General features: G+C 39.9%; 1 long non-coding RNA gene across 1 annotated transcript; it reads left to right on the top strand.

The window, feature by feature from the left end:
- The first annotated feature begins 44677 nt into the window (after positions 1 to 44677).
- On the top strand, positions 44678 to 143797 carry LOC139041120 (uncharacterized). The gene is made up of 3 exons (XR_011495767.1): positions 44678 to 44779; positions 109358 to 109430; positions 141964 to 143797. It is a non-coding gene; the product is annotated as an uncharacterized lncRNA (long non-coding RNA).
- The last annotated feature ends 382 nt before the right edge of the window (positions 143798 to 144179 follow it).

The following is a 144179-nucleotide window of genomic DNA, read 5'->3' as shown; positions in this document are numbered from 1 at the left end:
AATGGTTCAACATTTGCAAATCAATCAACGTGATATACCACATTAACGAAATGAAGAATAAAAATCACATGATCGTCTCAATAGATGCAGAGAAAGCATTTGACAAGATACAGCATCCATTTATGATAAAAACTGAATAAAATGGGTATAGAAGGAAAGTACCTCAAGATAATAAAGGCCATATATGATAAACCCACAGCTAATATTATTCTCAATGGAGGAAAACTGAAAGCTATCCCTCTAAGAATAAGAACCAGACAAGGATGCCCACTTTCACCACTATTATTTAACGTAGTATTGAAAGTCTTAGCCAGAGCAATCAAGCAAGAAGAAGGAATAAGAAGGACACAAATTGGAAAGGAAGATTGTCACTATTTGCAGATGACATGATTTTATATATAGACAACCTTAAGGAATCCACTAAAAATCTTTTAGAAATAATAAATGAATACAGTAAAGTTGCAGGATACAAAATCAACATACAAAACTCAGTTGCAGTTTTATACACTAACAAGGAAGTAGCAGAAAGAGAAATTAAGAATACAATTCCATTTACAATTGCAACAAAAAGAATAAAATGTCTAGGAATAAACTTAACCCAAGAGGTGAAAGATCTGTACACTGAAAACTATAAAACGTTGTTGAAAGAAATTGTAGAAGACACAAAGAAATGGAAAGATATTCCGTGCTCTTGGATTGGAAGAATTAACATAGTTAAAATGTCCATACTTCCTAAAACAATCTACAGATTCAATGCAATCTCAATCAAATTTCCAACAACATTGCTCATAGAAATAGAACAAAGAATCCTAAAATTTATATGGAACAACAAAAGACCCTGAATAGCCAAAGGAATCCAGAGAAAAAAGAACAAAGCTGGAGGTATCACACTCCCTGATTTAAAAATATGCTACAAAGCTGTGGTAAACAAACAGGATGGTACTGGCACAAAAACAGATACACAGATCAATGGAACAGAATTCAGAGCGCAGAAATAAACCCATAGATCTATGGACAGCTAATCTTCGACAAGGGAGCCAAGAACATACAATGGAGAAAGGAAAGTCTCTTCAATAAATGGCATTGGGAAAACTGGACAGCCACGTGCAGAAGAATGAAAGTAGACCATTATCTTATACCATACACAAAAATCAACTCAAAATGGATTAAAGAGTTGAATGTAAGACTTGACACCATTAAACTTCTAGAAGAAAACATAGGCAATACACTCTTCAACATTGGTCTTAGCAGCTTGTTTCCAAGTACCATGTCTGACCAGGCAAGGGAAACAATAGAAAAAATAAACAAATGGGACTACATCAAACTAAAAAGCTTCTGCACAGCAAAAGAAACCACCAACAAAATGACAGGACAACCTAACAACAGGGAGAAGATATTTGCAAACCATATATCTGATAAGGGGTTAACATCAAAAATATGTAAAGAGTTCATACATCTCAACAACAAAAAAACTAACAACCCAATTTAAAAAATGGGCAAAAGATCTGAACAGACATTTCTGCAAAGAAGATATACAGCTGACCAACAGGCACATGAAAAGATGTTCAACATCGTTAACTATCAGAGAAATGCAAATCAAAACTGCAGTGAGATATCACCTCACTCCTGGCAGAATGGCTATAATTAACAAGACAGGCAACAACAAGCATTGGAGAGGATGTAGAGAAAAGGGAACCTTTGTACACTGCTGGTGGGAGTACAAACTGGTACAGCCACTTGTGGAAAATAGTATGGAGATTCCTCAAAAAATTAAGAATTGAACTACCATGTGATCCAGCTATTCCACTGCTGGGTATTTATCGAAGAATGTGAAAACACGAATACATAAAGATACATGCACCCCTATGTTCACTGCAGAATTATTCGCAATTGCCAAGACTTGGAAGCATCCTAGGTGCCCATCAAGGGATGAATGGATAAAGAAGATGTGGTATATATACACAAAGGAATACTACTCAGCCATAAGAAACAATGACATTGAGGCCATTTGTGACAACATGGATGGACCTTGAGGACATTATGCTAAGTGAAATAAATCCGAGGGAGAAAATCAAATACCATATGATCTCACTCATAACTAGAAGGTATAAACAATGACAAAAACACATAGAGACAGAGATTGGATTGGTGGTTACCAGAAGGAAGGTGGGGAGGGAGGAGGGGGAAAGAGGTGATCAGGCACATGTGTGTGGTGATGGATGGTAATTGGTCTTTGGGTGGAGAACATGATGTAATCTACACAGGAATCAAAATATATGACAGTGTACACCTGAGATTTATATAATGTTACTAACTAATATTGCCACAATAAAATAAATAAAAAATAAAATGGATTAATAATAAATCTACATTTAGGGTATGTAAGGATTAAATTATTAATATACATAAAACACAGAAAATAGTGCCTAGAACACCACAAATGCTTAATAAATGTTAACTGTCTTGGCTGGCCCCGTGGCTGAGTGGTTCAGTTTGTGTGCTCCACTTCGGTGGCCCAGGGTTTTGCCGGTTCAGATCCTGGGCACGGACATGGCACCACTCATCAAACCATGTTGAGGTGGTGTCACACACAGCACAACCAGAGGCACTCACAACTAGAATCTACAGCTATGCACTGGGGGGCTTTGGGGAGAAGAAGAAGGAAAAAAAGGAAAGATTGGCAAAAGATGTTAGCTCAGGGCCAATCTTTAAAAAAGAAAAGTGTTAACTGTCATTATTATTGTACATTTTTCTGTTTTCTCTTACTCTAATAGTTTTTGGAATAAGCACCTAGAAACTTCTAACTGCATTCCACTGAGCTTACATTTAACAATAGGAATGGCAGGGTTGGTCAGAGACCCCAGAGTTACAATGCGTGAGGATGTCCATTAATGCAAGCCGTCATCACCGCAGGGCATACTACGCGTCAGCTGCCCTGCTAAGTGGTTTACAGAAGGTTTTTCATTTCCTCCTCCCCTACAGCCTCTGAGGGCATGCATCATTGCTCTGGTTTATAGATGAGGAACCAGGCTCAGGGAGGTTAAGAATTCATCCAGGGTAACAAAGCAGCAGGGTGACTTGATCCACGATCCATGATCTAAGCCATCACATTCCACATCCCTCTGAGGCCAACCTTAGAGGGGAGGCAGTGCTTGGTTCCTCTTAGGAGCCAGCCAATGCTCCTAACCCATTTGTCCAATTTTCCCCCGATTCAGACACACTTATATTTTCAATCTGTGTCATTCCCTGGGGCAAAGGAAAGAAATACGCTCTTTAAGTCTGTCATCCACTATGCACAGTAGTAAAGGATTTATTTAATTGACACTAACTTCTTCCTTTTCCTCTCCAAAGGGATCTCCTTGTTCTTTTCTGTGAGAATTGGGTGAACCAGTCAGCGTTCTACAGGATGGTCACAATGTTATGGGTTCCGAGCATGTGCTCTCTCGACCGTCTCCTTTCCTTACTGAAGAGCTAAAACCTTTTCCTTCTGTCCTCATGTCAGTCCTTGTTTCTCAACCCAATGCATCCGTGTTGAAAGGATAAAGGTTGTAGTGTATAAAGTACAAGACTGAATAGATGCACTTTATGTTCTGTACTTGAAAGGTTAAGTACATGAGGACAGCAAAAGGTTACACCTTATGTGCTCACGTATGATTTTGAGAATCAGAAAACCAGATTTTTTTTGCAGTGGCTCTTTAATCTACAGTTCTCACTGAATGAAAGTGTTATTATTCCCTTGGAGCCAAGCAGATCTCAGGTGAAATCTTAGTCCTACCCTCTACTTGCTATGTGTCCTTGGCAAGTTGTTCCACTCCCTGGGCCCTGGTCTTCCCGTCAGGACGCCCACACGAGGGACAGGGACACCTTGTATCTGTGAAGCGTAGTTTAAAGGCACTTCAGAGCCACTTTCTCATTGGCACCTTTCAGTAGCCCAGAGCCATTGGGCAGCTTGTAGCGGAGCTGGAAAGATAACTCAGAGCTTCCATTTCCATGTCTAGAAGCAGCTGGTACAAAGAATATGGGTTTTACAACAAGACCAACTTGTATTTGAAACCCACTTCTAGCATTTCTAGCTTTTTGTAACTCCTCTGAGTCTCAGTTTCTCACTGTAAAATCCCCATACAAATATTTCACTCTTGGGAGACGTGGGAGGCAGAATAATGGTCCCTCAAAGATGTCTACATCCTAAATCCCAGGACCCGAGAAGATGTTACCCTCTGTAGCGAAAAGCACTTTGCAGACGTGATTAAGAATCTTGAGATGGGAAGATCATCCTGGATTACTGTGTTGAGCCTGTTGTAATCACAAGAGTCCTTATGAGAGTAACAGGAGGGTCAGACTCAGGGAAGGAGATGTGACAATGGAAGCAGAGGTTGGAGTGATGCAAGGAAGGGCCACAAGCCAAGGAATACGGGTGGCCTCCAGAAGCTGGAAGAGGCAAGGAAATTCTCCCTTAGAGCTTCTGGAGGGAACACAGCTCTTCTGACACCCTGACTTTAGGACTTCTGACCTCCAGAACTGTAGGATGATAAGTCTGTGTTGTTTTAAGCCACCAAGTTGTGAAAATTTGTTACAGCAGCAATAGGAAACTAACACAGGAGATTTATAATAATAATGATAATTTATAGTGATGATGATTAATGACAATAAAATTAATAACAGTACTTAATATGGTGTATATGTCCCAGGCAATTTTCCAAATTTTATAAATTTATACAGTTTTATACATTATACAGTATATATTTTATGTATTTATTTATATGTTATATATTATATAATTCTCCAAACAACCCTCACAAAAACAACATTTTACAGATGAGGAAACTGAGGCACAGAGAGGCTAAGTAACATCGTTGAGGCCACACAGCTAGGAATGGGCAAAGCTGGTATTTGAATCTAGGCAATCTATAAAACACCTACAGAGAGCCTGGCGTGTAGTACTTCTCCAACAAATGGACGGCATTATTATTTTTAGTCCCACCACATCACATTGCTTCTAAATCTCTGCATCTGTAGGGGTCCTCATACTGAAGAGATGGGCCCTCCTGATTCCAGGATCTGATGGAACCAGTCTGTGGGAACGTCCTGAGGCTGTGCCGGCTATTGTATTGCACTCGCATTCCTGCCCCAGCATCCTTCCTCCTTTGGAACCCATAAATTACCCAGCCTAGCCCTGGTGACAGAATGATGGAGCTGGGCTGGTGCCTGCAGCTGGGCTAAGTCAATAAAGGTGATAATGAACACTAAACAGAATTTGAAGAATGACTGGAAAAATTGCTCCTATTGATATTTCTGGCAGCCATCTGCTGCAAAATCAGGCTGAAGTGGGTTGTTTCACATGGCAACTCCCTTTGAGACGAGTGACGGCAGCAACAATGAGTTTGTATTTGTGCAGCTTCTATAAGCATTTTAATATATATTATCCAATTTTATTTCTAGAAAAATCCTGTGAAGTAGGTCTCATCTTACAGATGAGAAAAAAATAAAAAATACACAGGGGTTCATTTCATTGCCCGACCTCCTGGCCTTGTTGTGGCTTTAAAAACAGAGTGATTTTGGAAGTTAAGTAAGGACAAACTTTTGGTAAACTTTGTCAGCATGCTTGGTTCCGGACTGTGTGGTCAGGGGCAGCGGGGATCCCCAGCTCCCTGACCAGGACAGGGGCTCAGGTGGTTTCGGCTCTACTCTTGACAACCCCAGGCCAGCAGAGCTCTGCTCATTTGGAATTGTTTCACCTCATAAATATTAGAGACCAACATCTTTAACCTCCTCTCCATGCTTCGCTTGCTCTCGCGGGATCTATCCTCAAGTCCTCTGCTCCGTGTAGTAATGAGTGCTCTAAACTCTACAGTTCTACCATACTGTGTCCCTCCTTGCTGGCTTTGCCCCCCGCCGCATCGCTAGCTTCTAGAACTATGCTCTACTTGTAGTAGGTACATGATAAACATTTTTTTCTTGGCCAGTTGGTCTGGAGGAAAAAGATTCATGAGACACGGTTTTTGATTTATGATCCTATATAACATTTTTATGGAGAGCCATTTTTAAATCCAGTCACTGTTTTTCTTTTTTTTAGTCCTGATTTGTAAGTTTTATTTCACAGTTACATAAGAAGCCTGAATTCTTTATCAGCCTTATGACAGAGGCACAATGGTCCTTATTTTAAAATCACAGCACGTTGAAAGAGAAGGAAGTCCTAGCAGAATGGAGGAAGTCCTAGCACTTAGGTGAGAAAACAGGGGCTTAGAAAGGGTGAGTTCAAGGTCACCCAGTGAGTTATTGGTCGAGCCAGGACAAGAAATAGTAATGTACATTTCCTACACACAAAGCACTATAGCAGTTCATATACTCACACACTATTTCATTTAACCCTCAACAAACCTGTGGGGCTTAGAAAGGTTAAATAACTTGCCTACAACACACAGTTTGTGAGGGAAAGATGAAAGGGACAGTCTAGAGCCCTATGCTTTAGGGACCCAGCTTTCCTGACTTTTCCCCACACCTTCAATTATTTATAATTTGTCCTGGTTTACTCCCACATCTTCGGGAATCACTCTTTAATTTACACATCCTGTTGGCACAGAACTACTGTCTTACTGTTTTTGTAAAAAATGTCTAACCAGTAGAAGAGCTTATTTTTCCCCCAGATAGTCACCAGCTTAAAATATAAATTGCTGATGTGTTTGTCTGAGATAACAAGTAAAGTGACTTTTATAACCCTCTACTATCAGAGCCCATTACCAGTTGTTAGTTTATCTGTGTTTTGTACTTTACATTGTGTAAAAGCTTTCCATATATTTTATTCTATTGGATCGTTGTAACAACAGGCATGTAATAACAGGCATTATTCTCTCTATTGTCCAGATAATAACTCTGAAGTCTATGGAGATTTACCACCCAAGGTCATGGTGCTGGGCAACTACAGGTCCACAGGCCAGCCAGAGCAGAGTTTCATATTCCACCCTTCCCTGTAAGGCCTGTGTCTCTGCACTGGCTTCTGAGGCAGGTGAGCACAGAGGGAGAGGGAGGTGAAAATTCTAGGTATGGGGAACAGGATGTGCGTGCCTGGAATATGCATCTTGGTGCCTCGATTCACCTTGATGCTGATAGAAAAGATGTGGTACTTGTCTCAAGCCTGTTAGGAACCACCGTAGCACAGTATCCCTCAAAGGGGATGGGTAAGTGGGTGCATTAGTCAGCCTGAGCTGTCACAACAAAATACCCCAGCCTGGGAGGCTGTACCAACAGAAGTTAATTTTCTCACAGTTCTGGAGCTGGAAGTCCAAGATCAAGGTGTTGACAGGTTGGTTTCTCCTGAGGCCTCTCTCCTTGGCTGGCAGATGGCCTTCTCCTGCATCCTCATATGGCCTGTCCTCTGTGTGTGTGCATCCCTAGTGTCTCTTCCTTTTCTTGTAAGGATACCAGTCCTGTTGGATTAGGGCTCCTCTCTCATAAGCTCATTTAACCTTACTTACCTTTTTAAAGACCCTATCTCCAAATATGGTCACATTGGGGGTTAGAGATTCAACATGTAATTTGGGGGTGGTACACACAGTTGAAATGCATCGAGTTCAGAGAGTGAGCCCTTCTTTCTCAACGCCTGTTTAAACAGCTTCTACAGCTGCCAAATCTATGGGCGTGGATGGGTTGTGTTTGAAGCTACCAAGTCAAGTCGGCTTTCCTCTCTAAATACTGTGCTTAAAAGCATACCATTTACAAACTGAAATGAGAAAGCAAGAAGAAAGAAATGCTGCCATAAACCTTCAAGCAAAAGAGAAAAGAAGACTGTGGAGAAATGGAAATAAGTAAACTGATAATTCTCTCCAAGCTGGAAAAAATCAATTGTTACCACATCATCCCTGACAGTGATCTAGTTGAGATCAATTCCGTTCGAGTTAATAACACCTGCATGAGTGCCGCTGTAACAGACTGTCAGTTTTATTACTGGTCCTGCGAGCTCCGGGTCCCAGCTTCCAAAATGAATACGAATGAATGCTGGGAGTTCAACCATTACAAGAGGATTTGTTAAAAAATAATTCTTGCGTTTTTTAAACTGTCCGAGACAGCAGTCAGCTTCGTGAGTCAAATCACTCCAAGGGGGCAGCTTATTAGAGTCCACACTAGATGGACTGCTCACCCCAGAGGTTTGTCATATGGCAGAGAGGAGGCTGTGCCAGGACTGTCTGACATTGATGAAAGACTCCAGTGTTGTGTCATTGTCTTCTTATTTTGTTTTTTTAGCCACCCGAAGATTTGTTCCAAGAGGCAGAACTTTTGCAAAGTCTATTTTGGCAGGTGTTTGAACTGTGCTCTGTACCCGGAGCTTGAGGCCAGGGTTTCGGGTCTGCCTCCTGTACAAGCCAGGTTGAAAACGACGCCTCTCTCTATTGTGGTGCAAAACCTAAAGCTCGTGCCCTACCACAGTCGGCTTCATTTCAAACTGTTGGATGAGTTCTTTAATTTTTTCATGTACATACGTCTTAGTTCCCAGCGGCTCTCAGTGGGAGCTCTTCCACTGCCTGCAGCAGAGCCACCTGGGGCACTGGCTAGAAAGGAAGATTCTGAGCCCCAAGATTTGGAAGGATTTGGAGTGGTTGAGGCTGGGGCAAGAGATTTAAATGTTTTAGCTAGCATTCCAGAAGATTCTAATGTGTCACAAAGCTCAAGAACCACTATTTTCTGTCACTTCTGTAGGCCCTGGAACACCTGTAGTGTAGTGAAAGGGAAGGGACCTAAATTTTGTTCATTCTACCACAGCGTAGACTGCTTGTTGCTTAACAAAATCTATACTCTCTTCTTGCAAAATTGCTAAACTACATTTCCCAGCTCCTTTGTACTTATATATGGGCCTGTGATGCAGTTCTAACCAATGGAATGTGATTCTAGGATTGCTAGATAAAATACAGGCTGCCCAGTTAAATTTGAATTGTAGATAAATAGCATGATTTCTAGTATTAAATACATCCCCAGTGCTGCATGGGGTATACTACTTATACTAAAAAAAATAAATGCGTTATTCATCTGGAATTCAAATTTAACTGGATAAAATATAGGATGTCTGTCCTGTATTTTTATTTGCTAAATGTAACAAACCCAAATATGAGGGAAGTGACAGGCCCCACAAACAGACACAGCCCATAGAAAGCTTCCACTTGTGCCCCTCCGTCTCCTTCCCCATTTGAGCTGGATGGATGGCGACAATAGTTGAGGAGCCTTTGGAAACCACCTGTTGAAGACGGCAGGACCACTATCAGTCTGGCTTCCTGAGTGACCTCATGAAGGAGAGCCACCTGCTAACTCATTCATCCTCTGCTCTGTTATGTAAACAAGAAAAAAGCATCTAGTGTATCTGAGTTATGATGAATGTGGGGTTCTATTTTCTTCAGCAGTTAGCTGCTAGGCTAATACACTTAATATGTGACAGGAACTACACATACAAAGTAGCAATTAATCCTCCTTATAACTGCCTCAAGCTAGAATTGTCCCCATTTCACTCCTGGGGTCAGTGGGGCTCAGAGCTGTTAAACAACTTACCAAATATTTTATCACTGATTTATTCTAAGTATACGAATTACCAAGCTGATTACTTATGGGCACTATTTATGGTCATTTGTGAATTTGAATGCTAAATAAATACTCATAATCTGGAAGATGTTGTATTTTGTTTAGCTTCACTTTTATTTTCTATTTTTAAGTTAATTCATTGATTTAGTTGAGGGGCATTCAAAAGCTTCAAAAGGGAACACACTGGGAGGAGTGACATCAGCATCATGGTGGAGTGAGCTCTTCCCTTAGACTCTCCCACATAAGATACAATGAGAAGGACATTCGTAACCCAACAGAGGACATTCATACAACACAACAGATATGTGAGAGATCCATGCAGCCATACATCTGAAGGTGGAGGTGCTGGACCCCTGGGAGGCAGTGGAAGGAGGTAAGGGGATCTCCTCTCCCTCCTCCAATGGCAGCGACCTAGGGCACAGATTGTGTGCAGCTCTGAGAGGAGAGTGGGGAGGGGGCAGCCTTCCACAGGACACCTTGGCTCTCAGAGTTGCCTCCCAGCCTCTGGGAAAGCTCCACACTGAGGAGGCTAAGCAATTGTGGGGGTGTCTTCACCCAGCCAAGCACCCCAGGAGAGCAGACAGCGAGTGCAGAGTGGGAGCACCCCTGGGATGATGCAGGCAAAACAAAGAACCCCTCCCTCCAGCTGGCGCACCACTTCAGCCAGTTGGCCAAAGCAGGGCACCCCCAACAGAGTGCCTGTGCATATGTTTGCAAAGCAGTGGTGGTGAGTGGGCAACCACAGACAGACCCTGTCAGGAGAGCTTGCAAAGGACAGCCTGCCAGGGATGGCTGCCGGCCCAGAATACACAGCTCCCTGCCCCCTACCCTCCCTGTGGTGGCAGTGGAATCTGTGACCAGATACTACTGATATGCAAAGGCACAACTCCTCCCCATCAAATAGCATGAGGAAATATATTAACACTCCAGAACAGAAGAAAAATGACGAGCACCGAGGAATCAATGCTGAAGGCACAGAAATTTGCAATCTAAGTGACAAGAGAATTCAAAACACTTATCATAAAAAACTTGAGTTACAAGAAAACTCAGAAAAACAGTTCAATGAAAACCAGGAATAAAGTTAATGAACAGAGGGAATTCTTCACAAAAGAGATTGAAACCAAAAAGAAACACACTGAAAATTCAGTCTCACTATCACCCCTATTCCCTAGCCAACTAATTCCCTATCTAGGAAGCAACACCGTTTCTGTTTGTGTGTTTGTGTGTGTGTGTGTCTGTATAGTTTTAGTTATGTTCTATACATATATAAACACACACACACACACACTTCTATTTTAACCCAAATGGTATCATACTATTATGCTGGAAATAATCGAAGACTATCCGTATAAGAAAAACAGAAGCTCTATTCAGAGCTTGCTATAGCAAGAGAGTCAGCTACCATCATTATATTTGGCAGAGACTCAAAGGCAGGCAGAGGAGTGGGAATGCTTTATAGTGAAGAGAAAGGAAGGCTTCAGATGTGCCCTGATTGGAGACTGTTGGCTAGAGGAAGCTGGATGTGGGAGAATAAGAAGCAGGGCATCCTATGTGACTGGTTGGGCCGCTCTTGTTGGTTCTGAATTGTAAGCGGGGATTAATATAGGGAAGCTGGCAGTCATTGACCAAGTCATGACCATTCTGGTTCAATTGCTTACAGAGGTTGTCCTTTGGCTTCCTGGGCTGGTTGCTGCGGGGGGCATAGGTCAGAGTTTCATTGTCATATGTGATCTGACCGTTGTCTGTTTGTATATTCAGTCTCTCACTATGTACACTTTCTGCACATTGATTTTCTTCTATTCCTATTAGACTACTGTAATATTGACTTTTTTGGGTGTATAATTCTATGAATTTTAATATGTGTACATTCATGTAACCATTATCTCAATCTCGCCCCTCAAACACTCCGTCTTGCTGGCATAAACAAGCCATCTCTGACTTTTTTACCACAATTACCCACTGAATCTATTACACCATGTGATATCAGTATCAATTTATCTCCATTTAACACTGAACACATTTTTTGACTTGACTTACTACATAGTTGCAGTAAATAGAAGCAGGATGTTACTAAATAGTACCAAAAAGAGACATAACTATTAAGAGTTGTGATTGCAGAGGTTAGGAGGGGCTGGAGCTCTCACGGTCACCGTGGAGGTGTGAAGAGGGAGGCGCTGGCGTAGTCTGAAGAGGACTAGGTGCCTCCAAATATACATTTCACTGCATGAGCATCAACCCGTCTGTGCAATTCTGTTCAGTTTGCCATTGTATCAAATATTCTGTGTCATGCTTTGAGCTTAGTGATGGGATATGGAGATTAAGGTCACAATTTTACTCTCACGGATTCACGTTAGTGAGGAAGCCTGCCAACCAAAATAAATGAAGAACAGTGTGCTCAGCGCTTTGGCTGACACGTGAGAACGGTTTAGCTAATCCTGAATTCAGGGCAGAAGGCAGCAGGGAAGGATTCACATCTCAACTGAATCTTGAAGTACAGATAAAACTTAGTCAAAGAGGCAAGTGGTGTGCACGGAAGGGTATGCAGAGGTCAGCAGATAAGAAAGTGTGAAGTGCTCAGTGCCAAGGAGGAAGAGAACAAAGGCCATCAGGAAGTACCTGTGCGTCATGCTAAAACTATGGATTTTTTTCCCCTGAAGGCCATGTTGATTTCAAATGGAGGGTTAGCATGACCATTTTGAGGCTCTCTCTTACTCACCCAGGCAAAGCGAGGGATGTCTTTTCCTGTGCCCTCACTGAATGTTCTATAAACCTCTTCTTCAGCAATTATCTGACTGAATTCCCATTGTTTGTAACTAAAAGGCGGAAGAGCATCTAGGAATTGAAGTCAGATGAACAAGTGTTCAAATGCCCATTCCAGTGTTTATTTCCTTCTTTCCAGCATTTATTTTCTTTGTTTCCTTGGGTAAGCCACTTAACTTCTCTGAATGCCAAATTCTAATCTGAAATAGGGTCGTTCCCACATCACAAAGTCAGAGTGAAGATTAAATGACATACTGAATGCAAAGTGCTTGGTACTTAATAGGGCTTCAATAAATAGTAGCTATAATGGTTTGCAATCTTATCTCCCCAGTGAACTGAATTCCAGAGCCAGTGTCTTTGCCTATTTGCAGCCCACATCCATCAAATGTCTGTCACAAAGAACGTGCTCAGTAAATATTTGTGGACTGTTTGTATAAATCAGATTCAGAGTTTAGAAAGACCAATTTTGGCTTTAGAGAATAGATTGCTGAGATGCAGGTTTAGAGGAGAGTTTACCCAGGAAAAAAACACACTTCGCTCAAAGCAAACAGGCTAGTTTGTGAGACTGAAGGGACCAGTTTTAGTTATAAAAAGCCATGAACAAGAAATAGTAAAACGAATTTTCCCTTGGCACTTTAACTTAAAATAGTCATTGATTATAAATAGCATTTAAAATTGTTACTAACATCATACAAATACTAATAAGGGGAAACATGATTTGGGAATTTACTATGTGTCAGGCCCTGTTCTTAGTTTTATATCTGGATTGCTTTGTTTAATTCCCATCACAACCCTAAAGTAGGTAGTCTTCCTTGCATTTTATAGACGAAGAAACTGAGGTTTAGAGACACAAGGTAACCTGCTCAAGTTAACCTATTAACTAATGTGATCCAAATAACATCCTTGGTGTAAGTAAAAGGATAGTGTGAAGGTTAATTTTATGTGTCAACTTGGCTAGGCTATGGTGCCCAGATGTTTGGTCAAAAACCAGTTTAGGCCTGGCCCCAGGGTGTAGTAGTTAAGTTCAGTGTACTCCACTTCAGCGGCCCGGGTTCGCAGCTTCTAATTCCAGGTGCAGACTTACACCACTTGTCAAGCCATGCTGTGGCGGTGACCCACATACAAAACAGAGGAAGAATGGCACAGATGTTAGCTCAGAGCAAATCTTCCTCACCAAAAAAACCCCAAAGAACAAAAAACCCAGGCTAGATGTTGCTGTGAAGATGTTTTTCAGAGGCGATTAACATTTAACTCAGCAGATTTTGAATAAATTAGATTATCTGTCATAATGTGGGTGGACATCATCCAATCTCTTAAAAGCCTTAAGAGAAAAAGATTATGGTATCCAAGGAAGAAAGGATTCTGCCTACAGACTGCCTTCAGACTCAAGCTGCAGTGTCAGCTCTGCCCTGGGTCTCCAGCCTGCCTGCCTGCCCTGCAGCTTTCAGAGCAGTGACCCCTCACAGTTCAGTGAGCAAATTCCTTAAAATCTCTCTCCCTCTCTCTCTCTTTATATATACATATGCACACACACATATACATATCCCATTGGTTCTTTTTCTCTGGAGATCTCTGACTAATACAGATGTTATTTCTCCATTTTACAGATGGAGAAACTGAGGCTTCAGGTCTCCCAGCTAATAAAGGTTGGAGCTTATATCTCAAAATTATTTCTTTCTGATTTCACGTCTGGGACATACCATTGATTTCTATATGATGCTCCCTTCCTTCTCTTATTTGTTTTTGGAAGAGAAGAAAGGGAGATGTTAATAAAGGAACATTGATAGAACAGGACAAAGAATCACGAGGAAAGAAAGAGAGCAGGAAGTACAGAAAGCCATAGAGCCAGCAGCCTTGTTTCTAAAGCCGTCAAAGTTGTCTGCCTGGCTTTCTATGGTGGCTATGATTTGGTGTGTCTATTCCCATAGAGCCGCATTACGTGGTGATCAATAGGTCCTCTTTAATGCTACCGGACAGCTCCATCCGGCCTGCAAACATTCTCGTTATTCCCCATGATGTCACCTTGCTTATTTCCCTTGTGGCACTTCGAATGACCTCTCATTATCTTATTTAATTCCTGGGTTTATTTGCTTATTATTTGCCTCCCCAACTAGAATGTACATTCCATGAGGCAGGGATATTGTCTGTCTTCACTAACTGCTTATCTTCAGTATAGAGCACATTGTAGAAGCTGAAGGAATGAATGAATGCCACGTGCCTCCACACCTTTCTGTCTTTAAGCCCTCTCTTTTCTTCATTGTCTCCCTAATTGTACCAATTCCTCAAAACCCAATCCAAGCTCTCATATGTCCCAAAGCCTTCCATGATTGTGCTATGTCCCCACAGCACCTGCCTTCTTTCAGTGCTTAAAGCCTACTTACTCTTCCAAATGCTCAGCCCTTTGCCTGCAAAGCTCTCCAGCCTCTCTCCTCGTTTTGCTTAGCCAAATCAGCTTGAACATCCCTTCTTCTATAGGAAGCCTTCCCTGGCTTTCAATATGAAGTTGATTCCTCCAATATGCATTATTATTATCACCTTACTACCCTCTTTCTATGTCTTCACGATCATTGTCCTTTGTAATAGTCAATACACTTAAGATAACTTTCTATTACTTATCACTTTTGAAAGAACTCGTTCAGTGTACACCTCACCTACTATATTTTAAATAATGTAAGAGTAGTCCAGGGGGCTGGCCCAGTGGCATAGCAGTTAAATTCATGTTGTCTGCTTCAACAGCATGGGGTTTTCAGGTTCAGATCCTGGGCATGGACCTAGCACTTCTTGTCAAGCCACGCTGTGGCAACATCCCACATAAAATAGAGGAAGATCGGCACAGACATTAGCTCAGCAAAATCTTCCTCAAGCAAAAAGAGGAAGATTGGCAACAGATGTTAGTTCAGGATCAATCTTCCTCACACACACACACAAAAGAGTAGTCCTGTTTCTCTCCCTTTCTGCTTTATCTACAGTAACAAATTCTTTGTGCATGCAATAGAAATGAAATTTGAGAAATGTCTATTGGTTGAATGACTGGAGAGTGCTCAATGGTCTGTCCATTTGCAGAACTGTAAGAACCACCACGTTCTCAGTGATGGAATATAAAAATAGCTATCAATTGTTAAGTGCTTACTATGTGCCAGGCACTTTTCTACATGCTTTCCATATCCTACCTCGTTTAATTCTCACAAAACTCTGAGAAGTAGGCAAGGTGTTATCACCCCTATTTCACAGAGGAGGAAACTGAGGGACAGAGAGGTTGTGAGGCTTGCTTAAGGTTGCATGGGTGGTGAGTGGCAGAGTTAGTACTCCAACCCAGGCAGTCTGCTCCAGAGCTTAACTTCACCCAAAGCCCTAGTGCTTGTAGTCTTGTTGAGTGGCAGGCAAGAGTTTGAGATAACTGGCAGACTGAATCTTCAACATTTTAGTTTATTTATTATTCCCTTTTTTGTTATTAGTCATTTATTTGTTCTGCAAGTATTTGTTGAATGCCAGGTTCTGTTTTAGGCACTGAAGATGGAGTGGTAGACCAAGCCAATATGGTCCCTGTGCTCACCAATAATTGAATACGTTGTTGTGGTTCTCAAACTTGGCTCACAATTAGAGCACTTAGGGTGCTCTAATTAACTTCATTTAATCAGCTGGCCTAGGGCCTGAGCCTCTACATTTTTTAAACTCTGCAACTGATTCTAACTTGCAGCCAGGGCTGAGAACCACCTCTTTAGTGCTTGGTGCCAAACCAATTCAATATCACAATCACCTGGTAAAGTCGTTTAATGCCGGAGCCCTTCCCTGGCCTTTACCTCCTCCTACCTCCTGACCTAATGACCCAGAGTCTCTGAGAGCAGAACCCAGGGATCTGTGTTTTTAAAAGCTCCGTGTGTGATTCTGCAACTGGCCAGCAGACCCGTGCTTTAGGATCATCAGAGCAGTTGCCAACAGTAAGACTTAACAGATGTTAAGAAGAGTTTCTAGAGGGCTGCGGCAGTCTGAGCTGCATTTATGAACCATATTGCTTGAAGCGGTCTTGAAGGTAGGTGGGAAGGAATAGAGGCTTCCACTCATGCTATGTATCATGCACGTACTTTATTATATAGTGTCTTGTTTTAAACATGTTTATTCTATAGGCTTTCTACTCAAAATCTGGTCTGGGAGTCTGTTAGAAATGCAGCATCTTGGGTTCCACCCCAGAATCTGCATTCTTCACAAGATCTCCAGATGATTCGTATGTATATTAAAGTTTGAGAACCATGGTTCTCTATGTCAGCCTTGGCCTCTCCCACTCACCCAATATACTGTAAGGTCCTTGAAGGAATAGGGCGTGACTTATTAGAAGAACATTTATAGAACTAGTTTAGGCACACATTATTTTAATTAATCCATTCAACAACCCTGTGAAGTACATTATTGTTATATGCACTTTTCAGAAATGTAAATTGAGGCTTAGGAAGTGAAATGTTACTTGTCACTTCTAGTCTAGTGTTCTTTCTGTTATCAGACCAAGATTTCTTTCATTCTTCACTCTCTTCACCAATATCCAACACCTTGATAAACATAAGATTTCGGGTTCAGGAAATTCCTAAAAATTATAGATTCTCGTAATAAGTTGCAAGTGATCTTAGAAGTAATATTACCCAACTCTGTCACTTAAATTTGATGAAACTCTGGACCAGAAGCTTAAGGACCCTGCTCAAGGTCACAGAGCCAGCAGGAATGAAATAGTGAAGGCAACATTCACGTCTCCTGCTCTGCATCTGGGGCTCCTTCCGCTACACCTTGGTGCCCACCTTCTTGCTGTTCTTACTCCTACTAATGCCTTGCTTTGCCTATTGCAAAGATAGCTTCTTAGAATAGCCTGATTTTTTTTTTTAAAGATTTTATTTTTTCATTTTTCTCCCCAAAGCCCCCCGGTACATAGTTGTGTATTCTTCGTTGTGGGTTCTTCTAGTTGTGGCATGTGGGACGCTGCCTCAGCGTGGTCTGATGAGCAGTGCCATGTCCGCGCCCAGGATTCGAACTAACGAAACACTGGGCCGCCTGCAGCGGAGCGCGCGAACTTAACCACTCGGCCACGGGGCCAGCCCCAAGAATAGCCTGATTTTTAAGCCCATTCTAAGACAGAGCCAAATAAGCACTTTGGGTGAAAAACATTTTTAACATGTACCTGTGTGGAAAATTACCTACAATGAACTGTACTTAGAGTCACCGTGTGATTTTCAGTTATTCCACAGATGCGAGAGGACAGGGGCCTCCCTTTTATGAGGATGTCCTATTCTGAGCCCCGTGCTCAGCCCAGCTGTTTAGAGAGCTTGGCCACCTGGATTCTTTAATTTCTCATCAGAATGTCCTTCAGCCTTGAACAAGTGGTGAGCCTTGGACTTCTTCCTAGCATGTAGAAAATTGTGGTAGTAACTGTTTTTCAGGGAACACACAGTGCTGTCATTTTGTTCACTTTTGATTCTGACCTGTCATTAATATCACATATGCATCGGGGGTTGGGGGGGTGGGTAATTGCCTGACATAACAAAGACTGCCATAGCTGGCTGTACCAAGGCAAGTGTTAGACCAAGTCTTCAAAATCTTTCATGGAATTGTTCCCCAAATCTCAGCTTGTTAGAACTCTTTTATTCTAAATTTTGTTTTCTCCATCTTTCTTGCTTTTCCTTAACAGATTGTAAAGTGTGCAATCAACTTGAAAGGGCCAAGTGCTCAAATTCAAGACAGGGAGGAGAGTGTTGCTTTCTCATTTGCTCTGGTATTTGTGAAAGTCCCTACCTCAGTCTCTTACTTTGCTTTGCTGTCCCTCCACAGCCAGCAAAACCATTTCCAGGTTTATAATTAGTAGTTTGACTCCCCACTGATTCCCTTTAACCAAAGGCGGAAGGAATTAATATTATTCTAATTGGAAATATATTAAAAAAGGGAGGATCTTTGTGACTAAGCAGGGAACAAGATCATTAACACAGACACCCATGCTTGATCCATCTGCTAAAAGTGCCACATACTTCAAAAACTGCTTGATGCCTTTGGTATCAGTCTCTTTAGAGTAAAACCCCACTTATCCAAGGAAAACTCCTCCAGTTCTGAGCTTCTGCATGACACTGGGGAAGAGGTAAACTCTTACATACGTTACTGAGTACCTGAAAACAGAGAAAACCAACAAGGGCATTGAAACCCTGAAGACCAGGTCTACCATTTTGGCGAATTTGCTACTTAGGGGGAAAGGAAAATTCCTTTTAGCTGGCAAGTCCATAGAACACCAATCTTGCCAAACAAAAGATGTAAGGGAGGAGAAAAAAGAGAAACAATCAAAGCAATATGCAGAAGTGGGATGACAGTGGCTGGTTTTAAGCACGCAGGGGTACTGGCGGTATTGGCTCTAGTTTGGAAGAACACTATGGGGTTCATTTGGAACGTGTCAATCTGACTTCACACTCAATCCAACCAGCTTGGTTATCTAGTTTCCCAGTCTATTGGAGATTCAAAGCAACAAATTAGAAAGCATGAAAAAAGCTGTTGGAGGCAAGCACACTGACAGTAGCCAGAAAGGACACTGCCAGCTCTCTGAAGGCAGAGAGCGGAAATCTGTGACAAGCAGGCTGAGGAGTCTAAAAAGCGTAGACATCAAAAGCCAGCCAGTGATAGAAGAAAGTCCAATAACTAAGCTTCCTAATAAAGACTCCGAGTCTTCAATGAATATTCTTACTTCCAGTGTACTTTAAAAAGACAGAGAGGAATGTAGTATTTTAAGAAATGCTTTACAATGAAGTATTTTGATGCTTAATGGAAGCCTTTTCATTTATCTGGAGGAGTCATTGCCATTTCTTTTTCTTCCTGGCATTTTGTTTCCATCTTTAACAAACATCTTTTGAACTCATAGTCTGTTCTAGGCACTGTGATATGAGCTGAGGGTACATTGATGCACAGAATAAGACATGGTCCCTGCCCTTATGTTTAATGTTAAGACCATGTAATTAATGTCTAATAAATACAGTTTAATGACTGATGATTATTCCATTAGACTACAGACAAAGTAAACTTGTGCCGTGGAATAGAGAGACTGCGTGCTATGTGAACCCAAAACACAGGGAGCGAGGTAGTTGGGGTTTGGGCAAGGCTTCCCCAAGGAATTGACCCTTGATGCCTGAAGGATGAGAAGAAGTAACTGGCAAAGAGGAAGGGAGGCAAGACTTTACAAGCTGAGGAAACAGACTCCTGTGTTGGAAAAGGGCACAAGCAGTAAGTGGGGGTCTGCAAGTAGGGGTCTCAAAGGAGAAAAAGAGAGGCAGCTGTTCCTGTCAGCACACGCTGTGCCTGCCATCCAAACGGGTACCAGTGGGCTTCAGGCTGCAGCTCAACAGAAATGTTGGTTTTTTTGGTTTGAAACTAGATTCCACTCTGAGGAGGCCAATCTTCTGGTTGATGCATTTAACTATTTCAGAGTTCACTGGTGGGCAGGCGCTCTCTTTAGTGCTGCAACAGTTAGAGGACAGCTGAGGGATCTGCCTTTGCCTAGGGATACGCCAGACTCCTGAAGTGGGGAACTCAACAGCGTGAATGGCTTCCAGTTTAAAGTTTGACTATTCCCTTAAAAAAAAGGGGCAGCAGGAAAACAGTCTGTGAGACATCCTATGGCAAGAAGAATCTGCGAGCAGTTCCAATTTCTGCTACTTCTAAGACTGATGAAGATGGATTGATAACAATAATTGGTATCAGAATCATGTGTCACCTCATGAAACAGAGCAGTGCCACTGGCCTGATAGAGGTAGGAACACTCTTGCCTTATTTTCTGTTTCATTCTGTATCAGAGATCCAGGTTTTTATCAACAGGAAAATTATGCCCCCACCTGTTATGGACTGCATGTTTGTATCCCCCCAAATTCATATGTTGAAATCCTGACCCCTAGTGTGATGGTATTAGGATATGGGTCCTTTGGGTTGTAATTAGGTCATGAGAGTGGGGCCCTCGTGAATGGGATTAGTGCCCTTATAGGAAGAGCATTTGAGACATGAGAGTTTTCTCTCTCTTTCTGACATGTGAGGATACAAAGAAAACATGGCCATCTGAAAACCAAGAAGCAGGGCCTTCACCAGTCATGGGATCTGTCGGCACCTTGATCTTGGACTTCCCAACCTCAAAAACTGTGAGAAACAAACGCTTGTTGCTTAAGCCAGCCAGTCTACGTGTATTTGTTATAGTAGCCTGAACTAGGTTACCTCTTCTCTTCTAAATGGCGCTATTTTGAGGTAGTGCAAACATTGTCCTCTTTTGTTCATAGCTTTTGATCATTCTTTTTAAACTAACAAGACTCAGAAAATAGCTTCTCAGAAAATAAGGAGCTACAGCTGCTGGGGGCAGTGCTTTACACACATAGGGTGTTCAGTAACTCTTTGTTGAATGAATGAAGAAGTGATTCCAAGAGATGTTGGCCTTATAGTGAAGTGCTATGGATGGGGGTTGAGACTGACAGAACACTCACGGTAACACGAGTTGAGACTGTAGGTTCCATTTTATATATATTCCGAGTTATGAGTACAGGAGGAGTGTAATTACGATCCCGTCTTAGTCCAGCAGAAGGACACTAGAATAAAGCAGGTCAGAAACAAGAAATTGTGACTGGATCTGTGTTCCTGATGATGATATGAGGAGAGAATCCCTAGGACTCAGTGAGTGTGAATGACCTGAAGCACCACCAGGCATCCTGTCCAAAGACAGACATGAGCCTATGCGGGAAAACAAAAAACAAACAAAGAAAAAATCCCAAACAAGCAAAATCCTCCAAATTCATAACAACAGGGGAAGAGACAATTGACCAAAAGATTCAGAGGAACAGCGTACCTCTATAAATGACTTATTATGGAAATCCCCCAAAATGTTTGAAAAACTCTTGAAAAGATCTGTGAGTTATAATAAGACAAGACCTCTATGAAACACAAGCAGAAAGCTACAAGGAGAATCTGTTCAGATGCCTCATCAGGAGGATGATTTATAATGATAGAGGAAAGGGATGAAGAAGATAAAATGAGGAAGAAAAAGACGACAGGTAAAATTAGGCAGCAAAATTAAAACACACATTTGAGGAGTGTATATTTCTTAAAGAAAGAAATATGAAAGAAATAATAAAGATACCAGCAAAAATAAAGGAATTGCATAACAGAATAGAATTGAGTCCAAGAGCTATTTCTTTGAAAAAGGGAATGAAGTTATACTTGTGAAAGTCTAATAAAGAAAAGAGAGAAACCAAAATGGACAAAAATGGAAATGAAAGAGTTTGTAATAATGAACAGACGAGTTTAAGTTTTGAAAAATGCACTGTAGAAAACTCCATGACAATAAATTGGAAATTTGGCGAAATGGGTGAATTTTGCCTGAGAAAAAAATCTTACCAAGTTGACTTAACAAGTAGAAAATTTGAATAGATCAATAACCAAAGACTAAATGGACAAGACTTATCAAAGAATTACCTCCAAAAATGTTTAGACAGTTTAAGGGGCCGGCCCTGTGGCCTTGTGGTTAAGCTTGGTGCACTCTGCTTGGTGGCTCAGGTTTGGTTTCCAGGTGCGGACCTACAACACTCATCAGCAGTCATGCTGTGGTGGCGACCCACATACAAAATAGAGGAAGATTGGCAACAGATGTTAGCTCAGGGTGAATCTTCCTCAGAAAAAAAAAGAAAAAGGTTTAGACAGTTTAAAACTTTGAGGAAACAACAAATGATTTTTCTGTAATATACCTTTATTACATAAACTATATAAAAGCTTAAAAATAAGAAAAGCTATTTGAATATTTTATAAAGGTAGCGTGTTCTTATCCACAACTTTGACAAACATAGCACCCCCCACAAAAAAAACCCACCTCTTTAAAAGATGTAAATAAAAGCTAGCAGATTGAATTTCAAAGCATGTTTTGCAAATTATCTACTGTCAGGAGCATTTAGCTCAAGAATGAGAGATGATTTAATAGCAGGGCATTTATAAGTAAATTTTTCATATTAATGGTTGATAGAATAAAGTATGTACTAATCTCAATAAATGAAGAGATGTTATTGATAAAAATTAATATCCAAAACTTTAAAAAAACAGAAGATATCTCTTTTTCAGCAATAAAAAATACCTACTTTAACAACAGGTATCATTGATTGAGGATTTATTCTACAAATGTTTATTGAGTGTCTACTATAAACCAGATACTGTTTAAGCCACTGGGAATACAGCAGTGAAAGAAACAGACAAAACCTCTGCCCTCCTGGAACTTAAATTGGAACAAAGTGATGTTTAATATGAGAGACAACCTATGTAGCACACTGATATTTACAAGAGTTAAGAGGGAAAGTAAAGAGAAAGCAGAGTAAGGAACGTCTGCAGAGGGATGCACTGCAATTTTAGGTTTGGTGGCCAGAGAAGGCTTCCTAGAAAGGTGACTTTGGAAAGAAAACCTGAAGAAGGTGAGGGAGTGAGCCATGTGGGCATCTGGGAACAACTCATTCAATATAGAGGGAATACAATACTGAGAGACGGAGCTGAACAAGCCGGGGTGAGAGCAGCATGAAATGAGGTCAGAGAGGTAATGGGGGTGGCGAGGAGACGGTGGCAGAGGGACAGATTGTGGAGGGACTTACAGGCCACTGGAATGATTTTAACTCTTACTTTTAGTAAAACGGGCCATTGAAGGAGGCCAAGGTAGGATCACTCGACTGCTATGTTGAGATTAGGCTGAAGGGGATGGGAGCAAAAACAGGGACACTATAAGAGGCCTCTGCAACCATCCGAGCAATCTACGATAGGGGTACTTTGAAACTGTGAAACGACACAGTCAAGGTAGCACGAAACTCTAGAGAAACTCCCACTAATATCAGAGACAAATGTGTGCTCTCTCGACATTATTAGTTAATACAATTCTGGAAGTAGTCTCGAAAGATAGTAAAAGTACAATTATTGGTTAGCAATTAAAAATGTTAAACAATATTATTTGGTTCTGTGAAAGTCTGTACGCTTGGATTTCTTTTATCTCTCTGTATGTTTTCAATCTCCTTTGAGGCTCATTTCGTTGGTGGATTGAATGTACGTGTGACGGTTCCACAGGATGAGCTTGCAATTTTCTTTGTTTGCGGATAAGTATAAAAGGGTGGCGTCAAGGCAGGGAGGACTCACTGTGGTTTCTGAACAAGAGGATACAAGCTTGAAAATTAGACACTTCCGGGTCCAAAGTCCAGCTCTGCAGTTTGTGAGTTTTGCCCTTAATTATTCTCTCAGCCCCTTTTCCCTGATATGAACTATAATACATCTGTAGTGACAGTAATGCTCTCCACCTCTCAGTAATGAAGATTAAATGATACGGTACAGTTATCCCTCAGTATCTGGCGGCGGGGGGGTTGGTTCCTGGACCAACCCCCATGGATACCAAAAGCCACGGATGCTAAAGTCCCTTATAGAAAATGGCAGAGTATTTGCATATAACGTAAGCACATCCTCCTGCATACTTCAAATCATCTCTAGATTACTTATAATACCTAATACAATGTAAACGCTATGTACATAGCTGTTATGCTACATTGTTTAGGAAATAATGACAGGAAAAAAAAGTCTATCCATGTTCAGTACAGATGCAACCATGGCAGGCCTTTAGATTTGTGGTTGGTTGAACCTGTGGATATGAAACCCCTGGATACGGAGGGCCAACTGATACGGAAAGTAAATAGGCAGGCTCTTGGTGACTAATGAAAGATCTATAGATGCTTACTAAGTAAATCTAAAAACGAATAAACTGGCCCAGACTTGAAGGATACAATCCTATTGATGTGTACTGATGTGTTTTCAGGATGACAACAGAGTAAATTACTTAAAATAAGATATAACGTGGAAAATCTCCAGGCTGTCCTCTCTTTCTGAAATAGATTCTCCTGTTCTCTCCCCAGAGCCTGCCTTCTTGGAAATTCAGACCTCGTGTCCTCACTAAGCACTTCCCAGACATCTTCCTCCGCTGGGACAGACAGCCTAAGCTCTGAAAACAAAAGAAGAGATGTCTGTGGAGAAAAGGAGCTATGCAGCCTGCCGCCTGAGGGAAATCTTCTCTTTTTCTTGGCATTTTATGGCTAACAATGCCTGCGAGTCTCATTTTACACTGTGAGTCTCCTGAGCAGATGTAATGTTTCTCTGAGTCTTTCAGGATTTAAATTGGGCTGTCTGCACCATACGGTTTATACACGAGTCCATGGTTTATAACACAAAGACATAATTGGAAATGGAACAATTTGAGGCTTCCTGGTGGGCTGTTTGCCCAAGATCCTTCAGTGTCTAAGATGAAGTGAGGTAGCAAAATCCCACTGACAATGAAGGCTCCACATTCATTTATTCACTCAACAAACACTAAGTACCATCTGGCCAAGGGCAGGTTACCAAACTATTGCAACACAGCCTATGTCTTCAAGGGTTTTAGAAGGCTGATTTTCCTTTGACACATCCAACCCAAGCTTCATGGCTAGGGATAACAGAAGTGTTTGCTATTGTCCAACTTTGCTGCCCCACTGGTACCTGAGGGCTGACAATGGCACAGCGAGGCCTTACTTACCACCTGCCCCTCGCCCTCATCGGCGACTCTACATAGAGACACTAGCAAGTTTACCAGTGCCTAGTGTATCTGTCATCCAGCCCAAATAAAACACTATAGAGTGGCGGCTTTATATTTTAGGACTCATTTCATGTACTAATACTAGCGACTTCAGTTTGGACCAGTGATGAATTTGCCTAAGAAAAATAGGCATTCGGCTCTATAGGTATGCATGTACATGTGAATTTTGAATGGCTGCATCATTTTCCTTGTTTCTTTTTAAATTTTCACACCTGAATGTCTTTGTAATCCCAGCTAGATTGGTATTCTTCATGAACCCTGGTCATTTTATACCTTGAAATTTTTGGTACCTCCTACAGTTACCTGCTGTGTTTGGAGTGCATTCAGCTGCATGATTCATACATGGTGGGAACTGAAATACTCATTTAATAAATAGATCAAAGATAGGTTACATAAAATAAAGAGAGAAGGAAATAAGACGTTATAGTGGAAGCGTGGATAAGGTGGGAGGAAGTGATGTCAGGAGCTCTCCGTTAGAGGGTGAGAGGGTAGGGAAGGAGAAAGATTTTTCCCAGTGTTCTCAAGCCATATGATTGCTAAGGCTGTGAAACTCAGATCTATGAAGAGAAGTATATTCTCAAGGAGCTGGATTCTCATACACTAATTATTCCTGCCTAAAGTCTAAAAGTCTTAAATCTTAAAAGGCCATGTAATATAATTTTAAGACGCAACTTTCAACAGGATGTTGCCTGTCCCTATTAATGGACCAAGGGTGGAGGGCTGAGTAGCTGGAGGGAACTTGCAGGTCTGCAGCTACTGGTACATGATTGCTGTTCAGTCAGTTCTTTTTTTTTTTTGTATTTTTTTTCTGCTGAGGAAGATTGGCCCTGAGCTAACATCTGTTGCTAATCTTCCTCTTTTTGCTTGAGGAAGATTGTTGCTGAGCTAACATCTGTGCCAGTCTTCCTCTATGTTGTATGTGGGACACTGCCACAATGTGGCTTGAAGAGCCGTAGGTATGTCTGCACTTGGGATCCAAACCCATGAACCCTGGGCTGCTGAAGCAGAGAGTGTGAACTTAACCACTATACCACCGGGCCGGCCCCGGTCAGTTCTTTTTCAGGGGGTGGGTCAGGGGTTCTGAAGGGGTGGTGGTGGTTATGAATATGCTTTGAAAGCAACTTCAGTGTTACCTTGAATCAGTTGACTTGGGCAATTACCGGTACTTAACGATCGTCCACCACTATTTACTGAGCACTACCACTATGTGCCAAATACTATTTACTACAGAATGTCCCACTTCTTGCTACAACAACCTGATAAATTAGACGATTTTTAGATCAGGAAAATGAAGTTTAGTAAGGATAATGGGCCAAGGTCTCACACTTGGTAAATTGTAGAGCTCTGACTCTTTTGTACTGCACTGCCTCCTATATTTACTTCGTCTGGGAATCACATTGAGCTGCCTCTCTGCCTGTTAGTCAAGCAGAATGAACTATGGGTTAGGGCAGCTTTGAAGAAATTTCTATGCACACTCCACTGTCATTCTGTTGCAGTAAACTAGCTGCCACTTAGATACTAGGTGGAGCTAAGCGCTTAATACGGATTATTGCACTCTATCTTTGTGGGGTAAGTGCTACTATTACCTGCATTATATAAAAACCAACAAACCAACAAACCCACAACCAACATTTAGAAGCAAGTAAAATTTGATTCTTAATCATATCCAGTGAGTGACAGAACCTGTTGGGAGATAATTCTCCATGGGTCTCTCATACTTCTGTTCATCTTATGAGCAGAGGCACTGATCATCTTTGTTCTGGATTATGTTTTCAAGGATGTTTGTATGGGGAAGAGTCCTGGATGATAGAGAGAGTGTCACCCTCTGGAGCAAAGGTTCAGGCAGGCTTAATGTCTAGTAATAAGAGTAAGATAGTGTCTCCCTTTGGAGCACAGAGCAGGCATGCTTAGTACCCATTATAAAAGATTTGAGCTCCTCAAGCTGAGTCCCTCTCCTATAACACAACCTACCGTGGGTACAGGTGTCAACCGGCCCTCTTTGCATCACCCCATGAGAATTGGTTCTTGGAGAACTGACAAAAATGCTTATACTCTGTCTACTGCTATTGCCATGAGTAGTAAACTGTCCTTTGTCTCTGATCCAGGAGTCTTACGTTTTATACCAGCATCCGCGAAACTGTGGCAAGCTAACTTATTAGTTTGTAAGTAGAGCACAAATCTCAGCCCCTTCATAGCTCTCAACAGAAACAGATTCAAATTCAAGTCCGTCCATATTCTTCACCATTGCACTCTTGTGCTAGAAGTTACATGTTTAGAGGTGAAGTGATATAAGTAAAATAAAATCATCGTGCTTCCTTCCTCATTGGGATGTCTTTTCATTCAAAGTATTTCTGGGGGAATACTTTTTATATCAAAGCCACCTCTGTTTATGTTCTCCTGTCCTTATGCCACTGTTAGAAGGTGTTTCGGACTCTGACAGTGAACCCCACTTCAGTAACTAGGTAGAGTGTGGCGAAAGGAGTCTGTGGGTATGCTGGCTCTGCCGGGATAAGATAAGGGACTTTTTCTGGGGCCAGGGCAGGGAACAAGAGGAAACCTGTCACCTTGTTGTCCATCTTACTTGTCCTCATAACACAGAGGGAAGATAGGTCTAAACTACAGTCAGTGGCTTCTTATGCCTAATAGTTTACAGTCTGCTGGCCTGTCTGAACTCATCCTGTTAGCTGAATTTATTGACAATATCTTGCATATGTATAGTTCTTTACAGGTTACAAATTACAAAAAGACAAGCACTGGTTGTCTATTTGATCATCATAACCATTTTAAAAGACAGAAAACTAAGGCTCAGAGAAGTGAAGTGACTTGCCCAGAGTCACGCAGTTCCAGAATTAGAACTTGAGTTCAGATCTATTGATTTCCTGCTCAGTATCTTCTCTGCCACACTCTCTCTCATTGAATTTTTTCAATGAGAACTAGCCCTCATGGGCTTTGTAAGGATGTCTGTGCTCTAACAAGAAATGAGCCCCCTCAGCTAACCTCAAATGAGCAGCGATCAAAATAATTTCAGTCTACGGGGGAGTGATTGAGACCTTCCTAATGTCCCAAATGAAAGAAGAGCATGGAGGTGCAACTTGGGGGTTAGGGAGCCCACAGTAAGCATTTAATATGTATTCATGGAGCCACAAATTAATGGGATTTCTCTCTATAATGTCTATATGATCTCTGTCTCCCACCTTCTTATTATTAGATGGGCACATATTCCATCAGCAATTTTATTCTTACCACGTAGGAATGTCATCAGATAATTTTCAGAACAAAATTATCTCCAGATGTGCCAGTGTCTTGAGAAGTTTTCTTTCTTTTTTTCCTTTTTAATCTCTTCAAAACTTTTGTGTGGAAAGTACTGTCTTAGTGGTTGAGAGGACTACAATGATGAGTAACCAGTAATCCTTCTCCTAGAGCATTTTGCATTCTGAAGGTGATTTCAGATTTATACATGAGCAGCTTCAACTCAAAAAAGAATGCAGTAGTACTGTCGTAGAGAAAGCGGCACGTCACTGTGCCTCAGCAGAGAAATGTTAAATGATTCCAATCAGTGCTACTGGTAACAACTTTATTAAGCAGATGTATTAGAACTGAGTCTGCCCAGATGGGTAGGATTTTGGCAGTTAGAGAAAGAGAGAAGACCGTTCCTGGCAGAAGGAACAGCATGGACGTAGGGATGGAAAATGAAAGTGAATGTTACATTTGAGGAAAAGGCAGAAGTATAGGTTCGTGGGAAAATATAATAGGCAACGAAGAGGGAGCAGTAGATGGGGCTAGAGCGGGGAGCGTTGAATACCATTTGAGGACACTCCATATTAATTTGTAGGCTATGAGGAGCCATTGAAGTTTTCTGGGGAGACGTGTAGCATAATTCACACTCTTTATTTCATAGCTTTGTCTCGACACTGTGACACTGTTAATTACATGAATGGGTCTCATTTTCCAGAAGCATAAATGGAAACTTTGAAAACATAAGTAATTTTCTCTATGTCATAATACTGATGACAAAGTGAAGCCTCCAGCCAAAGTCTTCTTTTTCCTACTCTGCAGCTACCAAATGTGGAAAATGACCACCTTAATAGTACTTTCCATTACTATTAAGGAAGAAAAACAGAGGGTTGAAAGTAAATGGCCTGGTATAATTGCCATAGGGCTAATTGGCAGTATCTTCTCATTTTCTAACTCAGGGATTCTCTAATTTTAGAGTGCATACAAATGATTTGGGATTCTGATTCAGTGGGTCTGGAAATTACCTGAGATTCTGAACATCGAAGAAGCTTCCTGGTGATCCTGATGCCTTTGAACCAGGTGTTGGGTAGCAAGGCTCCGTGACATGCCTCTTGCCCCAGCCCTAGGTGGAAAAGACACATGCACTTCAAATTTAACACACTACCTCCGAATGAGTTAATCACGTTTTCACTTCGTGTGTCACTCAAGCTGGGTTGTGTCTTTGCACTGTGAAGGAGAACTGAAATTGAATAAGCAAAAACCCCTACGAGTGTCTGACCTGTTCTAGGAGCACAAAAGGCTTGGCTAACTCTGTTCTTATTGACGCTCACTCTTTTCCTCTCTAACTTCTACAACTGACTCTCTTCTCTCACTGAATCCTCCAAGGTGAAAATATAAGTTAAGTATTTAGGAACAAAAGTAGTGAAAAATTAGGATTTTCTTCCTGAAAGAAAGTTAAAATTTAAAGAACTTTATGAATTAATGTTTCTAAGCTAATCTCAGTTGGTGATTTGAAAGTTCAGAAATGAAGCTATAACGCTTTAGGCAGTTTCTGCCTTGTAAGATCTTAGCCCTGCTCACAGCAGCCCCCAGCCCTGCAGGTTTCTCTCCTCCCTGCATCGTCTCTATGAATTCTGATGAGCAGGGTTCTCAGCCGACAGTGCCAACAGCGTCACAGCCCTCAGCCTTCTTTGCTCTCTACCATCAGCTTCCGCTTCTTTCCATTCCCCCGTCTTTTCTCTGCCTTCTTCTCTCTGCACTTTGAAGCCTGTCTCATTATTTTTCATTGATCTCTGGCTTCTCTAACTTCTTTCTATTACCTTTCTGTTCATTGTCATGGGAATAGTACTAGCTGGGAGGGCCGAGTCATGAGGCTCTAGGCAGACCTAGTTTGTACTCAGAGACACACGGAAAGTTTATTGCACCTGGAGAAACTGAGTGCTCCCCTGATCAATCCCTCACAAGACAAAGAACAAAAATGCCTGAGACTCAGAGAGAGACAGCGGCTTTTCCAGAGAACCCAAGTCTCCTGACTCTATTTGACGCAGAAGCCTTTCCCTACACGTATCCCTTTCTATTTGTTGATATGGAGACAGGGAAGAATGGACAACCATAGAGCCCTTCCTGTGTCCCAGACACCAGACTGGGTAATTCACCTTATAACGCATTTAAGTCTTGCCAAAGCTATACAAAGTGGGGGTTATGTCCCTAAGTTATAGATGAAGAAACTAAGTTTCAGAGAGAGTAAGTTTCTTAAGCCTGCTCAGCTAATCAGTGGCAGAACAAAATTAAAACCCAATGCTATCTGATAACAAATCCATGGAAATGGTAAAGTAAAAGTGGAGATTAATGAGGAAGAAAATGAATAAATAGTAGAAAATGTCAACAAAAGCAAAAGTTGGTCTATTAAAAAGATCAATAAAATTGATAAGCTACAGGCTAGCTGAATCATGGAAAAAATGAGAAAGAACACAAATTACCAATATCTGAAATGAAAGTGTAGGCATCACTAGAGATTCCACACAGGGGCCAGCCCCGTGGCCTAGTGGTTAAGTTCAGTGGGCTCTACTTCAGTGGCCTGGGTTCATGGGTGCAGATCTCAGGTGCAGACCTACACCACCCATCATCCATACTGTGGTGGCGACCCACATGAAAAATAGAGAAAGACTGGCATGGCTGTTAGCTCAGGGCTTATCTTCCTCAAGTGAAAAAGGAAGATTGACAACAGATGTCAGATCAAGGCTAACTTTCCTCAGGGAAAAAAAATTTCCATACAGTCCCTGAATATATAATAAGGGACTAGCATAAACAGAGTGAGCAACTGTATGCCAATAAACTGGATAAATTAGATGAAATTGATAAATCCCTTGAGACACAAATTACCAAAACTGACACAAAAATAAACTTGAAAATTACCCTTTATTCATTAAATAAATTGATTTCATAGTTAACGAACTTCCTACCAAGAAAACTATAGGGCCAGATGGGTTCACTGGTGAACTCTATCAAACATGTAAGGAAGAAATAATACAAATCTTATATAAACTCTTTTAGAAAATATATGAAGCCTGAACTAACCTGTTACCGAAACCAGACAAAGACTAGAAGAACATGAATCTACAGCCCAATATACCTCATGAACAGAGAGGCAAAAATCCTCCAAAAATGTAATCAAATAAAATCTAGCAATGTAACAAAAGGATAATATGTAAGGAACAAATGGAGTTTATTCTTGGAATTCAGGCTTGATTTTACATTTGCAAATAAATCATTGTCATTCAGCGTATTAACAGAATGAAAGAGAAAATATTTATGATGATTTCAGTAGATGAAAAAATTATTAAAAATATTCAATACTTGGTCATGATACAAGTCTTAACAAACTAGGAAGTGAAGGAAGCTTCCTCAACCAGATAAAAATCATATATTTAAAACCTACAGCTAACATAATACTTAATAGTGAAATAGGTGAGATTATGAAAATGTAAGGATATTCACTCCTTTTTTTTTCTGGTGAGGAAGATTGGCCCTGAGCTAACATCTGTTACCAGTCATCCTCTATTTAGTATGTGGGATGCCACCACAGCATGGCTTGATGAGTGGTGTACAGGTCTATGTGTGGGATGTGAACACAGAAACCCTGGGCTGCCAAAGCACAGTGGGTGAATTGAACCACTATACCACCAAGCCAGCCCCAGGACATTCACTCTTATCACTACAACTCAGCATTTTACTGAAGGTACTAGCCAGTGAAATAAGTCACGGATAAAAAGTTAACATAAAGAGTAGAAAGGAAAATATAAATTCAGACAACATACCTGTTACATTGAAATTCTAAGGAATTAAAAAATATGTACTAGAACCAGCAAGTAAATTTACCACAGGCACAATATATAAAGTCAATATACAAAATTCAATTTTAGGGGCTGGCCCAGTGGCACAGCGGTTAAGTGCACACATTCTGCTTCGGCAGCCCGGGGTTCACTAGTTTGGATCCTGGGTGCCGACATGGAACCACTTGGCAAGCCATGCTGTGGCAGGTGTCCCACGTATAAAGTAGAGGAAGATGGGCATGGATGTTAGCTCAGGGCCAGTCTTCCTCAGCAAAAGGAGGAGGATTGGTGACAGATGTTAGCTCAGGGCTAATCTTCCTCAAAAAAAGAAATAAATAAAGAAAGAAATCAGTTTTATCTTATTATTAGCAACAATTGGAATATGACTGAAAAAAATAGAATTTGCTATAGCATCAAAAATATGAAATACCTAATGAAAGATATGCAATCACTCTACAATTAAATCTACAAAACACTGCTGAAAAAATTAAGAAATGCCTGTGTAAATGAGAGATGTACCTTGCACGAGGATTGGAAGACTCATTATTGTTATAATGACAGTTCTTCCTAAAATGATCTATAGATCCAATGCAACCACAATCAAAAGCCCATGTGGCTTTTGGGGTAGAAATTGCTAACCTGATTCTAACATTTACATAAAAATGCAAATAATTCAAAATAGAGAAAACAATTTCGAAAAAGAACAAAGTGGGAGGACTTGAATTCATTGATTTCAAGACATTATAAAATTAGAGTAATTGGAGAGTGTTCATAAACATAAGACCCACACTTCCATGTTTAATTGATTTTTGACAAAGTTGCGAAGGTAGTTGAATCAGGGTAAAGGTAGTCTTTTCAAGAAATGGTACTGAAAACCTGGTTATTTATGTGAAAAAAATGAACCTTGGCTTTTACCTTGTACAACACACATTTGAATTGTTCAAATGGATTACAGACTTCAATGTTAATGCTGACGTGAAATTTCTCAGAGAAAACATAGGAGAAGATCATTATTACCTTGGAAAAGGCAAGAGTTTTCTGTCTGGTATGTAGAAAACACGAAAAGGAAAAAATTTTTGTTCTATTTTTAGATACCATTAAGTAAATGAAAAGACAAGTTGCACACAGGTAGAATATATTCACGATTCATATTATTAAAAAATGACTTGTCTTCAGAATTTACAAATAATTCCTATAACTCAATAATAAACTATTATTTTTTAAATTTTTTGTGAGGAAGATTGGCCCTGAGCTAACGTGTATTGCCAATTGTTCTCTTTTTGCTTGAGGAAGATTGTCACTGAGATAACATCTGTGCCAATCTTCCTCTCTTTTATGTGGGATGCTGCCACAGTGTGGCTTGACAAGTAGTGTTCATCTGTGCCCGGGATCCAAACCTGCGAACACTGGACCACTGAAGTGGAGGGTGAGAACTTAACCATTATGCCACTGGGCTGGCCCCAACAATTGTTTTAAAAGCAAGAAAATTGCATGAAAGACTTAAGTAGATATTTAATGCAGAAATATTTTTAAATGGCCAATAAACATAATAAGATACTTAACATCAATTTTTATCAGAAAAATACAAATTAAGCTACAATGAGAAACCAGCACACACCTACTGTAATGGCTAAAATTAAACAGACTAACAACACCAGATGTTAATGATGACGCAGAGCAAACAGAACTTTCATACACTGCTAGTTGGAGTATAAAATAATTCAGCTACTTTGGAAAACAGTTTGGCAATTTCTTATAAAGTTAAACCTAGACATATGCGGTAGCCTTGCAATTCTGCTTCTAAGTTTTTACCCAAGAGAAATAAAAACATGTTATAGGCGCAAAAAAAGACTTGTACACACACAGAAAGATTTGTGTGCATGTATTCAAACAGCTTTATTCATAGTGGCTGAAAGCTGGAAAGAGCCAAGATGTCCAATAATGGATAGATAAATTGTTGCATATTCATGCAATGACATACTACTCAGCAGTACAATGGAGCAATTTCTGATAAATCCAACAATGTGGGTGAATCTCAAAAGTATACTGACCTACAGAAGGCAGACAAAAAAAAAAGAGTACAAATAATTCCATTTATGTCAAGTTCTTGAGTAGGCAAACCCAATTTTCGTTGATAGAAATCGGAGCAATGGTTGCCTCTGTAGAGGTCCAGTGATTTGTTTGGAAGAGACACAAACGATCATTCTGAGGTAAAGGACATGTTCTGTGTCTTGATAGGTGTGCATGTTACACAAATGTCTATCGAAACCTTTCTAGCCATGTTCTTAGGATCTGTGTATGTTACTGTGTAATTTATGCCTCAATAGAAAATGGAAAAATGTTATTGTCAGCTAAAACAGCTCACTGGCTAGACAGAGAATGTCAAACCTGCTTTAGAGAACTCCTTACTTGCTAAAGGGATGAAACATGGAATAGACTCATGTTAAGCAGATGTATTCCAGAGTTATGAGAAACGTGGATGGAAGGGAAGAATTAAGGGAGTATGGAAAAATCAGACATGGAAAGAGGGAGATGAGCAGATGGTAAGTGTGATTGAACAAGAGCAAATGTCACTCTGGAGGAATGTTACATTCTTGCATATGTCTTTATTTTCCTCTCTTTAGGGCTCAGTGTCCTTTCTATAAAAATAAAGGGCTGGACCAGGTGAATCTCCTCTCTCTCCCGCCTATCTCACGGGAAGAAAGGAAAGGAGTGATTCATGAGTGTTTCTTGCGCTATAGGTTTGGAGGATCCTTTCCCCTGATTTTGTTCGCTGGTCAAAACACAATATATAGGAGACTATTTGTTCATTCGATAGTTATCTATTGCGCAGCTGTTACAAGCACAGTGCTGATCAAGGTGCTAAGGATACAAGAAAAACAAATCAGGCAAAGTCCCTTTTCTCATGGAGTTTACATTCTAGTGCAAATGTAAAGACACAATCAGGAAACAAGCTAATGTATACATACTGTGTGCATGGTAATAGCGCTGTGCAACAAAATAAACCAGTGAGGGGGGTAGGAAGTGCTGGGACAGGAGCAAGGGACTTTTCTTATAAAGTGGTCAGGATGCCTTTGCTGAACATATTTCTTTTGAGAAGAGGCCTTAAGTACATGAGAGAGTGTAGGACATGGCATCTGGTGGGGAAGTAGAGAGAAGAGCAAGTGCAAAGGCCCTGAGATGGGAGCATGTTTGGTGGTTTGAGGAATAGCAAGGAAGTCAGTGTGGCTGGAGGAGAGTGAATAAGAGAGAGTAGTAGGAAGTGAGGTCTAGGAAGTAGCTGGGCAGATCATGTAGGGCCAAAGCCATTGGAAGGACTTAGGCTTTCACTGAATGAAATGGGGAGCCTTTATTTAGTTTCATCTTATTTTTCAGCAGATAAGATCTGATGTACATTTTAACAAGATAACTCTGACTGCTGTGTGAGTAATAGAATGTACCGAGTAAGGACAGAATTAGGGAGTCCAGTTAGGGACTCCTGCTCCTCCAGGCAGGAGGCCATGGTGGCTTGGGCTGGGCTGGTGCTGGTGCACGTGGAAGGTGTCTGAAGTATTGTCCATGTGGCGGGTCATGGTCTCATGAGCTCCTTGTCAAGAGTCGTTTAGCCCTCAATGATTTCCCTTCCCAAAGCAACCCTTCCTTTTCATGGCTTAAAGTCTTGCAGGGGACATTCCCATTGCAGGTGATCTCCTGAAGACCTTGCTCACCTGCTCCAGAGGGTCCACGCTGCAATGGCCATGCACAGCACAAGGAAGATCCATGGGCTGGGGAGGCAGCCAGACTTCAGGGCCAGACTTCATGCCTTCCCTAGTCCTCCCACTAACCTGGGTTTCGGTTTTGTAACTTGATGCATTCATGCTGTCCAGTTTTCTTTTCTCCAAAATAAATGTGATGAGCTCCCATTATGGTAATTCAGCCCCATTTCCCTAAAGGAGGATGGTTAGAGTGAGAGATAGGTAAAAGTATCCACAAAAGATTGGCTCTTCCTCTGGAGTGTAACAGATGATGGACTCCTGAAGGGAGCCTTTGAGATTCAAATACAACCTGAATATTAAATACTGTGAACCTGGGGAGACACAGAGAAGGGCTTTAGTTTTGACTCATTGCTGCCTTAAACATATTGTCTGATCTCAAATCTCTCAATTCCATCTCGAAAGGTTATGAAGTTTCCTGATCCCTTTCAACTATAAGAACGGATCCACTTTGATTATGAAGCCTCACTTTCAGTTATAAAGAAAGTGTATCTAGTCTAAATAAAAACTCCAATCTCATACCCAATCCAAATTTCCCTCTATTTCCACCCCCAAACCTTCCCACTGCAGCTCAGGTGTGTTCTGCGGCTCAGCTGCGAGCGTGCTCGAGATCTCAGCAAGAGCCAACTGTGAGCATCTCTTCCCCAGCCTGAGTTCAGTGAAATCATGTCGGTGGATTAACATCAGTCATGGTGGGAGTATTTGCCCCCACGGATATCGGTAATCGCTACAAATCAAGGTTTTCCCATCCAAGGGAGTCAGCAGCAGACCACTGCTCAGAGGTATGTAGTGGGGAAAAGAGCAAATTTTTCTTTTTTTTTTTTTTACTTTCCTCTTCCTTCTTCCCCTCTTTTTCTGACTCTTTCTTCTGCTGTGCAGGGGAGGGGTTGAGATTTAGAAGATAAAGGGAGAAGGTGTCATTTAACTGGTGCTATTACAATCTGGCCCTGGATGCTCTCTGAGTGGCAGACATCCGTTGCTGGCTTTCTCTTGGAGAAGGAATGTGGGCTCTTAGAAGGATCTTGCAGGATCTCCACAATGCACAGTTCTCTGGCATGGGCAATGGATTTCTTGGCTGACCTTTTGAGACCCTCTCCAGCTCGTGACCACCTGCAGTAAAAACCATAGCCCGTTTCTAGTGAAGTTTCCTTGCTTAAAAGACCTTTTTCTTGGGTAGATGGAGTACATTCAAGTGGCCCCAACCCTGCTTCCTTTTATAGCACCAACCTGGGCTATGCGAAATGCGTGCATCCTGGCTACAACAGAAGACTGGAGTCCAGGCTGCCCCGCTGCTGCCCTCTCTGTTGTCTCCCTGCCATCCAGACTGCTTCAGGCATCTTCTATGTATAAAATTCTCCAGGCCAGGGGTGGGCACCATCTCTGGGCTCACATGTACCCCCCGTGTGACAGGGCTTTGTCAGGCTCCTGTGAACTTCCTCACTGTGATCCTGTCTGCTTTGATGGCAGCCCCCGAGTGAGCCCACAGATCCTCTATCTCAGCAGGCCTCCAGCCGGGCAGGGAGAGAGCAGGCTCCCTTCTGCAAGTACCTCCGTGTCTGCCGATGGTTGTCTTGGAGCTTGCCTCACTTGGCCTGGGGTATACAATCGCACAGCTTTCACGACCTGCTAGTCTAACTGTTGTGAACCTCATAGTTAACACAACTCAAACTCCTTTGTCATTTTTATTCTTTTGCTTTAACATCGGCTCCAGGAGTGGATTAGCTGTCTTTTGCCTGCTTACCATGCAAGGGTTCTGTTTTAAACAGAAAAAAACATGAAGTTACCCCAAAAAGGCAAGATAAGAGTTAACTACCTTCAGGGAAAATGGGGGCTCCAGAGCAAAACCTGGCTGACTCCAAGTGTGCTCGCTCCCTATGGCAGCCCTGCGTCTCAGTATGGCTCTGTAGCAGCTGTGGCTGAGGTGAGCAAAACAGCCTTGTCACAACTGAAATAACCAGGGCAGGCTCACCCTCAAGGCAGGGGGTTAAGCTCTTTTCCACCTTATCTCACTTACCTTTCCCGTAGTCTCCATGAGTCAGGCACTATTATTATCTCTATTTTACAGATGAGGAAACTGAGGCACACAAGGTTAAGTGACTTGCACAAGGTAACATAGCTCTTAAGTGGCACCACCGGGATTTGGTCCAGTGTGGTCTGGCTCCACTTCCATGCTCTCACCCGCTTTGCTCTCCTGCCGTCTGGGTTAGGGGTTAAAGGAACGGGTCTGGAATTCACATGAGATCTGAGTTTCTATGTGACCGCAGGCCAGCTGCTTAAAGTATAAATGTTAGTAATAATTATTATCTCCACAAGGAAGGAAAGAGAATGGTCACCAATCTCAAGTCCTATGCTCCACTGTTGGCTTATCTGTTCATTTATCTATTTATCTCTGGATTTATTTACATCTCAAGTTATTTACTTATTTATTTATACCTATTGAGCACTGGCTATGTGCCAGGCACTGTACTGAACACTTTGCATATCATCTCATTAGTAATTACAATTCTATGAGGTCAAAAGTACTGCTCACCCAATTTTATAGTTCAGACAAATGCAGAGGTTGTATTTTTATCTATCCCCAGCTCCAAAGCCAATATGCTTGTTTTATGATAATATGATGTTCAAATACAAGGCTTTAATTTATTTATTCATTTTCATTGCTGTTATTCTAGGGCATTATGTTGGAAGTTGGGGTGGAAACTGGAAGGGCCCTCTAACAGGGAAGGGCTCTATTAGCACCTACAAGATAGGAAAACATCCCGGGAGGGATGAAAGGAATACGAAAGGTGAGTGTGATAGATGACAAGCTCCCGCGCCTTCACCAAGCGCTGAGAGGCTGCTGTGGAAGTCAGGGCGAGGTGAGTTCCTCAAGCCGTCCGTGTCTCTGCTGAATCAATACCTGTCAGGGCCCAGGCAGAGGGAGAGCAATGCTGCAAGGAGGTTGGACTTCTCAAGGTTCCCTGAAGTCTGCAGGCATTGCTCTCAGCTGGCAGGGATGCGTTTGACAAAGACTCATGGATGCCGCGGGACAGGCAGTAGGCAGAATTATGACTCCCTTTCTGCTTCCGTAGTGGGATTTAAGTGGAGAGACGTGGGAAGAATGTCCAGGACAATGGCCTCTCCCAGCATCAGGTGTCTACGCTGGGAAGGGTGCTGGGTGAAGATGAGGAGATTCGTGTCCGCCAGGAGGATGACCCCAAGAGTCACAGCGATTCTCAGACAAGGGCAGGGAGGACAGATCAGGTAAACCCCTCTCAGCTGGGGCCTTTTTCCAGTTGTGTTCTGCATGGTCCTGGGCATTCCCCCAAGTTGTTTCCATGCTGCAGGAGCAGCAAGCGAAGGAGAGAGAGGAGCCAAGAGGGCCCAGCCACGTCACCTGTCGCTCAGCAGAGAAGTGCCATAATTTGTTTTACATATTATAGGCTTTGGTCTAAGGTTTGGTTTGAAAAAAGCCTTTTATTCTCCAACGCTCCTTTCCCAGAAAATCCACACCAATCATGTGGGTTTTTGTTTTTTGTTTTTTTTTGTCTTTCTTAGGGCTTGGTTCTTAGCAGGTACTAGGTGAATAGTAGTCATTATTAATAACGGTATTACGTGGCACCTGCCCCGAAGCTTGCTGGTGTTAGGGGACATGGATGTTCTTCTCCTGCTGTTTCATGAGAAGCTGGGCAAGGATGTGTTTACTCCTCACACTCCTCGCTCTCCTTCCAGAAGGCGTTGTACATCTGGCTTGCCCTCTGGACTCTGGATTCCAAGTGGATCCTCTCTTATCCAAAGAGCAAACAGCCTGTAATCATGATGAAGGCATGGAGGTCAAAGTGCTTTACGAATTGTAAAAGGTTATAGAAGTATCTGGGGCTGTTACACCTATGTATTTTTTAGGAGGAAATAGAGTCACAATGAATACTACCAGTGGGAATTTGGAAGAATTCCCTGGAGAAGCATTAAGTTCCCCAAGCTTTTAGCTCTGGGACACTGATGGAGATGCTGAGAAGCCTGTGTGACAGGGTCTTTACCTAAGAGGAGTCTGCCCTAAAGCCTCACTTAACCAGACCCTACCTGCCTGTGGCTTCAATTACATAGAATGACATCATCGTTTTTTTGTTACACTTTTATGAGAAAGGTAAATAGCTGGAAGACGAGTGTTCGTTAAATACTATTTTTGCTTTTGCAGGCATTTATTTTGCAAGCGTAGATTTAGAGTGCTCTGTGGTAGTTCATTCAGTGCACATCTACGAGCCCGACCATGACCAGCCCAGGCCAGGTCTTGGGGCGGGGGCTGGAGGGAGGCGGAAGGGTCAGGAGTCAACTCAGACCCAGACACTGTCGCAGAGCAACGCGAACATGCGAACATGCTGCAAGATGCCTGGAGTGCAAAGTGATGACAAGTGACATCCCGGAGGTACAGAGCAGGCAGGGAAGTGAAAGGAGCAGTTTCCTCCGGGCCAGGGGAAGACAGAGTGTGGCAGCCCTGCATTTATAGGACTCCTGACTAAAAGCTGTTTCTATTGGTGCCATTTCTAGCCTTGGGCAAAATTGGGAAGTGAGAAAAGATTTTTATACTTTTCAAATCCTTTTTCCTCTCCCTCTTTTTCATTGCCCACGGACACCAGTGCCCTTGTGCTTCCTCTCCGTTCTCTTTGAACTGAAAGAGATTCTCCGGTCCTTTGGGCGCTTGCCATAATTAAATAACTAATTAATTAATTAAACAAATAGCTACCGAGTACCTGTTCTGTGCCCGGTACTGGGTACCGTTCGCAGCCCTCAGGAAACAGCAGAGAATGAGACAGACAAGTTTCCCTGTCTTCTCAGAACTTATCCTCCTGTGGGAGAGACGGAAAATCAACTAGTGAAAACAAATTAAATGGTATGTTAAAACTTTTAGGTAGGAATAAGAGCCATGCAGAGAACGACCTCAGGTTGTTGCCATAGTGAGAGATGAAATGGCTACTTTAGATAGGCGCGTCAGGGCAGCCGTCTACAAAGAGGGAACATTTGAGCTAAGACGAATACAGGGATCTCGGAGTCCAGTGTTTCAGAAACAGGGAATGCACAAAGACCCTGAGGCAGCAGTGAGTTTCAAGTGTTTGGGGAGTAGAAAGACAATGTGTTACAGAGGAGTGAATAAGAGAGAGCACTAAGGGATGCAATTAGAGAGGCAGACGGGAATTGGAATTTTAATCTAAATGTGATGCAAATATGTCTACATCTTCCTTCCAAAACAAAGCATGCCTGAGTCTTCTTTGAAGCCTACCTCAGATCCCTTACCGGGCCGGGCGCATGCACAGCAAGCGCTTGATAAACAGTGTTTGTCTGGAGCAAGGGTCAGGTCATGAACCCGGACCACAAAGCCTTGATGGTAGGAAATTAGGCGTTTCATCCCGGAGCTAGGAGAAGACTTGAGGTCTTCCAGGTGTCCCAGACAGCACCCTGTGAAATGGCCGCTGTCCCCGGATCACCAAGACCTTCGCTTTCTCCCTGGCTCTCCATTCCTTTTCCATAGGTCTTAGGCATTCAACTTTCTTCTCTTTCTCTTTAAAGCTGCCCCTGTCATTTGGGGGTCTCCCATAGCAAAGCCTGGATGCACAGTCTGCCCACCCCGTGCTGGTCCCGTGGAATCGCACACGCTGCCTCACTGAAGAGGAGAACAGTCCATCACCAAAGGGAAAATAACATCAACCACAAGCTGAGAACGTTGTTAGGATTCTTTCTGAAGCTTTTCCTCTCATTCCTCTTGGTAGACTTGGGGAGCCTCGCTTCATTTTCTTCCTTCTGCTGTTGCCTGGCCATGCAACGGGGAAGCTTTCATCTTCCTAATTCAAATACTATTTTTTATCACGCTGTCACTGAGGGAGATTGGCAGAGGACTCAGGCTGTTTTTGACTCCATGTTCTAAGAGCCCCGCTAAATATGCTGCTGAAACTTGCCTCCCGTGTGACTATATGAGAACAATTCATTCTTTCATTCCTCACACCTGCAGAAAGCTCAACTTTCTGTCTGGACTCGCAACAGTTATCATAAAATTCGCCCTTTAATTCTCCTCCTCCTGTGGCTTGAGAAAATGGTGAGTAGTGTTGGAGAAATATCATTAAAAACAAAATCTGCTCCCAAACCAGAAAACCTTTCTACAAAGTTTAGAAGGGAAAGAAGACAGTTTTATTATTGAGTAAGCATTAAAGCGGAATGTGATGGATATCACAGGCCATCCCCTCAAGAGAATGCAAAGACAGAAAGGAATCTCAATCTGTTATGTAGTAAAGTGGATACAACCCATTACATTCACGTTTTCGAGATAAATTTGCTAATTTTCTCCTACGTTTATGATTGGAGGTAGGTTTTGGAATTTGGAGTCAGGTGTTAGCTGAAATTAGGCCCATCTCCTCCCAGGAAACTAGGAGATTGGACATTTTTATCTTCCTTGATGATTACATTTCAAAGAGATGGCTCTGATGTCCTTGAGAAGATATTTCCGAGTTGTGAGACTGGCAAGAGGTATATTTAGCATTTGCGCTTGCAGGAGGCACTTGGGATGCTGTGTCACCAAGAGCCTGGCAGATTAAAGTGCAGGTCCCTTAGAAACATACTCCGGAAGTGAGTGTTGGCTCAGATATTTGATCTTTCCACCTGGCCGGAAGTTCAAATCTTCAGTGCTCTCAGAGTTCTTACTGCAGGGGTCCCACCTGGTAATACATGATTCCTTTTTAGAATTTCTTCTAGAAAACATATTAAATAGATGTCTGATTATTTGTTAAGATGAAATTGACTAAGTCTCTTGCCTCCTCTGGCCTTCGTTGGTTTGTAAACTGTCCTCCCTATAAGGAGGGCAGGGACAACTGAAGAAAGAGGCAGACCACTCCAGATTGGTAGGTGGCAGGTTTAGTAAGCAAGAGAACTTACATAGAAGGCTTGTCTTGGGCACTGGCAAAATGAGTAGATCTCCACACCCACTTGCCAGAATCTTAAAGGTTTATATAGACTCCTTAATGGGATTCAGTCACGTATACTGTCCAGATGGTCTCAACAACACAGTTCAAGGATACATCCCTGAAGATGGCTCCCACTGTGGGAACAGTGGGCAGAACACACACCCCAGGAACAGGGGTGAGGGGGTGAGAATCCTCCAATTGCCAGAATCCAGCTCATGGGTCAACTGGCAGTCATATCCTCTGGATGACCTCCTCCAACATCTTCTCCCCAAACGTAGGAAAACAATCTGAGGATAGTTCTCCCAGGCAGTTCCCTTCTTCTGCCTACGCAGGACTAAACAGAGAAGCCATACCCTGACTCTCAGATGGGAATCTGAGTGCCTGGACTTTGGAGAATGAAGATCTGGATCTGGTTCTGGATCCTGTCCCTTCTCTCACTAGCAGAGCAACTAATCCATTGGGGCTTCACTTGCATCATCTGCCAAGGAAGATAACAATGGTTTTGCCCCTCACACCTTCCCCGTCTTTGCCTATGTAGATAATTCCTTTTCATTGTACGGAGCTCAGCTTTCCCTTACAACATGCCACAATTCCTTTTAAGCTTATTGCAGCTGTAGCTAATGCTTGTCCGTCTTGCCATACTATAAGGACAGAGGACAGGGACTGCCTATTTTATTCACTGCTTATCATTAGAAACTGCTTATAATAGAGATGGAAAAGAACCTGTGGACTGCTTGCGTGAACCTGCCAGTTGGAGCGGTTGTGAAGATGGAGTGCTGTAGCAGCAGCATTTCTTGGCGCACATACTCCATCCTCTCTGCCCTTCTTTGGAGGCTAAGACCCAATGAGCGAGGCTTCTTTCCCCCGTAAGAACAGCCTAGAGCATTTCCTTGCCCTCAACTATCGCCCTTATTCCTAACGTTATGACTATGCTAAGACATGGTAGGTTTTCCCAAAACATTCAGCACTCGTTCATACTCTGTATGTAGCCAGGAAATTGGACTTTCCTTTTTGGGAAGTTTTTTTTCAGCCAGAAGCTGAATAAAAAGGGATTCTTCTCCATTCATCTATTAACCAAACAATTAAGTTAACATTCAGGACATTTTATTTAGGAAAAGTTTTATTCCATTTTGGAAGGGAGAGGAGGGGAGCACCAGGAAAGAGTTTGGGTAAATTCTTTTCTCCGTTCTCAAGGTTTCCCTGGACGAGAGTGTTCCAGTCCGCCAGCCAGCCGGGGCAGTGGGGAGAAAGGCTCAGTGGAGTGAATCTGACACTTGCAACGGCCCAAGAGAACTACGCTTCCACCATGACGTTTGCTGTTTGGAAGCAGAGTTTCTGATCATTCTGATAATGTAAAAACTGTTGGTTAGCTTCCTTCTGAGCTGTCGGTAAAAGGCACACTGATTTTAAACATTAGTAGGAATATGAAATCTGGATAAGAGATTGTTGGTCTCACAGGACGTTCAAGCTTCAAAGGAACAGATGAACATTTGCATAACCTTCTATGTGAAGACAGCAGCCGGAGCTAATTTTTAATTTATTTCCCCCTAGAGGAAATATCTCTTGGTTACTCTTGGTCAGCCACACAATGATGGTTCAGTAAAGTCATTTAGGAATCTGGAGGAAAAAATCCAAAAAGCTTCTGAAGGTGAAGGGAAAATAAACATCCAAGAACAGATTTTTTCCCGCTAAATTTAGGTGAATAAATAGTATACAAATAGAAGGTTTGCATTGTAGACTTTACTGGATGACATTAGCATATTTGAATTTGCTGAGTTGTCTCTCTTACTTTGGTATAATATTGTTTGTTATGGACTGAATCCTTTTGTTTTCCCCAAATTCCTAGTTGGAATCTAATCCCCATTGTGGTGGTATTTGGAGGCGGGGCCTTTGGGAAGTGATTAGGTCAGGAGGGTGGAGCCCTCATGAATGGGACTAGTGCCCTTAAAAGAGACCAGAGAGCTAGCTCGCTCTTTTCCCACTGCGCGAGGGATGCAATGAGAAGTCAGCAATCTGCAATCTGGAGGAGGTTCTCACCACAACCTACCACGCTGGCACCCTGATCTCAGACTTCCAGCCTCCAGAACTGTGAGCAAGAAATTTCTGTTGTTTATAAGCCACTCAGTCTATGATACTTTTTATAGCAGCCTAAACTAAGACACTATTTCACTGCCCATTTACTTAAAAAAAAAACCAAAAGGTAATATTAGGTCTTTAATTACTTGAAAGGACACTCTTGGTGATCTTTCTTCTCTCTTATTATGGAAATTATTTCAGATTTTTAAAGTAGAATAATTGATCATAAGACTATTCTACAATTTTGGCTGTGGGTCTGTGTAAATGACTTTGTGTGGGATGTTGGGTGCTACACCCTAGCCTTTATCCTGGAAAATTTTAGTCTACTATCTCACTACCAATAGAGGAATAAGGCCTTTCAACATGGCCATTGTAAATATTAACTACCAATATTTGCATAGTGTTTTATCATTTAGAGTATATATCTGCTTATTGTATCCAACCCTCTTAGCAACTGTAAAAAATATTATTACACATTGAAGAAATAATAAGTAATAGTAATAAAATAAGAAGATAGGAGCACAATGACTTGTCCATGATCATACACCTAAGGACAAAGCTAGTATATAAACCCCTTTCTTCTGATTCAAATTTAATGTTCTTTCCATTATGTTTGTCTTTTTAGAGTTGAAAATAATGGGTGAGGCTGACTCCAAATGGGAGGACTTTCAGAATTTTGAACTGCAGTGTTGCAAGGAACGTTAGGGATCACTTAGTCAAAACTTCCTTAGAAACAGGAAGATGAGAACTGCTGCCTGCACCCAGACCTTTAGGGGGAGAGGCCAGTCTTAAAGCAAAGCTTCTGACATCTGGGCTAATGTTCTGACTGCACTGCCTCTCTTGCTCCCAGTTCACAGCACACGGTAACACATGGTATGCATGTGTGTGTTTATGATTTATTTTTATTCTTGCTTCTTTATTTCTTTATTCTTTATTATTATTTTACTTCTCAGTTGGTTATCTTCTAGAAAGCCAAAATGACATTTTCCAATAGAAGAGAAGGCCCCCCGATTTTCACCTTACATACTTACAATGCTGCGAATTCAGGTTTTATTTGGGATAGGCATCATTTTCCTATTTTGGCTAAAAAAAATGAGGTGCCAGAGTTCTTAATAAATTAAACACTTTATTCCTGCCCTTTTCTTCCTTCTGCATCGTTTCTCAACTTTTAAACTTTTATTCTACTGAGGCTTTCAGTATTTTCACATAAATTGTGCAGGAGAGAGGGTCAGTAGGTGTTGCTGTAAAAATAAGCAAAATATATATATACGGAAAACTGACCAATTCATGGGACAAACCATGAAACGCTTTCTAGATTTTTGGTGTTGGGATCAACTTGTCTCCACCCGAGTGCTGGTAGCGACCTTCTTTTCCCAGCCTAGTGAGGCAATAAGTTAGTAAAGGTGGGAGCACTGATTTATTGGAGTGGGCATGTTTCAGCATCAGTTTGGATTTAGAAAGTGTTGCTGTCCTGTACTGTTACAAAACACACCAGGAAAATTATTAGGCTGGGTCCTGCAGAGATTTTAAGGAGGTCTAAGATGAGGTAGTGGTTTCTACCACAGACTGGGGACTTGCTGGGGTGTAGAGTTACTGCAAATCCGTAACATTTCTACAAACTTAAAAAATAGTAGTCATACGTCAATGTGATGGGCTCAGAATATATTCAGGCAGCTTTGCCCTACCCCAGCTTTCTTGGGTAAGAATTGTGGTATTTTGGGGGTTGCTGACCCTGAGCTTTTGTGGTTCTGCTCCAGGAAGTGGGTAGAGCCACAGCCTGGAAAGGGGCCATTTCCAGAATGGGTCGGGGGAGGGAGAAAGAAAGAGACAGCCAGTGAGGTCAAGAGACAAGGACAGAGAGGGACCAGCACCTAAGGCTGAGTTTGGAGCGAATTCAGGGGAGTTTAGACAATAAGACTGGAGAGGTAAAGCACCAGCAAGATATGAAGGGTGTGAGGAAAAAACCAAGGGAAAGAGGATTTTAACAGTTTGCTATGTGATCAATGGCTCGCCTTCAATTCCTCTCATGGAGACTTCAGATATGATTGAAATTGTTTTTAACAGGTTTTTTATTTTTCAAGATATAACTCTTGTGTTTTGAACCTGACATCAAAATTCTTTTAGTATTCATGATCATATTTTTAAATAATATGCTTTTGCCCCTATATTTTTCTTCAGAAAATTTGGGCATTATTCACTGTCTTCCTAGTTGTGATTGAAGCTTAGTCTCCCCCTCCCCATGTCTGCTCCTCCCATCCTTTAAAATAAATATGTGTCCCAGAGTTTGGGTTAAATCAGTAGCCAATGTTTTTTTATGATGACCATATAAACATTATTTATGGCTGAGCCAGTAGTGTTCCTTTGCCGTACTGTCTTCTACTTTCCCTGTAGTTACTCACTGAGTTATGTTTTAATTTACTGATTTTTCATAAATCTATTGGTAATTTTCTCAATAAGTCTATAGAGTACCTGTTCATAAATTTTCCAAATGTTCTGACTAGACGAAATAGTTTCTTTATTTCCCTGGACACTCTCCCTCCTGTAGGGCTCTATGCTCCTGCTCCAATACGAGCTAGTGCCTCTTTAAACCTGATTCATATTTCCTTTATGGGACCCCCTCATGCCAAAACTTTGCATTAGAATTCCTATTTCTTGTGTCCTCTGCTTTACTTCGAGACATACTCTCCTGATTTGGTGGGGCAAATCTTTAAGAGCTTCCTAAGAAAAGACATTGGGAGGTAAAATTTTTGAGATCTTACTCATTTGATTGATGGATTGGCTGGATAGAGAATTCTAGTGGGAAATCATTTCCCTCAGAGTTTTGAACATATTGCTCAACAATCTTATGGTTTCCACGTTCACTGCTGAAATAGCCATTGCAGTTTTGGTGTCTTATTCGTATGTGTGTGAATTGTTCTTTCTTGTTGAAAGTTTTTAGGATCTTCTCCTTGCTCCGGGTGCTCCACATTTTCATGGCGTTGTAACTCAATATGGACACCATCCTTTTATGTGTTAGACGCTTGTGGGGCTCTTTCTGCTGCAGACAAGGGAAACTTCTGTTTTTTGTTCGTTTGTTTTATAATTTCCTCTCCTCTATTTTCTCTTTCTTTCTGGAACTCATGTTAATTGGTTATTGGGCATCCTGGATCAATTCTCTGATTTTCTTAACATTTTTTCTCTTTTGTATACTATTTTATGTTTATTACTCTTTCTGAAAATTGTCTCAATTTTATCTTTGAACACTTCTGTTTTATTTCTATGTCTGATATTATTAGTAGTATTTTATTATTCCCAAGAGCTACCTTTTTGTTCTCTGACAATTTTTGTGGTATCTTTTACTTGGTTCATGATGCCGTGTCTTATTTTCTCTCCAAAGAAAATAATTCTTTCTTATTCTTCCCATATTACCTCCTTTTCCCATGCATTGAGTGTTTTTGTCTTTTTCTTTGATTTTTCTGTCGATGACTGGTGGTATCAGTGAGGGAGGCACTCGAAAGCTATTAGAAGTTCTCTGTGTTGGGGAAAGATTTATTAACAAGTGGGCTTCACAATGCAGTGGCTGGACAGCGAGCCAGTCTTCTCCTTGGAGGCCCCAAAATGTCAGCACCCGGAGATCTTTTCCTTGGGGTTGCTCATTTTCTCCAATCTCTTGCTTAGAGGATATAGTCTGGCTGCAAACCCTCTGGGATCAGGACGCGAGAGGTAGTTGGTGTCCTGTTTCAGTCTGATACCCTAGCCCTGCTTCTTGCTTGTGTGCCTGAGTGGAGCCAATATGTCCCAGTATCTCCAGACCCAGAAACTCTGTCTCATCCGTGGCCTAGGAAATTTATTTGCATAGCTGAGAAGTGGGGGGAAGGGACTGGGTGTCTTTTTTTCAGGCTCATGCCTCACCACAGGCCTTTACTGATACTTGGGACCTCCAATTCCTGAGCTGCCCTGGGTTTTCCTTTGAGCTTCAGCTTCTTCCTGCATTATGCTGAGGATTCCACATCCCCTGTGCATCAGTTATCACTCCTACACAAGCTTTCCTGTGTCTAGAAAAGGAAAAGAATTGACATCTCCTATTCTCTCTTCTCCCTTTTCTTTGTCCTTAGAGGTTTAAGCCCTTCTCTTTTCAGTGGGGTTTTTGGAGAATGGAGATAAATTCACATGTTTAATAACAGATGTGAGTAGGGCAAGTTACCTAACTTCTCTGTTCCTCAGTTTCCTCATATATAGGGTGGGAACAGTAATAGTACCTGCCTCCTAGAGTTGTTGGGAGGATTAAATGAGTTATTACAGGTCAAGTGCTTAGAACAGTGAAAGTTCCCAGTGAGTGTTTGCTATTGTTATTTATTAGTAGTAGTATTCAATATGTCATATTCAGCTATTTCCTACTTGACTCTTTGTACTTCTCTTGTAGCACATATGATTAAAAAACAAAAACAAAAACACCACAATGTACTTTGAATTAGAACATTGGGCAAGAAACTAGAACAATACAGGGCACACAGTAGGTGCTCAATAAATGTCTGCTAATTCTGAATCTGTATCCTTATTTTCTCTTCCCACTTAGACTCCAAGTGCCTCTGCCCGTCCCAAAGACCCAGTTCAGTGTTTTTATATACTAGCTGTTTCCAAAGGTCTGTCAAGTTGAACCAAATTGAATTTGCATTGGCACCTCTTTTGGGAAACAGATACACTACAAAGCTTGATTAAGATGTCAATAAACTGAGTGAGATACAGATTTTTTACCAAAATTTTAGTGCTGCTGCCTCAAAATCAAAATATTTCGAGGCATTTTTATTACTTTATTTCCACTCCACGAATGTTATTAAAGAATTCAGCCAGCAAAACGTTGCCTTGTGTGTGCTGCAGCGCCTTGTTTAACTCTTGTTTCACGCGTGTCTCTGGAGGAATTTGTTTCAGGGTTGCTTGCTCATCATGATGTTGAATTTTCTCTTCTATTAATTCTCCTTAGCAAATCCTAGGCTGTGACGATGCTGAAATGTTTACTTCTAAGCTTTCCTGATTTGGGGCATTCACTCAAGATTCCATCTTCACCTATTCTTGGAGATGGATGCTATTTTAAATCTTGCCTCAGTACCCAAGAAGGTTACTTTGTTATGAGTGTTCTACAAGTTCAGCCATGCAGCTATACATCTAGCATTCAGGATGGGCAGGTTGATGCAACCCAGGGCCAAGATGGATCCTACTTTGCAGACTCTTACCAGGAAATCTGTGATATAAGAGCAGACAACCCAAAGAGGCGGGCTCTGTGGTCTCCAGAGCCAAGAAAGGGAAGGCACCTAAGGCTTGTGCTACCGTACACAGAGGTCGCCATAATGGACTCAGGGGAAGATCCTGGAGAAGCCTCTATTTCCCTGACTGAATACCATGCATGGTATGCCTTATGCTTCCTCTTTCCCATGTATACAAACATAAACCAAGAAATAAAATTCTCCTTTTATAGTCAATTTCAAAATGTTTGGGAAAACTTGCACCACTTCTTCTTCTTGTATTCCTGTAGAACAGTATTTGAAAGTTATTTTAAATTACTTTAGGACGTCGTCCTCTCGTCCTAACTGCTTTTCATGTCAACTGAGATTTATGACAACTGATGCGGCAGAAGCTCCTATTTGGGAGAGAATTAAATAAGATTCTAGAAGCTAAATTTTGTAATCTTTAAAAATAGGCCAATCTAAGACTTTCCCCACTAGCATTTGAAAATTTTACCAAAATATATGTGCTTTTCTGCACAGGTGATGTTTTTCTTTCTGGGCTCAAGCCTGCCTGAGCAAACAGGCTGCATGGAATGGGAGGCCAGGCTGTCCTAGATGCTCTTGGAACAGGCATACCCTCATGCGAATCCCTCTTTCATCTGCTCTGAGGGTATGTTTTGGCCTGGAGGAAACTAAGCCTGAAATTATATCATTGGAACATTATTGTGGGACTCTTTGATTGAGCCAAATCCATTCCGAACCTAATGAAACAGCTCAGGTTGACTTTGAATCAGAGGAGTCTGATCTTCCTCGTGGAGTCTATAACTCTCATTCACCCCAAACCGTAGAACACTTGAAATACTTTCACTTTCAGACTCTGGGACCAATCCTGGCTTTAGGACGTGGCATCAGCATTGTAGAGAGCTGGCAAAGAATGAGCGTGCTTGTAATTTCCTGGATCTTTCCCTGGAGACTTGTCTGGCAACTTTAAGAGAATAAACTAAAAACCTGTGCCACAAGGCTAAGTGAGATGCACTCACAAAGCTGTAAATATTTATTTATAGGCCTGGACAGTTATGCAAATATTTGGCACTGGTACTTTCCCTACAACAGACATCAAAAATAAGTTATGGCACTTCTCAAAACAGCGCATCCATCAGACACTACCAAAGGGGTGAAGATGGCACGCAGGAAGAAACCTCTGCCCATCACAGAGTCAGCCGGCCGTAACTGGCAGAGCTTGTGCGCTGAGAGGGAAAGAGGAGCTGCTTTTATTGCTCAGAGTAAAAGAACTGTTACCTTTTGCAGACATATGTTTTAAAGGGACCTAAGTGAGTGATGGACCTAGGCATGGATACAGGGGCATCATTCCATGACTCCAATAAAGGATAAAGCCAAATAGACCCTCATTTATTTTCTGACTTTGCTTTTTCCAGAGATTGAATGTCCTCAAAATTATAAATTATGTTAATATTTCTGAACCAACATAACAACGATTGATCTGTGGGACTCGCACGTATTTTCTTACCATCTAAAGGAAGTGAACACTCCATGTTAAGTACGGACGACTGAAAAATAAGGGACGAGTCTTTAAACAATGTATATCTTAGGAAGGTTATCCACTGCATTTCAGATTAAAATTAATGTCTATGCAGCCAATTTGTAGGCCTGTAATAATATTTTGGAATCCCTTTAGAATTCTTCACTTTCTAGAATGCCTGCAGCTTCTTTTTATTTACCATATTTTTAATAAGAAGTACTTCATTCATTATGGTTCAAATAATCATTGATGGATTATGGAAAAAAGTCATATTCTGGATTCCAATTGATGAGGAATTTATGCCGTAACTCAAGGAAAGGCAAGCAACAACACCTTTCTTCCTCTAAAGAGGTTTTTAATGCCAATGTCCAAAGATGACTCAGTGATTCCAGGGAGCTCTGAGCACTCCGAGCATATGTACAGATACTCAATATTCCCAATCAATGTGACACTTGAATTAAGCTAATTTATTCAGTGCAAACATGACCTTGAATTATAGAGTAATATTTTAATGTTGTGCTCAGGAACTTTACCTACTGGGAAGAATTTTAATTAGAGTATGATAAGAAAAGGCATTTAATTTGGCTCATTGACTTGTCTTTGTTCAGAAAATAATTGGCACTGTTTGGAAGCTGCATGGAGGGTTTCACATTAAAGAATCATTTGGACAACTAAACAGATACACTTTGGAGTGGGAGTAAGTGAGGTCTGAAGTTCCTAATTCTCTTGCTTGCCCATGAATGAAATTAAATAGTGCTGAAGGTTTAAAAAACCTCACTTCTTGAAAGCGTATCTTTGGTAGACATCCAAGCTCTTGTTATTTGTTTATTTTACCCCCATTATCTTCAGGACATTCACGTGCAATATAAAATTATCGAGAAAAGGAGTCCAAAAGTCTCACTGTTATGTTTAGCCTATCTTTTCTTTCAAAAACATTTATTTAGGGCCTATAAGGTGCTTAGTAGGGTTTTGGTATTTGGATCACAGTAATTAACAAGGAAAACCCTGTGTTCCAGAGGCCTTCCGCCTATTGGGAGAGACGGACGTCTAACCAGGCACTAAAATGCAGTGTGACGACTGTGATAACAGGCAGGCCAGAGTGCTGTGGTCATCTCAACACACCCCAAATGAGGCACAGTAGTGTATCCAAGGCTTTGTCAAATATCCCATTTATTCTGGGATTTTAAATAATTATAGAAAACTATGCTTATGATAGAATATAATGTAAATATGAAAAAACCCTGGACCTGCATTGCAAAAGTAAATAACTCATATAAATTCAACCATCCATTTTTAGTACCCTTCCTAGTTTTCACAGTTATTTCCTTTGACTTCTAGCTTAGGGGGAGAAAAAAGAAACCTCTTCAAAGGGCCTCACTCACAATGCTATGAAACCTATCCTCAGTGCTCTTGTTAGTGAGACAGCTTTATATCAGTCTGTGAGATTATCTGATTAACATCTATCCCCCACGTTATGTTATAAATTCCATCACGGCAGGGACGGCAGGGACCCACTCTCTTTTTAATTAACTTTTGTATCCAGAGTGCCTTGCAAAGTGCTTGTCCCACAGTAGATATTTAATAAATATTTGTTGGTTGGGTAGATGGATGGATGGATGAATGAATGAATGAAACACAGATACTAGATAGAACTCTGTTGCAGAAATGATGGTGACCTGGACTAGGGAGTTGACATTGGGACTGCAGAAAAGTGGATGGGTTTAACAGATAGGAAAGTAATGCAGGACTTGGTTACTGATTAAATGTATGGGGTGAGGGAGAAAAAGGCGACAAGGATGACATCCAGATATCTGGTCTGAGTAATTGGTAGCACGCTAGTGCCCTTCCCTGAGACAGACAGATAAATTATATCCCAATGCACTAAAAGGACTTGTAGATGTAATCAAAGAATGACTGTCAGTAACCAGAGAGAAATGAAAGAAAAGGAGAGAGGCACTAAAACATGGGAGATCAGATAAGTGCTGAGCTTTCAGGAGAATTACTCAGAAACTCTGTGTTTTGACTTAGAAATACATTTAATAAATCTATTTGTATTAATTTCCTAGGGCTGCCATAACAAATTACCACAAACTTAGAGGCTTAAAATAACAGAAATTTATTCTCCCACAGTTCTAGAGGCCAGAAGTCTGAAACCAAGGTGTCAGCAGGACCATTCTCACTCCGAAGCCTCTAGGGGAGTCCTTCCTTGCCTCTTCCAGCTCTGGTGGCTCCTGGTGTTCTTTGGCTCGTGGCTGCATAACTCCAATCTCTGCCTCCATCTTCACATGCATTCTCCTTTCTCTGTCCAAGTCTCTTCTTATAAGGACACCAGTCACTGGATTTAGGACACTAATCCAGTATAACCTCATCTTAACACAATTACCTGTGCAAAGGCCCTATTTCCAAATGAGGTCACATTCTGAGCTTCTGGATGGACATGCGTTTTGGGGAGACACTGTTGAGTCCACTACATCATTCAACATATTTCTGCGAACAAGACGGAAAAATATGATCTGAATGAAAAGCTTTTCAAAAATTATTTACTGATGTATTTGTGTCAATTATTTTTTAGTGATATTTTGAAGAGTCTTTGGACCACTAGTGTATATTATTTTCACTGATGCCTTGGATGTAGACAAAGAATACGAGTGTGGCAGAATGTCAGGAAGCCTCTTTAAAAGCTCTAGCCCCAGTCACTTATTGGCTACGTGGCTTGGGCAAGACACACATCCACGTTTCAGACTAGGTAACTATAAATCTCTGGTTTCGAGAACCTAGAGATTCTGAATTAAATATAACAAACATTCTTGTAACTGCAAAGCTAAATTCATAAACAAGAGAAGTGGCAAGGGGCCATAAATGAAGAGGAAAGTGCTAAGAGGTCAAGAATGTGAGCCCAGAAGCCCAGCAAGTGGCCCTATGGGGATTAGGCGAGACAGGTATCAGGCTTGGTCACTGAGGGCTTGGAGATAGAAGATGAGGCTTTCAGGCATTGGAACTGAGCCTTCTTCTCCCAGATATGCTTTAGGCCATCAAGGCTACTACACCTCCAATAAAAAGATGGATCAAAAAAGAATCCCTTAAAAAGGAAGCTAGTCTCTGGCTATATTCTCAGTAGAAAAAAGTCTCCCTGAGAATTCACAATAATGAGCCTGAATCTTCTTGGGTTTGAAGGGGTCTGAGAAATTGATGTAGAGTTGCTGACCAAACTATATAAATGTTCGACACAGTGGTAATACAGCAAAAGGGGTTCTTCAAGATAAGCAACGATAACAATGATAATGCATTTCTCATCCTGCACATCTAATTAAATATATATAAAGAACTCATACAACTCAATAGCAAAATACCAAACAATCTGATTAAAGAACGGGCAGAAGATCTGAATAGACATTTTTCCAAAGAAGACATACAGATGGCCAACAGGTACATGAAAACATGCTCAGCATTGCTAATTGTCAGGGAAATGCCAATCAAAACCACAATGAGATATCACCTCACACCTGTCAGAATGGCTATTATCAAAAAGACAAGCACTAACAAATGTTGGTGAGGAAATGATGAAAGGGGAACCCTCATGCACTATTGATGGGAATATAAATTGGTGCAGACACTATGAAAAATAGTATGGACGTTTCTCAAAAAATTACAAATAAAACTACTATATGACTCAGCAATTCAAATTCTAGGTATTTATCTGAAGAAAATAAAAACGCTAATTCTAAAAAATATACACATCCCTATGTTCATGGAAACATTATTTACAATAGCTAAGAAATGGAAACAACCTAAGTGTCCATCAATGAATGAATGGAGAAAGAGGACATAATATACATACAATGGAATATTACTCAGCCATAGAAAAGAATGGAATCTTACCATTTATGACAACATGGATGGACCTAGAGGATATTATGCTAAGTGAAATAAGTCAGAGAAAGACAAATACCATTGATTTCACTTATATGTGGAATCTGAAAAACAAAACAAACAAATCAAAACAAAACAAACCAACCAAAAAAACAAGTTCATAGATACAAAGAACAGATTGGTGGTTGCCAGGGGAGGGGGTGGTGAGGGGTGGGTGAAATGCATGAAGGGAGTCAAAAGGTACAAACTTCCAGTTATAAAATAAATGTCATGGGGGGCCAGCCCTGTGGCGCAGTGGTTAAATGCACACGTTCTGCTTCTCAGCGGCCTGGGGTTCGCTGGTTTGGATCCCAGGTGCAGACATGGCACTGCTTGTCAAGCCGTGCTATGGTAGGCGTCCTACGTATAAAGTATAGGAAGGTGGGCATGGATATTAGCTCAGAGCCAGTCTTCCTCAGCAAAAAGAGGAGGATTGGCAGTAGTTAGCTCAGGGCTAATCTTCCTCAAAAAAAAAAAAGTCATGGGATATAATGTACAGCATGGTGACTATAGTTACTTATGCTATATTGCATATTTGAAAATTGCTAAGAGAGTAAATTCTAAAAGTTTTCATCACGAGAAAAAAATTTGTGTAACTATGTATGGTGTTGGATGGTAACTAGATTCATTGTGGTGATCGTTTCGCAGTGTACACAGATATCAAATCTTTATGTCATACACCTGAAACTAATATAATGTTATATGTCAATTATACTTCAATAAAAATTAGGGTAAATGCGTTTAAAATAATAAAATATATATAAGAATATTAAATTTAAATATTTAAATATATAACCATTTTATTATGACCATTATATTTTATTTTTTATTTATTCATTATAAAAATTTTATATATACGTACATAGAGAGAATAAAATAGGACAAATCCACCATAATAATGGTAGATTTCTCTCATGAATGATAGTAACAGGTAACATTTATTGGGATTTTACTATGTCATGTACTGCTCTAATTGCTTAATATGTATCAATATATTTAATAGTCATAACAACTTTATAGATAGATTTTATTTTTATAATTATTTTATTTGTATCAACTACTTTAAAATAAATAACAACCGTATAAGGTAGATATTATTATTCGCTTCACTTTGAGGCATATAGGGGTTAAATAAATTGCCCAAGGTCTCAGCTTATAAATGGTAGAGCCAGCTTTGGAACCCCACCAGGGTGCACTAGTAACTACTGCAGAAAAATACTTCTCAGTAAATAAAAGCAAACAAAAAATAGTAAGTTTATAGAAAATTTGAACCACGTAATCAGTAGCTTGACTGAATGGACATATACTAACTTTGTACTCTAAAGTAAGAAATACATTCCTTTTAATTACACATGGTGCATTTATAAATATTAGAGCAAAAGGAAAACAATGAAAACCAAAACTCAGAATCTTACAGACCATGTTTTGTGACCAGAGTAGAATTAAATTAGAAGTCACTAATTAAAAACTCACTCTGTCCAATATAGTGGTTTTTTTCAAAATACGTATTGCTAAATGATGTGTTGATCAAAAAAGAAATCATTATAGAATTTAGAAAATATTTAGATGGAAATGAAAATGAAAATACTATCAAAATCTATGTGGCTACATATACTATATATAAAAACTATTATGATTATATCAAAATAAGTGCATCAAAATAAGCGCAGCGAAACAGTCCAAGAGAATCGTTGAAAGTCTTTCTGTAAAAGAAGAAAAATGAAAATTTAAAGACCTAAGAACCCAAGTCAGTAAGTTAGAAAATGTTCAACAAACTAAATCCAAGAATTAGTGACAAAGATGAAACAATATGGCTTATCAACAAATCCCAAAGCTAGTTCTTTCAAAGACTAATAAAATAGTTAAAACTCTGTCAAGATTAATCAAGAAAATAGGAGAGACACAGATATTTCTAAAAATCATTAGAAATGTATGAATACTTTAGGAGAATGATTTGGAAATTTGGTTGTAATGAGCAATGTCATAGAAGATATTAATTCTAAAGAGATTTAATGAGAAATAGAAAAACCAAATAGACCTCTGATGATTAAAAAAAAATGGCTAGGTTATTAAAATTCTCTAACCATCTTCATTTCAAAACACACCAGATCTGAATGGATTTTCAGGTGATTTTTCCCAAAGATTGAATTTCAAACTAATATGATTTTTTTCGAGAGGATAAAAAAAGAAACACTTCTACTTAATATGAAGTAATACAGTTACAAGTATTTTAGTTCTCTTCCTTCTGGGAACATGGGAGGAGTGAACTTCCCCACATTCTTGAAGGCAGGCATGGCCAAATATAGGTGACTTATTTTGGCCAATGGAATGAGACCAGAATTAACAGGTGCCTCTTTTAGATGGAAGCTTTTAAGAGAAAATACGTAGCTCACTGTTTTCTTCCTCTGATGGGGTGCTCACAGAGCCACTGGTAAAGGTGAAGTCCTGCCACCTTGGGTTCTCAAATGGCCTAGAAGGAGCACTGCCCCCTGCTGAGCTCGTTGTGTATGTTGTGTCAGAAAAAAAGTTGCTCTTAACTATTGCTTTTTTATTTTTAAGCATAAACTAGACTATTGTGTTTGACACATGTGGCTGCTCTTACCTTGATATAAAGATCAAACGAGGGCATCATGGAAAACAAAAATAACCAACCAAAAAAATACATAGACGAATTACAGGCTGGAGAAGAAAATTCTGAAGCAAAGTATCACCAAAGTAAATTTAATAATGTTAAAAAATAAATCTTGACCAAGCATTGTTTTCTGAAGATCCAAAGCTAGGTTAAAATGATAAAATTTATTAATATAACTCACTTCATTAGCTTTATATACAAAACATAACGGATGCAAAAAAGTATTGATAAAATCCAAAATTCATTCATGATAAAAACTTTTAGCATAGTCAAAATTGAATGAAACTTTCTTAACCTGATAAAAAGTATGTTTCAAAATCTTATATGGGTAATTGAGCTTATTAGCTAATTGTAAGATGGTAGAATAAATTCCTTTCAATCAGAAACAAGTTAAGGATACCTCACTGCTTCCAATTGAGTATATTAGAAGTATAGCCATCTCTGAGAGAGAAGAAAAAGGAAGAAAAGTTGTAGGAATTAGAAAAAAGGAAACAAATAGGTTGCTATTACTGATGATATGACTCTGCATACAAAAAAAATCTAACAAAATCTACAGAAAAAAAATCAGAACTAAAAAGAGTTTAGTAAGATTGATGAGCACACAATTATAGGAAATTAATTGGATTTCTAGGCACAAGACAAGAAATAATTCAAACGTATAATTTGCAAAACAACCAGAACTACAAAAAAAATCACCTAGGATTTGATCTAAAAAACATATGTAAGGCTTTTATAAAGAAAAGTATGGAATTACTGAAACAGATAAAAATAAACTACATTAAGTTTAGATATATTCTTGAGTAGAGAGACAATATTATAAATCAAGCAATTATCCCCAAAATTAAATTCGAACATCAAATGCAATTCCAATAAAAATACACAAAGGGACTGATTTATTTGAAACTAAGTCAGTAAATATAAGGCAGAAAAAATTTAAAGATCAGTCAGGGCAACTGTGATGAGTCTTGCTAACATAATTTAGTCAGTAAGACTGTGATTTTGATGCAAGAAAAGATAAATGCACAGAAACAGATCCACTACATATGAAAACTTGGTTTATAACATAGGTTGCATAAAAAGCAGTGCGAAGAGAATAGATGATTCAATAAATAGCCCTAGAGAAACTGAGAAAGAAGCAAACAAACTGAAGAGAAATAAAAGTCAATCTCAGCTTCTTGCCCTGCCTGCAAATGACTTCCAAGTGTCCTAAAGACATAACTTGAAAGGCCAAACCTGAGTACAGAACATATGGGACACTGTGTGCACAGAGAATAATTTCTTAACCAACAAATGGACCAGAACACTAAAAATATTGATAAATTTTGAGGTTGGCCTGGTAGCATAGTAGTTAAGTTAGCATGCTCTGCTTTGGAAGTCCAGGGTTCGTGGGTTCGGATCGCAGGCACGGACCTATACACCGCTAATCAAGTCATGTTGTGGTGGCGTCCCACATATAAAATAGAGGAAGATGGGCACAGATGTTAGCTCAGGGACAATCTTCCTCAAGCAGAAAAGAAGATTGGCAATAGATGTTAGCTCAGGGCCAATCTTCCTCATCAAAAAAAGAGAGAGAGAGAGAGAGAGAGAATTTGCACTAAATTTAAATCTTTTATGTAACCAAGACCTATAGACAAAGGGGAAGAGAAATTGCAGACTTGCAGAAGATATTTATAATACATATAATCAAAAATTAGTGTTAAAAATGTATATGCAATGACTATGAGTGAAAAATTTTAAAAAGACAAAAGAAAAGTGGTAAAAGGGACAGAAAATTCCTGGAAAAGGAAAAACTAATATCTGATATATGTACTAAAAACAGTTCAACTTCATTAATAATGAAGGGAAGACAAATAAAGCACTGAAGACATGCCATTTTACTCCGACAGATGGGCAAATACTAAAAGGCTGAAAAAGCAAGTGTTGGCAAGAATATCGAGAAATGGGAGCTCTCATACTTTGCTGGTGGGAGTGTAGATATGATAACTGTTTTGGAGAATGATTTGGTAATAGCTAGAAGTTAACAGAGTGCATACCTTTCAACAAAGTCACTTCCCTAGGACTACATTTTACATTGGAACCATTCTCACTTGTGTACATAGGTATCTATAAAAGAATATTCACTGTAGCATCATTTGTAAAAACAAAATATTGGAAGCAATGTGTCTATTAACAGAAAAATGGAAAAACAAATTAAAGTATTACATACAATGTAATATTATTAAAAATTAGAATGAATATACCAGAGTTATGTGTATTAACATAGAAACCTTTATTTCAAAGGTGCAATGTTTAGTGAAAAAAAGAAAGTTCCAGAATGGTGTGATTAATACATAGTTTGAATATGTGCAAAATTCATGCTTACATAGGAAGATTATATAAACATACCTGGCAATAAAAAAAACAAATTCAGGATATTGACTCTTTCTGGGATACACAGGAAGGAGAATGGATTTGGAGGTGCCTTAATCAAATTTGTTGTTTTATTTTTTAATAAAAATATCTCAAGCAAACATATCAACCTGTTAGGTTTGACAAAGCTATCAACCATGTATAATATAACATGTACCTTTCTTTTGGTAAAGAGATATTTTATAATAAGGTAGAAAATATTTCACAATAAAACATTTTAAGTTAAAAAAACCCCTATATTTATTAATTGAATACAACAACGAATAATAGAGGTTTGAAGTGTGGATGGGATTTTGACAGGCTGAGACGAGGAAAGGGTTCCAGATAAGAATGTGGACAAGGGCAAAGGCACCGAGGCAGTGATGTGTAGGGTGTGTGGAGAGGTCAGGAGAAATCTCCTGCTCTGAGGGAGACAGCATGGTGCACTGATGAGGAGCGAGGCCCATAGAGTCAGGTTCTAGGCCTAGCTCTTGTGTCTACTTCATGGGCTTGCTGGAAAATTTAATCAGGAGTACAGAAGTCTGGGCACAACACTTGTCCCTTAGGACTTCTACCGTGGCTGTTAATGTCATGGCCATGGGAAGGTAGAGGGAGTGTGGAGGAGGGGGCAAAGGCAGCTTGGTACCGGATTCTCACAGACTTAAAGTCTTTAGACTTTATCCTGAAGACAGTGAGAAACCATTGGTGGTATTTTAGTAAGAAAATAACTTGAGGAGGCCCCCGTGGATGGGCAGGTGTGAGCGGAAAAGGGGAGACGGGAGAGCTCTTCCTGAAGGGGGCCAGTCAATGTCTGATGACAGAAAGGGAGGGAGGAGAGGCCAGCAGATGACACTGGAGTTCCAGTCTGAGTGAATTAAAGAGGAAGGTGTGTTAGCATAAATAGAAAAGGGAACAGGCAAAGTTATTTGGGAGATAAAATTTGTTTCACAAGAAACTTTAAAAATAGCATCATTGGTCCAAATCCCGCCTCCCTCCCCATCCAGCAACACTGTAGGAATCTTCAGGAAAGCCTTGTGGTACTCTGTCCATCTTTCCATGTTAGGCAGGGTATCCCTGTGAGGAGCGCATATGACTTGTGTCCAAAATGTCTGGGTTTAACTCCTGGCTCTGCTAACACACTGCCAGCCTCAGTTTGCCCTTCTGTTGAATGGGAATGAGAATACCTTCTTCACAGGGTTCTTGTGAGGATGAAGTGCAGTTTGTTCCAGGTCCATGATCCTGCTTAGAAATGTGCACTGGGCCTTTCATCAGAGAGGAGGACGAATTGTTGCCAAGAACTCTAAAGTGAATGGGCTCCCAGTTGATTGCAGGTTTTCAGAAAAATGATGAAAATTTCTGGCTTACACAGTAATGAAGAGGTTCAAAACAGCAATTCTTCTTTCACACAGAGTAGTAATTTAGCCTGAGTAAGTTAAAGCACTGGTGAATAATTGATTGCAAAATGTGCATTATGATGTGCATAATTTAGTCAAATAAAAGCTCATGAAAAAAGTCAACTTCAAAGAGTATTAACTCAGGAGGCATAGTGTTTCTGTCTAGAACATCCTTTGAAACTTTAAAACATAAGTGGATTTAGGGAAATTGCCAATTACTTATTTGAGGAGAAACAGTTTTTTGTGCATGTCAAAGTGTGTATCTTATATAGTTAAATACTGTTATATATTTTATTAGCATAGACACCATATGTCCAAAATATTATAAATAGTAGTTACCTTATAGTCAGTATAAATTAAATTTTTGTAACTACCATATGTGATATAGAAATATGCTTATATCTAAAGTAGGCACCATATACAGTCCATAACTGTATGGAGTACATATCAGATAGTATACTCATATAGAGTTAACATGATATGTGGGCTATACATATCTAGACATTTATATGGGCAATATATATATATAAACTGTCTACCTTGTATGTAGAAGCCAGTAAGAAAGTATACGTAAAAGCATTTTGCACACCTTAAGTTACTACCTCCATCTTACCATGCATGTTATATGTACATATACCATATCTGCCAAAGGTCCAAAAAATATACAGAAGGCTTATGTAGTAGGAATTTTTTAAAAATTTCTAATATAAAAGTGATCTACTCCCTTTTTCACAATTATTGACTTGTTAGGGATCAAAATCTCCAGTCAACCCCATATGTGGATCATACGTATTCTGACCAAAACCAAATTACAAAATTTAAAAAAATGTGAACCAGTTTATACTGAAACCAAAGCTTTATGTTTTCTAAAATATGTGAGCCAATAAAAGCCTTCTCAGATTATTAAAATGCATGAGTTACTGTATTTTGCAAAGATCTCTGGGTCGTCATAAAATACCAGGTGTGCCGAGGTCCTTTGGGGGGGCTACATTTCGCTTTCCCCTGAGCTCTGCTCTGGGCTCTGGACCTGCTGTGGACACAGAGCCTGCTTTCTGATAGGTCAAGGGTTCACTGCACTGCAAGGTTTTGGTGTTCCCAGGCTTGAATCCCAGGACTCTGAATGAGAAGCCATTGCAGCCCTGCCTCACGGATGGCTGGGCAGGCAGAACAACCCGTTTGCCTGGGCTCCAGACTGTCACATATATGGCAGCATGCAGTCTGTTTTCCAGACTTCAGATTGTCATGGAAACTCAAATGATCTTAATTCTCATGAGTTGGTGGATGACAAGGGTCTGTGATGGTCAGCAGCACTTCCCTGCTTTATCCTAATTGACTTCATGTTACAATACCAACATTGTCTGCTTCATATTTTTTTCACTCTCCTCTGGACATCTGCCTGTCTGAATTTTCTGCACTCCAGTACATGAACAATTACACATTTGTGTATGTGACTATCATATAGTGAGCGCTGGCTTTGCAGTAGAGATGGCACTACAGACTGGGAATACAAAGATTAATACCATATAGAGATTGCCTTAAAAAAAACTTGCAATGTAGAAAGGGAGTTAATACAGAGCTAACTACAATACAAATGTGACGTGTAATACTGACGTTGTAAGCAAAACAATGGGAACACTAAGGAGAGGAATCAAGTCCACTCAGAAGACGGTCTTGCTGACCCAGAAGGATGGGTAGGATTTTGATGAGGAAAGAAGGAAGAAGTTATTCAAGATAGCATGAGTGAAGCATCAGCAGGCTCATGGGCTGGACTGTGACAGGCAAGGAGAAATGGCAGAAGATAAGCCAGCACAGGATGCAGGAGGCAGAAGGAGTCCAGTGTGTGTCGGTGTCGCAATCCAATGTACACATCAGGATAGATGTGGAGTGGGCTGATGGCCACTCTGAGTTTATTATAACCAGCGTTTCAATATATACATAGCTTACAGCTGTTAAACATACACAGGTGTTCTGGATGAAGTAATTAGCGAATGCCAAGAATTCTTAGTGATTTCTCAAGGAGCCCTCCCTTGGCCTCTGTTTTGATATTATCATGTTATTGCTGTGCTCATATATTTTATCTCGGAGCATGCAAGGCCTCCTAGGCAATGGCTCCTCCTGCTCCCGATATCATGTCTCCATCTGTGCCCCCGGGCGACCGCTGCCTGTCTTAGGTTGCCTCCCCCTGGAGGTCTTACCTGTCATTGGCTAACCGGCCTTCTCACCTCCGGGTCACAGTTTGGTGGCAAGCTTTTTCCAGTGATTATTAACCCTTCCTGTGTCAGGGGCGGCTACAGTGTGAATTTTTTCTAAGCACTAGGAGGAGATGAGATGCATTTTTTGTGTGAAGGAAGGTGGCAGACGCTGAACTCCAGGTTCCCTGGGGCTGTTTCAGGCTGGAGAGCAAGCTGTACTAGTGAGACTGACACCAAATATGCGGGTGGGCCTGCACAACTCACTGTTTGGATCAGTAGCTCCAAATAAATGGAGCTAAAGAAAGGGGCTGCCTATAATCCCAACATTTTCTATAAAGCTGGGGACTCCTGTGGGCTTGGAAAGTAGTCGCTTTGATGTTAATTGATGCCAACTGGAGAGTATTACAGTGATTTGGAAGATCAAAGACAACACTTAGAACTAATTTTCAAGATCAGACCACATGGCAGGTGTAAGGGGGGAAGAAACGAGCGCCACTGGACTCAGTACTAATCAGTCTCGGTTACTATTGCAGGAGTCTGCTGGTCACTGAGGGCCTCTGCACTCAGGGGTACTCAATCAGCAGATGAACATAGCTCAAATGTCATCCAGGGCACAGAGAACCCCAGGTCAGAAGCCTGTTACAGGGAGTCAAAGAATTGAAGAAGGCTAGCGCGAAAGAGCACAGGAGCCCTCATCTTTCCCTGTTTCTGAGAAATAGAGGACCACAACCACGGCTGCAAAGCAGAGAGGCCTTAACCATGTTGCCCAGGAGCCAGTGATGACAGCTTCAGGCTGTAAGGGATGGAGAATTGCAACCAAAGGCTCTACGCTCTGTCACCATATTTTCCAAATAAAAAACCAGGGTGTGTACTCTAACAAAGGATGTATTCCAACTTGTGATTAATTTTCATGGAAAGACAAAGGGAGGAAATATTTGCAGTATGAGCTGTCTTAGAAAAGCCACACGGAAAAAGACTGCACAGTCTTAGGGCTGTGCTATAGGAGGACAGGGCGTTGGCTGCAGCAGTTTGAGAGGAAGCTGTTCCAAGTGGCAGTCCCATGTTGAAGGGATAGGAGTGCCAGCCACAGCAGGACAAAAGAGAGAAAGTGGCATTGCCTAAAGAATGCGTTCAATAAATATTTATTACTGAATACTTGAATAAATAAATTAATAGCAAGAGACGTTAAGGAAAACAGGCGATGGGAGGGGCAGATGAGCAATCACGTCCCCTGGCTGTAGAGAGAATTGCAGTCGTGCTCCAGTCCCAGGCTTCCTGCTTAATAGTGGTCCCTAAGCAGCAGCAATTGCTCCATCTGGGAACTTGTCAGAAATTCAGAATCTTGGGCCCAACCCCAGACTTACTGAGTTATCATCTACATTTTGACTCACTCCCCAGGTGACCATGCGCACGTTATAGTTTGAGGAGAACTGCTCTAAGGGCATGTCCTGTCATAGTCAATAGGAAGGATAGACGAATGGGACCCAGGATTATCTGAAGCTAAACAATCACTGTCTACAGGCTGTGGGGACAGGAGGTCAAAATCACAGGTTTCATGAAGGACAAACACACAGAATAGGGACAGACAGAAACAATCGCAGGTTGAAAGAGATGATCAGAATCACAGATTGTGTGAGAAACAGACCAAGCACTGGAACAGAATCAAGGAGAATTGGCTAATGTATGGGTATATACACATCCAAGAAAAAACTGAATTTAAAATTTCCCCTGATGCCAAAATGGAAAGAGAACTCCCCCTTCCCTTTTCTTTTAGCATTCCTTTAGAAAACTTGAAGTTGTAAATGCTTTCTCTGTCTTTTTGAGATGTATATAAATCTTTTTAAAAGCTAAATAAGCCTTTGGCCAGTCTTGCCTCCCAAGAATGTCTCTGTTGGAATCCTACTGGCATTTCTTTGAAACATGAGCATCCGGGAAGATGGTACCCTGGTCTCTCTGTCTCTGTGTGAGTTTAGCTCAGGTGCCTGGCTTCGAATTGGAACTAGCTGCTTGTCATCATAACGTTAAAGTTTTATTTTTCCTTTGGATAAAGACAGTAAACATATATGTAATGGATTGTATCTGCCTGGCTCTATAAAGTGTGAGGTTTCTTTCTGCTTTTGCAATCTCTTTAGTGCATTGCCTGCGATCTTCATTGTAATTAGGCGTAAGGCTTAATCACCAACAAAACTGTTTCATTCTTTTCTGTATTTTGTAGAGGATTCTTTTGGGTTGACAGGAAATTTTAATTATTTCTCCAACACCAGTCAAGGGGGCATGGGGATCTGGGTGTCTTTGCTACCAGCTGTGTGTAGGTAAAATGACTCCCATCACGATTGTAGGAAACGGCAGCAGAGTCAGAGGCGGATTGTCACTTGATTTGTCTTTGACAGTTCATGATGTATAATAGTAGGTGTTCACTATTTTTCTCAAAAAGGGATTAAAACTATGTGATGATGGAGCAGGAACTGTTTTTCAGGCAGAACGACAAAATTCTGAGAGCATCAATCTCTTAGAACCCTTTTCCTTAAAGTAGGAAAGAAAAGTGGTCCATCTAGTTCTAAAAATCGCAAATGACGGCAATGTAGGAGCACAACCTGAGAAGCCTGCCCTTCTCAACAGAGACTCTGGCCCTGAGGGCCTGGACTGGGAGGCCCTGGGGTCACTGATTTTGCTCAGGGAGTTGGGAGACCAGAGCAGTGTAATTGGCTACATAGCTAGTACACCTCTACTAGAAGATCTCCACAAGGGTTGGTTGGTCCATTAACTTACTTATTCATTCATATACCCAGACATTTATTAAACATCCTCAGGTCTTAGTTTCAGCACTAGGTGCTGGATGTACTGGCTGACTAAAGCTCAGTTCTTGCTCTCAAGGAGTTCACACTTATTGAGCAAGAAAGACACATAAGTGATTATAGCAGAGAGTGATAAGCACCCTGCACAAGGAATGATAAAAATTCAGAGGACAACTGATAGGTTGAGGCAGGGTCAGGGAAGTCTTCTGGAAGATGATACAGCTGAGCCCTGTCTTGAAGCTGGGAGTCCAACCTCTGTAGCTGTGACTCTCACATTTTTTCCAGTTGGTCTGGCTAATTCCTAGGACCTAGATCCTCAGGTCTCAGCTTATGTAACCACCACCAGGAAGCCTTCAGCGGCGCTGCAAGGCCAGGATAGGTAATGCTCCTTTGTGCTCCCACAAGGCCCTGCAGTCCCCCATCACAGTATTAGTCTTCATTGTGAGTGCTCGTTTACCTGTCTGTCAGCCCCACAACACATTGTGATCTCCGTTAGCGCAGGGACCTCTGTATCTCCAGTACCCAGCGTGGTACCTGGCACACACGCAGTACTTAATAAATACCTGTAGGATGACTGAATGTTAGGTGAGAAGCTGTTATTGAGGTAGGTGTGAGAGGGGTTGGGAGCCGAGGAGAGAAGTTATTGACATTGTCAGTAGAGAGAACAACATGAGCATATGAAGGCAAAAAACAGTTAAGTATTTTGTGTAAGGAATGACAAATATTTTAAAGTTGCTGGACCATATATTGCAAGAGAGAAAGTAGTAGGAGATAAAATTGGGAAACTAAGCAGAGACTCTGCTTCAGTCTCATGGTAAATGGAGTCAAGTGCTCTCCTTCATTGACCACCGTTTCCCTTTGGCGGGGTCTTGAGAATTGACCATTGAAGTTGACAACTGTCTAATGTGAACATGGTACAGACAATTCTCCCTGCCATGTAACCAAGAGATGCAATATTTACAGTGAAAATTCCGAAACAAATATGGTGGCCTTAATTGCAGCCCATTATGAGCCTTTGGAAGACCCTTCCCCAGAAAGACAGTTAAGCACCTCAGAGGGGACCTTCATGCAAACTGGATCCAGGAATTGGGCATAACATGCAACCAGAAATATCTAATTAGCACCTAATACATGCCAAGTTGCAGAGTGTCTGACAAGACCATGGTTGGCCACTAGCTGTTCTCAACACAAGCCTGTTGATAGGCTAGGTTCATGATGGTGGAGGATCGGAGGCTAGCTGTGGCTGTGTCTATACATCCAATCTGACCAACTTTTGAGGCTTAGTACAGTGGAATCCTTACTGGGACAAGTACTGACCTCAGAGATGCTCTTGGGAGGAACCATGGAAATCAGGCAACGCACTGGGATGGGGTCTGGATGAAGGGTCAGAGGATCTGAGTTCCATTCCTTGCCCTGTCCCAAACGAGTTCTCTGTTCACTGGCAAGTCATATATCTCTGTTTTTGAGGATGCAACGAGATCTTGAATGCAGAACTCTAAAATAGTAAGCAATTATAGCATTTTATTACTTATAAAAATCTGTACTGAAACTGATCATGCAGTCACTATGAGCCCAGTTAAATACGAAGGACAGTAGGGGATGTAAAGAAGTAAAACTTTCTATTCCTACCTTCAAGATTCTTTTTTACTTTAACAGTAAAGACAAAATCAACACACACATAACAAAGAACAATTAAGTACTGACTCAATGTAATCTGAGTTCAGATAAGCGAGGAAACTTTGAGAGATGGAATTGCTGAGGAAGGCTGCAAACTGATTGGCACAGAATGGATTTTCCCTTTCTTTTTACCTCTTTTTTCTTATCCTCTGTATTCCCGCTTTCAAAAAACAAAACCTCTCTATATTGATTCATTATAAAAACTCTCAACACACTAAGAAGTGAAGTACCTTAATTTGACAAAAATCATTTTTGAAAAACCTACAGCCAATATCATATTTATTAGTTAAATTCAAGGTTGTCTGTTCTCACACTTTAATTCAATACTCTACTGGAAATTCTAACAGTGCAATGAGGCATGAAAAGCTAATAAAAGTCATTAAGTTTGGAAAATAGAAGTGCAACTGTCTCTTATTGTAGAAAACATGATTGTCTCTAGAGAAAACACTACAGAAACTACAAAGCAACTAGTAGAACTAATGAGTGAATTCATCAAGGTCACAGGATATAAGGTCAGTATGCAAAAATTAATTGTAGTTTTATATACCAACCACAAACTTTTGGAAAATGAAGTAAAAAAATATATATAGTAGCTTCAAAAGAGGAACATAAGATACTTCGATATAAATTTAACAAAATATGTTCAATACCTATACACTGAAAAGTACTATACATTGCTAAAAGAAATTAAGAAGACCTAATCAAAAGCAAGATATACCACGTTCAAGGATTGGATGACTCAATAGACAATTATCTTTAAATTATTTAAAGTTCTAGAATAGGCAAAACTAATCTAGAGTTGAAAAAATTCAGAACACTCTGGAGGGGTAGGAGTGTGTGATTGGGAATGAACATGAGGAAATTTTCTGAAGTTATGGAAACATTCCATGTATTAACAGGAGTGTGAGTCATATAGAAGTCTGTACTTGTCAAAACTCACGAAATTTTACATCCAAGATTTTTGAGTTCACTGAATGTAAATTTTATCCAAGTAAATAATGTAATCATGTTGAACTCCAGTTAGTAGATTTGCTTTTCACTATGGTATGAGATAGCAATTCTGAAACTATTTTTTGTGTATTCTAAACTTGAGCAAATGAGTAAATGTATTGAGAAAATGGGAACCAGGTTTCTCACAATTATGGATATTCTTCTGTGTGTATGTATATATGCATCACATAATGACGTTTTGGTCAGCGGCGAACTGCATATGTGACAGTGGTCCTAAGATTAGTATCGTATAGCTTAGGTGTGTAGTGTGCAGTAGGCTATACCACATAGGTTTTTGTAAGTACCCTATGATGTTCGCACAATAATGAAATCACCTAATGATGCATTTCTCGGAAGATTTCCCTGTCATTAAGTGACATGTGTCACGTACATATATATGTATGTATGTACGTGTGTGCATGCATTTGTATGTGTGTGTGTATTTAAATATACCTATATACCCTAGGTATGTCCACTGAGATGGTCTAAAAGCCATAACATATTTGTAGCAATGAGCAAAGCTTGAGCCCCAATCTTGATTTCTAAATATCATTTTCTATTAAAAGGAGCTAAGTCTCCTTAGAGAAATGAATGACTCCAGGACCGAGGAAGGGAAATTATGAGTTGATCCTGGAACATCTTATTTTTCCAGAAAGTAGAAAATTATTCAATGAATGATGAGAACATTATAAAGGGACACCAGAGACAGGCTGAAGTAGCTCCCATTGGCCAGATCTGGGACAATTTAGGCATCAAAATAAATACAATCATGCACCACATAACTATGTTACAGTCAGTGATGGACCACACATATGACGGTAGTCCCTTAAGATTAATACAGTATAGTCCAGATGTGTGGTAGACTATAGCTCTATACCATCCAGGTTTGTGTAAGTACACTCAATGATGTTTGCACAATGACAAAATCACCTAATCACACGTTCCTCAGAATATATCCCCGTCGTTAAACGACACACAACTGTAACAGCTCTGTTCTCTTGAGAACTCTCAAGGTCAAGAAAGATGAAAAAGGGCCGAGAAATTATTCTAGATTAGAGGAGACTACTAAAGAGATGTGACAAAAAAATGAAACATGTGGTCCTAGATTGGATCTTGGACTGGAGAAAAGAGCTTATAGGATATTATTGGGGCAGTCGATAAAATTTTTGAAAAATGGATTGTGAATTAGAAAACAGATTATGGCAATATTAAATTTCTCAATTTTAGATAACTGCATGTGATTATGTAGAGGGTGTCTGTTTTTAGGAAATACACACTAATCTGGTTCTTAGAACATAGGCACATTTAGAGATAAATGAGGAAAATTATTTTTCTCATTTCATGGAGAAAACTTATCTCCAACTTATTCTCAAACGGTTCATTACAGAAAAAAAATATATATATAATGATAAAGCAAATGAGCAAAATGTAAACAAATGGTAAATCTGGGTAAAGTGCATATAGGATTTCCCTGTACTATTCTTGCAATTTTTCTGTAAGTTTGAAATTACATAAAAATAAAAATTATCAAAAATGTGGCAGGATGACTGAAACAAAAGTCAGCATAATGGTTATATCTTAAGGGAAAGGGAAGTTATGGAAATGCTATTAGGAAAGGGCGTATGGGGGCATATGGAGACTTTCCACATGCTTGGAATTTTCTGTTTCTTAGTCTGAGTATAGGTATGTAGTTGTTTATCTTGTTATTATTATTGAAACTCATTCAGTATATGTTTTATAGCCGTTTATGTAGTAATAGAAGATGAGATACCAAGAGGATAAATAACCATCCAAAATGATACTACTTATTTATGGTGAAGTCAGGGCTAAAACCCAAATCTTTGGATTTCCACCAAGTCCATTTCTCTGCTAGGTGACAAAGTTGGGAATCATGATGAGGTTAATATGTGCTTGGCTACAGAACTCCTAAATCCTTTCCTCAACCAGCCAGCCCTCTCTATATGGTCCCAAAGGGAAATGTATGCACAGAAAAATTTCCTATTGACTGATAAAGCAAAACTTCAGTATTGACTGAGTCCTTGATCCCTAAACCCAAAGCAATCTCTGGTGAGTAAGCTGGACTGGGTAGAGAACTTCTCTTTTCTAGGCTAGAGATCTCCAGGCCCTTGAATCACAGCAAGCTAAATGTCTTACTTCACCCATTCTCCCTAACTACCTCCAAGTCCTGGATTGCATGTGATCCTAATGGTGACAAAAATTTTCACCAGGACATCCCAGCCAGCATGTGGAACAAAAAATCTCTCTGTGTATATGCTTATTGATGTCCTACTAAGGCCCCATTTCTTACTAAAGCTGCCCAATCAGATCCTTGCCCTCAACCAAGTGAAAATGATACTTACCCTTGAGAATGGAGTGGAAAGTGAGCTGTGAGCCTGTTCTGGCCAACAGACACCATTATCTGTTCTTATTATAGGCCCCCTCAGGGCCAAAAAGACCACAGAGGCAAGTACATAATTGAGACCTACCAGTCTTGTGAATATAGACAACTTGAGGAATTCGAGCTTGTGGTATATTGTGAACAAGTCTAATCATAACATTTCTTTGTCTGCTTTCTTATTATGTGACTATAAAAAGATATCAACAGTGCATTTAAATTTTCCTGTAGAGAGGAAATACGCAGACCATAATGAAGGTAAGAATATGCTTATAACCATATGTTTGTTCTCACAAAAAATGTGCTAATATAAGAAATGTTCCATTTTGAAGTTTTCGGAACCATGTGGTGGTGGTGGGTTGAAACTTCCCTGGTGGGTTCTTTTAGTTTTTCTTCCCCTCATTTCTTCACATTGTTCAATCTAAAGGTTTCTCTACTGCCACCTCCTCCCTGCCTCCCCCAACACCTTGCTCCTTTGTATTAAGGTGCAGCCTGAAAACAATCCAAACAATGTCATATTCCATATACTTGGGGACAAAGGAAATGGTTGCTTAGCAACAAGGGAAGGCACTGGTAAAAATTTTGAGCATTCTTTTACTTTTGCTTTCCATTTTAGGACAATGCTCAGGAAGCTGGCTGTAAGCAGAGAGATTCAAGACTAAGAGAAGAACTCTGTCTAAAACGAAGGAAGAGGAGGAGGGGGAGGAGGAAGGGGAGGGAGAGGAGGAGGGGAGGGGAGGAAAGCATTAAAGCTTTTTGACGCGGTCTAAGCGGCCCTCAGTGGCGATGGGAATGGAGAGACTTGGCCATAGGTGGGATGGAGCACTTCACTTTTCTATTTCCCTTCTGGTTTCCTTGATGGTCCCAAAACTTAGCACGGGATTCCCATCGATTAGCTGACACTGAAGGGCGCTAAGGGAAGCCAGCCTACACTCTCGCAGCCATTCAAAGCTCTCTTGTCTTGAGGGCTTTCTGCACAAACCCAGAGTGCCAGCAGATGAGAGTTTATTTTGTCTGTTGTTAGGCCTCCTTAAAGCATCCCTCTGACCTCTATAGGATGACTATCACCATATTTCAATCGATTTCTATCAGGGACATTTTCCCACATTATTAAATATTTTGTGAAAATACGGTTCTTTGGAAACTTCTGCTATAGGTATTGCATGACTGACCTATCCATCCCTTATGGCACATTTAGTTTATTCTGAGCAATTTGTTTCCATTAATGTTGTTTCCATGCATTTACTCTTCTATGACTCTATATCTCAGAATATTTCTGTGGGATGAGTGGCTAATAGTAGAATTGACAGATTTGAAAATACCTTAAATTTTTTAAAATTTTGAATTTTTAAAATATTCTTGATATTTGTAAACTAATTGCTTCCAGAAAATTTGTACTAATACACCAGTAAATATGTTCTGATTTGATGGAAAATAACATGTTGATGGTTTATTTAGCTATTATTTGGTTACTAGTTAGGCTAAATATTTTTTTAATAGTCTTTCTTCCTCAAGTTTCTGACCATGTTATTGCCCATTTATTTCCTATTTGAGTATTGTCTTTTTTATTGATTTATAAAGCTCTTTATACACACATGTGCACACACACACACGGACATACACACATATCCTTTATACAACGACTACTGGAAACCAAAGGATAGTGGCAAAAAGGAGAGACTAGTATATTTGTAGTCATATTTGTTGAAAATATTTCTCTTATTTGCCTTGTACTTAATGGGATTTTTTTTTTTTTACTTTATAGGTTTTTATTTTTACTTTATGGTTTTCTATTTTATTTTAGATGTGCAGTTTTATGTATTTTTGTAGCAGCCCAAATAGCACAGTGATGAAGAACAGAGGCTCTGGCATCTGATTCCCTGGGTTTGCATCTTGGCTCTGCTATCTCTACACTGTGTGATATGGGTCAAATTACTTTAACATCTCTCTGTCTTTCTTTTCTCCTCTATAAAATGGGCTTTTAACTGCACCTACTCCTGGTAGGCAGTGAATTTTCATCAAATTAGTACATTTATAAAGCACATAGAATGATATCTGGAACATTCTAAGCACTCAAGTTAAAGTAAAAGTATCATGTAACAGATATACTAATCTATTTCTTTGTGATTTCTCCCATGGCTTTTATGCTCAGAAAGTCTACAGCCACAGAAAAACTTTAAAGTATTCATTTACATCTAGTTTTATTTTCCTCATGATTTATTCGCTTACTTACTTATTCATGTTTTATGTTTAACTCTATTTTGGTATATGGTAAGAGTTAAGTTAACTTGATTTTTTTCCCCCAAATGTTCAATGTTTCCTTTTGTCAATTCATCCGCCTTTTCTCATTGGTTTGCATAATTCTTTTATCATTTGCCAAGTTTTTATATACACTTTGATCTACTTTTATCTTTTTTTTTTTTGAGGAAGATAAGCCCTGAGCTAACATCTGCTGCCAATTCTCCTCTTTTTGCTGAGGAAGACTGGCCCTGAGCTAACATCCATGCCGATCTTCCTCTACTTTATGTGTGGGATGCCTGTACAGCATGGCTTGATGAGTGGTGCATAGGTCGGCACCCAGGATTTGAATCTGTGAACCCTGGGCCGCAGAATCGGAACGTGTGAACTTACCTGCTGCCTCACCGGGCTGGCCCCTTCGATCTGTTTTTAGATGATCTGTTCTATTCTGTTGTTCTGTCTTTTGATTTTTGTCCTAGTGCCATATTGAAAAAATCAATACGTTTTAATATTTACTACGTCAATTCTGATCTGATCATTTTCAAAATTCCCATAGCTATTTTTAATTGTGAAGCAGTCCAGGTGATTATTTAAACCATTTTAATATGTTAAGTATATCGTTGGCTTTTGAATAGGATTACACCGATCTACAAATTTATTTAGGGGGAACTGACACTTTTGAATTATTTAGTTTCTTCATTTACAAAATCTTCTGTATCTCTCAACAGATTTTTTTACTGTTTTCATAAACCTTTCCATAAATTTCTTAATATTCTTAGCAGTTAACATTTTCTTGGTAATCGTAAAAAGAATTTTCTCCCCTAGTATAACTAGATGTAGGAGGAAATATGTTTATGGTCACAGTTCTCAATTCAACCTGAATTTTCTTTACTTACAGTGTCTTTGTGTGTTCTTTTTGTAAGATGTTGGATTTTGAATCAGGGACTACTTGCCAAACATTTACACTTGAAATGTGAATACTCAGTATCTATAAAATTATTTTTCCTAATTACTTTAACAAATCTTTTACTGTGTCCCTGCTACATGTAAGGCTTATTCACAGAATTAGAAATGGTTCCTGCTGTAGAGCTGACATTAGAGAATTGATTTAATGACAGCTGGGATAAGCATTACAGAGAATGGCTGGGGTACAAGATGAGGGGCTAATTTGGGGCCTGACCTTGTATAGGGCCACAGCAGGTAATCTCTAGGAAATGACATTTGGGCTGAACTCTGAGAGATGAGTAGGAATTAACCAGCAACCTATGGATGCTTGTGACAGAGGAGTGAGGAGTGGGCCAGAATGCAGGATGTTCAAGGAATTAAGGTGGGGCCTCTGTGGCTGCATTGCAGAAATGGGGAGTGAGGTGGGAAGTGATATTAGCTGAGATAAGTCTTTGGGGATAGTGTCATAGTAAGATCTTTAGCCTTAACAGAAAAACAGAAGTCATTTTGAAAAATTAAAAACAGAAAAACTACCCAGGTAGCTAACACCATATATGTTATTATAGATATGTTATATTTATTTGTGTATTTATATTTATTATGTATACGTGTCCATCTCCCCCCCCCCCCCCCGAAACTAGGATTTTTCCCATGGTTATATCCATCCTGTCATTATACCCCTTGGAGAGTTAACATTATTTTCCCTGGGCGGAGGAAAGTCTGGCTTCTCCTCCAGATTTCCTGACAGAGTTTGCTCCTCTAGTCAAAGGCCAACGAGGCCAGTGTCTGCCACGAGATGGAAAAGAATCAAAGGATCTCTTGATTTACAATCCCGTTTGCTGGTCTTTCGTCAGTACTCTCTTGAGCAAACCTAAGCCTGTTTTGTAAGAGTAGTTGTCTGTGGAACAACCACACAGTCCCTTCTGTGAAATTCAGGAATGATGAATGCCAAACGGGCTTATGGGAAATCAAATCAAGGGCCAGACCTGAACTACCGAATATACTCTAATTGAGGCAATAGTATTAGCTAGGGCATGGTTTCTCAATTTTGGCACTGTTGTCATTTTGGGCGAAATAATTATTTGTCCTGGGGCCTGTCCTGTGCCCTGATGTTTAGCAGCAGCAGCCCTGGCCCCTACCCATTAGGTTCCAAGAGCATCCTCCTCCAGTTTTGACAACCAGTCATCCTCTGAGGGGCAAAAGTGCCCAGGTTAAGAAACACTGAGTTACAGAGATTATAAAAGTCCTTATTCCTCCCAGTTAAAACTGTTATATCCATTTTGTTTTGCCATGAATTCACTCACCCACGGTGACATTTAACAAATTAGACAGAATTTTTACTAACTGCTAACTCTGCTATAGTGTACAAACCATTGTCATATACATGTTTTATTCATTTATTTCAGCAAATATTTATTAAATACCTGCACTGCGTAGGCACTCTGCTGGTTGCCAGAGCTACAAGGCCAAATGAGACAACATTGCAAGGGGCCTAGACTACAGGAGAAGACAAAAAATAAGTGAGAATATCATAGGTGCCCAATGGAAATGAGACGGAAGACTACTGAGAGAGAAGAAGAATAGTTAGAAACTCAGGTGAGGGGTGGAGCTCCCAGGAAATGATAACTAGAAGTGAAACTCCACAATGAAACTTGCAACATGGTGTTTTTCAGGCTGATGGATTTGGGGAGTGGTTGAGGAGCTGTAAGACTTACAACAGTATTCTAGGACATGTATTATAATCATCTCTGTTTTAAGGATGAGAAAACTGAAAGATTAAACATTTAGCGTAGGGCCACATCACTAGATAGCAACAAAATTAACCTATCAATTCAAATATTCCCCTGATTAACATTGTTTGCCTTTGCTAGTTGAATACAATGGAATAAACAAGACTTGGAGTATTCTTGACAAATAGTCCTTTCTAAAAAAAAAAAAACCCTACAATGACAAACATAATACTCCTTTATATTAGTATATTTCACAAGGCACATTCACAGACATTATCTCTTGTGATCCTTCCACCAACTCTGTCAGTTAGGCAGCAGGCGTGCATTATGGTTTCCACTTTATAGAGAGAAAGGAGGCCCTCAGGGAGTGTGTTTAGGTATAGTGCTCACAAAGCATGCTGCCCTTCTCTGCATGGATATATGGCTCCCATAGGGCAATGTAACGGTTCTTTGTATTTTAGCTTGTCATTGTATTTTAGCACCAGGATACTGTCATCATTTTGCTATCCTTGAAAGCAGTTCAATTTCTGCACTTAGAGCTGAAATTATAGTGTCCCAATGCTAAATTTAAAAGAGCAATTTACTGCTGTCCCCATGAAGAAACAGAACCAATCAATGCAATAAAAAAATTTAAGATCATTCTGTACTTTGCACAGTTGCTATTGCAGCCGTGTGACTCATACGGAGCAACAAACTGCCTGTCATTATGGAATATTTAGAAAGCAGAACAGTGCTTGGCCTGAGGTAGGCATTCAAGAAATGTGTGTTAGAAGGAGAGATGGAAAAGTGACTGGATGGATGAAAAGGTGGATGGGAGGATGGTTGCTTCCAGGAAGAAGAGTTGGTGACCTGTTGTCTCAATCTTATGGCCTTTATCATCTACGTCTGTTTTCTGTTAGGAATATTCTCCTTGTCACTGGCTTCCACAGGGTTTTGAATCCCAGTTTTATCTGAAAGAAGGACAAGAACAGTTGAAAATATGGAAATCAAGGGCAGCCCTTTAGTTTGGCAATCTCTTCTCTAAAGGAGAAGTGTTCAAGGCCCACTATGTTTTCCATGAATGCTCAATGAGCAGACTTAAACTTGATCCCTCCCCCTTCCTTTCTACCATATCTGGTTAGTTATCAAGTCCTGTCACATCTCCCTCCTGTGGGAGGGGGGAATTTCAAAATTGTCCCTTAATTTCCATTTTTATTCTTGTCACTTTTGCTCAGACCTCTATTATCATTCCTGGGCTGTTACACTAATGTATCAAATGGTCTATCTTCTTCATGATTTTCCATTCTATCTTGAGCACCATATTCAAACTAAAATTTAAATATTTCTCTTATCGTTTCTTCTGTCTCCTAAAACTTTCAGTTGCCATTTTATTAGAGTGAACGGGCTTCAATAGGATAAAAACAAAATACTGGAGGAGATCAGGGGAGGGACACCCCTAGATTAAATCTCGTACTTTCTTCTTGATGTCACTTCTGGATCTGTAGCTCAACATTTCCTATATTATTATTTCATATCTACCCTATCTTGTAATTATTCATCACTCCTGAAGTCAGAGATGAAATCTTACTCAAGTCTGGCTCTTAAAAACCCAGTTCAGTGCCAGACAACCATACATCAACACATACAACAATGAGCAGTCACCAGTTACTTATTCTCTGCGAGGAGCCAGGCTGAAATCTTTATACACATTTTCCCGATTGATTACCATAATGCAGCAGGCATGATTAATGTATTAGTAATGTCTCTATTTTACATAGCAATATCAAATATATATGATATAGATACAGATGTAAAGAAGTCAAATAACTTGCCCAACAGCTATTAAGTGGTGGAGCCAAGATTAGAACACCGTCACACCATCGGTGTAATGCCAAAGCCCATGCTCTTGATTACTTCCGAATCTTAACACAGAAATGATTTGCTGTTGAATGAATGAGTGTTCCTCTTTCTCTGTGGGTGGTTCCTCTTCCTCCAGGACTTCACAAAGACTTGAAAGAGGTCAGGCACATTCAAACGTTATTTTTCTTTTCCTTTAAAATGAGAGTTGTTGAAGTTGAATTGACAAAAGTGAAATTAGCCGTTCCAGAGAAGCCACAAGCTCCAAGCACACGCAAGGTGTTGGGACAGATAAGTGATAAGAGTAGTGAATGTTGGTGCTGAAAGGGCTGGGAATGGAGCCCATGCATTTATCTAGAGGGGATCACAGTATGTGTTCTGCTTCATGTGACCAAATAAAATAGTGGGTCTAGGGGTGACAATTCCAGGGGAAGGAAATGGTTGCTTTCTGGAGGGCTCCACCAAGTTCCCCTCCTCCCCTGGGTAATCCAGCTGCCTTACTTTGTCCTCTCTGCTTAGAGATGACGTCTCATTCTTTGCCAGCTGCAAGCCATTAAAGGGATGAAATTACAGGTGAGGAAGCTTACCTGTGCAGAGGAAAAATGAACTGCACTGGGTTTGGTAGGATTTGGCAGCTGTTCCACACAGGCCACTGTAATAAGGTAAGGGAATAGGAATTGTGCTAATGGACAATACTAGTCAGTCAGCTCAGTCTCCTCCCCTCATCTAAACAGGTCTGTGGGCTTTGGAGAGGTTTTATAGCCTTAGGACTTTTAAAATCTTTTGATGATGCCGGTTTAGCTGAAGCAAACCTTGAGGATTTACTCTGGGTCAGCGCTATTCGGAGGAAGGAGCTATGATAAAGTGGAAAGAACATGGAAACTGACTTCAGGAAATGCAGGTTCCAACTGTGGCTTGGCCTCTTACTGCTACGCAAACCTTTCTGAGCTTCAGCTTCTTGTCTGTAAAAGGAGATAAAATACCTGCAAGAGGATTATTTTGATGATTGCATACAATTTTACTTGTGTAAGAGTCTAAAACATGGGACATCACTCCATAATTTTTCTTAGCTTTAAATGCCCAGTTGAAGACTCCTCCCACCCTCACCCCCACCCCAGGGGATTTTGATGGAGACTGGTCTTTGCCGACCTACAGAAACAAGTGATAAGGGCTAAGGTTAAACAAGCAAATAATTGTGTAATTAGAGCCCCAAACTGTAAATGTTTAAATATCTCCAGCCTCTTTCCTTGGCCACTAAGGAAAATTCTGGCATTTTCTGCTCTTCTGGAATATGGTTGATGAAATTCCCCTTTATAGATCTGAAGACCTCTGGGAACTGACCAAATAATTCATTTTCCTCTTTCTCTTGTAGCTCTGTAACCGTTATCTATCGTACTTAAGTGAGTTACACTAAGGACTGAAATCTCATTCCAAGTTAACTAATGATATAAAGTGCAGCAAGAGATGAGGATATGTAATGATTTCAAGATACTGTGACAAGTATCTCTGTCCAAAAACTGTGTTTCCTTTCCATTTAAATAGCAGAAATAGACTTGCTCACAGAATCTACCTCAATTCAGGCAAGAGATTTGCCATCTTATTTTATCACAGCCCACCGTTTGGGCTCTGGGTGATACAATGAAAGAAAGGACTGAGTGCGCCCTGAGGAGGTCTTGGTACAAGGTACTCACCCTGGGTGGAGGCAGCTCAGCAACTTGATGAGCAGAATGCAGGACCCAGCCCTTCCTGGGTCAGTGCTCTTGTGAGAAAACTGGGCCACTGTTCCTGGTGGCCCTGATTAATGAGATTATAGTACCCTCTCCTCCTTTAAAGCCTTTGTCTGCTGGTATCAAAAGAGAGTGGTTGTGGATTGCAGTGTAAACCTCTATATGTCTTCTAATATCAAGTAAATATGGGCCAAGAATTGCTAAGAATTACAAAGAAAAAATACTGATTAAAGTATTAATCAAATTTATTGAGTGCCTACAATGTGCTAACCATTGAGATAGGTGCTTTCAAAAATACTGTTTCATTTGATCCCACAGTAGATGTAGAGGAAATTATTATTGTCTCTGGTTCAGAGGTGAAATAAGATTACACAGGAAACAAACATCAGAGCAAAATTTTGATGTGAAGTCTTCTTTTTATACCTTTATGCTGCCTTAAAACTTCCTGTCTGTGTGATATGGTCAAATTTCCTTCATTCCAAAGCTTCTCCCACATTACAATGTGGGTTGGAATATAGATTATTCCTCCAGGGTAAATGTGTGGGAGATGAGCTGATACTAAACTGTACAACTTGGCTTTAATTTGGATAACTTCTTTTTCTCTTTTCTTGATTAATTATATCTTCACTGGTCAGTGAAGTGACTGATCAGAGAAAATAAACAATGATCCATTTGACCTACCAGCATCCTTAGGCAACGTGCCTAATAAAAAATCTATTCATTGATTACTTGAATCATTCATTCAAGACGTAAACATTTACTGATGTCTTATTTTGTTGTAGATTTGGTTGGGCATCATTCAGAGTTATGAAGATAAGAGATGGGACTGAAATAAAGGATTTTGCTCAAGTAGGGAATACAATCATGTGTACAAATAACTATGATACTCATCCTTCAAAACTCTGCCAAGTTATTGTCGTCTCCTAGCAGCCCTCCTGCTTATCTTTTGGGTTATCAAGGCACACTATACGTAAAGTTTTATTAGCATTTATCCGTATAATATTGAAATTTTCTGATTATGTTTTTATCTCCCCAATGGAAGGCATGTTGGTCACTGGCAGGGACTTTTTCTTATCTTTATACATTCCATACTTTATCTCATGTCTCTCATGTATTTGTAACTATGAATAGGTGAGGAATTAAGTCATATAGTACTGAAAGAGAATGATGTACCAGCTTCAATGTGAGCGTAATGGATTAAGATCTGTTTAAAGAGTTGGGAAAAATTCTCAAGGGAAGTTACCCTTGAGAAGGAAGAAAGGATAAGTAACAAGTGCCATAAGAGAAAGTTGAGAGGAACTATGAAGGAGGAAGCAAGGACCAAGGACATGCAGTCAGAATGTAGAGCACACACAAAGAGAGCCATGGAGACATGAGGTGGCTAGTGTGCTAAGCGAACAGTGAATAACCTAAGAGGCAGGAGTGAGGGGTAAGTAAAAGTGGATAGGTACAATGGGTAGGTACGTTGAAGACAGGTTTTTGAAAGAGGTACAGAAGGATTAGAGTTTGAACCATGTTGTGTGAGCAATGTGGGACCGTAGCAGGTTTTCTAGGCAGGAGGCTGACATTTAGAATAAGTAATTTTTTAAAGATCACACAGGTTTCAGTTCACCGCTTTTACACACATTTTTCTGTTCTTTGGATTTTCTTGGGAAGATGCAGGGTGGCATTGGGGAAGTTAAGTGGCAATGAGGCAGTCATGGTAGGGATATTGGAAGGATTGCCATCTAAACTTATACTTTTATTCTTTTAGTCTACAGGGAATTATAAGAGAAATTAGGTATGGGTATAAAGTGTTGAGGATGGGATTTGGATCCCAATCCACCTCAATAATGTCTGGAAAATAAGAAATTTGTAAGTCTTCATTAAATTTCCCAGAATCTTGGTTGATTGTTTTCTTTAAGACCTGGCTGCAAATTCTGAGTTTTTACTCTATTGCTCTGTTCCTGTTACTAACTGAATAATTTTTGTAAAAATAACCAAAACACAAACAATTTCTTCACTGTATTCTCAGTAGCCTGGTTCAGGCAATACTCTCCTCTCCACTTCCTCCTCTTTCTGGATTTGTCTCTAACTCTGCACGATTATCAGGTTCATTTTCCAATGGGTTTGTTTGCTTGTGGCTCACGTTGTCAAACCACTGTATAATTATTGGGTCATATCAACTTCTTGACAGCAGTACATGATGAAAATAGCATAGGGTTGGCTCATCTGCCCATCAGGCAGTATTATGAAATTGTGTGTATTTAACTGGAGCTGGTGATTGCTGCATGAGAGCTTATCATTAGGTACAGCAGGGTAATGCAGTGCAACAAGTCTCAGCTGAATTCAGAACACCCGTGTTTGAATCCCAGCTCTACAAGCTCATCCATAAAATGGAAATTATGCTAAAATGAAACTATGCTTCTTTTTCCGCCTCAAAGTATTTCTGTGTGAAACACACGAGCAGACGAAAAAATGCTTTTAATTGGCAAAGCAGTATAGCACATGAAGTGTATGCTTAGGAATTAATTACATGGGTTTTGGACTCAGGAAATGAGTTCAAATCCTGGTTCTGCTACCTACTAGTTCAGCAATCCCAGACAAGTTCCTTAATGTCTCTGTGCCTTACTTTCCATATCTGTAAAAATTCTTTAGTCCACATCACAGGGTTGTTGTCAAGATTAAATATAATAATGCATGCTGGTTGTAAAACATGTCTACAAATTCTCTGATACACTCTCCATTGAGACATGAGGTTTGTGTCCCTCACCTTAATCTGGGTGGGCTTATGAGCAACAGTGGAAGGGGTGCTCTGTGACTTCTGAAGCTAGGTTGTAAAAGGCCTTGCAGCTTCTTCCTTGTTCCTGGAATACTGAGCCACCAGGTAAGAATACTGAGGTTTCATGCTGGAGAAATTACATGTAGGAGCTGCACCAACAAGGTGACAAATATGTGAGTGAGCAAACCAACTTAGAAGTGAATCTTCTAGCCTTAGTTTTTCCAATCTCCAGACGCTTAATTTACCACCAACCATTCAAGTCCTCCTAGTTGAGGCCCCAGGCATGGGGAAGCCTGGACAAGGCTGTGCTCTATCCAAATTCCTGACCTAAAGGATGAGCATAATAACATGGTTGATTTAAGCCACTAAGTTTTGGGTGGTTTATTACACAGCATTAGATAACCAGACCACTATGTATATAGAATATTTAGCACAGTACCTTGCACACAATAAACACTAAACAAAAGGTGATTATCTGCTTCATTTCACTGGTGTTGAGAACGTTTGTTGGTTACTACTTCAGAATCCTCTTATCCACTGCCATACTGACTTGTCCTCAAAGTACACTGATATTTCTTTGGGTTACTTACCTCTCTCCCATTGTTAACAGCTGTTGTGGACTAAATGTGTCCTGCAAACATTTTGGGGTGGATTTTTCTCTCACTTGCACCCCAAAGAGTCCTACTAATTTTAGTACAGCTTATTAGATAAATGGTCTTCAGTGCCGATTTTTAGTCTATGGTTTTTCAGCAAAGCTAACTTGGAGACATAGTGTTGTGCTGCTTATGTGATCACTCCATTGGCAGTCCAAGTAGATAATGAAGAAGAGCAAGACCCTTTCAGATGGCCATGAAATAACCAGATTTATTATTTTTTCAGTTTTGAAATGCTTTTCAAATCACGTAATCAGACACTAAAACTTTTGAAGCATTGTTAGTATAGAGTTAACCACGGAGAATAGTTACTTGAGTTATTTCTTACAATCTTTTAAACATCCCTGAGAAATACTGGGGACTATTGTTTTTCAGATGTAATTGTGTGTGTGTGTGTGTGTGTACACACGTATATTTGTATACACACAGATATACATACACATATATACAATCATCCACATTGATAAATAGAAAGATACACATACAACCACTTTTCTTTCGGTGAATCATTTATAATTTTGGGAGCACTTACCTATCTATTATCTCATTTCACTTTACAACAGCTCTAGATCAGTGTCTAGTCTTAGTTTTAGTATTGGTATGACTAGTACTAGCTTCTAAGTTTACATAAATGAGAAAAATGGTTTCAGAAAGGTGATCCGACTGCCCAAAGACACAGAAGTAGTAGGAGGTATACTTTCTGCATCCAGAATGATTGAGTAGACGTACTTTTCCCTATTTCTGCTGCCAAGTACAACTAACACCCTGATATTATATATAAAATCAACATAAGAAGATTTCAAAAGATAGAGAGAAGAAGACAAACAGGCTTGGGTTTTGGGGATCCAAGGAACAACATGGTGGTGAGTTCCTTAGGTTTTCTTTTTGCCTCATATATCCCAGACAGGGTACTAGAGAAATCAGCAACTTAGAAACACTAATTGGTATAGATTAAAAAATACATATACCTCAAAAAACCCCCACTCTCTCTCACCATAAGACTAAGAAAGGAGCAGCCTAGCAAGATAGAAAACTTTTAGGCAATAGTCATGTTACTATGGCCAAACACAACAGAAAAAACTGAGGTCACACCTCCAATCCCAGCTGTCAAAGACCAAATAGAAAGCCTAGACTTCCACCATTGACAGTCTCTAATGATGCACCCCAACCCCACTGGCAAGGTGGTGTTAGTGAAGGCCAACTGGGGAGTTGGTACTTTCATCCCCTCTGGAGCCTCCTTGCTGCACCTTGTTGTCAGTGGAGACCATGTAGGGTGCTGGACTTGCACACCTACCTGACAGTAATGAGGCATTCTTCCGCCTCCCTGTTGGGGGGGTGCGAATCAGAGGAGGCCTAGTGGCAAGTCAAAACTTTCACCATCACCCAGCAGTAATGAGGCCATCTCCCTGCAGTTTCAGTGGAGGCCAGGTGGAGAGCAATAACACTGTGCTACTACTCCTCCCACCCATAATCATATCAGCAGAGTTCTAGTGGAGAACATGAACTCCCACCCATGCCTAGCAGTATGAGGTGCCTCTTCCTTCTGGGAGTGTCAACAGAAACAAAGTGGGGCACCTGAACTTCCACCTCAGTCTGGCAGGAACAAGGTGGTGGACCCTTCCCTGTTGGCACAGTGTCAAAGGAGGCCTACTAAAAAAAGATTTAAATAAGATCCAGAGTCTCATAATCTAGTACCTAAAATGTCTAGATTTCAATAGAAAATCACCTATCATGCAGAGAGCCAGGAAAATCTCAACTTGAATGAGAAAAGACACTAATGAGACACTAAGGCTGAGGTAACACAGATGTTAGAATTATCTGACAAAGGTTTTAAAGCAACCATTATAAAAATTCTTCCATGAATGATTTCAATGGATACTTTTGAAACAGTGAACAAAATAGAAAGTTCCAGAAAATAAAGGGAAGATATAAAGAACAGTCAAATGGAAATTTTAGAACAGAAAAAGACAATAACTAAAGTAGAAAACTCAGTATAAAGATTCAACAACAGAATGGAGAGGGCAGAGGAAAGTATCAGCAAAAAGGCACAATATATTTCCGGCTAAAAGAAAAGAGCTGTCAACATAGAATTTTATATCCAGCAAAAATATCCTTCAGAAATGAAGGAAAAAATCCAAGAGTTTCAGATGAAGGAAAACTAGGAAATTCTGTCACCTGCAGTCCTGCCATAAAATAATGGCTAACAGATTTCTTTCTCTGCTTAGAAAAGAGATGATAAATGAAGGAGTCCTGGAACAGCATAAGGAAAGAAGAAAAAAACAATGTAAACAGAAAAATATTTGAGTAAATACAAAAGACTTTTCTTTTCTCTAATTTTCTAAATTACACTTGACATTTGATGTAAAAATTATAACACTGATGTGGTTATTGATATTTGTAGAGGAAATATTTAAGACAATTAAGTTACTAATGGGGGAGGGTATGGGGTATAAAGGGAGGTAAGGTTTATATACTTTACTGAACTGATAAAATATCAACATGAGCAGGCAGTGAAAGGTTATGTATGTATAATACCCAGAGAAAACATTAGAAAAGCTGTGAAGAGATATACTTCAAAACACTATAGATAAATCAAAATGGAATTCTAGAGGATGTTCAAATAACCCACAGGAAGTCAAGAAAAATAAAACAGAAATGAACAAACGCAATACAAAACAAAAATAAAATGCATTTCATTTATACTATATTCCTAAAACAACAACATTTTAGAGCTAGAGAATAAATTAGTGGTTTCCAGGTTTTAGGGATGGTGAAAAAAGGTGATTATAAAGGAGTAGCATGAGGGAAGTCTTGGAAGTGATGAAATAATTCTGAATCTTGATTGAAGTGATAGTTACACAAATCTACACATCTGATTAAATGGCACAGAACTACACACCATTGGGCAAAACTGGGTGAAGGGTACATAGGACCTCTTGGAACAATCTTACAATTTCCTGTGAATCTCTATTATTTTAGAATAAAAAGTTTCTAAAAAATGTGGTGAATATTAGAAGCAAAACAAGACATTGTATCTCTTGACTCCTAGCCCAGCTTTCTTTCCCTTGTATTACATGGCTATTGAAACAGCCTTTAGGGAAAACAGTAAAGCATTAGGGATATGTGGAAAGTCTTATATATCTTAAGTGATAGTTCTCTTTTTCAAAATTACCTGACATCTCTGTCAACACTCCTTTCCTTACTACACCTACAGTTGTAATGCCAGAGCTCACCTTGTCTCAACTATTCTGTGAATACATGTCTAACTCCACCAGCCCCACAATGGTAGTCAGAATTTCTATAGACTCTCAAATGTGCCCCTCATATTTAACATGATCATATGAGGTCTAGTGCTTTTTGTTGAATTATATTTGCTAGCCCTAATTATCTAACCAGTTTATAAGCTCCATAAGATCAGTCACAAGTGTTATATCTTTTTCTGTCTGTATAGCTGGCTCAGAGATATTTGCTAAGTGCCTCATAGGATGATCGAATGATGGTCAGGTGCATTCATTAGAAAGTTGTTTGCAAAATTTTCAAAAGCAAACCCTTCTCAAAATTGATTTAAATGGCATTCCAGAGACAAATTTCCCAAGGAATTAAAATATTTACCCCAAGCAGTATCTATTTTCTACTGCCAAAATTTTAGCCACATCTTCTAGCATATCTGTTTATGTAGCAAGAAAAGAAAATCCAATTCAAATTGGCTTGAAGAATAAAAGGAATTCATTAGAGAATGTAACTGAAAGTTTAGGGGCAATTCAGCCAAAGTTTGATCTAGGGGTGAGTGATGCCAACAAGGATCTGACTTTCTGATCTCTGGAACGTTGACTTTTGCCGCAGGTTTCACACAGTGTCCTGGTCACTCCAGGGTCTCCCCTAATTACTGCAAAATGGCTGTTCCAGTTCCATTCCTGACATATGTACCACACTCTCCAGAGAAAGAGAGTTTTCAAAGAGAGAGAAATCTGTCCTTTCTCAGGTTACCCAGCAAAAGTCGCTTTGCATTTTTTGATCCTGATTGAGTACTGCACCTATTCCCAAAACCTATCATTACAGCCAGGGGGATTAAATAATCAAGTTCATTTTAGCAATTCATGAACCACTCCTGGATCTGATGGTGGAAATCAATAGTACTCAAATTAAGTGAGTGAGAATGTGTGGGTAAGGATTCCTCCAATGCAAACTTAGGATACTTTTGATGGATGGAAGGATATGTGGATGCTGAGAACTTAACTAACAATGTCCACTGCATAAATATTGCAGGACAGCAGAGACTGTGACTAGGGAGGACTCCAGAGCCCTTTCCTTTGGAGCTGGGCCAAGAGTCAGTAGATACCAGTTTCAGATCTGACTTTGCATTTTGTTGCATTGGTAAAATAAATTAATTTCTGTGAGTGTCACCTTTAAAAAATTATTTAGGTGGAGATAATGCTGCTTTACTCAATGATTGGGAGGATCAAAGGAAATAAAGATTGCAGACATGCTTTAAAATTTGTAATTAGTATTGAATAAAGATAAGGTGACTGTGTATCTTCCACATGTATGCCTGCATGTTAATATATTTATATGTGTATTTATCCTGTGTATTGTTTTCTGTTTCTTAGAGTTCTCCTTATTAAAATTGAGATCTAAAAAACCCCAGAAAATAATGTTTGTGAAAAAACAAGTGCCATTTTCCCTTCAGCTATAAATGCAAAACCATTTTATTGTTTGTTAGTCAAAAAAAAGGTGTTTGTATGGAATGGATACCTGTGAGATATTTTACATGTGCTGTCTCATTATATTCTCACCCAAATTTCATAAGGCAAATATATTGACCCAGCCTTTACAGATGTGGAACTGAGTTGAAGTATCTTATCACACATTAGTAAACAGAGGATCCAGATTCCAACCCGCGTCAGCCTGACACCAAGTCTCTGCTCTTTCAACAACAGAATGTTTTTGTTAAAAGGAAGATCTAAGTTCTCCCAGAGCCAAAGAATATTTGAGTTTTAAACAAATATCCCTCTAAAATGCAGGCTGTCTAAAGGGGTATTTTCAGTGTCTTTAGCTCTTGTATAGCTGTTCTTATGTCTAGAATTTAAGATTTCAAAGTTTAGCCTAATCATCTTGCCATCTGCTCTGAAATGATGAGCCCATCTGTCAAGATATTCAAGACAGTATCAGATTCCATTTATTCTATGAGGAGACAATGACTTTTGAAATACCAAATTTGAATATGTCTGATTACAGCATTGTGTTATGCTGAAGAAACTGCAAAGCTAGTTCCATCTAGTTGAGTGATAGCTGAAGTCCCAGCATTGATAAGGTGATGATGAGCAACCAAATTGGAAAAATCCAGACTGCCAAAAGCTGATTTAAGGATTTTCAAATCTGATATAATGACCTCTGTCCTAATTATTCCTACATTATGTTCAATAATACACATTCTCTAGAAGTTTTGGAAGTAATATTCTTATACTTACTTATGTAGCATTTTACAAAGTGCTTCTAATTCCGTTACTCATGTAATCTTCATTTAACATAAGCATAAATTATTATTATTATTATTATTATTATTATTATTTTGAGCAAGATTAGCCCTGAGCTAACTGCTGCCAATCCTCCTCTTTTTACTGAGGAAGACTGGCCCTGAGCTAACATTTGTGCCCATCTTCCTCTACTTTATATGTGGGACGCCTACCACAGCATGGCTTGCCAAGCTGTGCCATGTCCACATCCGGGATCCGAACTGTCGAACCCTGGGCCGCTGAGAAGCAGAACGTGCGCACTTAACCACTGCGCCACCGGGCCGGCCTCTAAATTGTTATTCTTACCATTACAACCAAGTCATGTTCTAAGTGGAGTTGCCAATCACATGCTTCTAAAAGGGAAACATGTGGGCCATGGAAGTGTCCTGCCTGGGGACCAAACATGAATATGACAAGGCTGGTGATGCTACTATATCCTCCTTTATTATTATTATTATTTTTGGTCAAATGAGTTTAAACAAACAGGCCCTTTCGTCTTAACATGATTTGACACTTGAGTGTGTTTTAAGCAACAGTGGTAGAGATTATCCTCTCTTAACTCCAACTTTGCTCTATTTTAGTTAACTCTAGGGTCATCTAGGTTATGAAAACAAATTAAAATCCCCAAACACTTTCCCAATTTCCAAGACAAATTAAGCACCCAAACATAAGTGAAACATCTCTTATTCCTCTGTTTCCCCTTATTCTGTTCCATTTCACCCTTTGTTGCCAAATCCATAACTCAGGTTTATTTCTGCAGCTCCTGAATTCTTACATTGGAACTGGCACTTCCAAAGATCTAATATTCCATCCTAACGCACTTTTATATGTGTGTGTGTGTGTGTGTGTGAGGAAGATTGGCCCTGAGCTAACATCTGTTGCCAATCTTCTTCTATTTTATGTGGGACTCTGCCACAGCATGGCTTGATGAGCAATGGTAGGTCTGTGCCCAGGATCTGAACCTGTGAACCCCTGGCTGCCTGAAGCAGAGCACACAAACTTAACCACTATGCCACCAGGGCAGCCCTAAAGCACTTTTATACACTCCCAAACTCCCAAACTTTCAACAGGACACATAAACACATCACAAGAGAAGCCTACATACATCAAATTTAAGAAATTGCATCATTCTCAGAATCCTAGGTATGTTACAATCTAGGCACATATTGCCATTACCAATTTAGACCATTATTAAGATTTTCTGTTAGTGCAAGAAAGAAATAGATAAAGATCACAGGAAAAAGGACAACAGAATATCTCCCATGTTTGGGTTTTCCAGCATGCCAGACCATTTCTAGCTACTGAGTTCATGATCCAGGTACTGAAACCTCATTGAGAGGAATATCTCAGAAGGGTTACCTACACTGCCAAGGGCATTTCCCCCACCTTGCTGGAAGCCAGGGTGGTGCTAAAGCCCATGCTGTTGCTGTTGGCACTTCCCTGTCTGATGTCTTCAGGGGCCTAGTTTACAAGACTGCTTAGTGTCTTGCCTCTCTCTGGTCCATCCTTAGCAAAGAACAATCTAAAATCTAAATCTCATCATGTGGCTCCTCTTTTTTTAAAAAAGCTTCGCTGGCTCCCCTCCATAATCATGGTAAAATGGGATGACACTCAGCTGAGGTGTTTGGGCCTTTGAATGCCTCTCCGACATAGTTTTGCATCTCTTCTGCTCTCTTGCTATGTTCAAGCAACACCAGTGTGTGGTTCCCTGGCACAAGCCATGACTAAGTCAGATCATGTCTTAGTCCTGCTTAAAACCTTCTAATGGCTGCCCATGACACTTAAAGTAAAATCTGAACTTATTGTGTCTGTATACCAGATCCTGTATGATGCGGACATTGCCAGCTCTCCAGCTTCGTCTCTTACTGCTTTCTGCCTGTCTACTATTTTAGTTGCCTTCCTTTTGTGGCCAAGCTCTTTCTTTCTGCAAGGATTTTGTACATGCTGTTCTGTCTACCTGGAATGGTCTTTTTGTCCTCCCTTCTCTTGGCTGATGCCTCTCATCCTTTAAATCTCAGCATAAATAGCCTCTTCTCAGAGAGGACTTCCATAGCCATTCTATTTAATGTAATACTCCTTTATAAAAGAATCAAGTTATTTTACTCCTGAGAGCCTATGAGTGTCAAATATTTGTTGAGTAAACCAACTAAAATTTCTTCCTAAGATTCTTCTAGCTTACCTCTGAAGTCTTTGCTAACGACCTAGGTGGAATCCATTTTTTCATTACATCCTGGTGGCAGATAGTGTGTACACAAGTGTGTTGCATTTAATTGTTTATATGACTGTCTGTCCCACCAGCGAGCTTCCTGAGGCCAATATACATGCATATTTGTATTTCCAGGACTTGAAAAATACCAAGTTCTCAGTAAGCACTGGCTGATTAAAGCAAATGAATGAATCCCACAAGCAAATTTTGACTTTATATTCGAGTAACTTAGGATCTCAGGGCACCAAATATGTGTTAGTGTGCAGGTTCATGGCCTAAGTATAGGGGCATGTTACAGGGTATCATTTAACAGATAAACCTGACTATTGTATGTTTACCTTTCTTCTTTTCTTACTCAACTCCTGCAAAGACACCTTAGGCCAAGAAACGTCTTTCTTAGCCCCTGGGTACTGAAAGAAGATGCCCTTTGTCAACAATACCAAGCAGATTCACTGTGCCCTGTATACCCAGACAGACCCTGCTGTCTTGTGCTGGAAGCCTTGTCTCCCCCTCCTTTACCGGCATAGTGTCAGCATGTGGGTTAGCTCAGTCCTGGCCTCCATCTCTGGTCCTGTCTGCCAGCTCTTGCTAAAAGAGTCAGCCTAAGCAGATATATGTGTATCAGCTGGCCTCTGCCTTTGGCCAATGATGATTGGGTTAATGTGGAGACTGATCCAAATGCAGCCAAGCAGATTCATTCATCCAAAGGCAGAAGGTGGTAATCTGGACACGAGCTATACCACTTTTCAAATTAGATAACTGGGCTTCCTATCCTTATTTCTTTTCCTCACCTTCCTTCTTCACATTTATAAGAGAGATTGAGGCTTGCTGAGGATGGGACACAAATTATAATCAGAACAACTGGTAATAATGGTGGTGTTTGGGGGAGGGTGGAGAGTGGTTTGTGAGTTCTGAATCCTTCCAGAAGAAAACTTACTACATTCCAGGTGGTATCTTGTCACTGAAAAGCAGTGGAAACAATGCAGGATGCTGTTGTATCAATGAAACAGCTCCAAACACTTAGTAATGTGAACCTGGAGTTCTGAGCCTGAGCCACCCAAGGATTGGTGGTCCTGCCCGTCCACTGTCCGCACCTGCTGACTGATCAAGTCCAGGGCTTGGAGACGCCACTTTAAGTGCTTGTATTGTGTAATCTTGGGCAAAATCACTTGACTTCTTTAATTCTCAGTTTCAATTCCTTTTAAGTACAAGGCATAATATGTCTCCCTTTCCTAACAAAGTTTTTTGTGAACATTAATAGAAATAATGCAAAGTAAACAAAACTTAATTGGTGGAATGATATGAACATCTGGGTTATTATCTATAAGAAACAAAACAACCAAGCGGATGGCAAGGGGATAATATGTGAGACTGAATTCTGAGCCTAGGAACATAGGGAAATCTGACAGGAAAATGAAAAGATTTGTACCACACAGCACTGCAGAGGCCCTTAAAAGCCCCGAGAAATGACTGTTAAATAACCAGAGGCCATTCTTCCTTCTTAGCTTCATAAAGCTAATTCCTCCTGTTAGTCTTCCATCCAAAAGAAAGAAATGGGTAACAAGAGAATATTATGATTTTACCTGGAGTGATTCCCCAGTAAATGAAAATCTTTGGTATTTTATGCTTAACATGCTGATTCTTTTTGATAATTGTTGCTCTGCAAAGAGAAAAAGAGAAAAGGAAGGAGGGAGGGAGGCAGGGAGGTGGGGAGGGGAGACGAGGACCAGCCTCATCCCAAAACTTAAATCTTCCTTATTCCTCCCGCATCAGCTTCGAAGTGAAGTATTATTCTTTTAGTTTTAATGTCCTAAATTCTTTTCCCTTGAGCTCAAGTACTTCTTCACCAAGTCACTTTCTCGAGATGAATGCCATACTTCTGGATCTGATTTTAAAACTCTAGATTGCATTGTGGATTTCCTCGAGTTTCACATTAAGGGTATGAATCTTTGTCAACTGCACAAAATTACATCCTTTTGTATTTCACAGTAAAACAGCAAAGCAGTTTGAAAAGTTTGTATGACTCATTCTTTTTCTTTTTTTTTTTTTTGTAACTCTGAAGTTTGGAAAAACTTTCTCTTCTAATAAATTCTTGATGTTAACATATTCCCATATCCAGCATTCCGATGACTTTCATTTTCATCTCTAGGTCAGAGTTGTATATAAGTACAATCCTACTCTGGGCCAGATACTTAATAAATATGACCCCTTGTAAGCCTAAGAAAAAAAATTATGATGTGGATAATTTTTCCCGTTTGTTAAAGATGAGAGAGCTAAGGATCCATGGAGTTAAGAATTACAATGAAAATCTCAGGTAGTAAATGGCAGAGTAAGAATTTGAATGGAGGTATTTCTTCCCATCGAAGCTCTTTTTACTGCAATATTCTGCCTTCACTTAGGAATAAAAATAAGGAAGAGTTATTTATATTCTAACTGGAGACAGAGCTGGAGAGAGAGCACTGGGAGAGCAAAGATAAACACTTCACAGCCCCTTCCCTCAGGGCATTTGTACTCTTGTAGTAGAGATAGATACAGACAGAAACTGATAATTACAAAATTCTGTGATAAAAAAATAGAATATCACCTGACATTTATTGAGTGTATTCTATTTACAAAGCACTGTTCTACGTGATTGTGTTGACTCATATAAATTACGTTAGAGGAATTCATGGTGGGTGTGGTAGCCAAAGAAAGGGTGGAATTAGATCTGTTAAAGGGATCTATTTCATCATCATAAGAGGAGGATATATTAGAGCAGGTGCTGAAGGATGGATACAAATCCCCATAGGTATGTTTGGGTGGGAATATTGCAGGCAATATATGTGCAAAGGCAAAGAGATGTGGAAAAGCTTGGCATTAGTTTGTGCCCAAGAAGAGGGAGTGGGATGGATCAGTTTGAACAGGCAGGCAGGGATCAGATCCAGAAAGGCAATGCATACCATGTTGTGGAGTTTGGATTTTATACTATTGGCAATGGAAAGCCACTAAAGTGTTTTATCTTGGTGAATGACATGAGACCTCAGCCCCCTGATCACACCAAAGGTGAGCGTCTTTGCCAACCATAAATGCTGAGGCCATGGGACAGGGCTGGAGGCCAATTTCTTTCAATGTCTTTGGACCCCAGCTCTTGATTGCGCCAGTGCAGGGGCTAGTGCTTCACCAGTCATGCAGCTTAAAAGTCTAAATGCCTGAGGACTGTGGTCCGTCTCCTAGGGTCCAACGACAGTCCAGCTAGATCCCTGCGTGCTTCCCCAGAAAGTGACAGGCAACAGAGAATCCACATGTTTTCTACTTCTCTTGTCTTCAGAATTTGCCCCAATAAATGGAGAAAAAAGCTTGGCATATAGGCTGCTTGGAATTCACTCTTGTTTGCTTGCCAGGCAAGTGCTCCCTAGCATGTTTGGAGGAACTCCTTTTCTGCAAGTTAAGCAGATTCTCACTGCTACCCATGTTGGCCTAGATGTCATGCCTCCTGAAGGCAGGGGACTAGAACAAAAGGCTTTTGATGGTCCCTCTTGACTTTGTTTCTACAATAGACCTCTCTCTATTCTGAGGTACAGTCATCACTTAATTGAGAGAAAAATGGCTTATTTGCCTCCAATCTATTCTTAGCATTTTTTCATCTTCAATCAGTGGTCTCTTCACAGCTTGCAGTCTCAGGCAGATGTGGGGTCCTGGTGTCATGCACAGAAGCAGCGTGATTATAATCACGTTCCCTTAATGATCTCATTCTAATGAGGCAGCAGCTTGATGCCCCTTACTCCTTTCACAGATCCGCCTTGGAAGCCCTGTTCTAACTTCATGCCTGGATAGCTCCCCTTCTATTTATGCTTTCTTGCTATTCAATAGAGCTATGATTTCCTAGTTAGTAGGCACCCACTACTTATGAAGCACCAGCCTTTCAAGGGAAACATTGAGTCCTCCTTTCCTTCCTTTTAGGGGCAATTGGTAAATTATTTCTTCCTGTTCCCACCCCAATTTATTACTGAGCTCACTAAGGCACATCACCTCCTACAAGAATTCCTTCTGCTAGCCACCTATCCTCTCCTGACACCAATGACACTGAAAATTTGCCTTCTTCCTTAATTCTGAAGCCCATTTCATGGCATTATTCCTCCAATCTCATTTTCCAGGCCAATTATGATCTCATTATCTCTGCTAACTTGCTACATTATACACACGAAGATTTATTAAAGATGAGATTATGATCTTAATATTTAATTGCTTTTTACGGTGTGGTATTTGTTTTGAAATGAAACTCTGATGTGGTGGCATTTCTCTATTATACACCATTCAATGACAGTCAATTAACTGCAAAATAAAGCAAAATAAAATCTTAGTTGTGATTTTCAGGAAGAAAGGGTATTTATATTTAAGCCCAGATTACTCACATTCAGCTGTTTAAGATGAGAAGTGGAACACGGGGACTTTAAAGAGAAATGTTACCTCAGAGCTGTAGAAAACATTCCTTCTCCAATGAAAACATAGTGAATCTGATGGAGGAAAACTCAATCTTCATCAACACAGACATTCCAAACATGTAGCTCAGAATCATGTATCCAGGCCATTAATTCATTGACATTTATCCCATTCAAATGTAAATTGATCTATTCATATAGATACCTGTCAAACATTTATTAGTCACCAATTCTATGCTAGACACTGGAAGTTCAGCTTAAATAAGACATTAGCAACCTGTGCCTTCAAGGATCACATGTTATAATAGAAATGGTAGAAGAGTGCAAAGGGCAGCGTTAGGAAAGGACTTATGCAAAATGAGGAGGCCTGTGATAAGAGGAAGTGATGATCAAGTTGAGTGTTGAAGATTTAGTTGGAGTGAGTGAGATAAAGTAGAAGAGGATAGAGACAATGCTGACACATGAAACAGCACGTGCAGAAACATCAAGGGCTACAATCTGACAGCCTGCAGTTGGAGGATTGCTTGAGAACTGTTCTGTTTGGTCTTAGGATAGTGTTTTAATTTGACTTTCAGTGCTTTTATGCATGCATGCCACAGTTTCTACTACTCCCTATTACATTACACCTCGTTTACACACTTATGTGACCCACTTGTCTCTAAATATCTTTGAGTTTTCGATACTTGGCAAGGAGACAGCAAACAGAATGAGGCACTAGAGAAGCTTCAAGAAGCTCAGTATGGGCAGAATAAAGAGTGAATGCAGGGAAGAGGAAGAAAGGAATCTGCCGAAGTGCATGGGAATTTGAATATGAAGAGCCTTGCATGCAATGAAAAAGAATCCGAATTTCATCTCGAAAATTAAAGGAAGCAATTAAAGCAGCTGAAGCAGGAAATGTCAGGGTCGGATTTGTCTTATAGAAAGATCATGAGGCAGCAGTGTGTGGGATGGACTGGAGGAGATAAAAAATAGAAGACAAGAATGAAAGTTATAATGTTATTGATTAAACTAGGCTGGATATCAGAAAGGTCTACACGAACAATCAGAATAATGGGGTGGGACATATCTTTTGAGATATTAAAAAGATTGAAAGAGTAAAACTTGCAGATCATGGTTGTGAGAAATGATTAAAAGGGAGGTGTCTTGGACGAAGTCTATTTTTCTGTCTTGACAGCTGGATTCATGATGGTGCCATTTACCAAAAGAGGGAAGGAAGATTAAATTGTAGGATTTTAGAGCCCTTTTCCTTGTGTCCTCACTCATCATACCCTCGCCTGGAGATGAGTGCTCTGCTTATATGTATGATCCCACACTTCAAACAAGGAGCAAGGAGAGAGGTCATGGTTTCATGAAGAGAGTATTAGACTTATAATCAGGAGACCCAGTTTTGCACCATCTCTTTATAGGATCTTGGACATATTATTTTCACTGTGCTTAAAGTATCTTATTTGTAAAATGGAGATACTAAAATGTTCTGCTTAACTCAAGGCTTATTTAAAAGACAAAATGTGCTAAAAGAGGTAAATTTACTTTGGGAAGTCCAAGTGTAAGGAAATAGCTAAGAGATGAATTAAGTCTCTTGGGCACACCATGTCAGGAAAGTTAGCATTGATCCAGAAGTTATCATGGGGGCAGATAATAAAGCAGTAAGAGAGATAACAAACTTCCTGTGTCAAAATCAGAAGCAAATGAAGTTAAATAAACCCAAGGTAAACTGGTGAGATGGAATGAAACCTTGAAAGTCAGGTCAGATGACAGGGAAATAATCTCTCTGGGGAGTCAGAGGAAGTAACACTGAGGAAGGATGCCAGATTTGTTCTACAGTTCTTCCACTAGAAAAACACAGGCTAGAGGTTCACCAGGAAGGTGCATTTGCTGGCTCCATAAATCCTGCACACCTGGGAGGAAGCTTGTGAGCCGCATAGGCCAGCTGGAGATATGGGCTACCTGCTGTATCTCTCAGAGATGTTGCCTCATCTGTGGTGCTGAGGATTCAATGTGACAGTGATCTCTACCTCAGATTCTTCTGCAATCCTCTTCTGAAGCAGATTTTAGTGGATCCCTAAAGCATGGTCCTAAGGAGATTGCTTAAATATAGGGTGGTTATCCTAGTTAGGATATGAATTAAGTGTCTATAACAAAAAGATTCCCCAAATAGAGTAGAATAAACAAGAAGAAAGTTTATTTCTTTCCCCTTTAGAAGTCTTGGTAGATGGTCAGGGATGTCTTGGTGATTTGACGGAGTAAGAACCAGAGCCCCTTTTATCTTAATGCTCCATCACTGTCTTATCCACATGTCTGAAACTGGCTTGACATCACATCTGCCGAGAATACATTTTGGCCAGCAGAGAAGCGTAAAGGGCAGGAGAAAGCACACTCCTTCCCTTTTAAGGTCATAACCCAGAAGTTGCACACATTGCTTATGTTCACTTAGGCAGAACCTAATCATATGTCCACATCTAGCTTTGAGAAAGGCTGGGGAGTGTCGTCTTTAGCTGATGATCCATGTGTCCATCTAAACTTGGGAATTACAGAAGCAGAAAGTGTGGTTGGATACTGTTTTCTTAAAAATCAAGCTATAATTTATATACAGTGCAATGTGTAGATCTTAACTGTAACAGTTAAATGAGTTTTAATGAATGTATATACCCATCTAACCCACACCTTTATTAAGACAGTAAGCATTTTCATCCCTCTAGAACATTCCTTCATGCCCCTTCTAAGTCACTCCTCAACACCCAGGAAAGCACTGTTCCGAATGTCATCATCATAGAATAGTTTTGCCTATCCTAGAACTTCATGGGAATGAAATAAAAAAGCATAGACTACTTTACTTCCTTCATTCAGAAAAATGAGGTTTGAGATTCATCAGCCTTGTGAGTAGTATTCCGTTATATGGATTTGCCGCAGCTTGTTTGCCCATTCTTCTGTTGATGAACATTTGGGCTGTTTACAAATTTGGACTGCTATGAATAAAGTGACTATGAATATTCATGTGTAAGTATTTTTCTGGACATTTTTCATTTCCAGGAGTGGACTTACTGGGCCACAGCATTGATGTATGTTACACTCATAAGAAATTGCTAGTTTCCTAACCAGCAATTTATGAGAGTTCTAGTTGCTCTAAATCCTCACCAAAATGTGCCATTGGCAGAATTTTCAATAGAAACTCTTCGAACAGAGTTATTGGGTTTTGAAAGGGAAAAATAAAATAAGCACAGAGAAAATGTTCATAAAATGCTTTGAAATATATAAAATCTTATAGAGAAAAATGATCCTATGACAAAATTTGTTATAAAAAGAACTCTTTGTAAGACTTTACAGTGTAATGGAATTCTTGGAGTCAGAAGACGTGGGTCTTCTCTCTGAGATCCAATTTTTTCATTAACAAAGTGGAGACAGAAATAGCCTTTTCAAGGTTTTTGTGAGATCTAAATAAGATAATGTGCCTTACACTAGTACAGTGCCTAAAAGAGAGTAAAGGATTAGTATGTTTTAATAGCATCTAAGATAAGGTAGTTTTATGCAAATCATCATCATCACTATCATCATTATCACTAACTTTAACTGAAATCTTATCATACATCAGGAACTGCTAAGCATTTATACATTTTAATTAATTTTTCAAAACAATATTTCAACATTGATTTTTTTAAATTGAGATATAATTGGCATAAAACATTATATTTGTTTCAGGTGTACAACATGATGATTCGATATTTATAGATATTGTGAAATGGTCATCACAGCAAGTCTAGTTAACATTCATCACCACACATAGTTACAAACTTTGTTTCCTTATGATGAAAACTTTTAAGATCTATTTTCCTAGCAACTTTCAAATATACGACACAGTATTGTTAACTAGAATTTGTTGTTATTTTTTTTTAGGATCCCACATATAAGTGAGATCATACAGTATTTGTCTTTCTCTGTCTGACTTATTTCACTTAGCGTAAGGCACTCGAGTTCCATACATGTTGCTCCAAATGGTAGGATTTCCTCCTTTTTTATGGCCAAATAATATTCCATTACACACACACACACACACACACACACCCCACATTTTCTTTATCCATTCATTCATCCATCGATAGACATTTAGGTTGCTTCCATGTCTAAGCTATTGTAAAGCACAGCATTTAATTTGTCATCCAACTGCTGACCTTTCTATCCATGGTTTCTGGCTTGCACCAAATAAAGCATGCTGCTCTGTGCCTTTTGGCTAACAGAGAAACCATCGTTGTACCAAGAGTTTGTGCAAACACAGAGGCATCACTTAATGCACACTGGAACTCATGGGCAGAAGTGTCAGCAGTGGCATAGATACTCTCTTTCCCTGTCACCTTGTCAAGGATAGGGAATCCTTTGCTGGATCATAGCCCCATGGTGTATCCATCTGTGGCTCCTCCCAAGCATATTCTCTGCATTGTTCTAGGGAATTGCAGAATTGAGCATCTGCTCATTCTTCTGTTTATAGGTTCCAGCCTGTACCAAGTGACACCATCAGTGTTTGTTTAAACATGTTGCATGTACTATATAATAAACTATGAGCCTGAACTCAGGAAGAGTACACAATTTGCTCAAGCTTGTAAAGTTACCAAGTTGAAGAAGCAAAATTCAAACCTGGCTGTGTGACTCAAAGCCTCTATTCTAAATAGCTATGAGATACTTACTCCTTACTTGGAATTTTAGGTATTCATTTGTTTTAAACCTAACTGAGACTTCATGGTCTTTTCTGTATACAGTTTAAAACTTCCTGATGTGATGAGCCTGAGAAGGCCAAAGGAGAAACCAAGCATGTGTAATGAATTTGCACATGCAGTGAAATGACAACACGAAAACATGAACAGTGATCCAACGATGACCATCTGAGTATCTAGGTCATCCCAAAGCAAATCACTCAGGCACAGTTTTGTTTCAAAGACTAGAGAGAACACAAACTTCAGGCAGACAGACCTGGGTCAGAATTATGGTTCTCCCACTTGCTGGCTGTGTAATTTGAGACATGTTACCTGAACTGCTTAAGACTCAGTTTCTTCATCTTTAAAATAAATATATTGGTTCTTCTTCCTCACAGGTTGGTGTGAGGATTAAATATAACTTACAATTGTCATATTTTGATGATTTTTAGGAAATCATTGATTATAAGAAGCATGCCTTATCTTATTTACGATTAAGAAGAAATATCAATTAATTTTAAGTTGTAATTGATTGGAAGACAGAAAATCTGGGTATTAAACATCAATAAAGTGCTAAATGCCTGGCACATAGGCTCCCACTAAATTATGTCTACCATTGGGATTTTTGCTACTATCACTATTATCATCATCATGTAAACTCATAAAATTGGCACAGAGAAAATTTCCTGTAGTAATATGCCTCAAAAAATGGAAGATGAATGATTTCCTTGAAGCTTTCAGGTGCTCACAACTCTACCTATTAGTATCTCAATCACTGTGATATCAGGACCTCGCATATCTGTCAACTATGATATCTGTTTTATTTTATTTTTAATACCTCGGCATTAAACCATTATTGGTGAGAGAGTTTTCCAGAGGGAATTCTGAAAAGCACAGAAACGGACTTCTCCTTCACCTGGTGATAGAAATGAAACCAAGTATTATAAGTCCTTTCCAGTTACGTATCTTGAGCAATACAGGTGTCACTTTCAAAGTTAAAATCTACATTCATGCATTATCATTCAGAGATATGGAGAAAAAAGATCCCTGATAACAGAAAAAGCATCTCTTTCTGTTTAAAGTACTAATAACAGATAGAAAAATCTTTTGTTATACAATTTCTAAGGAAAAGAACTTATTAGGGAAAAAAATGTTTCTTTGGGTTCAAATCTGGAGATTTAGTATTTACTAGTTTGTGATCTCAAGCATGTTACTCATCCACTGTGCCTCAGTGCCCTTAGTCATACAATGGCATAACAACACTTATCATTCAGAGTTGTTTAAATGTCCTTCCCACGTGCAGTTTTTTCTGTTCCTCTCCTTCTTGCTGTTCCTCTTGACCTCCACTTATACTTCACATCTTCGTTCTAGTACCTCCTCCATAGGGAATTATAGAGAAGCCCCAAGTAATTCTTCTTTCTAGACCCTAAAATATTAATTTAAAGAATTGTTTTTATAAAAATGTGCCTAACGTCTGTCTCCTCCCCCAGATTATGGGCTCTGTGATGTTAGGGGCCATATATTTTGTTTTTTTATTCCAAGAGCCTACCATGGCACCTGACACACTGTAGACACTTTGTGATTTTCCCAAATGAATGAATGAATGGATAGATGAACAAATGAGGTTCAACTCCTGGCACATAACAAGCCCTCGAACGGCAGCTATTGCAATTTCTCCAATAGCTCAATGCCATTTTTATGAAAACGTTTGGAAATCCTGTTTTAGCTTTCTTCTGTCTTGCTAGGTTGCAATCATTTTAGCCGCATTAAGCCTCTCTGGGAACTGGCTCTGTTTTCAGAGATCATTTGGATTCATATGGCTGAAGGAAGGTTGCTGAGCATACTTGTCATTGCATGCTGGACTGTGACAATCTTTATCCATTTGATTGGACTTTAGTGAAGATTTGTTTCTTCAGAAATTAAGGCATTTTCCCCTGTCGTGAGTGAGAGCAAGTCAACAGCTGCTGTAGAAGTGCCAACACTCATGGATACTTTCCCACTATCCATGAAGCCCCATGACAGGAAAGAGCAATAGTCTTTGCTTGAGGAGTTGCCTGGAGGGAAAGCACAGCCATTTTCAAGTGCACTGAACAAGTGGGTTTGACAGAATAAATGAGAGTCTCTGAATGGAACCACAGCCAGCCAGAGTGGCTTTCATCATGATAATCTCTGCCAAGTCCAGTCCATTATTCTCAGAGTGCAAAGAGGGCTATTTGTACATGGCAAAAGATGTATAGAATGAGCTGGAAACAGTCTCAGAGATTTCTGGAGAATAATGCAGCTTGTTTTCATGTACATGGATTGAGCAGGCAGAGACCATTGACCAAAGCTGTGGCACCACCCTGGTTTTGGTCTGACAATGGAGTTTTTTATACTCAGCTTGGATTCTGAAGTCAGACCATGTGGATTTGAATGGTAGGTCCATCACTTATTAGACGTGATCTCTTAAGAAGAATTCTATTCTTGATCCTTTGGTAGCACAAGTTCTTTGTCAATAATAAGGGAAATAACAGTACTTGTCTCACAGAGTTGCTGAGAGAATTAAACCAGTTATTATGCTTAACATGGTGAGCTACCACCATCATTATTAACAGTTATTCACACCTTAGACTTTTTGTCTCTGACACTTCCTGTCTCTGACACTGTGGTTGACAATTGTATATGGTGCCCTTTTTATCATTACCATGGTCATTATCACTGTCATATATAGGTATGGTGCTTTATAGTTTTTAAAAAGCTTGCCTATTCTTTAACTTAGTCAGTCATTATAACAACCCTCAGAGAAAAAGAAACTGCAACTCATCTAATAAAATACGTAACCTAACAAAGATTTGTCAGGGGCCTTAGGCTCTGCATTAATATATCGAGAGAAATGTAAAGAAGTTCAAAGGAGGCTTTCAGACTAGGAAGAATAGACAGAACTTTAGAAACTAAAATTTTTGAATGAATACAACATGGCAGACCTTTTTCTGGGTGCATTACCAGTGTTATTTGAGTCATTAGTATCATCACTACGTAATGTAAGTCCACTTTAAATAGGAATTTCACAGGTCGTAATGGCCAGAATGGAATTTTAACCCAGTTATATCTGACTAGAAAGCCAATGTTCTTTCCACTATGCAATAATATTCCTTCAGATAATAATATTAACTAAAATGTGCTTAAGTGCCACCCATCACAAGCAAAGTGGCATAAGGTGTTTGTGACAGAGCTTGCACTGTTATGTCCAGGGTTTGGAGGATGAGTGACTGGGAGCCTCAGGGACTGGAATCAGAGACCAGGTCATAATCAGTTGCCTTTATTTCGCCCGTGCCTATCACAGGGCATGGCAGATAATGGGGGCTGGGTATATGTTGGTGTAATGATGGTGACAGAAGAGGAAATAAGAAGTCAGGAAGAGGAGCAGGCTAGATGGGAAAATGGCCCGCAGGTGTTCCCTATCCCTAGATGCTTCTCTTGTTCCCTTGACACGTTTTCCAAGTCACTATGTATTTTGCTTGTCTCTCTTTTGAGTGCACTCTCTTTTGTCAACATTCCAGATGTGAAGACACTTTCCAGGTGTTACATGCTGATTGACATATGATTGATGCTGCGTATAGAAGGATTATTGTTTCTGTTAGGGCATTGTACTTTTCTTAACACAACCTACGACTAAGAAAGTTTCTGGGCTACTGGATCACATTTTCCCAGGTCTAGTCTAAGCTTATTTTTAACTGAAATCTGAGAACTTTTTGACTAAAACTCCAACATCCTGCACATGTATGACTGATTTTTTTAAACCGAAACTCAGGACTTGACAATTATTTCTGTTGGGCTATTCATGGAAAGATGGCTTTTTGAAAGACACAGAGTTTTAGGAATTGTTCAGATGATGGAAGTGGATAGGTTGAATTTAAATGCAGGTAGAAAGGGCTTGTCAGGCTGAAGGTATGCCCAGGGATGGTTGAAGAGATGGATAAGCAGCTTTAGGTCCAGGGGGTTGGTTTGGTGGAGGCGAGGAGACTCTTTGAGAGAATACCCTGCAGGAGACAGTGAGGGTCTGAGACAATGTGTGCTCCAATGAGAAATGACTGTGAGGCCTGGTGAGGGCTGGGAGGAAGGGAGCTCTGGGAGAATGTGGAGTCTCTCATCTTTTCTATCTCTTCAAACCCCCTTTGGGAAGATTTCCTTTACTGTACTCAGAAGTACCAAATAAAAGTCAAAGCAATAGTTTTTCTATACTCAGTAAATTGGAATGTCTACCTCCATCAGTTAAACCTCAGATAAAAATAGCTTGAACAAGGCAAGCCTGATTCAAGGGCAGCATTTCTCCTATAAGTCCCACATATCGAGGATGATTCATAATTACAGTGGACACTAGAAATAGGAATCCTATTGTGGCACTGCACAGTGTTCGCACATTCAATTATTGCCTTTTGCATACTATGCCTAATGGGTCCCAGCAGTTAATAGCTAATACAAGGAGCATAAAGCCACTTGTCACATTTTTAATACATTCCATTTCTTTCTGGCTGCTTTTGTGGCTTTCTATTCCAAAAGCCAAAATTTACCCTCACCACCCTTTCATTCCCTTTCTTTTCATTCATTCTAAAGAAATAATTTTCTTAGTGCCCTGACATCATTTCTGGCTGAATTTCTTTCTGGAAGGAGTTTAACAAAGTATTTGTTTCATGGCCTTAAGATTTTGGTAGAGACACTGATAAGTGGATTAAAGGCAGGAGCCCAACTTAAAATGTATTTAAAAGAATAATTATTGTGTCCACCTGGCTTCACCTATCAGAAGCAGAAGCTCTTCTTGCTTTCAATTGCTTGGAATATTATTACTGAAAAATGGTAACAAAAACAGAGTATTTAGCGATTTCAGAAAGATTAAAGGAAATGGGGTTCTTAGCATGATGCCATTAACAGATCTTCTGAGTAAAAAATACCTTGAGTAAAGCTACTCTGGACAAGAAATAGGATGATAGTTCTTGGATCTCCTCAGTCATTGGCTTTGGAAGCAGTGGGTGAGGAGGAGAACACAGGTGTGCTCACAAACTGAGACCCCTTCAGGAGCCACACAGGGCTTGGATGACTGCAGGGTTGCCCTTGGGAGTTAGAGAATTACCTTATCTGTTGCAAGGATCCTAAGACCCTCATCTCAAAATGTCAAAGTATCCAGGAATAACATCTTGGAAGTCATAGCTTACTCTTTGAACAAAAACATCAATTTGTGTATTTGTTGTTCTCTCTTCTTTCCCTGGTTCCTCCATCTCCCGAGACTCTTGTCCAATGGTAGCAACCCATCCCAAGTTGTCTGCCATTCAGAATGGGTTTCAAGCTTTGCTGTCCCATAACTAGATCTCCTGTGGAATTAAGATCTTAGGAAGCTGAAAATTGGCCTAGTCAACTCGACTGGACAGGTCTGTATCTGTGATGGAGAAAGCAAGTTTGTACCTTACTACTGCCTCACCCAGGAGTGTGAGAGGAGAGACATACAGCATCAACAGGGTGCTATGACACTGAATCCTGGGATGTCTGCGACATTGTAGCTAGAATCCTGCAGCCAGAACTCCACAAAGGCTAGAAGGAGTTTCAGATTCAGGAAGAAGGCATGTCTTAGGCTGTCACGGACACCTGGTGGTTGGAGAAGGCTTATTTTGTGATCCAACGTGGGAAGCCATCCTGAGAGACTAGAGGGTCCCCTGAGAATGTTAAAAGGCTCTGGAGAGAGGCAGGTAATGTTTTACTTATAGATGAACATAACTGTTAGCTCTGCCTCTATCAAAAAACTAGTTTGAACAATAATGTGTGCATTGGAGCATATTGTTTTCATTAGTAGAGCCATAGCTGTAGAAAGAAAACAGCAAACTGAAGTGTAAACTCCATAAATCTCAAACATAGACAGAAGACAGAGTACCACACATGAATAGGGGAATGTTATTCTCCAGGATATCTGAGATTAGGTCAAGAAGGAATAGATTTATACCTCACAAAGAAGTTTAGACTTGAGAAAGCAAGTGTCTTTTCTGGAATGATTAGGTGATACTAGAAAATATCAGAGGTAATGGAATCTTTGTTGAAATGTCCAGTCATTTCCATTTATGCTCCTGATTATCTTTTTCCTTGCATTTTCTTTGGAGGCTGTTTGAACTAGAGAAGATATTTGTTTTATTTTGTTTTGTTTTTGAGACTAAAAGACTAAAGTATGGTCAAGAAGTTAGGATTCTGTTTAGTCTATTTTTGTCTTTCACATGGGATTAGACAGAAAGTCATTTTTATTTTTATTCTTGTTAAAATCATTACATGGTCTCTATGAACATGCTGCCCCTGCCTTTGCAAGTCAAGTATAGTGAATATTAGTGAAACTATTGTTGATTCCAGATTCTACAGCAACTTGCTGACTATGGCTTTACACTCTAGTCAACTGAAGATTCACAAACGGACCTGGTGACATAACAACTGGTCATAAGTGAGGTTGGTCGCAAGATATTATAACGATAAAGACTTAGACCCTGCTGAGTGTTTGTATTTTTTTTGAATTTAGCGCAAATTTTATGGGAAAAGACAATGCTCAAAGGAAGGAAGAGTGATCTCATGTTCAAGGTGAGGAAACAGGGAAAGACATAGGCTATATTTGCGATATAACAATAAGTTTCAGGGGCTAGCTCTAGAAGTGAAATTTTACTAACTACCAACTAACCCAAGGACAAATAGTGGGAGTAGCTTTTTCAGTAAGTCTTTCATTATCTTGTTTTTCTGTTTCAAAATGAGAATAAAATATTAGGAAAGAAATATGGGAGACTGTCTGGTATTCTTGGGTGCACACTTCTGTGGTGAAACTGGTTGTGTGTGGGTTGACTTTAATTTGGGCACATATCATTTAAATTCTCAACTTGTATCTCAGTATCAGAGATAAGACAATTCAGCATATTTCATATTCCTCAATCTTTCAGTTTTTAAGCTTTTTCTTTTAACTCTTTCCATCCCCTGCTTCTTTTTCCTGTGAGAGAGCTTCCGTGTTAGGATAGCTGCCGTTATAAATGTAAGAGTCACGAATCAGGATGACTGCTTCAAAAATTATTAATTCTCTTTGAGGCAAATTTTCATCAGGTTAAATGCACACCCAACATCTCTTCCCAGTTTATTTCCCAAGGTTCTATCTGGGAAATGTTGTCTCAGTCTGACCTGATTCATTAAAGTAACTCACAGGAGCAATTTCATGAGTTATTGGCTCCAAGCCTGATCCATGAATCTTGTGGAATGGTTGTGCTCCTGAAGCCATCACGAAGCCGTGTTCAAAATCAAGCTTCAGAAAAGGAAGTGCTGGCTTTCATTCTTTGTTTCTAGGAGTTTCCTTCCTTCCTCCCTGCCTCCGTACCTCCCTCCCTTCTTTCCTTTCTTTTACTTAGAGAAAGAAAGATAAATGAACATTTGCTAAATAAGTTTCACTAAGAAAATCTAGAATGAGTCCAGTGCTGCTTATGTTCTGGCCCTTGGTAACTCCTGGGATGGAAGGAGGCAGAAGTGGAAACTAAACACAGATATTGACACATCAGAAATCAAGTCTTCCTCTTCCTCCTTCAGTCTACATGCATCTATCTTCTCGACTCAGTTCGTGTTTGCTATCTGCTCTGAACCTGGATGGAAAAAATGTAGTGAGATACTAGTTCTCAAAACCTTTGACTCCATATCAGACTTTGTCTTTGTGGCTCATGCCCATTATCTATTACCAGAACACTTGACAATTTCCCCCCTATGGCCAATCTGAGAGCTTCATCTTTGGTATCTCCAGTGCACAATCTTATATTAAAGCACTCATCACCCTAAATTGTAGTCTTTTGATTATGTTGCTTTCTTTTCCAGCATATTATGGGCTACTTGATGGAAAAGAACATGGTTTATTCATATTTGTATTCCTAGTGACTAGCAGAGTATCTAAACAGAATAGGTTCTCATGAATTGTGAATGAATATTGAACACATGGATAATTGCATGGATGGATGGATGGATGGATAGAAGGATGTCTGAATTCTTACCTCTTATTTCCCAGGAACTTAACATTTCTCCTTTGAAAAGTGAAGCTTTGATGAATACCTCTAAGATCTTTCCTAGCCTTTTGGGATTCTATTGACTAGGGTTCCTTCTCCAAAACATGTCTCTGGATCCCTTGCTTTTTTTTTCTCTCCCAGCCAGGGTTCCTGATCTCTACTGCCTAGACTACCTGGAGTCTGAGTCCTATCCTGCTTATTGCATTATCCTGCTCAGCCCTGGCTTTCCTGATTTGTCTGGGTTTTGGGTCTCATCTGTTTAAGTAGTGTTGCCCCCGCTCATCCTTGTCCCTCTCCCATTAAAGTCAGAGAATGGCATCATTCTATGAAATGCTACACTAGACTTGATTAATGATTTAATATCTCACAATGGCTCAAATGTACATACTATAGAAAGGCATGGCCATACTACTTTTATCCTTCTATCCATTTTTCCATCTTCTGTACCATTTTATTGAGTGGGTATTATGTGCCAGATACATTACAGTCATTCATACTTTGCTTAACAACAGGGATATGTTCTGAAACATGTTGTTAGCTGATTTTGTTGTTGTGCAAACATCATAGGACCTACTTACTTATATATATATAGGACTTACACAAACTTGTATAGTGTAGCCTGCTACCCACCAAGGTTATATGGTACTAATCTCATGGAAGCACTGTCATCTATGCAGTTCATTGTTGACAGAAACGTTGTTATACGGTTCATGACTATGTATGTGTTTGTGTACTTAGGATAAATGATGAATAAAATGAGTGCCTGATCTCAAGAAGTCTAGCAGTCTATGACAGATGGGCATGAAAATCTGTAAGTATAATAAAGTGGTACGGTTTGAATGTTAAGAGAGAAGTCTGTACAGAGTAGTGTGGGAGATCAGAAGGGAGAAATGGTCAATATTATCTAGAAGAGAAGGCAGGAAAGCTTGAGCTGAGCTAACAAGGAACTGTAAGTAGGTCAGTATGGTTGGAGGTTAGAACGTTGGAGAAAGGAAATGACTGGAGGGTACTACTGAGGCCACATCACAGCTCGACCTTTCTCTCTGCCCTTTCCTGCTTCCTTCTCCTCCTTCCCTTGGGTGTTGACCTCAAAGGCATAAACATCCTGTATGCTTAACTTGTCTCAGAGACTACTCTACTGAGATTTCTGTAGGTAATGAAGAGACATGAAATGGGAGAGTAACATGACAATAACTGTGCTTTAGGACTATCACTTTAGTAACAGTTTGGAGATGATACTTGATAGTTCAGTTATTATACTATTGCCATAGTCCACACAAGAGCTGATCAGGGCCTGAAATTATAAAGCAAGAGTGGGAATGGAGATGGGGGAATAGAAGTGCCACAGATATAGAAAAGGAAGAAATTGGTCATTGGTGTAATATGGAGAAAGAGGGAAAAGAAGTTGAAAAAGAATGAGGTTCACTGAGATAGAGAACTCAGGAAGAAGAAGAGGTTTATATTGGGTGGGGGAGGTACGCAGGAGAAACGGAATCCAGATTTGGCCATATTGAGTGTGAGTGCCTATAGGATATCTGGATAAAGAAGGCAGGACATGCAGGTAGGTCTGGATTTCAGCAGAGAGGTCTGGGCTGGGAAAAGGAACGAGGACATCATCATCCTATGTGTGGAGGCAAATCAAGAGAAGGAAATGAGCCCACTCAGAGACAGATCTATAAAGAAAAGAAGAGGTTTATCGACTGAACTCTGGAAACCATACACACTTAAGACACAGGCATAAAAAGAGCCAGTGAAAAGGACGGAGAATGAATCCTCAGAGCCATAGACAGAGAAGGAGGACAGAGATTTGCAAAGGAATGCAGGCAACAGTGTTAGTGGTCAAGTAAGATGAGGACTGAAATGTTACTTGGATTTGATGTGTGATAATCAACCATTTGTTCGTCTTCTGTCATGTTCAAAGGACTCGGTGAAGCACAGGGTATTTAGGACAGAATAACGCTAGGTCCTGCCTCATGGTAACCACAGTCCGCTAAGGGATAAGTACAAGCAATCAGAATATTTCCAGGCAGTGTGCTAAGAGCTTTGATGAGCATGCACACACAGTGCTGGGAAAGCTGAGTTGGGGGTTGCGGGGAGAACAGTCCAGTCTTCTGGGAACTACTCATAGATGATAAGGACCTTGGGAGGTGAATAAGCTTTCACCAGTAGAGAAGCAGAAAATATTCAGGGAAGGATAAGAGGTATGAAAGGGCCTAGTTCAAAATCAATGACTCATTATTTATCCAATGGCCCAAAATTTCTCGTGAAAGAATGGCATTGAATATTCAAAACATTCTAAAGCTTCAGCAAGCTAGGCAAACTCTCTGCGGCTTCCCCTCTTTCTCCTCTGCAGAGTAACCTGCAGTTCCAGCATCTCTAAAATGAAATCACCTAAGTCACATCTCACTCGAGAGACGTCCAAAGATTCTTCACAGTTTTTCGGCTGAAGCTGCTGCTTGCTCTAGGGCCTAATAAACAAAATTTTATTTCTAACAAATGTAGCCTTTCATTTTCTACAGCCGGGGGACCAGAATTTTGAGCTTAAAAAATAATGCTCTTTCCCAAATTTGATTTTCAATGCTATGTGCTCACTTTCTTTTAAAAACATAGCATTTTCTTTCAGATTTTTATAGTCATACTTTTTGTTTTTTGAAGTAAAAAATTGCATGTATATAGGAAAGAAAATAAAAACCACCTGTAGTCCTAGCACCTGGAGATGACCAGTTTTAACAATTTGAAGAATTTCTTCCGCTATTTATTTTAGCATTCCTTTATATTGAAATTGTATCTACACTTTACATCTTCAGAGAAGCATTACCTTATTATATTATCTTCTGACTTCTGAATGATTAGCTTGACTTTTTCCATCAAGCTGTGTCTCTAGGTAGCCGCAGACTCTGTATTTTTTTTTTAAAGATTTTATTTTTTCCTTTTTCTCCCCAAAGCCCCCCAGTACATAGTTGTATATTCTTCGTTGTGGGTCTTTCCAGTTGTGGCATGTGGGACGCTGCCTCAGCGTGGTTTGATGAGCAGTGCCATGTCGGTGCCCAGGATTGGAACCAACGAAACACTGGGCCGCCTGCAGCAGAGCGCATGAACTCAACCACTTGGCTACGGAGCCAGCCCCCGCAGACTCTGTATTTTATCTGTTACCTTAGAAACACTTTCCCAAATGCCGTCCTTCCCTGCTGGCCTGAAGTTGCCGACTTGTGCCCTGCCCTATATTCTTTACCGGCTTTCCAGAGGACCCGAGACTTTAGGCCACCCTGTACGGTGTATGCTTGTTGGGATGTTTTCGAGGGCAAGAACCGTGTCCCGTGGATCTTTGTGTGTTCACAGATTAACCTGAGATACGATAGACTTTTATTATATATCTGCTGACTTAATCAATAGTGACCAATGATATCAAAATAAATAGCATTTTTGAAAGTCTAGGTGACAGGTGCTGTGACAAGAGATTGAACCCATGTTATTACTAATCCGCATCACAGCGCTCAGCTTCACAGGTGAGGTTTATTATTCCATTTTTTCAGACAAGGAATCCTAGGTTTAATTTCATTGACTCTAAGATATGAATTAAAAATCTTTATTAAGGAGAGTAACTTGAACCATGTAAATCACTATGGTGAGGCCCCAGGTCCGTTTCCTTCACCTAAGCGTAAGGTCAATGCCAGTCCCTACGTAGGATGTGAAACGGAAGAAGAGATTGCTAGCGATAGGACAGGAAAGACAAGATACACCAATAAGGTGATGAATCAAGGAAAGGAGGAGAGGAAGCTTTCTACTGACTGGGGAGGAGTATTTCGTCACTGACATTGTTTAGAATTACCAGCACATAGTAATAATAATAATAAAACCATCTAAAGGCTACCTACTTTTTATTATTTTTTAATTCTCTACAGAAAATACATCTACTTATTGCCTGTATCTCCACAGACTGATCCTGCCCATCACACACCTTAGTATGCTCTGCACATATAAAAATATTTTTGATTATAACAGGATTGTGTTTGGCAAGTGTCAAATGAATACAGTGAGAGTGAACAGTAACTCATTTTTAAATCAAACATCAAAATCTACTCCCTCCATTCCATTATTTGAACATTGTATCTTTGGGCCAAAGATGATGAAAAGAGGAGGCCAGCACTGCAGTGAGGATACAGTAGTAGGCAAGTCTAAGATTAGCTTAGGACAGTGACTTTTGCAATCAGATATCTGGAAACATGCACACGTCCTGGGGCTGCTTCCTGATTGTCTCTCAACTGTGTCCTTTTAGGAGCATTCAGGGTCCTCCAGTAACATGTCATTATATGTTTGCTTTTGTGTCTCCAAATACCCTAAACACGTTCATTCCTTGGTAATAATAAGAATAATAGATACAATTTATTAAATCCTCACTTTGAGCTAGACACTAATTTATATAGATTACCTCATTTATCCTGAGTAAAAGCTAAATAATCTCCATATAATAGCTAGGAAGGGGGAGACCTCAGATTTGAACTCCAGGCCATTTAATGCCAAAATCACTGCTCTTCTCATTATTCCAAGCCACTTTTTGATCTCCTGAGACCTTGCTTGTGGTGAAAATTCTGCTTGTTGAAGATCTATTCTTTTTTTTCTGCTAAAAGCTTCTGATTTTTCCACTGAGGAACTGCATCTTTCCCATTAGATATATTCGCAGTGAGTCTGTCAATCGAAATGGCTTACCTTTCAGCTGGCCTGACATGGAGGTTGACCCAAGCTAGGCCAACCAAATGCTTTGTCCCTAGATTTTGAATTTTGAGCAACGTGGAATAGTATGGTCATTGATGGAATTTATCCATCCCTGTACTGAAGCCCTAAGGAGACTTTTATTAGTTTCTGCTATTAGATTCTAGAGCTGCCTTAGTTCTGGTCCTTCTGAGCCTTGTTACTCAGATTTTTCTTTACTTCTGTGAGCTATCTCATAGCTTTCCAAAAAATTACTTTTTGGCATAAATTAATGAGAGTTGATTTATTGCCTGCAACCAAAGAACTCCAAGAAACATTGCCATGTACTGTGCTTTGTCTATTAAAAACAAAGCAAACCAAGACAAATAAAAAATTAACCGCTAATCCCTACGGGGACACTTGCTTTGTTTTATGTTGTACTCTCACTCTGATCTCTTCCTCTTGTTTTAGAACACGCCACTGGTCAGGGCTGGGAGCTTTAATAGAGTCATTTAGAGACATAAAGAGAGCAGAGGGTTCTTGGGGCTCTAAGATATGTTGCAGACTTACAGAAGCCCACTGTGCAAGTGTGGAAAGTGAGAAATAGATGAATAAAAGATCTTATCAATCTGTTAGAGTGAGTTAACGGACAACGTAGAACCAGGCATCAGCCATCCACTATAAGGATAGACTTTTATATAGTGCTTTGACCATATAATTATATAATTTTAAACATCTCTGTACAATATAGATTCGCCCAAACTTTAACTAAATTTTGCTTTATTTCTCCAAGAAATTTGTTTTACAACAAAATCTTAAAGTATTTCATAAAACTGGTATAAGAAATGTATTTTTTCTGAGGAAGTGGAAGAATCTCTTCATTTGTGAAATTATAGAGCATAGAGAGATGGGCTAGTAGAGACTCCATCTCTCTTTGGAGAGTCCTTGAGCGTTAAATGATCCAGATGCTTAAGGAGTATCTTATGATTCGAATCCATGTGCTGAAAGTAATTTGGTGTTTGGCCAGAGCCCCAGTATTTGTTAAGAAATTAGTTTATCTTGGGAGTAGTTCACTTAATGCTGCACAGAGGATTTCCTTTCCAATGCATTGAAAATAAACGTGCCTGAGAAGAATTCATTTGTTCGCCATTCATACGTATGTATATTTATTGTCAGGACATAATTATTGAGTGTTTTGCAGGAGGGATTAAAGATGACAAAAGTAAATGGCATTTATCACTTCAAGGAGCTATAACAGAGAGAAAACGTGTGAGACAATTTCCCGAAGTAGTATATGCTGTCTGTAGTTGAAGAATACATAATCCTCCTCCAATCAAAATCGCTCTATCTATGTATCCTGTTTTATTATTCTTAATGCGCTCTTCACTATTTGGAATTCTCTATTCATGTATTTAATTACTGTCTTTATTATATGGCCTTCCCTAGAATGTAAGAGGGCTGAGGACAATAGCTTTGTCTGGTTCATCTCTGTCTTCCCAGCAGTGAGAAGTGTGCCTGGCACAAAGAAGACCCAAAACAGATATTAGCTGAATGAATGAATGAGCAGTGAACTTTACCTAGAAACTCTCCTTTATTTTTAAACATTGACACCTGAGCTAACATCTGTTGCCAGTCTCTCTTTTTTTCCTTCTTCTCCCCAAAGCCCCCCAGTGCACGGTTGTATATTCTGGTTGCAGGTCCTTCTAGTTGTGCTACGTGGGACGCTGCCTCAGCATGGGCTGATGAGCGGCACTAAGTCTGCGCCCAGGATCCGAATCGGTGAAACCCTGGGCCACCAAAGGAGAGCACACGAATGTAACCACTGAGCCATGGGGTGGCCCCTAGAAATTCTTAAGAAGGTTCCAAAAACAAAGAGATGAATAAATTGCATCTTAAAACTTCAACTTAAGTTTAAGAGTAAAGTCAGTAGGGATAGAAGGGCCCTTTAGGATGCAACGTATTTCAGAGAAGAACATATTTAAAAGCATGGCAGAGAGAGATTAAGAGGTTGGCTTGTTGAAGGAGCACTGAATAATAGCTCAGGTTAGTAGAAAAACTTGAAAGGCTTCTTGGTATTGATTATGAAATTTCAACTTTAACGTCTCAGAAACGGTATTGTCCGTGAAAGGTTTTATGACAGGGGAGTGACAGGATGCTGTCTGTTGGGGAATCAGTCCTGCGATACTGCAAAAATTGACTGGAAAAGCACTTGAGTTTTAGGATGCTACTGCAGCCGTCCAGGCAAGAGATCAAGAAGGTTCAAATTATGGTCCCATGGAAAGTGAGGAAGAGAAAATGCAAATTAATGATTTTCCATTCACTGGAGTTCCACTTATATGGGCCATCTCATTTACAGCACTTCATCCACTGAAGGCATTAAATGCTACCGAGCACACCTGCTTCTTAACTTGAGCATCACTCAAGAATAGAACTCAAGCCAAGTAAAACGCAATTTTCTCAGTATGGGACTTCAGCTAAAAACAAGTGAGCACAGCAGTTCCTAATTGCTAGACTGGTGACTTTTTACCAAAGTGGGGAGATCAATTTGAAATAACAACAACAAAACAGGATGCATTCTGTGGCAACCCTCTCTCCAAAGGCAATCTGGCCAAGGGGAGGTCTGCAAAATCCACATCTGCTACACATAGAAAGTTTAAAAAAACACAAAAGACAAAAAAAAAAAAAAAACCAAACAAAAAAAGCTTCCAAGATCTAGGGAATGGAACAAGAACTCAAAATGCAAATGACCTTACATTTCCAATGTTTTTACTGGTGTCTGATTTGGGGACGAGGTAGGGTGGTAATTGCTGGCTTTTACCATGGTCTTAAGATATATACCTAACTGATCACATGACATCATTACTAGCGGCCCCTCTCCAATCTTATGCTCCCCAGAGCCACAGAACAGCCATGACGCTGGGACACACAGTTTGAGAGATGGAGGTGGAGGAGGTAAAGACTGTCACAAATCATTGTTAATAAAAATAAAATATAGAAGCTTGAGCATACTTCACTTATGTTTTTTCATTGTAGCTGATTCAAGATTATACCTAAAATAAGACCACATTCATCCAGTGACATTATACCTTACTTTCTTGAATGTAAAGGAAGAGGCTGTAATGCCAGGTCATTGGGGATTTTCATCACCCTGGCTCTGCCCTTGCGAGGAAGGTGCAAATGTGAAGATTGCTGCTAAAAAAAAGGGTTGATAATTGCTGACCACAGAAGATGCATTTTGGACTCCTCTAATAACATTCAAAACCTTTAGAACTTGGCCCCAGCCTCGTCTTCTTCCTCTACGATCTCTATGCCCAGGACACACTTGATGTTTGACAGTCTTGGAACATGTTGCACTTCTTTACCCCTGTTTCTTTTGACTGGAATGCCCTTCCTCTTCCTCCACTCTCCAGTCTCTTTGAAGTGCTTTCTGACTCTCCTGCTGTGAGCCGTGCCCCACGGCATCCTCCCACGCCTCTAATTGCAGCACCCACCTTGCTTTACAAGATTTATGTGTTGGGGGCTGTCTCCTCTAAAAGACAACAAAGCCCTTAAGGGGAATGACTGTCCCACTCACGTTTGCAACGTGCCTGACTCATAGTCAACGTTTAGGGAATGTTTTGTAAATATTGAAACAGTCGCGTCAGCAAGTATTAGATTTGTGATAATTTTCTATGTCACAAGCCTAATGAAATATTTTTTAAAAACATCTGTTTTGACATGTGTCTTTTCTTCTGCTGGAAAGAGAATTACTTCACATCTTGGTCATGTTAATTTAGCAAATATTTCTTGAAACATTCCTGAGACTAAACCTGATGTTGGTGATCAAAGATTACTAAAATGGTGTCCTTACCATCAAGTTGCTCACAAGATAATGAGACACATACTAAGCCCCAGGCTTTCTATCAAACAGGTGTGTGTGCATTTACACACACATCACAAGTTGCTGCAGAATAATTATAGTTCATTAGGCCATGCGAAAATGGGGTCATAGGGTCAGCGCTATGCTCAAAGAGCAGAGTTGAGGAAAGTGGAAATTAATTCTAATGTTAATTATGATTAGAGATTGGGGCTTCGGGGCTTCCCGATTTGGGTAGATAGTAGCTTAAACTCACTTCCCCTTAGATCTGAGTTATATTCTGTTTGGAATATATAAGTTTGGAAAGATCCCTGACTAAGTCCTCTGAGAAGTGGAAAATGGAAGAGACAATCCTGCATATAACCTTCTCTTCTCTTTCCAATTAAGTTGAAACACTTCACAGCCCAGCCTTCAGGAGAAGGCTGGAAGGGCAGAGTTTTCTCATCCTGAATCTGAAGCTCAATGTTTGGGATTTAATCAGCAGTAGTAGATGGACTCTTAAGAATGTGGATGAATGTTATCTAATGATTGCCGTGTAAGAGTGAAATGCATAACGGAAAGGAGGAGAAATAAATGGCACTCATAAGAACCGCATTTAGAGTCTCAAAGCCTTGGTCAGAGATGCTTGTCTTAAGTGAAGCTGGTTTCCAAGTGCTCTGACCTGGGTTGTGAGAGAGAGATCTATGTCTGGTGGTGCCACAGCAAGAGATGTGATTTCCAACTACCGGCTTGGAAGAGAGGTAGAAATTGTGGGTGCATTAATTAGGATATTTCAAATATCCAGGCTTAGGGCATATTTGGAGGATGCTGAGGGTTGTTCTTTAACCTTGGTCAACCCCAGATGACCTATTATGGATCCACCATGAGAGGCTGTGGAGAGCAATGGAAAACATAAGCTTTGGAGTCTGGCAGTCCTGGGCTGGTTTCTAATTCCACCACTGTGTGCTTTTAGACAAGTCACTTCACTTCCCTGAGGCTCAATTTCCTTATCCATAAAATGGAATAATAGTAATTCACCATGATTTTGCCTAAATGTTACTTACTGTAAGCTCAATGAATGGTGCTAGTTATTAAGATCATATTGGTAGAAGTTAAGACAAAGTTCTGAACCAGATATATCTAGGCCCGGATCCTGGTCTCTATCATTTAAAAGATTTGTGATCTTGGAGAAAGTATTTCACCTCTTCAGTTTTTTAACTTGAAAATGGATGTCGTAATAATTACAAGGACACCAGCCTCTTACGTTTGTGGTGAGGATCAAATGAAATGATACACTTGACCCCCTCAGTACAATACCTACTGGGTAATAAGCGTTCAATAGAAGTTAGCTATCATCAGCATCAGCATCTCTAACCCCAGTGTAACCTTCAAATGTCTGCATATTTCACCGTTGAAATGATCCAGGTAGAGTGTGGGTTTCTCTATGTTGAACTTTTCACCCAGTTGCAATGACCTTAACGCAGGTATTGACCTGCCCAGCATCGCCAGTTTTGTAGCAGATTATCTATTCTTACCTCCCAAGCCTGACACCAAGTATAACCAATAATGCTCTTTTCCGTGACTAGCATCTCATATAGGTAAATGAAGTTCTTTCACGGAGATTATGGTACCTCATTGAGCCCAAAAGTTTGAGAGTCTGGATTTCCTGGTATAATAAGGGAGTTATACTGGGCGAGAGAGAGGACATGCATCAGCATCCTTGTCACGACAATCACCATTTACTGACCAGCATCTATGTGCCAGGAACCTTATGTGCACAATCTGATGCTTTTAATCTGCACTCTTGCAGAGCATGGTAGGAGGGAAATGGGCAGGAATATGGCGCCAAGGGGACCTCCGGGGACCTGTGAAGAACGCCTTGGTCTTGGAATAGCCCTGAATTTTCTCAGGTCCATTCTTTTGCTCAAATGGTTTCCTCTCTTGGGAATTCCTTCTCCACCTGGAAATATCCCATCTGTGCTTCAAGGCCCCACCTACACGGCACTCTACTCATGGGAGGGCTCCCTAACACCTTCAGTGAGTTAGCGGCCGCTCCTCTGTGTTCCCCCAGCACTTGTCCACAGTGTTTTTATAATTAGTAGCTGTGCTGCGATTGTTGGTAAGTTGTCTACCTCCCTGATCAGCCATAACATCATGAGAGGAAAGAACGTTCTATTCGTGCTGCTTATATCCTCAGTATCCAGCGCACGGCTTGGCATATAGTAAGTACAAAACATATATTGGTTTTGAAGGACGTAAGTTTGCCTTTGAGACATTTCCACCTGCACTGTTAGCGCCCCTTCCCCTCCTGGCACGAACACCCAGCATCAACACGGACCTCTGGCTTTAGTTCTGCCTGCAGAGAACGAACCATTAGCATTCTGTAAAAATCTTCCCTTTTTTATGTAAAGAAATGGTAAGAGCCATTGAAGTCTATGAAATAGTAAGTATTTTGTTTGTTATTTAAATAGTAACTGAACACGTAATTGACGGATTTGATCTGTGAGTGGGAATGAGGTCTGGGTGTCCTGGGATCTCCATTTTCCACAATTATTTCCTATATGAAGCTAAATTTATTTCAGTGCCCATCAGATTCCAGTGGCCGGCCAGGAAAGACTACCACAGAGCTTTCTGTGGGAGATGCCTCTTGACCTTGGGACTGAAGAAAGGTTCATTTTTCTCTCTCTCTCTTTTTTTGTTTTTCTGAGGAAGATTGGCTCTGAGCTAACATCTGTTGCCAATCTTCCTCTATTTTTTTTATATGGGATGCCTCCATAGCGTGGCTTGAAAAGTGGTGCTAGGTCCGTGCCCAAGATCCGAGCCTGTGAAACTCTGGGCCACCAAAGAGGAGTGTGCAAACTTAACCACTATACCACCAGGCCAGCCGCCTCATTTCTCTTTTAATAAACTGACAGCTTCTTCCCTCTTCTCTCCTCTAGTGCTTCCCTCAGATCTGGCTGCTCCTTGAATGACTAGCTCTGTGTTTGTATCCTCAGGAAAGGAAACCGTGATGCAGATCAAAGATTCAGAGGGTCAGAGGCAACTCAATTCTAGGATGCCCTGTGTGCTGTGATCTTGCTTGCCCCATATTATCAAAATAAATAAGACAGAATTAGCTCAAAAGGAGGAAGGGCATCACTACAAGAGTTAACTCCATCTCCTGAGGGCTGTGATGTTTGCTGGACAGATAAAGGCAAGGAGGGGACCCTCTGTGAAAGGTCTCCTGGGCTGTCATCTTCAGAAAGTCTTCTAAATGCTGCAGCAAGCACAACGAAGCTTGCTGTACAGTCTCAGACATTGAGAAGTTAGCATCGAAAACCAAGGTAGTCACAGGGCCACGGTTTATTGCACAATAACTATACGCCAGCTTATTATTTATCTCACTACAGTGAGTTAAGCACATGATTATGACTTTCACAGATATGGACGAAATTAAGCCTTTCTGTTGGATATAATTTAGCTTTGAGTTCCCCACACTTTAGAATTTCACAGAGCAGTAAAACTTCCAACAAAATTTGAGGCTGTTCATTTTACTAAAGGTGGATAATTTTTTAAAAGCAGCAACTGCCATCTACAATTAGAATCAAGTAAGAAAAAGGGACATTTGCTTACATAAAAGAGCACAATCTAAGAATAAAAAGGAGTCTTTTAAAGTGAATTCACTCATCTGTATGGAAAACTTGCCTCCTCTGCTACATAGCAATTCTCACACTGGGTTTTTATCTGAGGATGACTCTTGCCAGTAGACACCAGGAAACATGTGCAGAAGCATTTACGCAGCCCTATAGAATAACTGGGAAACAATCCAAATGGCCAGCTACAGGACGATGGGCAAATAAATATGTGGTATGTTTACATAAATAATATACCATACTTAGGAGAAGTGGACAACAGCTGCATGCAAAAAAATATGGATCTTAATAAAAGATTAAGTGGTAAAAATTCTGAAAAGATAATATACAACAAGACACCCTATTTATAAAGTAAAACTTCATGATATACTTTTTAGAATTATACGTAAATGTTTATGTGTATATATGTGTATTTGTGTATATAATTGTTTAAAGAATGAGAATAAGAATATCTCAGATGAGGAAAGCTGTGAGAATGAGATGAAGGAGAATTACATATACAGATTTAAGTTATGGCCAATGTTCTAGTTTCTGTGTTGGATAGGAAATATGCCTATATTTATTGGATGCTATTGTTGTGAACAAACAAGGGTTATGCATAGACCAATGATGGGAATGTGTCACAAACCAATAAGTATAATAATAATAATAATTAATAATTACTATTGATCCATTTTTGTCACCTGAGATTCAAAGGCAAACAAAACTCAACAAAACAAGACAACAAATCTCTCAGTGTATTGTTTTTTTTCCTCCATTTTCCTAAGGAAATTAAATTATTTTTAAATTATTTAAGCAATAAATTTAAAGTCTTGAATTATATTATGGAACAGCATTAGGCAGCGTGTGAATCCACCTTTGGAACGGTGATCTAGACCAACCGACTCAACTTTCTGAGAGGCGAAGACTTGTAAAGCTGGCCCTAGACTTGGGATGGTACTAAAACTTCTACTGGGGAGTCTGGATGAAAGACAGAGAATGAAAAGATTGGCTAAATGCACAAAGGACAGGCGACAGATGCGTGGGTTGGGAAATGTGTAGATAGAGTGTAGAGGAGACAGCCAGAGGCACGGGATAGGAAACAGATGCAGGAAAAGCTGGAAAGAACATAATCACTGTGAAAGAACATAATCCTGTGAAAAGTACTACCACTATAATTGCTTATTAATTTGCATCTCCTTCCTGTCTGAAGTAATAGGAAATTTACTCTGATGTAGAGGGAAGACGATGGGGAGCCATAGTTCTCATGGCCTTCCCTTCAGCTCTGAAGGAGGGAAAATTTCCACTTATTCTGCTTGCTGCAGGATTTGTATGGGAGAACTGCAGAAATCACAATCCAGTTTACTACAAAAATGCTTTAATGATTAGTCTGCCTAACTGACTGTTCAGTGATTGAGCTCAGCACATCACCACCCTACTTAAAACCCCTCTGTCCATCTCCATAGATTTTAGGGTAAAGTTTAAGCTTCTATAGGACAGTCTGTGAGTTGGCCTTGCCTGCCTGCCCAGCCTCATCAACCACGCCTCCCTCACAGGCACTCCCTCATCAGTCTCTCTGAGTTGGTTGGCACTTCTTGACTATAACATGCACTCTCTGCCTTTGCCTGTGTTGCTTTGTCTACAAAGCTGTTTCCCCCTTTAGAGTCTAGGTGATGCCACGAATCCCCCAGTGCTCAGTTTGCTCCAGCACCCTATCTCCAGGAAGCCTTTCTTGACCACCCTGCAGGTGGGCTCTCCCTCTATGCACTTCTCTCATAATTTTCTTTTTTCCTGAGGAAGACTTGCCCTGAGCTAACATCTGCTGCCAATCTTCCTTTTTTCAGTCTGTGAGCCACCACCACAGCATGATGTCTGACAGATGAGTGGCATAGGTCTGCATCCAGGAACTGAACCTGGGCGCCAAAGCAGAGTGCACCGAATTTAATAACTAGGCCACCAGGGCTGGCCTTCATAATATTTATAGTAATCATTGATTTACACTTTGATATCTGCTCCATACTGAGAGTTTTAAAGGGAGACTTTTATGTCCTTTGTTCCTTATGGCTCAAATACCTTTTGGAATGAAGCAAGGTCTACACAAACATGTAGTCATCTTTATATCCCCACTGGCTAACATGAGCCAATGTATATTATATTCAATAAATATATGTTGAGTGGATTGCATGTCAAAGATAATCTTAGAGCGAAAAGTAATATTCAACAAGTAGAGGGAGGTTTCCTTTCATCTGGACAGCAGCAGGTTCAGTATTTAATTCAGTTAGTGGGTGGGTTCAGAGAAAGCTGAGCTGTCTGTCTGTCAGGGAGGCTGTGGGAAGGGATTTAAGCATTAAACTTTTAACGGGGGTTGTATTCTGCCAATGCTTTTTAGCTGTCTTTCTGCCTCAGTTTCCAGCAGGTTTTGACAGTGGGTTCTGTCGTTCACCTCTGAGCCGTGCTGGCACACAGTATAAGACAACTTTCTAGACCCTGACGCATAGGTATGCTCATTGCAGCTCAGTCTCTGAAGGGCAGCTTGGCAGCACATATCAGGTGTGCATTGCTGACCTAGCTTGCCATAATTCCATTCCATATGGACTCTTTCAGATGCAAAGGGACTCATCACTAGGTTAGTGATGTATTTTCAATACAGAGCAATTTGAAGCATCCTCTTTGAGTTTCTTCTGGGGAACAGTTGCAACGGTGCCTTTAAAATGCCAGTGAATCATCTCTAACTGGAGCCTAAAATTATGTGATGAAGCCATCTGTATTGCACTGGGAAAATATCATGTGGCATAATTAATTCATTGGATGTGATGATTACTTAGAATCACAGGAAGACAGTGTTGGAAGGGCTCTCATGAGACCTTGTTGAAAATTCCCAGATTCCTCCATGGACTTGTATTTAAACTTACCAAAATCATAATTACTCTGTCCTTTAGATTATCTAGACACAACTTAAATATTCTCCACTAATGAGTTTGTGAAATTAGACAAGTAACTTAATCTCTCTAGGCCTCAATGTCTCATTTTTAAAAGCGGGGAGGGGAATGCATCATTTTTTCAAACTCTGACACTGTGATGCCCAGGGTCTATATAGAGCCCCATCACAGTTACTGGGAGACAGAGGGCTGCCTAGAGCAGACAGCACTCCCCTCCCAGATTGTTATTGAAGGTAGGGCAATCTGCTATTTTCTTTTATGTTTCTGCCTCTGGTTTTACTAGAAAAAAAGAAAAAATAAGATTTGACATTAAAGGCATAATCACTAGAAATGACAATGTCCAGGCTACCTCCTTGTTTCAATAGCCATTGCATTTACCAACTTCATGGAGAAGTGATCCAGGATAGAGAGTACAAGATTTTGAGTCAGAAGGTATGATTAGGATGATGACTCAGACCATCACCATCTGTGAGACTCCAGGTAATTCACAGAACTGTTTATCATCTGGACTGCAGGTCTAATAACAGCTTTCTCACAGAGCCTCTCAGCCTGGGCTCCCCAGGAGACAGAGCCTGAGACAAAGGCTTATACGGGAGTACTTCACTGGGAGTGTTCTTCTGGCAGCAAATGTGAGGGACAGGGCAGCAAAGCAGAAGAGGAGGAAGAACAGGAATGTGTAATTGGCTCGTTGCTTGATCCAAAACTATCTGAGAAGTGGTACAAAATATGTCTCAAAACTATCTATCATGGGGACTAAGGAGAGAGCATTTGTCCATTGGCTTCTATTTTCCCTTGGTAAAATATTCACCTGGTAGGTTGTTAAATGCTCCATATTTCTGGTTTGTGGATGTACAGGCATCAAGTGGCTTCCACAGGTGACTTGCTTCCTGACTGCGGGGCAAGGCAGGGAGTAAGTAGTTTTGAGCCTGATGAGTCAGTTTGTAACTGCGTGAAGCTGGTTGGAACTTGTGCCGAATGAGTCAAAGCAACCACAGCTGGAATAAGAGGGGTAACTGAGAAGATTTCTAATGGTGTGTAAGAGGTGTTTGCCATATTTCACCTCTTGCACCACTTCGATCCACTTGCGTTCTCCTTTAAGTCCAGTGTACTGTGGAGGCCCCTTCTAGATGCTGGGCAGTCACAGTCTCTGTAAAGACAATGTGAGAGGACTAGGGAAATAAAATAAGCTATTGTCTCCATGGCTGCAACAGCTCACATGGCTATAACTGATATTCACCATCCTCTTCTCCACTACGAAATCTAGATATCGCCCACCCTTGGTCAGCACTTTAGCTGGTCTGGGTAATTTGTCTGGTGGGGTGATCTAGACCTGCCCAAGTGTGCTGAACCCTTCATTGCTTTGCCTTTATCGTGACTTGTTTGCAACAATTGCACATTGATCCTTGGGTACAGAAGATAAACAGACACCTCAGTAAACCCCCTGGGCTCCAGATATACTCATTCCTGCCCACATTCCATTTTGTGGTAGCAGCTCCATCATCAAGGTAATCAGAGTCAGTTATCCCTAATGTGAGTAACTTTCTTTGCCTGCTGGTTCATGAATATTAGGAGCCCAAAGCCCTGGCCCTTCAGGCACGGCTGTAGTTACAACTTCAAGTTGAGAGAAGCCCTCACACACATCCATAGAGGAAGCATTTACCCACTGGGAACCTGCTCTGTAATCTAGCAGACCTAAGATTTCGGAGATAGAAAGCAGAATTCTGCAAGTGGATCACTTGGAATGATAGAGACTAGAGCCGGTACCACTTCCACCCCTTGGTTCCTGGAACCACGTATTCTAGCCGTTAGAGACATAGCAACTTGGGCATAGGTTTACTGCATGTGCTGTGTCCTGGAATAGTCTCCAGCTTTGAGCTGGCACATTAACTGAGTTAACAGATCCTTCCACTGTTCTGTTATGCTGCTGGCTTATAGGTTTAGTCTATAAGATAAAACTGGTGGATGCTATAGTTAAATGCCAATTGTCTCACCTCCTCTGTTGACCATGATGACAGATGAAACATTTGATAAGCCCTCAGATAGTGACTCTGGCAGAGTTGCTGTGGACAAGAGAGGCAAATACATATTCAGAGAAGGTTTCCATGCTGGTAAGGTTAAATAAATCACTTACCAGGTTTCAATCCATGTAAGGTTAAATTAAAGTGGAAAAGGTCTGATGTACTTAAGCTCCCATTTGGCTGGCTGGGCTCCTCAAGAAATTGTCCCATCATGAGGGCTTAGTATTGGCCTCTGCTCTGGCAAGTTTGTCATTTCATAGTGGCAGCAGCTATATCAGTTGCCTCCCTAACGATAGAGATTCAAGAAGAAGACATTTGCCAGACGAATAGCTGCATAACAAGTGCCAGAGGTTGTGTGGATCTGTGCCAGGACACAGACCACACCCAGCTCAGCAGCTGAGATTGCTGCCACCTGTTTAAATTTACAAAGCTCCTCCATTATCAAGCATAATCCACCTCTGTTTTCAGGGGCTATACAGGTTAATTAAATGGAGCCTACCACTTTAAATCTTTGACGATGTCACTAATCTCTGCCATTTCTCCTTGGATAAGATATTGTTTCTAGGGGCTGGCCCAGTGGCACAGCGGTTAAGTTGGTACGTTCCGCTTCTCAGAGGCCAGGGTTCGCCGGTTCAGATCCTGGGTGCAGACATGGCACCGCTTGGCATGCCATGCTGTGGTAGGTGTCCCACATATAAAGTAGAGGAAGGTGGGCAAGATGTTAGCTCAGGGCCAGGCTTCCTTAGCAAAAAGAGGAGGACTGGCAGTAGTTAGCTCAGGGTTAATCTTCCTCAAAAAAAAAAAAAATGATATTGTTTCTAACTTCCTATCTTGGTTGGTAGGGGATGATGAACAGTTTCAGAGACTTTGACATGACCCTTCCTATAAAAACAGTTTTTATTTCATAAGTAAGTGGAACAAAGTGAGGCTTCTGTCAGCTTCTCTACAAACTATAATTGAGGGTCCAGGTAAATAACCACAGGATAGATCCGTGGGACCACTGGATTGACTGTGAGTTAGAATTGTGCCAGAATTCCAGCTGACACAACCTGCTGCTATAACAAAACTTCCTGGATTCCTAGAATTTCTGATCTCTGGCACATTTCTATGCCTAAATGCTTGCATCTCACAGCTCACAAAACTGGGAGCCTGACTACTTTCTGAATCAAATAATCTGAAATTAAATCTGTCAATGTTTTCACCTGAATATTCCCTGTATCTTCTGCTTTCATCTTAAAAATGTCTTTGAGGTGCCAGCCCCATGGTGTAGTGGTTAAGTTTGGTGGGCTCTGCTTCAGAGGCCTCAGTTTGTGGGTTTGGATCCTGGGCGCACACCTATACCAGTCGTCAGCTATGCTGTGGTGGTGACCCACATACAAAATAGGGGAAGATTGGCACAGATATTAGCTCAGTGAGAATCTTCCTCAACAAGAAGAACAAGAAATGTCTTTGAGAGTTATTAGTAATGAACATATTCTATTCTTATTTGCCTACCCTCCAAGATGAGTAATATTATTTAGTCATTTTCACATTAACAATAGGCAAATCTGAGCCTCATTTAGTTCACTAAATTAATACAATAAACATTTGCTTTAATATTAATATTTTATTTTCAATAACTGTCCTAAAAAGAACATTGGGAGGGAGAAATCTGATGATCTAGGGCTTATGTGACAAATAGTTCAGGGTGAGATGATGTACACATAAAGGTTCTTTCTAGCTGAAAAATCATAGCCACCTCAAGTGAGCTGGAGTTGTTGAATACAGTTCTTAGGCAATTAAGTGGATTTCTGATATTGGGCAAGCCATCTCATTCTAAGTGTTTTTTGGCGTTTTGCCTCTAAGATCACAATAATAGTTGGCACTGGCATAGTAAATTGTAATTAACAAGAACTTTCATACTCATTATCATATTTAATCTTTCCACCAAAATTGTTATGAAGATTGCCTATACTTTACTATGAGAACTGATATTCAAAACTACTAGTATTGCTCTCCTGCTCACAAAGCCATCAGGTGGCTATCCGGATGTAAACCTTACTCCATCTTCAGTTTTTCGTGTTTTCCCATGCTATCTTTTTTGGCCTCTTATGGTAGATGTACAATAGTATAGTGAATAAAAATAGCATTGAGAATACGGAAAGTCACTTAAACATGTGGAGTTGTGAAAAACAATTGAGAAAATGTATGGGCTTTTAAGCCATTAGAGAGGCATAAGGAAACGTTATTGAAAATGTCAAGAGAAGGTGGCTTCTCTTGAGGGTAGAGGCTAGAGATGGACTGTTTGCTTTTAGTGAAATGATATTTCTGGTTTGCAATTCTAAGAACCTGGCACTTTGAAATAATCAAGACAATACAGTGATGCCATATTATACCTCCTCTAGAATTTAGAAATATTTATTAAATGGATGCATAAATTATTAATTTTTCTATAATGTCAGAAATTCCCAGCTTGAGATTATATCTAGCTGACATTAGAAATGCAAATTCCTCATTCAAATTTCACAAATATTTATTGAATATTGTCTATGTACCAAGTATAGATAATAAAGGTGACAGAGAAAAAAAATTCCAATTGCTATATTCATGGATTTAACAGTTTAGTAACATAGATAGATGATGAGTAAATAATCACAACGTGAATATAAATATGCAATTGCAGTAAGTGCTGTGAAAGAGAGAGACAGGGTTATTTGAGGGTTTGAAATAAGAATTTGACCTAAACAGTATGTCAAACAAAGAAAAAAAGACCTGGTATGGAGAGGATAGAATAGGACTTAACTAAATGAAAAAAGAAGGGGATCTCAGGTAAAAAGAAGGTCATTACAGATGGCCTGTTGCAAAAGTCAGCATTGTGAGCATGAGGGGCTAAAAGAAGACAACGCGGTTCAAATAGAGAGGTAAGGAGATCAAGACTTGAAAGGCTGCTAGAGGTAGTAGTGGACAGATTGTACCAGGCATTGTAGACCATGTAAAGGAGTTTTGCTTTTATCTTAGGACGATGGCCTGCCACTGAAGGTTCTAAGAAGGGGTGGGTAGTGACTTGATCAGATTTGTGTTTCAATAAGATTAATTTGGTTACAGTTCTAGCGAGCCAGATAAGAGCAGATGTTGGTAGAGCAGTCAGCAGGTCATTGCAGTAGCCCAGTGATAGACAATGCTAACTATGCTGGTGGTGGGATGGAGAGAAGTGGGACAGAATTGACAGATGTTAAAGGAATAGGGTAAATAGGACTCTGACTTACATAAGAAGGTTGGTTATGCCATTCACCAAAGGAGGGAACTCCACAAGATGACCATGTTTTCCAGGGAAGGTCATTAGTTCAGTGTTCAAAAAACTGTTTCAGGTGAATATTTGATCCTTGAGATCAGAGGGGAGATCTCTACTGAAGATAAAAATTTGGAAATCATCTTTATAAAAACATGGTGATTGAAGTCTTGGGTGTGAATTAGATTGCTTATGGAGACAGTATAGTGTGAGAGAATGAGATGGTCTTAGACTGAGCCTTAAGAAACTCAAATATTTAATAATCAAGGGAAAAGATGATCTTATAAAGAAGACTGACAAAAACAGGTTGAAAGTAGAAGAACGGAAAAAGATATACTGAACAATGGAACCCCGGAATAGTGAAGAAAAAAATGACAGAATTGAAAGGAAAAATAGTTAATTTAACAAAAATTGTTGCAGATGTCAATACCCTACTCTGGATAATTGAAAAAATAACTGGATATAAAATCAGCAAGGGTACAGAAAACTTGGAAAACACTATCAACCTACTTGATGTAGTTGACACTTGCAAAATGCTCCACCCAAAGAAAACAGAATACAGTAGTCCTCCCTTACTCATGGTTTTGATTTTCACAGTTTCAGTTACCCACAGTCAAACGTGGTCTGGAAGATGAGCCTAACGCTACCTCACGATGCCTACATCATTCACCTCACTTCATTTCATCATGTAGACATTTTATCATCTCACATCATCACAAGAGGAAGGCTGAGTACAGCACAAGATACTTTGAGAGAGAGAGAAAGTGACCACATTCACATAACTTTTAATACAGTATATTGTTATAATTGTTCTAGTTTATTAATAGTTATTGCTGGTAATCTCTTACTGTGCCTAATTTGTAAATTAAACTTATCACAGATATGTATGTACTGGAAAAACATAGTATATATAGAGTTCAATACTATCCATGGTTTCAGGCATCCACTGGGGGTCTTGAAATGTACCCCTTGTGGATAAGGGGGGACTAGTGTATACATTATTTTTAAGTGAACAAGGAATATTCTCCAGGGTAGCTCATGATAGGCCACAAACAAGTCTCAATAAGTGTTAGAAGATTGAATTCATACAAATTATGTTCTACAACCAAACAGATTTAAATTAGACTTAATGAATAACAAATTTGAGAAATCTCCAAATATTTGGAAATTAATCAAAATATGTCTAAATGACCTGAAGGTCAAAGAAAAAAATCACATGAAAAACTATAAAATATTTTGAACTGAATGAAAACAAAAACACACTAATATCAGGAACAATGTAAGAATGTCTGCTCTCAATACTTCTATTCAACATTGTCCCGTGGGTTCTAACCTGTATAACACTCATTTCTCTTCCCCTCAAAAAACGAGGGGGAAGGAGAGGGGAAAAGATGGGGAGAGAGAAGCAGAGGGAGAGGGTGAGAATTTATGGCATCAGATTTGAGAGGAATAAGTAAAACTGTCTTCATTCTCAGACAACATTATCCTTACGTAGGAAATAAAATACAAGCAGTCAACAAAAAAACTCTGCTAGAACTAATAAACAAGTTTAGCAAGGTTACAGAGTAACAGATCAGTATACAGAAATCAATTATATTTCTATATCTAGCTACGAGTAATTCAAAAATGAAATTAAGGCAACAATTCTATTTAAAATAACTTAAAAAGTAAAACACTTAGAAATAATTTTAACAAAAGAAGTGAAAGGTTAGTATACTGCAAATTACAAAACATTGCTCAGAGAAGTTAAAGAAAATCCAAGTCAGGAATGTAAATAAAGAAAACTCAAGAGAATCAACTGAAAAATGATTAGAAAAAATAACGGAGTTCAATAGGTGGATAGACACCAAGATAAAAATACAAAGCCCAATGCCTTTCTTGTAGTCCAGGAATAAGCAGTTCAAAAATACAAAGGGAAAAAAATTATTTATCCTAACAAAATAAAATATAAAGTCCCAGAAGATAAGTTTATGTCAACAAAAGTTAAACAGGACAAAACATAAGATTTGAATAGATGGAAGAATCATCTCTTTTTCAACTACTAAAACATATTAAATTCTTTTGAAATTAATTTTTAATTTTGATGCAAGGCAATAAACATTTGAGGAATTTAGGAGGAGATTGTCGAAATGATTCTATAATTCACCTGGAAGACAAATGAATGAAAATTATAAAAACTTTCAAAAAGTAAGAGGGGAACTCTTGCTTTACCAGATATAAATGTCTCCTATAAAGTCATAATAATTAAAATAAAATGATAAACAAAAGTCGATGGATCAATGGAGTGGTTCCAAACAGACAGTAGTTCCAAAACAGATCCTGAATGTATCATCTAGCAATATCATCAAGAAGTTGTTTGAAATAATTTAAGTAATGGTTATGATAACAATGGTTGTTTACTTGGCAAACAATAATTTTAGATACTCTATAAAACAAAGTCAATTTCATATGGAATAAAGAGTTGGATGCAAAAAAAAAATCCCACATAAAACCATACAAATCGAAGGAATACAGGTGAATAGTTATCTGATTATGGATGTGAAACAAATTTAAAACTTCATAGTGAAAGATCTCTTAAAGGAAAGGGAAATAAAGTTCACTAGTTATAATAAAAGCCATCTATACATCAAAAATCCTAAAAAAAAAAAAAGGCATGAGACTAGTAAAATATTTGCTAAAAATATGACAGATAAAACCTCGCTACGAGAACATAAAAGTAGTGAGGGAAAAAAACCCAGAATCCACTCTCCCTCCAAAAAAGGCAAATATATAAACAAACGGCAGCATAGAAATATTTGAAAACAAAACAAAGAACAAGATGAACATAAATAATAATCAATAAAATGCTAATTAAAATTATATTTTAGCTTTCCTTGTGAAACTGGTCCCAAAGCAGGTTTTTAAATGTTAATATATTGATATTGGGCAGGAGGTGGTAAAGAAATAAATTGGCACAACCTTCTGTCAAACATCTTGGCAACACATACCAAAAATCTTAAAATAAAGTTTGTATCTTTTGACCATATCTTCTTTTTCTTGAACACTGATTAAAGACACCTGTGCCAAATTCTATGCCATTCCTCCAGTTCAAAGGGTCCATAATCTCTTTATAATAAAAGCTTTCTTCCCAGCCTCTGTGACCCCGAATCTGGCATCCATTCCACAGTTCCAGTGCTGTTTCTACAGTGCAAATCTGATCACGTCATTCCCCATCTTCAAACCCTTTCCTGGCTGTTCCACTTAGCTACTGCTGTGTACCATACTACCCTAACACTTAGTAGTCTAAAACAAACATTGCTTTATTATATCCACAATTTTGTGGGTTAGGAAGCTGACAGAGCTTGCCTGGCTGTTTCTATTATGTCGTGTAGCATCAACAGTATGAATGGAGGTCATTCACTGCTACTTTGCTGGAAGATGGACAAGTCCAGAGGAGTCAGCTTCATTCACCTGTCTGGCACCTTGGCTGGAAGGCTGGGCTCAGCTGTCAAGGGGAGCATCTACATGTAGCTTCTCCAGCCTGGTCATAAGATCTAGAAGCATCTCAAAATCAAACAGAAGCAGGCTTTTCTTGTATAGGGAGGGGTAAGCAGGCAAGAAGGAATGTAGTGAGGGAGTGGGGCAAGTGTGTGGGGGTGAGCAGATGGCATGATTGGGGCAGCTTAACAACAACAAACTATTTTTTTCCCTCTGTGGTCAGCTGATTCTCAGAATAAGCCAGTAAGGGTGGATTTTCTGCACCTTATTGCTTGCTTGAGCCCAAGGTTCCACCAAAGTCCTGTAGGGCAGAGAGAAGCTTTACTGAAGTTTGTTAAATCAAGCCTATGGGTAAGTAATGGGAAAGGGAAAAAACGTACTTTAACCACCTCACACTGAACATAAAAATTAACTCAAAAAGGATTATAGACCTAAAATTAAAATCTAAGTCTATAAAGCTCCAGAAGAAAACACGGTAGAAATTCTCTGTGGCCTTGGTGTAGAAAAGTTTTCTAAGACAAAAAAGTATGAACCATAAAAGAAAAAAAATACTAAATGGACTTCATCAAAAGTAAAAACTTTTGCTCTCTGAAAGACATTTTAAGGAAATGAAAAGGCAAGCTTCAGACACAGAGAAAAATGTTTTATCTGACAAAGGACTTGTATTCTGAAAACATAAAGGACAGTTACAAGTCTATATTAAGAAGTCAAACAACCTAATTTTAAAAAATGAAGAAAATATTTGATTAAGTACTTCACCAAGGAAGAGACGTAAATATAAAACAAGCACGTGAAAAGATGCTCAACATCATTAGTCATCACAGAAGTGCAAATTAAAATCACAATGGGATATCACTACACATTCATTTAAACAGCTAACATTAAAATAACAAGTGTTGGAAAGGAAATGGTAAAACTGAGACTTATACAAAGCTGGTGGGAACGTAAAAGAGTATCACCTCTCTGAAAAACAGTATCAGCTTTTTAATAAAATTAAACATACACTTAAAATACAACTTAGCAATTCCAGGCCTATGTATTTACCCAACAAAAATAAAAACTTAGGTGTTTGTACAAATGTGTATGTGTTTAGTAGCTGCATTAGTTTCCTGGGCTGCCGCGACAAATTGTCACAAACTGGGTGGCTTACAATAACAAAAATGTACTCTATCACCTTAGAAGTTCGAAATCAAGGTGTGGGCAGAGCTGAAGGCTCTGGGCGAGAAAACTTCCTCGCCTCTTCCCTCTTCCCAGCTCCTGGGGGTTGCTGGAAATCCTTGGCATTCCTTGGCTGTCAGCTGTGTCGCTCCAATTTCCGCCTCCATCTTTACGTGGCCATCTTCCCTCTCTGTGTACGTCTGTTTCTGTGTTTCTCCTCTTCTTACCTGACACCGGTCATATTGGATTTCAATATCATTTTAACTACTTACATCTTCAAAGACTATTTACAAATGAAGCCACATTCTGAGGTCCTGGCTGGACGTGAAATTTTGGGGGACACTATTCGACCCAGTCTACCCTCTGGCCCACCAAATTCACATCCGTCCTATATGGAAAATACATTCATTCCATCCCAATATTTCCAAAAGTATTGACCCATTCCATCATTAATGGGAAGTTCCAAATCTCATTTGAATATCAATTTAAATTTTGTCACCTAAATCAGGTATGGGTGAAATTCTGGATATGGTCCATCATGGAGCAAAATCTTCATCCACAGACCTGAGAAACTAGAAAACAAGCATCTGCTTTTAAAATACAATAGTGAGACATGCATAGGATAGACGTTCTGAAAGGGAGAAAAATAGAAGGAATAATGGGGTCACTTGTCCCAGGCAAGTTAAAACTCAGCAAAGCAAATTCCCTTAGGTTTCAAGATCTGAAAATAACCCTCTGGGGCTGGCTGCTCTGCCCTCTGGACCATCTAGGGTGGTCCCGCCCTCCGAGAGCTCTCCTTTCTCTTTGATCTGATAGTTTCGACATTGTGACTGAGTCAATGTATCACTTCCACATATGTACATGCTAGCCATGACTTTTTCACTGTGATACAACTCAGGTGACCAAAACTGACTTTATTGTTCTGTAACTGAGCAAACCAGTGCTTTTCTCTCCCTTCTGATAAATAGTGAACTTCTTGATCTGTTTGTTTCCAGGTCAGTTTAATCATTTTCAGATATTTCTTGACCTTCATTAGGAAAATATTCAGTCTAGGGGTTTCCTTCCTGCTATTACTTCCCTTTACTTGTCCACCTCTCTCTGTGGGTGGGGAGAGGTGGTAGGTGTAGGCATTGTCCTGCCTTTGGATTGGGACATCTGGTCCATTGTTGTCTTCTGTCTTTTGTGGGTGTTCAAGACCTTATTTTAGCACTGGTCTTTGGTCATTTGCTTGCATACACTGGCTCTGCTGAGGTCATTGCTGGTTTCACTGTGGCCATTGGTCAACAGGTCCACATCCTCTGGCCTGCCTAGTTTCAGCCTTTGTACTTCTCTCCTGGGACATAGAAAATGAACCTTTCTATACAACCCTGTGGGGATTTAAATTTTGCTGATGCTTTTGGGCCCATTTGTCTAGGTATCTACTCAGACTTTTCTCCTTTACTATGCTTAACCCCACCAAACAAACAGCTTCTTTACAGGGCTTTCGGCCAGGAAGTGACGCAAGAAGTGCCTCTCTCAAGGTGTTCTCCAAGACTTATCTGAGGACCCTATCATTTCTCTTTGCGAGGATCTGATCTAGAGTTAGGGGTTGAAGACAGTGAACTCTTTCATGATCTCTTCGTCATCTACTGTTTTGCTCTGTTTTCTGTTTATACGCAAAAAAAAAAAAAAAATGTTCCCCCAATGAAGAAGTGATTTTATCTCCTCATCTCATGTAAAGAAAACTTTTATCTTCATGATTTTTCTCAACTGTATTATTTTTGGTTTCAAACCAGAAGAATCAATAGACAATAGAAGCAGACCTACAGGGACTTCTGGTATTAGAAGTGTCCCTCATAGGCTATAAAAACCTATGTTTATATGTTTGAGGAGATAAAAGCCAAGCATGAAACTTTTAGCAGGGAATTGAAAATTATAAAAAGTGACATAGTTTAACTAAAAAAAGTCACACACACAGAAATTGTAGAACTGAAAAAAATATAATAAAAACAGTCTGTATTAGAAACTCAATGGATGGGTTTCCAATCAATTGAACCAGCTGAAGAGAGATTTAGTGAACAGGAAAATAAGTCAGGAGAACTATCCAGTGTAAATTAAGAAGAGAAAATACATAGAAAATTTCAAAGTTACAGTGACAAAGTCCAACATACATTTAACTTAAGCCTCAGAAGAACGGGAGAGACAAAGCAAAACAGAAGCCATATTTGATAATATATTGGCTGAAAATATTCTAAAATTGATGAAAAACATTAATCTAGAGATGTTAGGGCCCAAAGAATCCAAAATAGGATAAATAAAAGAAATTCGCAGCTGAAAGTATCATACAGAAATTTTGGAAAACCAAAGACAAAGATAAAAATCTTAAAATCAGCCAGACAACTTACCTCTAAATGAGCAACAACTAAACTGACAGCTAATTTCTCAAATGTAACATTGGAAGCACAAAGCAGTGGAATTATGTCTGCAATATACTGAAAGGAAGTAATTGACAGTCTAGAAACCTATGACCAGTGCAAATATCGCTTATGAATGAAGGCAAAATAAACATGTTTTAAGATAAGAAAAATATGAGAGAGTTCAGTTCCAGTAGATCCAGTGGAATAGGATTTGTCAACATGTAGCTGAGGCAGTAAGAACATTATACCAGGAGAAAGCTCAGAAATATAGGAAGGAAAAAGAGCAAATGAAGTAATAAAAATGGTGAGTAAATCTAAATGAAAATTGAATATCAAATAAAATATTCATAATTTTGTAGAATGTCTAAATATATGTATATAAATGTATAAATGATGAATCTTTAATATATTCCCTTACACATGTATAATGAAAATACACGACAATAATATCATATCCATGAGGAGGAATAATAACTGAAGTTAAATTGTTCTAAGTTCTTTGCATTTTCTTGGGGGAAAATAAAGATATCAGTTAATACTAGACTTTAATACATTAAAGATTCATGCTAAAGGGTCATCTTGAAAATAGTAGACACGGGGCATGTAGCCTCTAAGGGGGAATGGTTGGAAGGGGAAGGATTGGAATTGCCAAAAGTAATCAATCTAATAGAAGGTAAGATGAGAGAGGAAAAGGAACCTAGAGTGGGCATGACAAACAGAAAACACATAATAAGATAGCAGGTTTAAACCCATATGTGTGAGTGATTTCATTTAATATAAATGGAGTAATGATCTAACAAATAAAAACATTTCTGGATTGGATAAAAAAAGAACAAAACTCAGCTATATGCCATGCACAAGAGCCACATCTAAAACATCAGGATATAGAAGTTTTGAAGGTAAGAGGATGTGCAAGATGTACTAAGAAATCTTGATTAAAGGTGGCACACTACTGCTTTGCCCAGACTCCAAAGGAATCCTCACACTCAATCCTCGGTATACAAAGACTTTCGAATGTGATAGACACGAAGCTTTTTCTTGGTCTTGGGCCAGGACTGCAGCCTGGGCTTCTGCAGAGCTGAGCCGCCAGCAACACAAAGACAAGTCATGGCCTCAGACTCCTGCTTATCATCACTTTGTGCAGCCCAACGAAGTGATGTGAACATGGACTTCTTAACACCAAATCAAGATACAGTCACATGGGAAAATACAGAATATCCTACTTGAACCTGGAAACCTTCCCATTTTCAGAAGACCAATGATAGTACTTTTGTTTTTCAAAGAATTATCAAAGGAACAGTAATTATGTACAGTGAAAGCTCTGAAAAAAGTTTCAAGAAGGTGAATGGTCTATTCCCAAAACTGATTTTACTCTTCTGCCCTTTTATTCTTCATTTCCTTCTTGACTGCTTAACAATTTGGAGGACACTAATCCCAGAAAATAAAATACCTTTGATTATAATGTTGCTGGTTTCTTTTTTCTCAAGCTTTTTCCTATTCTTACTAACCAGAAAAGATAGATTTATCTAATTTCCATATATTATATCCCTTTTGTGTTTAAAAGTAATAAAGGGAATTCAGATAATAATTGAAATTGCCATCTGAATAAGCCACCATTTTAAACTGTATGCCTTTCAATTCCTCCCCAATTTCTGTCACTTCTCAGATATATAAAAAGATTTAGGAGAAACCTGTTTTTCCATCAATACCTCAATATTTCTGAAAAATTTAGATTGCCCATTATCATATAGACATAGAGGAGATTTAAGTTGTAAGTAGAACTTAGATTTTATTTTGTTAGATGGTAATCATAAAGCCAGAGGAAGTTTAGTCCTAGTTGTGCCTTTGTTATGAATTATTCTGTAACTCAATGATTATATTCTTCCCAGTGGTTAAGGCAAAGTTTGATTAGCACAGATGGAGCTAGTTAGTAGAGCCTACTCATAACTCTTTCTTTCTGAAATGCAAATAGGATCATACACTCACTTGCTTAAAATTTTCAACAGCACAATGCTGAATTGAGGAAAAAAGACCAAATTCAATGATTAGCCTCCCCACGCATATTTCCTCCGCCTGTTCTCAAGAACCTCATGGTCTGCATCTTTTGCAAGCTAGACCCTCTATTTGGAATGCTGGCTCCATTTGTCACTTTCTTTGCTGTGGAATCTTTGGGAGGCTGCTCATCTTACCTCCCCTGTGAAAATTTCTTTTTCTTATTCTCTGGCTCTACATAAAGTCCTTCCCTCACTTTGACTGCCTTAATACAGCCTTTATTTTACCATATTTTATTGCTTTTTAAATTTCGGGGAAAAGGAAAAGGCACCAGGGATTGTACTTATTAACTTGTTTTTAAAATTCTAGCAACACCTTCTCTAAATAAATATTACTCCTATTTTATACATTAAGTACCTAAGATTCCTAAATCATAGGAAATTTACTGGTGGTCTTTCATGTGTGAGAGTTGACAGAAATTGAAATGTGTGCAATTTCAAACAGGAGCTTATGCAGGGAGTAATTACCAATGAGCTATTTGAGTTTCCTTTCTTGGTTTTCATTACAAAATAAATACATTTTGTATCCTCCTAGAAATTCAAATCAGACTGGCTCCAATGCTTTGCTCTAATTTTCTTTTTTAAGGAAGATTAGCCCTGAGCTAACATCTGCCACCAATCCTCCTCTTTTTGCTGAGGAAGACTGGCCCTGAGCTAACGTCTATGCCCATCTTCCTCTGCTTCACATGTGGGACACCTACCACAGCATGGCTTTTGCCAAACGGTGCCATGTCCACACCCCAGATCTGAACCAGCGAGCCCTGGGCCGCCAAGAAGCGGAATGTGGGAACTTAACCACAGCGCCACTGGGCCGGCCCTCCAATGCTTTGCTTTAGATCAAACTATGAGCCTGGAGGTTGTCAGAGAACTTCAAGTTGGTTAGGATGCTGTTCACTATGACGTAGAAAAGAATTCAGCATTTAGGGATTAGGACCTCAACTTTATGATCACTGAACTGGAGCAAACAACTTCATTTTCTCATTTGTAAGTTGAAGAGTTTCAGGGGCTAGCCCAGTGGTGTAGCAGGTAAGCTCATGTACTCTACTTCAGTGGCCCAGGGTTCATGGGTTTGGATCCCTGTCATGGAGCCATGCACCTCTCATCAACCCATGCTGTGGTGGCATCCCACGTACAAAATAAAGGAGGATTGGCATAGATGTTAGCTCAGCAACAATATTCCTCAAGTGAAAAGAGGAGGATTGCCAACAGATGTTTACTCAGGGCCAATCTTCCTCACAAAAACAAAAAAAAAAGGAGAGGTTTACTCAAACTGAAAAATAAAATCCTTTTTTGCTAAATACAAAAACTTCGCTGTCATCCGTGGGGAGGTTCTGACTTGCCATTAGGCCTACCTGACCCCTTCATCACCAATGATTAAATCACCTCTGACACTCCACTGAGCACTTCCTGTGTGTTGAGCCCACATTGTATCATTTAATCTGCTCTACAAATACAAGAAAATTTGGGCTGTGAAAAAAATTAGAGACAATTTCAATTCCTAAGACTGAAATGACATTTAGTTGCACGTTTTTGTTGGGAAATACTCTGTGTATACCTGTTACTTATATTCCGTCAGAATAAGAATAATGGGAAGGGTCTTTGGGGATTTCTCAGCACAATGGACTTTGTGTGGCATCTTCCCCACCGAGAACAACATGGGCCCAACCGTGCAGGCACAGGCTCTGTGCTTGAGAGTTAAGCAGTTTCGTCGGTCTGCAGAGGTCCCAGGCGTCTCATCATGCACCTTCCATCCATCTGACCAGCAGAATGGACTTCTTGGCTTTTGTGCAAAATGCTGAAAGATTGAATCCTCATGTCAGTAATTTCCGGTTGCTTGGAAACCATTCTCGTTTTGTCACGGTGAAGGAATTTAGGTCAGCAGTGAATTAATCCCTTACAAATTAGAGAAAAATAGCTAATCATGGAGTCTAAATTGTCCCGTCGAATAGAGGGACTGTAAAAATGGTTCTCCTGTTTTTTCCCCGGATGAGAAACAAATTTAAAGGCTATCTTCCAAAGAAATTTTCTAAAAATGAGCAATGTCACTTTATAGCAAGAAATGTCTGCTTTTATCAAAAAGACTCAGTGCCTCTTACCACCCACGGCCAAAGCCATAGTTCTTTTTTCCCCTCACATTAGTAACATATAGCAGCGAAGAGGTAGAGGAAATAAAATTGTGTCTCTACGAGGTACCCGAATTCTAAGAGAAAACAGATGGTATTTCAGATCCTTCAGTCTGATAAGAACAGCAGAAACGAACATTTGAGAAACCTCGCAGGAATTTATTTCAAGTGATGAATTTTGGTAGGATACGAGGAGGAAGATTTCCAAGCTCTCTCAAAACCCAGCCAGGCATTAAGGTAGCGCAGCATGTTGGTGAAGAACTGTGCCAGGCCCGAGGTGAAATCAGATTGGCACGTTCAAGGTTAAGACTCCTCATTTTCCCTTTCCAGGAGGCAGGTAACCAAGAGCGGAAAAGTAAGCAGGCAAATCAGATAAAGCATCCTTAGTTCATCTGACACGGGAAAAAAGGGCACTTTGGGTGGGTGAGAGCCAGCACGTGCTTCTGCCCCCAGAAGTCAGTCTCCTGAGACTTGGGAGGGAGGCCTATAGTAGCCAAAGGCCTCTCTCCACTTCCAGGATTGGGGAATCTGTGTGGTAGAGTAAGGTCTAATGTTTACATTCTGGCACATTATTCTTGGAGAACGTTGCCTTCTCAAGAAGTCATAAACTAGATGTTAACGGTTATCCACTCTTCTGTCTCCTATTCTGGTTCTTTCAAGGGAACTGGTTTGTCTAAGACTGAACAAACCCTCACTGAAACCTCTCTAAACCCTGCCACAGCCAGGGTGGCCATTCTATCTTGGGGATCCATTTTAGCTGACTCCTGAATACCTGTTCTCTTCTTCTCATGCTCAGCTTTCCTGGTTCCTTCAGTTTCCCGGTTTGGGCTGTGGGCCTTGACTCTCTTCTTACCTCCTTTGATGGAAGAACAAGTTTGGATTTCTTCCACCTTAGCTCCCTTTCAACATATGTCTGCTGTTACCTGCATTTTGCTCTATAGCAATGCAAATACTAGTGACAGTGACCTGTGAGATTCATGTCATGGATCCCCTGCTCTCTGGTTGTCTCCAGCACTAGGGAAAGGAGGCAAGACTAGATCACTCAGAGTCCCCTGGGAGAACGCAGTTTCAGGTAGACTTGTGAAGCATCAAACATATCCCATCTCTTATAGCACTCTTCTCAACAATGGTTAATAATAATTAAGAAAAACAGCTGCAATTTATTGAACACTTATGGATATAAGCTTAGATGTTTTACCTATGAAGAAACAGAGTCCTAGGAAGTCTAAGTAACTTGTCCAAGGTCACACCACTTATAAGTGATAGGGGAGCCAAGATCTAGACACAGTGTGCCTATGTGACTCTGGTGAGTTTGTCTCAGGAGTTTTATCAAAAAGCGCATTCCCTCTCCCCTCTGTTCTGATGCCTCTGGCTCTGGTTTGGCAAGCCTCATTTCTTTCCCATCGCCTCAGACCTGGATCCTTTCTCTGCATTAGATTGACACCTTGGTTCTATTTGCCAGGATTTCAAGTTAGGTTCCAAGTTGGGTACTTCCTTTCAGACACATTTGGCTCAAGCTCTGTGGTTCACAAACCAGTCTTGCTCTGTCTCCATACCAAATCTAGGCCTCGAGGAGCCCAGGCCCTGAGGTTTTCCTGGATACTCCCACTTGCCCTCAGGGAGTAGGGGCAGTGGGGCTGACCTAGTTTAAGAGAGAATCAGGCACAGCCAGGAAGGCAGAATCCAGGCTTTTTCGAGAAACCCACCTTGGACAGAAGCAGTCTGTGTAAATTTGATGCAGCAACTTCCTTCATGACTCTTTCCTTTCCACTTTTCCAGGGGCAGATGAAGCAAAGAGAGAATGGGCTTTCAAGTCAGACAGACCTGGATGTGAACTATGGATCTAAAAAGTTGTATGACTCCAAGCAATTTACTTAAGGAATTCGAAGTTCAATTGTCTCATCTGTAAAAACTTCTAGAATCTGTTCGAATTAAATAAGATAATCTGTATGCTCCAGCTACATGGTTTCTGAATGACACGGTCTTGAAAATGTTAGTTTGGCTGCTTCTTCCCAACATCTGAACCATCTAATCTTGGCTCTAGCCCCTGCGTAGGAACTGGGCACTAGAATTAGTTTCTGTGTTGTCTTTCCCTATTACATGTATTAGTTTTTACTCACAAGCAGCAGCAATATCTAAAACATTAAAGGTAAATACTAATACCTTAAGGTAAATATTAATACCTCTTATTTCAGCTCCTCTTCTGCACTCCTCAAGTCACTCACTGACTCTTCCCACACCCCCAAAGTCTTCCAGGTCTTTCGAGTTGCATCTAGCTATTGAGAAGCGAAGGTTGAGTAATGCTTAAACTTCAGAAGGTTGTAATACTGGTCTTGACTTCTATGCTTAAAAAAATATGGCTTTCCCTACTTCTTTCACGTCTGAGCCAACCTTATCATTCCTTCTCCCTCCACCTGCTTGTTTGGTCAAAAACTGACCTAAGTGTTGCTGTGAAGGATTTTTTAGATATGACTAATATTTAAATCAGTTGACTTTGAGTAAAGCAGATTATTCTCCATAATGTGGGTAGGCTTCATTTAATCAGTTGAAGACCTTAAGAGCAAAGATGGAAGTTTCTGGAAGGAATTCTCCTCAAGACTACAGCATAGAAACCCTGCCTGAATTTCTGCCTTGCTGCCCTGTGGAATTCAGACTCAAGACTGCAACGTCAATTCTTGTCTGAGTTTCCAGCCTGCTGGTATGCCCTGCAGATTTCAGACTTGCCAACTCCTTCAATCGCATGAGCCAATTCCTTAAAATAGAGCAATCTCTCTTCTCCCTACATTTATATTTTTTACTGATTTCCTTTCTTTGGAAAACCCTAAGACACAAGATAAGCTGTATTCTAAACACCTGGGGAACTTGTTAAAAATGGAGATTTGGTGAACCCACTTTATCTCTGGGATGGGACCTAAGAATCTATATTTTTAAAGAAGCTCCGCTCCCGGGTGATTCTGATACATGGCAAAGCTTAGAAACCGCAGTGCTAGAATAATAACAGCATGTATGTGGAGCTCCTTCTATATGTGAGTCAAGCATTAGGTTTATTACCACTTATAACCTTATGCAATCCCTGTATGAGATAGGTAATATTTATGAGATAGGTAATAGTAATATATCTATAAATCAGATGGAGATATTAAGGGTCAGCTGGGCAGACAGATTAACACCCTCAACCTAATTGGGATTTTCTGTCTGCTCAAATCAAGAGCTTCTATATAATTACTGGATGCCAGCTGTCCAAGAACTGCTGTAAAGTCTACCAAATTGATACTTTTTGTGGAAATCTCAAAAGACCTTGCTTAAAATTTTTACCTAGTTAGAGCTGAGTCTATCTTAGAAAGACATCCAAAGGAATTAAACATTGCATTCCTCAATGTAAACGATAGTTTCCGATAGAGTCATTGCACCGTTCTTTTCTCACAGCTAGAAAAAAACTAAAAAATCAATTGAAATAACGCCTTTGTTTTATAGGTTAAGAGACTTAGGAAGGCTAAATGGCTTAAAAAATTGGGGGAGGTTGAAATGTTTAACCATTTAAGCGTTCTCATTTGTCTAAAAATATTGATAAAAATGATTTTAATTTAATTTCCTCTCTTTTGATTTTTGTAAAATAAGCACTTTTTCATTTTTGAGAATGGTATTAAATGAATCTTACCGAGGCTCAAATACATTCCTGTGAATTTTGTTCCTGCCTCAAAGCGGGCTTAATCTGAAAGTTTGCCAATGCGTCATTTTCTACTCATGAACTTTAACAAACAATGTGAAACTTAGAAAAAGCCTTACAAAGTTAATTCAAATAATCCCTAGTCAGAAAAAACTAATTAAATGTTAATATTTTTTGTGGCGAAATGGAGACTAGCCTGATTTAGGGGCACCCTCCAATGTTCTGTCTGCTTCAACTCTGGAGAAATTCCAGCAGAGTCTTCTAATGGCTGTGATAATCACAGTGTTACATCTCATTCCCCACAAGAGGAAACCATTATAAAATAATT

Source organism: Equus asinus, chromosome 20 (assembly GCF_041296235.1).
Source record: "Equus asinus isolate D_3611 breed Donkey chromosome 20, EquAss-T2T_v2, whole genome shotgun sequence".
NCBI lineage: Eukaryota > Metazoa > Chordata > Mammalia > Perissodactyla > Equidae > Equus > Equus asinus.
This window is presented reverse-complemented; position numbering and strand designations above follow the sequence as displayed.